Source organism: Amborella trichopoda, chromosome 6 (assembly GCF_054954075.1).
Source record: "Amborella trichopoda isolate Santa Cruz 75 chromosome 6, AtrichopodaSantaCruz75HAP2 v2.0, whole genome shotgun sequence".
Classification (NCBI taxonomy): Eukaryota; Viridiplantae; Streptophyta; class Magnoliopsida; order Amborellales; family Amborellaceae; genus Amborella; species Amborella trichopoda.
The window spans coordinates 51,715,057-51,826,780 of NC_142341.1; the positions used below are offsets into that span (position 1 = coordinate 51,715,057).

Sequence of the window (111,724 nt, forward strand, 5' to 3'; positions counted from 1 at the left end):
TTGACTGTGAATGGGTAGACTAGATTCTAAGAAATAATTTGTGCAAATATATGTGCATATATTGTTGTTTAGAGCTAAATATTTGTATGGCAATACTTCCTATATGTCCCCATACATATATAATTTATATATTCTCAGAGTCATTCAACCATTTGATTTGATTGGATTGCTGACAGTGTGCCAAGAACGAGGCTGTTCATTTGTGACGTACTAAACATTCTTGGAGCCAACTAGTGACATTCTCTTGTCTCTTCTAGTTGTTTGATTTTGTGGGTCTCCAAGCACATAAATTATGTGTGAAAATACACCGAAAAAGCTTTAACCATACATACATGGGTCAATCATAATTCTTAATGTTCAATGTTAAAGTATTAAAATCTTAATGGATTATTTCTAGTTTGACAAAAAAGTTGAGAAAAGATTCTTAGCTAGGTTTAGTATATAGAAGTTTGGTAGTAACAACATTACTAAAGTCAACATGAAGGTTTTGTAATTATTTATTCACACCCACGGTGCCTTAACAAAAGTGAGATTCTTTAGAGCACCATATTTTGAGCTTTTTGGGCCCATTTGTGTCTCTCTCATCATTCACTTTTCAAACAAGCACCCTCTCTCTTTCTCTCTCTCTCATGCTCTTCTTCAAGAGTTTTCCTTAGAAGTGGAAGCACCCTCTTCTTGTCTCTCTCATTCATACTCTTCTTCAAGAGTTTTCCCTTAGAAGATGAAGCACCTTCTTCTTTTTCCTCTCTCTCTAAATGTCAAAAAGTTTGAGAGTGCTGTGCAACACTGAACATAAAAGCACAAGTTGAAGAGGCTTTTTTCTGCTGCGAAAGACATTGTGCTTCGCTATAGCAAAAAGCCCAGCCAATAGTTTGATTTTGCTATCATTGACTTTGCTCGTTACTTCTTTTTCATAAATTGTCTCTAAGAAGTGGAAGCACTCTCTCTCTCGTACTAGCTTTCAAGAGTTTCCCTAGAAATGGAAGCACACGCTTCTTGTCTCTCTCATTCATACTGTTCTTCAAGAGTTCTCTTTTAGAAGTAGAAGAACCCACTTCTTTTTTTTTCTCTCTCTAATACTCGTCTTCATGAACTCTCTCTAAGAAGTGGAAGCACACTCCTTTCTTTCTCTCATACTTTTCTTCAAGAGTTTTCCTTAGAAGTGGAATTACCCTCTTCTTGTCTCTCTCATTCATGCTCTTCTTCGTGAGTTTTCTCTCAGAAGTAGAAGCACCCTCTTCTTTTTCCCCTCTCTCTCTCTCATCAAAGCGCCCTTTTGCACCTCCCATAGTTCTCAATTTCTTTATATTTGATTTGACCCCACCAGCTATATTCCTGTGATTTTCTTGATCTTTCACATGATGAGTTTACTAGCTTTTCTTTTCCTAAATTTTAGTTCTTTCCACATTTGTATTTTGCTAATGTCAAACATATACTACTAACATGTGTGTGTATGTGCACATGTGTGCATGCTACATACCTTTGATTAAGTACTCCATTTTTGTTCAGTTACATAAAATTGGTGGCCTAAAATTAAAAACTGAGTTACTGTACATTTTAAAGGAAATTAATTCATGTACATGTAATTCTTTTTTGAAAAAAAGAAGTTCATGTGCATGTGTGTATATGTATAAGAAAAGTAAATAAGGCCGGTTTGGTATAAGGAAGTCACGATCAATTTTAGCCGTTGGATATGAAATCGGGTAGTTGGGAGTGTCTTGTTGACTGGGCTCAAAGTCCAAAGAAAGTTTTTGAACTTTGGCACCTTATTTTTTCGATTGAGTGATTTACTTACGGACACTAAATTATTTCCTAAAATATAAAATGCTCCATTTATAAGTGAAAATTACAAAGAAAGTAGGTCAACTCACATATTTATTTATTTATTTCAAAATTGCCCCTCAGTCTAAAGACATCCTCCGACCAAATTTTAAATTTTTTTTTTAGTTTTTTTTGTTAGTAAGGCACTATCCTAAAGCTTCGGGCACTGTCATACTAACGAAAAAATTAAAAAGAGTAAGTTAAAATTTAGACCAAGTATTCCATCCTCAAACCGAAGGGCAATGTGGAAAAGAAAAAAAAGCAGTCAACCGACTTTTTTTGTGATTTCGGCTTATGAATGAAGCATTTCGTATTTTTTAAAAAAAATTAGGGTCTGAATGTAAATCACTCTTTTGCCTTTGATGTTTATGGGTGATTATCAGCTCTTTGTATGAAAGATAAATAGTCTCCTAGCATTAAATCTCCTTTTGTACAGGCATGTATGCATGGATGTAATGCATATGCATGCAAAAATTAGTACAAAAACATGATAAAACCTGTATATGCACTAATGCATGTATGTATGTGAAACACATGCATGTCCATAACTCATTGGAATGCTTGGCATAACACTAAACAGACTATCTAACCATCAAAACTGAACTAATGAATTGAATTGGATAATCATCTGTCACAAAAGAATGAATGAAGAATTTTAACAAGTGAGAGCTAACATGCTTCTTTTTGTGGCTTATGTCTATGTCTATATTACCATATATCTACCATTAATTTGGTAGATTTTCATGTTTTTTGAATGGTATATCTACCATTGATTTGGATGCTAGGTAGAGCTCCAGTGAGAAAAACCAGTTCAGGCCTGTGTCTATGCACATAACTATAGTACTGGGAGAGAGAGTGAGAGAGAGAGAGAGAGGGTTTTACCTTGAATTCTGGTTTGAGAGAGAGAGAGAGAGAGAGAGAGAGAGAGAGAGAGAGAGAGAGATGTACCTTGATTTGTGGCTTTGGGGATCTTGCATCAATGGGGGATGGAGAGATACAAGGGGAAAGGATGAGGAAGAGGGGATGATGTAGGTAGTGGCCTCAAGTGGGTTGTCAACAGGGAAAAGGTTGGCCTGGTTTGCATATTTTTTACCTGCTTTTGCTTTACCAGGATTCCCCCCCCTCCCCCTTAGAGAGAGAGAGAGAGAGAGTTGAAGCAAGGTGACTTTAAATATAGAAAGGGAGATATAGGTGGGGTTTGTTGTTTGAATTAAGGCAACTCTTAAATCTATAAAGAGGTGTTTGAGTTAAGGCAGCTTGAGAGAGAGAGAGAGAGAGAGAGGTGTTTAAGTTCTAGCAGCTTTTAAAAGAGAGAGAGAGAGGTGTTTGAGTTATAGCAGCTTTTAAAAGAGAGAGAGAGAGAGAGAGAGGTGTTTGAGTTATAGCAGCTTTTAAAAGAGAGAGAGAGAGAGACCTTCCCTCTGCCAAAGAACCCAATTCTTGATGGCAAAGAGAGAGAGAGAGAGAGAGAGAGAGAGAGACCTTCCCTCTGCCAAAGAACCCAATTCTTGATGGCAAATGCTAGCAGCCTTGACTTTGAGTAACTTAATTTTGATGTTTCCAAGTGGGCATCACTCAACATAAGAAAAGGTCGAAATTAGGAAACCAACTCCAATTTTTCACAAAATGAAGTAACTACCCTTGCCTTTTTTACTTTCCAAAGGGGACCATGGCATTTTTTTTTTTTGACAATGACCTAGGGTCCTCCTCACTTGTATAAGAGATACAAGGTATTTGAATTAGTAATAAAATTTTTTCGATCCGACGCAGAATCATTATTGTTAATATATTTTTTGGGTAATTTTTTTTCTTTTCAAATTGTTTTAACCTGGATTCCTATTTTTACAATTTTCTCCTTACAAAATAAATGAGCCTACTCAGGAATCGGCAAGCTGACTCGGATCGACAGGTTCCCCAAATGGCACTAATTTCATATGAGTTACTGGAGAATTTATCGGAAATAACTGGGGAGCTAAAAAACAATGTGATTGCTCTCTCTCTCTCTCTCTCTCAAAAGAGCTGTTATCTTTGCTAATGTATGCATACAGTCACATTTTCCTTCTAAAGTTTCCTAATTCATTTTTTTTTTTTTTTTTTTTTTGTGTTTTCGCAAATATACATCTTTTTTTTTTTTTCAGAGAAATTTATTAAAATACATATAACCCATCAACTATTTAATATTTTACCCGGTTTCAACTATATCTATTGGTGAAAGTGTGTACTTAAAATTAAATAAAAAAGAAGGAAAATGTTAAATAGTCATCTTTGGGATGCATTTTCATGAATTTTCTTTTCTTATTCGATTTTCATGAGTTTCACTTCATTTTATTTAAAATAAAAAAATAAAAATTGTCAGGAGATGCACGTGTCACCAGCTAGTTCCAATTATTTAAGAGCACTCCTTCTTAGTGTTTTAGCCACTTTGATCATCAAGGGGATATGCCCCAAGCTCTCAAAAGCTATGGCCCTTTGGAAAAATATAAAAAATTTAGTGGTTTTTAGGATTTATCTTTTTTATTTATTTATTTTGTTTTCCCTTTTGAAAGTTGGTTTTTAGGGTTTATGTAGAAAAAGAAAATGAATGCGTGCCAAGTGGGTCCTAAAGATAACACTAAAGAAATGAGAAATAGTGGTATTTTACTATTTTTCAATGAAAATATAAGTGTGGATGAATTGTTTCATGATTCCATGGTTTGTGGTATGATGTGCTAAAGCTGAAAAGTTAGAGGAAAAGGAAAGGATATGATTCGAGGTCTCGTTTTGTGCCGGACATGAAGGCATCCATATGCCTATTTTATGCCCACCTCCATCCATGGCATGGCCATGAGAGAGAAAAAATAGAGAGAGTGTCTCATGAAGGAGGAGACAGAGACTTGCTTCTCTACGAATAGGGGTGGCAAGGGATCCAATCCGACCCGGATCCCAAGGGATAAATTCGATATGGGTTTGGGTATTGGATCCAAAAATTGGACCCATGGATCGGGTATGGGTTCAAATTTTAGACCTGAACACTTTTCGGGTCAGAGAATAGGTCTGGTAATATTTTTCAGGTCCCAATATATGATTTAAATATAGTGCCCGATCGGGTCTGAGTCCCACACTAAATTTTCGGGTCTTGGTTTGGGTCCGATTGTAGATCATTTTTTCAAGTCTGGGTATGGGCCGGCCGTATCAGAAATGACCCAACCTGTTGCCACCCCTATCTAGGAATTCCAAATGTATCCTTAAGCATGAGAGAGAGATTTTGAGAGAGAGAGAACTCACCTCTTAAAGGAAATTCCAAACGGATATGAGACCTTTTTGTTCGCTTCTTTTTTTATTCTCTTCTTTATTGGGATAAAGCGTGACCCTACATTCCTAAAACCATTAAACAATTTACGACTTTTGCTGATAAGGTATGTTTCACAACTGAGAAAGCTGTTTTCTTATAGAATCTTTGAGAAATTAGAAGTCTGTGAAAAAAAAAAAAATAGTAGAAAACTCTGGCCTGTGAGAACCAGAGAAACTCGGGCTACAGCATGATCAAAGAGATATTGAAATGGTAGAGAGAATGTGAGGAATAAAAAGGGATGAGGGGGTCTCATGTTTCTCCCTTTTCCTGAGAAATAAGCAGCACACCCCTTAGGGTGTGTTGTAGTTTTCTCCAAAAATGAAGAAAAATATGGAAACTTGGAGAAACGTGGGGCTCCACATTTCCCTGCCCTTTCCCATTCCCAAATAGGGGAAAGTATGGTAACTGAAAAAACAAGCTATTTTTTCAATTTTTTTTGTTATCAAATTTGGCCTAAATGTTCCCTTGATTTTTTAAAAATTAAAATAATTTGTTTATTTATATTTAGTAATAAAGTAGTTTTTTTGGGTAATTCAACAATGGGAATCGAATCTCATATAAAAAACCACTAATTTTGAGATGTAGCATTGTTAATGTCAAATATTACTGGCACTCAAGCCCAAACCCTCTTCCTTTTAATAAAGTAGTTTCTTATGCTTGGTATCGTAGATTATAATAAAGTAGTTTCTTATGCTTGGTATCGTAGATTGTATGCTCTTGTGGGAGTATGCAAACTTTTGGCTCTGAAGAACAAAAAAGATGAAAATGGCGTCTTATTAATTTTCACTAATTATCTCTCAACTGGGAAGAAATTAGGGAATTAACGAAATCACTTCTAAGATTTGAACCACTTAGCACCTTGCTTGTGTTTTTTTTATGTAACTTCAAATAGCTCACCATTTTTTTTTATCTAATTCCAAACAAATTGTCAAACACATTGGTTTTAAAAGTTATTAAATTAGACCTAGGGTAAAATATTAAATAGTTCAACTTTTATGCGTATATTGAAAAATTTCTCTTTGCACTTTTTCTTTATTATTGACAAAGTAACAATCGAAAGTTTGGCATTCGAGTTTGAGAAATCAAATTAAGTACTTAGAAGTATTATTGAGGTTATTATTCTTTGGGAAGGTGTTTGGTGACTCGGCTGATTCATGCGCTGTGCTTTTTTTTCGAGCGATTTACGACCCGAAGCACATTTACCCCCCTGAGATGCATGAATTTGGAACTTCAAAAACAATGCAGATATGATGGCCTTGAATAGTTGAGATGAACAATCTCTAAAATACAATAAAATAAAACAGAAAATATATTATTTTAAAAAATTTAAAGTTGTTTTTTGTTTTTGTCAAACTCATGATAGTATAAATGACAGATTTACAAAAATTTGGATCTAAAATCCATGAGATCCATTTCCAAGATGGACTTTAGGAAGATGGACTCACTTTAAGATGCATCCCCAAACACAAAAACCCTACCCTTATATTTTTCCTGAAATTGGATACTTAGTATAATGATAAATACCATAAACAGTTTATATAGTTGAAACTTGAAACATAGAGAGTGAAATGAGTCGATCGTATGGTCAACAAAGTTAAAAAGAATGGAGTATCAATGCTTTTGCATCCCTCTTTATCTTTTCTTTGTTTTTTTTCTCCCTTTTGAAAGCACATATATATGTCATAGGATTCCCTATCTCTCTCTCTTCCACAAGGAATCAAACAAATAATGGTTAATTGACTTACTGAGATCATACTTGATATGAGTTTTAGTACAAGAAGGTTATAAGAACTTCTAGAAATGGACTCAAGGTGTATGATGTCTTGAGTTCCATTCTTTTCATGGGTAGAGGAGTTTATCCTCATTTAATTATCCAAAAAAATGTCACAAGCACTTCTATACAAAATTAGGAAAAGGAGCATGTCATTTTTTTTGTACATTAAATTCGAAAGAAGATCTTTTGGTTGTTCTACGCAATTAATGGCATATGCCTCGATCCCTTTTCTCCCATCCAATTTCACATGTGATAGCTTGGGGTGATTGTGTCATTCCTGTATATAAGATAAAAAGCAGTGTTTAAAACGCCGAGTCGAATCGGACTCGCCCGGTTCGACTTGGGAATCGCCATGGACGGATCGAATCGGTGAAAAAACGGGAATCACCCGGTTCTAGAGAGAACCTGATGATTCTGCACAGTGACTTGCCGATTCACTGTACGGAATCGGCGAGTCCCGTACGGAATAATAGAATATATATATATATATATATATATATATATATTTTTTTTTTTTTGTAATCCATGATAGATTTTTTTGTAATACTTGATCGATTTTTTTGTAATCCATGATCGAATTGTTCATTTTTTTTTTGTAATCCATGATCGAATTTTTTGTTTTTTTTGTAACCCATGACAGAATTTTTTGTAATCCATGATCGAATTTTTTGTAATCCATGATCGAAATGTTTGTTTTTTTTTCTTGTAATCCATGATCGATTTTTTTGTTTTTTTTTTTTTTTTGTAACCCATGATAGAATTTTTTGTAATCCATGATCGAATTGTTTTTTTCCTTTTTTGTAATCCACGATGGAATTTTTTGTTTTTATATGTTTTTTTTTTTTTTTGTAATCCATGACGTAATCTATGTAATCCATGATCGAATTTTTTGTAATCCATGATCGAATTTTTTGTAATCCATGATTGAATTTTTTGAAAATTTGTGATTTTTTTTTTTTAATCCATGATCGAATTTTTTTTTGTAATCCATGATAGAATTTTTTGAAAATTTGTGATTTTTTTTTTTAATCCATGATAGAATTTTTTGAAAATTTGTGCTTTTTTTTTTTTAATCCATGAGCGACTTTTTTGAAAATTTGTTAATTTTTTTTTTTTAATCCATATTATTCAAAGAGAAAATGAGAGAGATGATGATTCTGAGGCCATCCTATCCCAGCCATATTATTCACATATCGAGTCCCAACAGTAACAGTGTAGGGATGAGCACAACAGTGCAGGTGAGCATGAAAGATGGACAAGCTTCGGGGATTTTGGATTGGGAACACAACAAAACACTAACACACAGGGATTTGGGAATAGTCAGACGCCTGCTAATATCGATGATTCGTTTTTAGATCGAATCAATGAATTGTTAAACGAATTCAATCAATGGCACCAGCGTGATCAAGAAGAACAACAATTGTATGTTACTAATTTTATACTTTATTGTAGTCCATGTATGTTGATATACTTATTCCATGATAATTCTATGTTTATCCTTTCGTGTGATGTAAATTAAATTTTGAATGGCGGTTCATGAAGAGAAATAACATATCAATATTCACATATTCATTCAAAAACATGAAAATTCTTAATGGAGTACCCTCATTTCTTATTGAATTCCTAAAAAACAATATTTATAATGAATTTTAATAATTTTTTCGGATTTTTTTTAAGCTTTATTCTGACCGATTCACCCGATTCCCGATCCGGATAGCCGATTCGCCGATCCGAATCGGTTTTTTGGGTGCCCGATCCGGGTCACCGATCCGTTTTTTAAACCATTGATAAAAAGTATTTTTCCCCTTGGATTAACACTCATGCACTAGTCTTTTATGCTTTGGTTAGTGGTAGACATATAAGCTTGGGTGTGGGAGGTCAAGGATTCAATTACTCGAAGTTTGTCTTGTAAAACTAAAATAAAGCTGACCTACACCTTTTATAGAAATTGGGCTTAGGCTTGAGTTTTAATATGGCTACATCTCGAGTTCAATTTCTACTATTGAAATAACAGAAAATAAAAAGAAGCTCGTGCTCAAGTGTGTGTTTCATTAGTTGGCCCCCTTTTTTTGCGGGGTAAATTCATTAAGGAAAACAGACCCCTACCCGTTTTTTCAAGTAATTTAGAAGTTAGTTTTTTGAAGGTATTAGTAAAATAGTATTAGTGAGAATGAAAACCAAAACTTGGTTATAGAGTAGCTAATGAACCGTACATTACATGATGGTAAGGCTTGTGAACGGACTTGCTCTAGTGCATATACCTTCAAAATCATCCCAAATATAGAGATTGGAACTTAAAATTTCAGAGGTCCATCATCTCAACCTCCATGATCATAAATCTAGCAAACAAAGCCTTAAAAAAAAAAAAATAATAATAATATTATCGACCGTTCATTTTCATTTCTACTAAGATCATTGCATGTACACTCTTTCTGGAGCTCGAGGATAATAGATCTGAGGTGAAAATAAATTTGTAGCGATTAAGATTTCTTTGGGTTGTAAAAACCAGAGTGAATTTGCCATATCTATTCTTATAAATTGATTATACATACAAAAATACATGCAGGGGTGGCAATAGGTTGGGTAGCAGGTCTTGGGCCACGCCCTAGCTTAAATTCTGGGCTCGCCATGCCTAGGCAAGGGTCTTGGCCCGACTGGGCCTTGCATCTGTTTTCTTTTTATGAATTTCAAGAAATAAATATCTATGGCTGAACCCCACCGATAGGGTAAGGCCGGCATGTGATAGGGGCCTTTGGGCTGGTCTGAACTGGGTCAAGTTTGGGTCCACTCTTTGGGGACTTGGCCAGGCTCAAGCTAACTGAGAGAGAGACGTGCCAAGAAAATCCCCACTATATATTTGTCATGGAAATATCACAATCTAGGTAGATAATCCTCTTTATCAGAAGCCCATTAAAAATGTCCTAGACGACATTGACAGTGTAGTGATGTGCAAAGGCAACCTGCACAAAACAAGTTGACAATTTGAAACGGAGCATATTGTAGGTTTACTCCCCAGGGTAAATTCACTATACTAGCGAGATGTGGTCGCTACACAGACAATGCATCAGCCGTCCATTTAGAGAGGGGATGGTGAATATGAACGGATGTATGGACATGTCAGAGCTATTTTGCACATCGGTTCATCCCTACCGTCCTTTTTTGCATTGGCCGATTGTGCACTTTTGGGTACATCTTATATACACATGATGTACCAACTTGCTCCGTAAATAAAAATAAAAAATCGCAAAACTGGCAAAGAAGTATAATTATTAGAAAAAAGGTATATGAGATGTTTTAATGCATCTCGATGTCGAGATGTATGAATATGAAAGAAAAAAAAGATTTTGAGTCCTATAAATAGTGCATCTTGCAACACATTATCTAGACCATCTATTTTCAATAATTTCATGTGTTTATAGATCTACTTGATTTTAACCATTTTTCTAGTTTAAAATTCTATATTTAGAGATAAAAATAGATTTTTAGATAATCCTAATAATTTTTTATACCAAAATTACATGTTATGATAAAATTTGGAGGTGTGCCTTAATTGAATTGTTTAAGGTTGCAACATTGTAAACCACACCCTTAATTATTTATAAACTATTAAGACTCCTTCGGGAAAATTTATCTGCAATGAGGAATTGGGCATGGACTGAAGTGGTCATTAGCAAGTTGACTTTAGCAATATTACATCTCAATTTCGGTTCCTACCACTCAACTACCTTAAAAAAAATCCTTTGCAATATCATTGATTTTTTTTATTTTTATTTTTTCTTTCAAGTAATGTTCATATATGTGGCCTATTTTTTGAAAAAGTTCAAATAATATCTAGATCTTGCCTTATTCTTCTTTTTTTTTTTTTTTTGAATGTTTGTCCTATTCTGCATAAATATTTAACCCACTTTTCCTTTTTCAAATGCTATTTTTTTCTAAAACGGTATGGTCCAAAATTTTGATTTACTTTATATGGTCATTGTGAGCCCATAAATGTTATTTAAAAAATAGATTGTGATAACATTTTAGTTTCAAACCGGTAGTTACTCTACAATATCTACTGTCAAGGGATTACTAGCATGTTGTTTGTATTGGGTAAGTGTGGCCATTAAAGACCTTATGAGTGCTTGTAAAATGGAATGATATAGTGAAACATTAACTCAGTGGAAGTGTGGTCCCTTGCGGACCATACTAAGCAAACAATGTTTGCTGATACTAGACTGTGCTTGACATGCTAGGTCAGTCTAGTTAGGGAAAACTCATGTTTCTTAAGCTTTTAGAATCATACCGATGAGGGTTATATAGGTTATCCCTTGATGAGACCGGAGTATGCCTGGATGAGCGAGCCGAGAGACTACGTGACCCTTGTGTGTGATGAAGGCCTTGAGGGATGGGGCCAAATCCTCATCATTTATTCCATCACATGGCATGCACACAGAAAATCATACCACCTTTCAAGGTGAAACGTGTGCATGTGCGAGAGATACCGTTGTCCACCATCGAACCATGGATTGCATCAAGGTTAGGATGACCTTGGTGTTTCGTATCCCGGAGGGGGACCTGAAATCTATATACTGGGACTGCGACCCCTTACTCATTGGCTAGACTTTGGTGACCCACTAATGATCCTTTGTATAAACTGTGGGTCATGGGCAACGCTGGGTCGGCTTTGAAAAAGCATATGTGGTTCGTAGTTTGCGGTTGGAAATGGAGTGCTCCAGTTGATATTTATTTCTAGACTATATGAATCATTTTTCCATCAAGATTTATTGATTTTATTTATATTTGAATTTTAAAATTGTTATTTGATTTTTTCTAAATCTCTGGATATTTTATTTATCAAATCTGGATTTATAAAAATAGAGGTATTGATTTTATAATGATTTAAATATTCAAATAATATTTTTATGTATTTTTAAAAATATAAAATAAATTATATATGCATGAGAAGCCCAATAAGTCTTTTAGGCCTACCACCATGGGTGGCACACCCCACCTATGGCATCTTTCCTATTTGGTATTCAATCTTTGAAGCTTGAGAGAAGGTTTTGTATTTTTTGGAAAGTTTTGATGCCTTAAGGAATATTTGATTAATTTTTGAAATGCATGAGAAGGCTAATGCTTGAAATAAAAAAAGATAATATTATGATATATTAATTTTTTATTTTAATTAATTGATGGGAAATAGTTCAGGAAGTTGGGGATAATAGTCTCGCACCTTCCATAAGCTAGTGATGGCCCATCTATAGAATGTAGAGCTCAAATCTTTAACCCCATAAATCACCTAAGATCCATGGTTCATAATTCAATCTTATATGAGTGGTAAGCCAAGGAAAACCTTAAAAAACCCTAATCTTGATCAAGCACTATAAAAATAAATCATCTATCCAAAATCTTTACACCTTATCTTTTACACCTAATTTCCATTTATCTCTCACACATCCCACAAAGGGGCCACAGCCCACTTAGAAACTCTCTCTCACTTAACTTGGAAACTCTCTCTCCTCTCGTGAAAGCCAGAGAGGGGCACGCACCTCTCATGCTCTCTTAACTTCTTCTCTCTCCCATGTAAAAAATTTTCTCTCAAGAGAGCCATAAGGGGCACTCCCCACTCTCTTATTTCATGCTTCTCTCTCATGTGTCTCTCATGATCTCTCATCTCTTTAGGGTTTCAGACTATAAGGTTGTGGTAGAAAATATAAGCATCTATCTCAAACTAGGTTGCTAAAGGGATTCATTTAGGGTTTGAGTTTGTAATCAAATGTGTTCATGTTCCATTGGTGTGGCTTGTCCAAACTTGCTTTCCCAGTTGAGATTGAAGGTTCACCATTAAATCACATGCCATCGGAAGGTAGTGACTCGATGTGTGGTGTAAGAAGCTCGGTTGAGGTAATCTCCAACACCTTCTTTTGTTTCTTTCATATTTATTTATTACATCTTTTATTTCCAATCATAGGTTGTGTCTTTTCTTATGTTAATGAAAAGTATGGTTTGGATGACTTCAAGTTTTTGAGATCCTATTGTATTCTTTTCTTTTATTTTTATTTGAAGTTATTATATTATAAAAGGACTATTTGTGAGTGTTCTAGACCGTAAAGAAAAGAAAAGAATTGAAAAAAAAAAAAATTTATTACTTACTCCGGCTAGGTCACACGAGTCCTTTCAATTTGCAACCCAACTAGTACCATCATACACACATGTGTGTATATGCATATACATGTGTGTGTATGGAGAGAGAGAGACTCCCCCAAGTGCTCCAGGGTTCAAGCCCTATCAGTTTGAGGGCTTTTTTTTCTTTTAACTCATTTTTTCTTTCTTAGGCCTCTCACCTTAAGTTAGGAAGAGAGGCACTTAAGAGAGGTAGTAGGATCCTTTAGAGAAGTGGTGTCCCTCCTCATCTTCCCCACCATGTCTCTTCTTTCCACCTCTTTCGCCTCTATCCCTTATCTATGTCACCTCTCTCTTCTACCTCCATTCACTTATTGTCTGTGACCACTTCTAAAGCTTTCGACCTTTCCCCTCATCCCCAATTTTCTATTTTCTAAATAAGGTTAATGCCTAAGATAGGGTTTACCCCTTAGCCTAACACCTTGTTGAGGGGCTTCTCAGGTCTTTGGGGGTCTAAGGGGCGAATAATCACCTATATTTGGCCAAGTTGAGTTAATGCCTAATACGTATATGAGCACGGTTTTTTTTTTTTTTTTGAAATGACGAGTAAGTTTCATTATGTAGAGGAGCAAGGCTCCATAAGTATATCCAGGGAAATAACCCACTCAACTATCACCACTACAAAACATAAGCCTCAATAGAACAACCCATACAAGCAATCAAAGTCCAACTAAACCACTCCAAAAGAAATTAGAGACAATCATCTCAAGCCCCTACTACCCCAACCCTCTCCAAAAACAAACAAAAGCACACACAACCCATCTACAGGAAACACAAGGTCGAGGTTGGGGTGGTGTACAAGCTCCTTTGAACTAAGGCCTAAATATGGTGGCGTTGATATGGGCAGCAATAGTGCACAACAAACGACCGAAAATAGGGCAAAAGATAAGTTCAGCAGAGAATCGGGATAGAGGGAAAAAATGGAAGAAGCCAAAAGAAAATCCAGGAAGGAAAAGAGGAAACAAAGAAAGACAATAAGTAGTCCAGCTCAAACAGTCCCAAAATTGTATATGAGAGTTGATAGGAAATTCAAGGCTTACTCGAGGGCCAAGAGAGAACCACAATACGGCACCTTGGGGCCACCAGAAGGCCAAGCCCTATATCGGCGTTAACCTAGGCCGTCAGATATAGAGGTCTACGAGGACCCTGAGGCAACAACCCAATGCCAAAAAGACCGACAACAAGATACCTAGGTTAGATCCCATCTTGAGCGTTAACCCACAGTGGAGATAAGAGCGTTGAGGAAAAGTCAGGAAGGACGACAACCAAGAAGAGATCAATGACGAAAGAGGGTAGTGAAGCCAATGGGAGGGGTGGAAAGAGGAGATGAACAAAAGGAAGAGGAGGGAGAGGGAGAGGGAGAGGGAGAGAGAGGGGGAGGGGAGAGAGTTCCCTCTCCCTCCAAACTACACCTAAACTCTCAGAATAAACAAAAGAAATGGGTTACATCTAAACTCCTAGAATAAGCAAAAGAAAAATGTCAAAAAGAAGGAGAAAAGAAGCACAAGAGGAAGAACAAAAGATGGAAAAGATAAAAGGGAGGGGTAGGGGAAGATAACATAAAAGAGAGAAGATATTAAAAAGATATAACTGAGCTAAAAACAAAAGGGAGCACAGATAAGGTGACTCACAGAGTCGCTAGATCTGACCTATCGGTGTCAAGATTTGGCCCACATGGGATAAATCTTGGCTCAAAGGAAACTACTGGTTGAGGCAGCTGCTGCAGGTGGTGGCTTTCTCTCTAGGCTGAGGGGGTAGCTGCAACTAGCGGTGGCTACTGTTGGTGATCCCAATAAAAAATTGGGTCAAATCGACGGATTGGTGACCCAGATCGGAGAATCGGTTGGAATGGTAGGTTTCAATTTTTAACATAAATTCAAAAAATAGTGAAATGTTATTAAAAATCAAATTTTTTAAATTTACCAAAAAAATGGATATTGCATTATGGATTTTCATTATTTTGCCAAAAATATGTAAATGATGAGAGCTTCTTTCATAAATGAGTGTTTGTTGATTATTAAATTCATTTTATAGTCGAAATCTAGTTTAAAATACACTATAACTCCTACTTTTTCAATTTTGTATTTTTATAATCTCCAGTGCCATTTACGCTAGTAAAGATAAGGGGTCTTGCTTACTTATTTTTTTGCTTTTGCCCTTTCATCAAAATTTTATTTATTTAATTAATTATTTATTTTTTCATATTTTATTAATATTTTATCTCACTCGAGGTGCCATATTTAATTCATCTCTCTAGGGCTATTATATTTGCTTATATTTGCATTTAATATATATCTCATTATTTGCTTGAAAATGTCTATTTCATCTGTTCTCCATTGATTTATCATATAATTTTTTTCTTGAGTTGGATCATTTTCTTCTTCAAAATATTAGCCTTTCAGTAAATATTTTGAATTCAAGTATAAAAAATCTAGAATTCTACTAAGATAAATTGAGATTTGGTAGAAAAATGCATTTGATTTTAGCCTAATGGAATGTCTCTCATTTTTAATAAGAAAATACAAAATTCTTATTAAAGGTGAGAGATATTGAGCCACTTAAAGGCTAATAAAAAAAAACAAAGTTCTTATTAAAGGTAAGAGATATTGGGCTTTTTGGGTCTTTTATATATAAATATAAACCTAATATCTCTCACCTTTAATAAGAGATGTTGGGTCATTTAATACTATTGGTATTTGTGGTGCTGAAAATTTTACCTCCAAGAAAAAAAAAAAAAAAAAAGAGAAAAAAAAAAAAAAAGAACTTTGCATCAGAAAAAATGAAAAATGAATGAGCGAGAACCAAAAACAGACAGATGAAAATGCTTTATCCCACTTCGGGGATATAGCCAAGAAATGAAACCTATATGGCATAAATAAATCTCGCATGTGTCTTATAGTGTGGATGGGTAAGGTACCCTATGCGATGACACGGTGGGCCCAAGTAAATAAAAATATTTTAAATTTTTTATCAAAATGAATATGATATTGCCCGGTTCACATGGCCCAAAAGCAATTTAACCAGCTTAATCGATAAATAGGCGAAAACACATTCAAGTGAAGTTGAAAATTAATGAAAAGAAATAAATTTTAACGCAACTATTTATGCTTAGGGGCATATTTTAAATTTTCTGAAAAAAGTAGGTAAAATAAAAGTGAGTATGAATGACCAAAACAAATTTTAATATTTAACATAATGAAAAGAATATTAAAAATACGTTACAAACCAAATACCTTATTTTGGAGAATTTATATATTTGTTTTGAATTTTTTTTTTGTAAATACCGGTCAATCACCAAAACCGCCCAAAATCAGAATCGGCCACTGGCTGATTCCAATGGTTTTTCGAACAGTGTTCCTGATGTATTGGGGGAATCAAAACAGTCACTTTGATCCTTGATCCGGATTGGGTGACTCTTATCCATATCACTAATTTTTTAAATCTTCATTAAACTTCAATTATCATTATCATCTCAGCTTTATCTCAATTGTTTATTTTTTAAGCCTTAAAAGGAAGTATACAAAATTATATAGCAAAAATTTCCCAGTCTACACGACAAAGATAATCCCCTCAAAGAATAAAAGAATATAAGGAAATTACAAAAATTCCTTTTTACCAAACTTTCTTTACAACCTACTCCCAACCAAATTTTTTATCACAACATTAATCCTAAAACAAACTTTTCTAGCAAATACCCTTAAAAAAATTGTAGTTTTTAGGACCAAAATGCCTTCACTCTCTTCTAACACCGACTACTTAGGTTTTTCAATAACACATAAAAAGGCGGTCCGACAATACAAACAAGCGGTTTGGCAATACGCCCATGCGGTCTGGCACTGCCAAAGAGCGGTCCGGCAATAGGCCCATGCAGTTCAGCAACGAGCCCAAAGTGCAGTCCAACAATGTCAAAGAGCGATCCGACGCTTTTTTTAGTTTAACGGGTCCGACATCCTATGTAACTTTTGGTACATGCATAAGCCCATATGAATATCGGGCCAAAATTGATTTTCTATGTATCTTTTTTACTTGGGGAGCATTTACTAAGAAAATATATTTTGGGGCAAAAGTAAAAAAAAAAGGTTTTGTTGGAGGTAAGTTGCATAAGAAGGGAGAGTTATTTGTAATTTCTCCAATAATATATTGTCGTCAAATACGAGTACAAATGTTGACTTGGTCTTCGGTTTTAATGAGAAATTGCTCGTTGTACTTTGTTTTCTCCATTGACTTTTGTAGATTGGATGTGGAGAGAGAGGGAAGGGAAGAGAGAGTATATGTGTCGCAACAATTATTAAAAAGTAAAAATTGTTTTAGGAGAGTAAACACACATTCTACTCTCAAATAAAATATAATAAGATTTTTAAAATATCAAAATTTGTTTTCTTTTTTTCGGATTCATTATTGTGTTGGTTGAGATGATAATCAGGTGATGTTTTCGACCTTGGAATATGGATTTTGGAAGAGCGATACATTGAACATTATTATTTCAAAATATAAATTATATAAATTAATTCTTAATTTTTTTTACAAGAAAGTCATAATGAATTGTGAAATGAGTGCCTTATTTTAAGAAAGATAAATTGTGACATTTTTGTACCAAATATTTTTTTATGAGCAAGTAAAAGGTAAAATCAGTAGGGATTTGGTGAGAATGAAGTCGAAGTCTTCATCAAAAGACTCGGTAGTACTACTACCAAAGTCTCATCCATACTCAAAGTTTTGGTACAAACTATTGTTTAAAGATTTGGACTAATGGATTGAATCAATTAGCCACAATTTTTAGCCTGATAAGTGGACTAGGAGAGCGGACTAGGAGAGCTGGTTCAATACATAAAAAATTGTTTCATGCGGCGGGGATCGCATTTCTATATTTGCAGTCCCCGAGGTACAAATCATCCATCTTAAAAATAGATGCAAATAGGTGGTTTATCTAAAAATAATTGAAACTAATAATTCAAATATTTTCTTAATATAATTATTATTTTTAATTTTTAAATTTTACTTATGTTTTCATATTCATGATCTCCATGTTATAGATTGTATGTCCTTAAAAACTAAGTCCCAAAATCCATCCCAAAAATAGATTTTTAAGAGTTGACTCATTTTTATATGGATTCATAAAAAAGGTGTCTTTAACATATTTAAAAATTTTAAAGAAGATTTGAGATTCTCAAATAACATATCTCATAAAAAAATGTTTTTATGGTGAATAGGTCCAAGTCCATGGGATTCGAATAGGGCCACGGCCGGTCCTCAACAATCTATACAAATTTCTAAAATGGATGCGTAAATTATGCTCCCACTAGTGGATATTGTGCATCTACTCCCTCACTCAAAAAAACTTGATAGGATTTATCTCCATAAGCCCTATCATTCTCGGAGCCTCTCTGCCCCAAAACCCTCTCTCTCTCTCTATCTTGTCTCTCTCCCCCAACCCCCCATTTTCTCTCTCTAGTCTACTGCTCTTTGATACAGACAACCTCGTTCTATCCAAATTTTCATGGTAGATTTTCCGTTGATTTTTCAAGTGTAATGGAGCAGCACACATAGTCTTCACAAGTCTCCATTAATGGAGGACAATATATCTAGAGAGATATGAGGTGCTCTAAAATTTAGAGGGGTTCAGGTATGGCCCAATAACTTAGTGGCAAGGTCAAGAGTCCTCTTTAGGTTTGAGAATATGATCGTTTTTCATCAAATGTCGTTAGGCTTGAGAATATGATTGTTTTCCATCAAAGACATTTTGTTCGTGTTCTCTAATTTCTGTATTTCTTCAACTGGTTTGCCAAAGCCTCACCCTTCATTCACGAACCATTTAGAGAGAGAGGAAGAAGAAAGCACCAAATTGGTCACAAGACACCAGTGGTTCCTTGTCCATACCGTTTTTTATAATCTCCGAGGTAAGGGCAAAAAATCTCGGAGTCAATGGCATTTATGGTCTTCACCTTCTTTGGCCCCGGCCATCTTCACCTCCAAATCCACAATCACCTCCCTCTTCATCTGATTCAGGGCCTCTGATATCTCCGCCCTCACCGCGTTCATCACGGTTGCAGCTTGCTCCTCTTTCACCTCCTTTGACGTATCTCTCACACTGTTCATAAGGAGCAGTAATTCGCCAGTGATGGCGATGATGGGGAGAGTGAGATTAAAGTTGAAGATTATAGCTTTCTCCATTTCAATGAGGCCAGGACCAGTAGAGGTCGGTGCTGCTAACATGGCAACCCTGCTAGTTTTAGTGAATGGGTTTTTTAATGGAAATTATCTTTCGCATCAAACGGTGTTGAGGGGGTTGTAAGAAACCTTTTTTAAAACTTTAATGCCGCAAGATAGGTTTCAAAGTTCAGGGGATACTGGGAAACTGTTCTAAAAAATAGGGTCTACAGAAATATTTTGATAACCACCTAAGAATCGCTAAATCACTATTTTTAAAAGTAAAAAATTGTATTTTGAGTTATTTGATACTTAAATATAGTCCTTAAAAATTAGACAGTTCTTGTTCAACCTTGAAATATATATATTTTTTTTAGCACATAGATAGTTCAGTTCATAAGTTTATTTATTTATTTATTTTTCTTTACGAGGTTAGTACGTGGGTTGAAGAGATTATATTCCCAAAATTTCCTATATTGGGTTTTTACCTGAGGGAGAAATGTACAATATACTCCTGTAAGAGTATAAAATCTTTTGACTTTTAAAACACACGACCAAACTATATCTCACGGGGTACAAATCCTCTTACAAATCCCATGTTAAATACTTACTAACCACGTATGTTATGCTCCCTCCGGAGACAGTTTACTTCTGCTCCCTCGCTCATAAGACCTACTTTGGGAGATTTTTTTAATCTTAAAATTTAAGAACAGGGAAATTTTTTTTTAATCTTAAAATTTAAGAACCACTTAAGATTTACAAGATCATTATTCTCAAAAAAAAAAAATTAAAATTTGAGATTTCTAACACTTAGATCTCACCGTCTAAAAACCGGATGGTTTCTATTTAATCTCGAGATATTATTTTTTTCAAAGGTAAAATTAAAAAAATTTCTTATTGACATTAATATATGGGTTGAAAAATTTAAATACCAAAATTTGACGTCCTAAAATTAGTTGTAGATGGAGATTTGCCCGCGGGAACTAATGAACATTTTACTCTTGCGGGAGTACAATATTTTCCGGCATACAACTCTCGAGGGATACGAAGAGGAGGGGTATTTTCGTCAAATCATTTAGTTTATAATTCCCGCGCGAACAATGTGTTCCCCAATCCATTTTCTCTCTCCTCTCTCTATCTAACTATAAATAGTCTCCCTCCCTTCTCTCTCTTCTCTCCTCTCTATCTCTCTAAGAATAAATCGCCCTCCTTTTTCCCTCCCTTCTCTCTTCTCTCCTCTCTTTAATTCCATCCTGTCTACTTTCTCTCTCTAGAATATAAATGACCCATCTTTTCTCTCTCCTCTCCTATAATTCTATTTCTAAACTAAATGCTGTCTTGTCTACTCTCTCTCTCTAGAATATAAATGGCCCCTCTTTTCTCTCTCCTCTCCTATAATTCTATTTCTAAACTAAATGCTGTCTTGTCTCCTTTCTCTCTCTAAGCGTCTCCAACAACTTCCTCTTAACTTACATTGCATTTGACCCTCAGAAATCTCGTTTGTTGTCCGATGAATGCGCGTCTCGCTCTCCTCTAAACACCCGGTCTTCACGCCCAAACCAAACCCTAACCCTAGAATTCAAGGTCGCCTACTCACCACCACAACGCGCGCTTCAGGTGATTGTTTCATGCCAGATTAATTTTGATCAAGACCCTAGAATTCCAGTTGTTTGAGATTCATTGGAGGGAAATCTGTTGAAAACCTGGGTTTCGCAGTGAGTTCATCATTCACAAAATTTGTAACGGTAGAATTGTGATCAAAAGCTTGAATTCCAGGCTATTTTTGCAGGACCTGGACCTCACGTTCAGGTGATTGTGTTTTTGGGTATGTTTTGGTAGAATTGATATGCTGGCCCTGGATTTCTAGTTGAATTTGCAGCAATTGGGTGGCGGTTTCAAAAACCTAGATTTTACAGTCAAGCTTTTTGTAGTAAAGGTCAGGAAAAAGATTGTGAGTGATTGGAGAAAAGTCTTAGTGCCACAATTATGTTTTCTATTTTATGATGAAGGAGTTATGGATTGGATGGTTATGTTGTTGAATTTGGAGTTGAAGGGGCCTTTTTCATGAGAAATAATAGTACAAAAGGCAAATGATTTCAAGGAGGCTCATCCGCTTCCTTATTTTGAGTCTACAATGAAAAGCTTTCTTAACTTGTAGTCAAAAGGATCATTGATCATTCCAAATGTTTGGAAAACCACATAAGCTGCGGATTCTCTCCCATTTCATGGTATTGAATGGGAGGAATTCATAGGGTTTGTCTCAGCTTTTGAAATTTGTAGTTCAGGTGAAATATATCTAAATATTATTGTGAGATATCTCTTGAGTAGTTCAAATGGTTTAAAGAGCCTGGAAATTGTGGATAATTGTGAATATTTGATACTTTTTGGGCCATATATTGAAATTTACCAAGGACCATGCATTTTATTTAAGAAATTCGAGTTCGAGCAATCGCCGGAGGAGACCAAGGGGGTGGAATACCCCCCTAATCAGACGAAATGGTCGGAGTGACGGAGATTGTGTTTGAGCTTCTTGTTCCTTCTTGGTGGGAGATTAAGGTCTCATTAACTGCTGCTTTGTTTGTCATCATCATCTACTATTTATTCACGAGCTTATCTTCACATGAAGGACAGGAAGCAGGTGATGGATCTGGGGTGAGAGACCTGCTTCTTCGTCCTATTACCTCGGATGATAAAGGCAAGGAGGTAAGTTCTATTTAATGATATTTCTATTATGTGATTTTCCTGTCTTTGAGATGTTCTGATTGTTGAACTTCACAAACATTAAGAAGTTTGTGGTTCTAGTACTTATTTTATTAGTTATCTAGTGGAAGAGGCCAAAGTTTGAGAGACTGTGCTATCTGGTTATATGCTGATACTATCTGTACATCAATGTCATCTAACACTTTGAGGAACACTAGGAAATTCTCAAGGAGTTATTTGATGTCAATGAACTCACTCGGAAACCAACACACTAAGGTACTTGAATCCAGACATTATGATAAGCCTACAAGAAACAAAATATTGGTCTGTGTCGTGGCCATGAATACTGACCGTCTTCAAAAAACTTCATGAATGCTGATAAGTTTGTGGGATTCAAATAATAGCAGTGGATTTCTAGTTAAGAGTTCTGGAGTACCACCTCTTGTCATTTTGTTCACTTGTTTCCTGTGAGGTGATGTATGATGGATGTTCTTCTTTTTTTGGGGCCTAGCCTCTCTGTGTTTACATTTTTTTCAATAGAAGGTTATATTCCTTGGAATTCTATGCCATTTTGCCTTGTAAGGGGATTCCTCACACCAATAAGGTACCGATACTCCAAAATGGTTGCCATATTTGTGCTAGTTGCGTAGGAGCTTAGAAACATGCGCAGAATAGCAAAACAGATGGTATAGCTATGTCAATCATATGCATGCATCACTGTCTCACGATCTTAAAGGCCATGCATGATCAGTGCATGGCTATACCCTTCTATGATCTGTGGTTGAAGAGTTAAATATGTCAGTGATCCTCAAAAAAGATTGCGAGTTATTCAAAGATAGTTGCTGTTGCCCCTTCGCTCCCCTCCCCATATGGGAGCCATGGAAGCTGTTGAGAGATGTTTAGGTTTTCTAGTTGGGAACCTTATGTGAGTTTTGGATGAGAATTTGGGGTTTGGAAATTCTGATGTCAGTCTCTGTCAGAGTGGGATAGCAAATAATCTGTGTGGAAGCTTGCCATTAATAAGAAGATAAAGGACAAAGTGGGGAGCTAAAAAAAGCTAAAAGAGGGAAACTAAAAAGCAAGACACTTCATTAAGTTATGATAAGAAGTGGGACGCATAAGTGTGAAGTGGCAGCTTCTATTCTTTGTAAACATGGATCAGGTGCTTTCTAGTCGCTTATTTGTTTGATTGGCAAGGCTGATGCTTTTCTATACCAACATTGGCATTTTTGTTGAGATGGATTAGTTTATGCTTCTACTTGCTGCCTTGAAAGCGAATACTTAGACATACAATTTCAAACTAATTTTTATACTTTTCTTTATTTATTATGGTATGTTAAGACTTTCTAGATATTACATCCTAATAAAAGAACTTTGAATTAGCGACCAGTCTGCAGCGATTACTATTATGTTGTGTTTTTGTTTTTGTATTTGTAGTTCAGTTTTGACAATAATTAACTTTATAGTCTCATGCTTCGCATTCACAATTGTGTTTTTGTTCATTTGCTTCATATTTTCTGATGCACCATTTTGCATTACATGGTAGATTGGCCTATTGAGAGTAGACTCTGGAGGTCCATTCTTTTATCTCATTAAGGTACTTCTTCACCTTTTGTGGTTTGTTTCAGATTCATGTTTTTGATATCAAAGTTCTTGGCATTTAGTGAAACACACTTACAGTCTTTACAATATGGTTTTAAGTTGTATCCATACAGTCCATTTGACATTTGTTTGTGTTTCTTTGTTACTGATTAATTTGTTTTTGTTTATATCATTTCAGTTGGAACTGTTGGCTGCCAAGAACCTGATTGGTGCAAATATAAATGGGACCTCTGATCCTTATGCTATGATTACTTGTGGCTCGCAAAAACGATTTAGGTGATTGCATTTTGGAATATCCATTGTTTTCAGAATCAAATGTGTATTGTTGGCCAATTTATACTACTTGATTTACCTGTGTACATATCGTAATCTATAAAAATGTATTGTTGGGGCAGTCAGTGTAAAGAGATTTGGAAAAATTTCATATAGAACCCTAATTGCTCATATTATTTCATGGCAGACCCTCTTTCCGTTTTTCTTTCAAGCGGCATAAGAAAATCTTTAAGGATTTCACCGTACCCCCTCATTTCTTATCTCCCTCTTTTATTGACTTTTGACAATAAAAATTAGCCCCAACAAATCTTTTTATACTATTTCATTCCAAAACCTTTTTTAACCCTCTTTTTCCCTTTCCACCTATTAAAAAGTTTTTGGGTTGAAATGGTATAAAACGATTTGTTGGGGCTAATTTTTATGATCAAAAGTCAATAAAAGAGGGAGATAAGAGATGAGGGGTTATGGTGAAATCTTTAGGGGTTTTCTTATGCTGCTTGAAAGAAAAACGGAAGGAGGGGTCTACCATGAAATAATATGAGGAATTAGGGTTTTATACGAAATTTTCCCAAAAGATTTTTCACTGCTGAATTTACTGATTGCACTGATCGTGTTCTTTTCACCTCAGTTTTTTGAGAGTTGTCTTCTTCAATTCAGCTCCTGCAGAATTATTGCATCCTTTATATTTTGTAGATATTTATAGTTATCTAAATAGTTCAATAAAATGTTGTGATTGCGTTTGGGAGAAAATTTCAGTTTTTATTTTTTTTCTATTTATGGATTTAATTTTTGGAGACTTTGTGATGGCTTGTGTCCATTTAATATTACCAGAATTCTAACTTCTAAAGACTTTGTGATTGCGCTTTTGCATTTAACATTTGCTAGACATGCAGGTTCTTTATAAACAGGTCTCAGTTTGTTGGCAATGTTTATCATGTCCTCTATTTGAGGAGGGCAACTCTCCTGGCATTATTTGCACGCATTTCTCATATATTTCTTGAATTTTACTTGGAAGTTGGAAGTTGGAACTCGGAACTCATGTTCTCATTTCAGGGCTCTTGTACAATGATAAATTCCTGGCAAAAGAATGTACCGAAAAAGAGTAATTTTCTGAATGGTTGCATTAATGAGATTGGTGTTGTTTGTGTCTAAGTTCACAAATATCATTCTACTGTAAAAATCTAGGAATGGCATACTGAAACCAAAGCTGCATCAGCTCCATAATGACTATGTGATTCCTTACAACAACACAACTACAAAATCGGCATGCACATCATATACAGAAATCAACTTTCAACTGTTTTTATGATTACGATTTAGTGATTAGCCCATCTTTATGTTTAATATAGTCTTATATTCACCAATTTTTGATAACTCAACAGGAGTATGTCTTAGCTTTGCCATGCAGTTTAGCTGTAATTATGTACACCTACTCTTGTTTGTTATTGTATCTATATTTTCCATGGTGTCACATGTGATGCACTTCTATTTTCTGTTGTTTTACATGCGATGTTGGAAGGCCCCTCCACTTTGTTTCATTCCACACACTTTAGATTTAACGTCCAAAAATTTAAAAGGAAAAGAGGTTGGCAATGGCCTAATGCCTCCTATCTTCTCCAAAAAAAAAGAAGAATGCCTATTGCTGCCTTGCTAGCTGAGGGGTTTTGGAAAATGGGGTTCTACTGAAAGCAAGGTTTAGGGGACCAATTTGGTGATGATGCCGAAACTCTGACCACTGAGAATTGGCATACTAGTTGAATTGTAACTTATCCTATTGAGTTTGGTTAAGGATTTGATGATTACTGGTTTTTAACAATCCTTTTGAAAATATTGAGTGGACTGGGAACTTGTAGAAATTAAATGAAGAGATTTGAAGAGAAGAAGACATTTACTTACGTACTGGAACTTCAGAATGCGTGCTTAGAATCAACATGCTTACTACTTGCCTGCTTTGTCTTGGATCATAGCATGTGTGCTACACATTTAACAGTGGGTGCTGAAATCACAATGTGCATGCCATGTTTTTAGTTCACTAGTATTAAATGCATACTATATCACATGCTTCCTTAAATTAAAGTACTGAAAATGTAACAGCTAAAGAAAAATGAAAATGGAGATTCACTAGCCTAGCTGACTGGCTGTGGAACTCATGATAGTGCTGGAGTTGGATCTAGTCCTCTGCTTTGGGATAAGATCCTTTTCCGATTTGAGAATAGTGTCACGAGGTTGCTACAATGAGAGGTGATTTGGGTTCTTTTCTTCGGACATAATGGCTTTATAATGGAGCCAAGTGCTTAGGTGGTTCTATCATGGAGCTAGATACAGCTGCAACATTTTGAGGTTTGATTGGGCTCCCTGATCTAGGCCCAGGGGTGGAAGTGAGCTGGAAAATGTTGCATATTGAAATTTTATAGAGTCACCCTTGAAAGCCATCAAAAGCCTTATGAAGTGTATCTAAGAAATGAATGCCATTGTTGAAGAACATGTTGCCCATTGGAACCTTGAAAAGACTGTCTAAAAAATGGCATTCATAATAGCCGAAAGTTGGATACGATCAAGTGTTGATACTTTAGTTGGCTAATATGATGCGGATGGCACTTAGTCCATATTGATATATGTTGACGAGCGTCGACATGCAATACTAACCCAAAGCTGGGATGTTACGGTAACATTGGTTCTGGGGTGAAGTTTTTCTGTGATCCAAACTCTCTAAGATCTAAAAGGCCTCCTTTCCTCCTTGGTTTTGTTGTCTATTTATAATATAGGAGCTAGGTTTAGGGTTTCTGATGGCCTAGAGTAAAACTAAGTTTAGGGCTGCATCTAAGGTCTCCATATCCCAAAGCATGTCTCATTGCCTGGAACCACATATGCAGACCTACTAGAAGATCCTGCATGTGGGCCAAGCTTATTTGGGTGGCTCATTATGTGCTTACTTAAATGTTGCACGTCACTTCCCATAAAGTACACTTTCTTTTGTGCACTAAAGTTCCTAAACACATTATGTAGTAGTATGCATCTTTACCTATCGTTCTGTGGTCAAGTGTGCACACTGTTTCGCACTAGGGACCATGATAAAACATGATATGATTTATGTGTGTGTATTTTCCACAAGTATGTCATGTATTTGTGTGTAAACTAAAAACAACACACATGCATATATTGAGTACACTAGAGACCAGAATGGAATTTTGGGATTTGTTCAGAAAATTACTCATAACTCTTCAAACCTGGGCCTTTGGAAAGGTCTTTAGATTTCCTATAAGTTGAACTAAGTATTATGTAAAAATAATATTTTATATAATATATGTGGAACATCTTCCACAATGGTATTGTAGAACCATTTATATTTTCATATATCTATTATGGTGCAAGTTTGAACCCAACAAAATGCAATTTAAAATTTAAAATATAAATCACAATTAAAATCTTATTTATCAAATATATGCATAAGCGTGTTTGGTACAACATTTTATTAGGGACTTTTTGAACGTTGTACCTTAATATCTTAATATTTCTTCCATTTCTAATCAATGTATTGAGTATAAGAAAGTACATTAATATCTTAATATTTGTTCCATTTCTAATCGATGTATTGAGTATAAGAAAGTTCTTTTTATTAGTCCCCTTATAGTATTTATTAAAAGGTGAGCCTTTTTTATTTGACCAATGTACGATATCCTAAATACATTTTTTTTTTTGACAAGGACCTTTATCGATCCACGTTGAGCTTTCTCCTAATAAATGCATTGCCAAGTACTAAATGCATTGCCAAGTACCATGGCAAAAGCTAATAAATGCAGTGCCAAGTGGCATGACTAATATAGTAATAAAAATATTGTTGTACACTTTTCACCCAAAAGTAATATATATATATATATATATATATATATATATATATATATATATATATATATATATGTATATATATATATATATCCATATTTTCGCATAAATATAGTTGGTGGGGCAGTGGCTAAATCTTTTAGAATCCCATGACAAGTTGTGGGTTTGAACCCCACCAAAAACATGAGCTTTCTCATTATTAAAAAAAGGGGGATGCGGTACGCCCTGAGTGTCGTCTCAACAAAGTTCAGGACACGTACGGATGGAGTATCAGGGAAATGTCTGGCCTTGTCAACATGTGTCAACATGTCGATACGCGACACAGTAAAAAAATGGAAGTGTCTGTGTAACACTAGTTTTGGACCAATTAAGGGCTGAATTCCTTGCTCAAAACCTTTGCCTAGTGCATGCATTGGGCCTCATACACAGGCGTTTTGGGTGCTCGCACCAAGCTAGTGCATACACTGGGCCTCTTTTGTGTGTATGGTGGCTGTTTGGCTAGTGCTTGCACTGGGCCTCATGCATCTGCCTGCGAGCTGCTCACACCAAGCTAAAGTTTCACTCGTACTGGGTTCGGGCCTTTTTATGGGGTTGCCACACCCAAAACTAAAATTTTAGGTGTGGCCTACCCTAGGCTTCGGTGAGCGGGGCTCAAGCTAGGGCTGGCCTGGCCCTATCATATAAGAGCAAGATATAATAAACTTAATAAAAATAAAAATTGAAAAATTTATGAGTTCAATGCAAGAATTTTCATGGATTGAATTATAAGGAATTTTTTAGGCCTAAAATGAATATTTGTGAACAATGTGGATATCACTTGAAATTTAGTAGTTCAGATGGAATCGAACTTTTGATTGATCTAGGCACTTGGAATCCTATGGATGAAGATATGATCTTTATAGAGATTGTAGGGATTCTTACCAATGACAAACTTGTTTAGTCGAGGCTTTTCAAATAGGCATAGGCGACTAAATGGTCTTCCAATAGCAATTTTGCGCCCAATTAGGGGCCATGTTCAGGGTAGAGCCGAACGACATGAATTGTATAGTTATCAATAAAATTGAATAAATTATGGATTTTACTTCTCGCTCCTCTTCTCAACACGTATTGTTCTTCTTTTTATTTCTTTTCTTCCTTCTAAATTATAAAATTATTAGGAGAGCACCATGGCCATGAGTGTTGCATGAACACCGATAATAGTGCCATGTTTGATATGTGTCTAAGGTGGTAGACACATTAGGCCCAAAACCCAGTGTGCCACTGCCGTTTGTAGTACGATCATGTATAGTAAATAATTACAATATAAATATTTGAGACATTGTAAAAAAAAAGATTTATTATGAAGAATCCGATTGATGACATGAAAAATCATGTATCCGACTTGTGTTGAGCCGTATCTACATGTGTCTAAGTGTCGACATAAAAAAAATGGGGTTCTAGGTAACATTGGGGCCCATTCTCAATGAATCGTAATCAAAGCGCAGCTGTGGTGCAAATCCTACGTGGGTCCAAGTCCGACCACAAAAATGGGTTCAAGTGGTCTCTAAACCAAACATTATCAGGGCATGCTATATGTTCGACTGTTTTCGTAGCCAAGCCTAGTGCTCACTCGAGTTACTTTACGCACACGCTTGGTGTTGTGCTCGCTCCAGCCTGTTGTATGTGGGCTGTATGTACATGTGCAGGCAATATAGCATACAACAGCCTATTGCGTGCAGCCACCATTCACTCGCACAGGTCCTAGTGCACATATCAGTCCGGTGCATGCTGCCAGCGTGCACGTATGTTAATTTTTTGAGCAAGGAAACTTTTCCAATTTTTCGAGCAGCACCTCAAACCAACCTGCGGTTGAGGAGCCACGACCGATTTTTTTGAAAAAATAAGAAATTCCTTTTTAGTCCTTCGTGTATTAACTATATTCATATGCCTTGTTTTTAGTGTGTGAACAAGTGTGGTGTACTTGTGCATATACACGAATGAACAACAATATGTACAAAGATGTGCATCTTTTATAGGAAGCCTATGGACGATATTTGACTACGCTCCTCGTTTGCTACCCAAATCTGTGGGCCATGAGCATGACCTTCTCGAAAGTTTGTACACATGGTTCCAGGCTATGGGACAAGCTTTTCAATACATGAACTTTATATTCGATCCTTAATCTAGGTTTAATCTAGATACGTAGATTAGAAAACCTAACCCTACACTCGATATTATAAATAGACAAGAAATCTTGGAGTGAGGGGTGCCTTTTAGGTATAAAAATTTTAGACCAGAAAAGCCTTCATCCAACCCCCTCCCCTGTCTACAAAAGAAAATACTCTAGCCACGGTGACCCGTTTGTCTTAGGAAAACGTGCACCCTTTATCACTCCAATAGCACAATAGGAGACCTTATCCTCGTTGTCTATGCCCCAACAACCAATTTTTGAGCATTATAGAAGCCTCACAATGCTATTTGCATATTGGGGAAGTATTTTAGTCCGAAGGAGAGGACTAGATTCGAATTTGGTCCATCCCGAGGGTCAATGTACTTAAAACACAGCACGCTTGTTGTGATTTCAGTACTCACTCTTTTGCTGTCTGCTAATTGTGTAGCAGGCATACTGTGATCAAGTACACAGCTATATTCAGTGTGCTGATTGTAAGCATGTGTTCGAGAGTTCGGTAATATAAGTAAATCTTCTCCTCTTCAAATATCCTATTTTCTTCAACAAGTTCTCCCTATTCTCAATATTTCCTATATTTTTGTTAAAACATTAGGCGTTGAGCCCTTAGTTTTTGTCAATAAGGGACTCTTTCAACCAGTATGTTGATGGCCAATTGGAAGGGCTTCGGCATCCGAGTTTTAAATCAGCTTCCTGAACCTTATTTCCACGAGCCCCTATCTCAAATCCTCTTGTCTAGCATGACAGTATCAGGGAATTTTGGGCCCCTTTGTTGTTAACTTATTCAGGTTGTAGATATGAAGCACACGCTTAAAACAATGGCTGGCAGCTTCTCGGGATTGTGTGTAAACACCTATACCTGTCTTTTTCTTTTCATATGTATATTTCACATTTTGACGACCTTGAACCTGTTTTTTAACCTAATTTCTAGCTTGCATTTAAACTAAATGTGCTCCAGGGCCGACCTGCTGTTTGAATACAGTTAAATGCCTTGTATATATTCTTTCTATGCAGTCATCATTTGGAGTTGGCTGTTCTAGGGATAACTCTTCTGCATTAAGCACTTGGATCTCTACATATTCCATATTTTCGTCACAGAGATAAGGTTCTTTTAACCATTCTGTCTTGCATTTTGATTTTTGATTCTTATGTGCATGCAGTTCAATGGTTCCTGGTTCAAGGAATCCTTTGTGGGGGGAGGAGTTTGACTTCTGTGTAGATGAACTTCCTGTTCAGGTAGTTCAATTATAAAATGTGGTTTGTCTTTTAGAACGTGTATCTCATTTTCATTCTTTACTTTTTCTATCCATTGCTTCAGCATGGTTTTGGTGTAGTTATACTTTATGAGCTTTAGGTTTGTATTTTTGTAGATTAATGTGACGATTTATGATTGGGACATAATTTGGAAAAGCACAGTTCTTGGATCTGTATCAGTTGTAATTAATGGTGAAGGTCAAACTGAAGCAACCTGGTACACATTGGATAGCCCTTCAGGACAGGTTAGTTTTATTCATCATGGATCTTGATGCTCCACATTGTGCTCATCCTGGACTCGGTGATTCACAGAAATTTTTCTTGGCCAGGTTTGTCTGCATACAAAAACCATTAAGGTCCCTGTCAATGCTTCAGGGTAATGACTTGTTCTGGTTCGTGGCTTCCTCACATATATTAAATTGTTATTGGAAGTGGTAGTTTTATGGAACATATAGGCATGTGATACAGATCATTTAGCCATTCTATAAACTATGCTTTGTGAGGCAAGTTAGCTAAATTGGTCAATTTTGTAATGTAGTTCTTGTATGAGTTCCTCCAATTTTCTGTTTATTGAAGGTGATGTTGACATATATAGTTTCATATCCATGTCATTCTATTTCATAACTCACCCTAAGATGGCTCGAATTGAGCCAAAAAATCAAGAAATGGGTCATCGTCTTAATGTGCAAGTTTAATGTATAAGGGTGCCACTGGATTAATAATTTTTTAAATCAAGATGGTCAGGAAGTAGAGGAGAGGTATTCATATCCTGAAATCTTCCCTTACTAGAATATTTAGAAACTTATGAAATTTGCTTTCAAGATAACCATTAGGCAGTTGATTTGCATCAGTCTACTTATTATTTTCAGTGATGATGTTGGAGGAGAGACAAAATCAATTTCAAAAAATAGATAATGAATTATTTTTCTCTGAATTGTGATGAAGAGAACTTGTGTATTTACTCATGCCATTTCAATTTTTACCGACCCTGATTTCTCCTTAGCAAATCTGAGATCTCCAACACAATTTCATAGCCTAATGCTTTTGTTAGTATTGACCATTATTATGTCTAGTTTGAGACAAAGCAAAGGAAGATGTTACTTTAGCCATCCATGGTTCTCCCTAGAATATATCTGCCTTTATTGCTTTATTCACATTTTATTTAATTTGGTAATTTTTAGTTATCAAGTCCTTCCTCCTTCTCTCCAGGCAAATCCCCTTGGTTGTGACTCTGATCTTCACATTGTGCGATTGTGATAGTCACGAGTCACAAATTGATTTTAAAAATGAACTGTTTCAACAAGAGGAAGAAAGATTTCAAAGTTTTTGGGTCTAAACAAGTCCACCTGTGTTCATGTATGAGACGCTTTTACTGTGAACCGATGAACTCAAAAAGAATGGCTAATGGATAAACAAATTTGGCTTTTAGAGGACAAACTCTGTAACCTGAAGGCTTTAGATAGGTTTTATTGACTGTGACAAAGCAAAGTTGATGTTTCTTTGGCCTCTTGCAATGTAAAAGATTCATGAGGAAAAGATGAGAAATTTTTTTGGTGCATTTTCATTGCCTCATTTATAATTGAGACGAATAACATATAGTACGTGGGTCTGAGGCCAGATCCATAATTCCCCTTAATTCAATATGAAAAAGTATCCTTCTAAACAGTAAAATTATAGAATTACCTTTTATTTGAAAGGTAATCGTACCTTTAGAGAAATACATAACTCTTGAAATATATTCACCATGTCTCATTCACATTAAGTAGATCCTTGGTGGTTTTCTCATCCATGGCATGCTTATTTGTATAAATCTCATGGACATCCTTAGAATTGGAATTATTCATGCAGATATGGTTTATTAGTATCTTTTGGTTTTGATTTATTTTGCTTGATTTGACAATTTTTTTGTAGTGGTAAGCATATCTGTTGTGATTAGCCAATGAAGTAGACTACAACAGCTTTCGTACGTCTTTGTGCTGATGCCGATGATCGAAAACTCGGTGGAGTCCACTCGGACTCAGCCGAGTTACTTGGCCTCGGCCCCTTACCGAGCCAAGTACTCAGTAAAACCTAAGGGTAATTCAAAAAAATATAAATTATGTAATTTGGATATTTTTTTTATGATTTGTGATTTTTCTTGTGATATGCCCTATTGTTATATTTTTCTCTTTTTTTGGATTTTTCTGAAATGTTTCCAACTATAAATCAATTTTTTCTTTATTCATGTTTTGTATTTTTTTCCATCTTAGATGGATTTTTTATGGTTTTTTTAGTTTAGTTTGATTTTTACAATTTTTATTTATTTTTAACAATTGTTTATTTTATTTTATTTTATTTTATATTGAGGGCTTTTTTGGCCCTCTACATTGCTTAGGTGAGCCCACTTGGACTTTCCCAAGTTACTCGTCTCGGGCAGGGCCCAAGTCCTGAGACCCAGCTGAGTTTACGAACCTTGGATGCTGCATATATATTCTGCTTGTTTTCTTTGCTAATGGGGATCGAAACTCCTTGACAGGAATCTAAATGGCTTCGCTGCTGCCGCTGCTCGTCGAAGACTTACTTTAGATAAACAAGGGCCTACTTTTGTTCATCAAAAACCTGGGCCTCTGCAGACAATATTTGATCTCCCCCTCGATGAGGTGGTTAGCAAATCACTTCATTTGGAAATCATTGTATATTGCGTTTTTAAGATTTATTTAGGTTTCCAAGTGGGGGCATGGTTCTGTCCCCTGCTTTGCATTCTGATCAATTCATATTTTTTTATTATTGTGATTGATGTGTTGATTTTGGTATTTTAATTCAGGTTGTTGATCATAGTTATTCATGTGCACTTGAGAGGTCATTTTTATATCATGGCCGTATGTATGTCTCTGCATGGCACATTTGTTTCCATTCTAATGTGTTCTCTAAACAAATGAAGGTTGGTGGATTTTTCTTTTCTTGTCCAGCTTATTTATTTATATTTACTCGAATATTGTTAACGTTATTGTAGTTTTTCAAAACTTCTTGTTTAGTAACTCATTAAGAGTAGTTGTGCTTGTAAACTATGATATATTACTTTGGCTGTTTATGTTGTTGAGGTTTTTCAGTAAGGGTTCCGATGATACTTTAATGTTGATGATTACTATAGTTACGTTTTGGGACCTTCGGAGCATGGAAAGAGTTGGTGGCACTTTTGTAGGTCTTGGCTTAGGGATGGAGATTTTAATACTCATATCTTTCAGGCTTTGGCTAGGTTCCACAGGATTTTAGGTTCTTTAGTCTGGAGGGGCTGATTGTACATAATTAAAATTTTTGCACAACCACTTACAAGTCGTTCACAAAAAATCCTAAGTCTCTCTCTCTCTCACACATGCACACACACACACCCACACCCACACCCACACCCACACCCACACCCCACCACCGCCACCATCACTTCCTCGTCACCATTGCCACCACCACGCCCACTGCACCTCCACCATGCACTGTCATCACCTCCACCACCACTTCCACACCACAACCACAACCACCTCTCCCCCTCTACCACACTGCCTCTGCCACCGCCACCGCCATCGCCACAACAGCTCCACCATCACCAATACCACACCATCACCACTATGGTCACCACTGCTCCACTACCACCACCGTACTATGACCACCATGACCATCATATCACCACCACAGCTCTCCCCCCAGCTGCCCAACCACCGCCTCCACTTCACCACTCTGCTGCTGCTGCCGTCTTGTCACCCGCTTCACCACCACCACCTACAAATTGCAATTCAATTCAAAACAATGGAACACCCCTACACAGCAGATGATAATTCACCAAATTGCATTTGGCCAATTACAATTTGAAAAGAAAACACCATTGAAATTTTAAAGCAAACATGCTTGAATATTTTTTTCGTGACATGATTAACTTCTGTTCAAGCGTGCTTCATTGTACATTTGTAGGATTTCTGTATTGGCAAATTTTTCCAGTGCCTATGGTTTACTTTCCTCTACTTGCTTATATTAAGAATTCCTGCATTCATTTTATTAGGTGGTACTTCGATTTGAAGATATTCAAGAGGTGTGTAGTGCTTCTCTTTTTCTTTTGTGAATTGTATATCCGATGTTTCTCTTTCCTTGCCTATTTTTTATCTTTCTTTTTTGTTGTTGAATTTAATGTTTCATGAGAATGCATTTATGACATTATTGTTATTTAGAACTGTAATTCATCAATGCAGATAAAAAGGAGTCAACATGCATTCATCAATCCTGCTATCACTATAATCCTTCGTGCAGGTTCTGGAGGTCATGGTGTGCCTCCTTTGGCTAGTCCAGATGGTCAGTTTTCTGCTTATTTCCGTTGGCATGTGGTCTATCCTTTTTTATGCATTGATATCGGAGGAGATTATTTTGATGTTTTAGTTTTTGAGCATATGTTTTTAACTCCATTCTCTTTTAGTCTTTCCTAATTACATGGGGAGCACAAGAACTTCAGGGTTCATTTTTTTGATTTTCCTTTCCTGAAAAAATACTAAAAATATGTGCTTATGGCCTTGCAAAATGGACTACCATTTTGATACTCTTCAGCTATTACTATCATACTTTCCACACTTGGTTGGACTGGCAATTCAACTTATTTGGACTGCTCTGGCTCCCTAACCTGGTGCTGAGAACATTAGGAAGATTAGATTCACTATTCCTATTTGAGACATGTGATCTGAATCTTTAACTATTGGAGATATGTAGTACCATATGGGTTCTTCATTACTTTTTTCGACTGCTCAACATTAATGCAATAAGGAGGTGGATTTTTGGCCATGGTTTTGGTTGGGTCTGCTATTCATAGGTTCTTAAAGTCTTTGGAGGCGACATCACTGGGGATGCCTGAGGCTATTCGATCTCTAGGCGGTTACTTCTCAGATTACATATGATTTTAAAGGTTTGGGGATGGTCATTAAGCCCTCCATTGCTTTGGGGCAGGGATTCTTGGGGAGCTTCTGTGGGGCATGAGCCCTTCCATTCTGAAGCAGTAGCTATGTTCTTTAATTATGCGTGTGGCTGTATCTTGTTCTAGATGTAGGGACAATTCAATAATCTTATCTCTTGTATGTTGTGTTTGTTCCTTGTGCTTGATATTATTGCTTCATGCATGGATAATAGAAAATGGACAGTGTTCATTGCCATATCTTGGCATCGTAAACTATAGTTCATTTTTCTTTACATTTACTTCTGTTTTTTTGTCAATTTAAGGCTATGAACTTACCATTTCGTTTTTGCTTACTGCTATTGTCTGTTGTTTGAGGATAAACTTTAGGTTTCCATGGGGTTTTCACTTTAAAATGGTTACTTGTGTGGTCATAACTGATTGGACCTTAGATATTGTCTAATGTTAGCTATTTCCTGACTGTAATAAGATGAACACAGTCATTTATATTGATCATCCTAGGGACTGGGCAAGCGACCATTTTCAGCATATGACTATTTATATAAACTTCTGCTTCGAAATTTTCATAATCCCTATAGTTGCCGTAGTTATACTTGGAAATTTTGATTGCATAATAAAAAATATTCAATAAGTCACCTTTCTCTCATGTCTCTTCTGAACTTGCATATTGTTGATTGCTTGTTCAGAACTGCACTGACATAATCTATCGTGTTCCTTTCAGGTAGAGCCAAGTATAAGTTTGCCTCATTTTGGAATAGAAATCACGCACTTCGAGCTTTACAAAGAGCAGTAAAGAACTTTCGTGCAATGGAAGAGGCTGAGAAGCAGGTCTATTCCTTCATTATTCTTATTACGTATGCCACTCTACTCCCTTTGATTTTCTAGCACATGGAAGTTCAATATAAATGTGTGTGCGTGTGTGTGCATGTGTGTGTGAGGTTTTCAAACCTTTAGATTCCTCATTGCTTTATTCCTATTTCATGTTGCCATTTTTTGTTGTTTGATAAATGATTATTTTACTAAAATATGAAAATACGTTCGAAACATCTGTGGACGCATATGACTGTTCAAACAAGAAATGATATTATGGACAACTCCCTAAGTTTGTGACCTAAGTTTTCTCCATTACTGTCATGAATTTCAAAACATATACCTAATGAATCTCAAAGAAAATTTCCCTGAAAACATCATGAAAGCTCTAGGGATGGCTCTTCTTTGCTTAAACCACCTGATAATGTTTATTGTAACTGATCAGTATGATTAAGATACTTCACTGGATTGCAATCTTCAGTAATATTGATATATGAGATTTGTGTTTAATTAATCCTAGCTTGATATCAACGTCCGCATCAGCTTTAGTTGGTGGCTTCAAACTTTATGGCATTTAGCTTATGAGATGAAAAACTAGTTATTTTTCGTTTCTTAATTTTTATGTTCTCCAATTTGGAGATTATATGAAAAAGAATCATCCTATCTGATGTTTGAAAAAAATTGATTTCCTTGTTTAAGAATCATCCTTTGGAGCTTCCTCTGTCATTATCGGTGTTAGCACTATGCAAAAGTAATCTCTGAAGTTGAAATGGTCTCTCTTTCTGTTTACTTCTTTATGTTTCACTTGTGGATGTTGATTGTATTATCCTGGACCCGTCACAAGTTTATTTGAACCATATCTTTCCCATTGAGAAAATAATTGATGAAAGCCATCACAAATCTCATAATACATATAGCTTATAATAAATATAATTTGTCTTATTTTACTTCTATAGTCAATGATGCCTGAGTTCTTTACTTGTGTGCAAAATCAGAAGACTTATTTTGTAGGTTTTCTTATCTGTTCTTGAGTGCAGGGTAAGGTACAATCTGCATTGCGTGCTCACAGCAGTTCTTTGCAAAGAACTAGTGAAGAGAATGAAATTCCAGCAGATAATCTGCCTAAGGATGGAAAGTTGCAGGCCTTTGTAAAAGAAGATGTTTTAGTTAGTATAATAAATGTATGCATCAATTTTATCTTTTTATTTTACCTTAAAATTGACAGATGGGAATTCCTTAATTTCAATGTTTCTTTTCAGGATGATTTTCCATGTACAGCTGAACAGTTTTATATTGTACTGTTAAGTGATGAATCAAAGTTTACAGATGAATACCGCAAGGCACGGAAGGATACAAATCTTAAGGTAAGACTTTGCTTATGATGCATTTGAACTTTAGTTTCAGTTGGGGAGAATTTTCTGTGAATCAAGATCTTTTGGGTTATATTCTTCAGCTACTTGTACTGTTTGACATCAGGTTATCAGTGGATGGCAGTGAATAAATTTTGTAATGGGATTGAAGTTTCTCATACTCATGCTTGACTCTGCCTTTATTTAAACAATATTCTGAGCATAACATTATGAAATGGTGATGGAACCCTAATGAATCATCATTTGCAGTTTTCCCAACTCCATTAACTAAATTTTTTTCCTTTTTCATTCTTGAACTTCCCGAGTTAAATCTAATGAAAATCTACCATTATGTTGTGTATAATATGTATAACTCCTAAATTAGAACATTTGTTTTTAGGCTCCGGAGAATGGTTGCCTAAGGATATTTCTTATGTGTGGAAATGGACTCTTTTTTTCTTGAAAGAGATGGTATTTACAGTTTTCACTATGTACTTCATTGTCCATCTCTAGCTATTTATGAGTCATGCAATAACAAAACAAGAACAGCTCATGTCAAGTTCGGAATCAGTGCCATGTCCAGCAATATTTATACATCTGGTTAAAGGATAAAACTTTTCAATTTGGTGTATGGAAATAATAAACTTAATGTGGAAACTGTGTTATACCTTGGGATGCAGTTAGCCAATTTGCAACCCCAAAGCAATTCAATGTTTTTATTTGCTGATATAGGTGATTGCACGTCTCTGACATATTATTTTTTACTTTTTTGGTTAATGTATATAGCTTGGGCAGTGGCACATTGGTGAACAATATGATGGGCATGTTAGAGAGATAACCTTCAGATCAGTATGCAATAGTCCAATGTGTCCCCCAGATACAGCGATGACAGAGTGGCAGCATGCCATCGTATCTGCTGATAAAATGACCCTGGTATTGCTCAATCTAAATGCTTAACAAACTGTTGGATGGGTTTGCTTTCATGTTTTGTTTGTATGTGAAATTAACCAGATTTCCCCCCTCTGCAGGTGTTTGAGACAGTACAACAGGCCCATGACGTGCCTTTTGGTTCTTATTTCGAGGTATTTTACTAGAGGATCATATATTACATGCACGCATACATGTACCAAGGGAATTTTAGTCTATATCGATAAAGTAACATGGTGCCGGCATTGTTCTAAATTTTTAACCCCATTTTACTCATTTATATGGGGTTTCCATGCGGGTCTCATTCATTGAGTTGATTACTACTTCTGAGTTCCCAAATAGAATTTAGTCCATTCCTCGTCTCAACAGAATTTGTTACAGAGATCGATCAATGCAGATTTTTATATGTTCCAACATTGAGTTATTCAGTTTATTCTAACTGAATTTTCAATAGATACACTATTTGCTTTTTCCTTATCTAATTACCGGAACTGGAGGCCTCACTCTTTTGTTGTCGGGACCATTTAGAGTTCAAATTGGAAGTAAGCTGGTAGTGGGTTGCTCAAAGAACCATAGACATACAAAAAGAAAGAGCAATGCAATCTCCAAGGGTGAAGTCTGAAGTCTGAAACTATGGGCCCCGCGATATGATAATGATATTTTTCTTTTCTTTCTTATTGCTTTCTTCAGATATTTTTGCATCCCATGCCGTATAAACTCATGCCTTTTGGCATTTTTGTATCCTTTGAATAAATACAAGTGACAATTGACTTTGTTACAGGTTCATTCCAGGTGGATTGTAAAGACCAAATCAGAATCCTCTTCCAATCTCGACATCAGAGTCGGTATGTGTATAGTTTCAGTTGAAACCTTTGCATATGATTCATTTTTTTCTCTAACATGAAATTTTTTTATGGGAAAGGATTGGCATGCCATAATCCAGTGGGTATGGTATGTGTTACTTCAAAGCAGAATCCATCATCCATTTCTGAGGAATGATGGTGGACATTAATCATATATGAGCAACCTGTTCCCCTGCTTATGTTGAAAACTACCATTGCAGGGGCACATTTCAAGAAATGGTGTGTGATGCAGTCTAAGATAAAGACTGGGGCTGTCAATGAGGTATGATAGCTTTCAATTGCTAAATGAAGAAGATTTTCAACAGAACTTAAAAAGCAGTGATTAAAAATTGCCAAGACATCGGGACTCACCCAAGACCCTCTGGACCTGATTCTGGCGATTCTGACAGAAAACTTCAAAATCCCCCCGAGTCTAAACCCCAAATGTTTGTTTAAAAATGGCTGCTCTGACTCTGGAATCCCCTGAGTTAGACTGGGTGACCAGGGCTCAAGACCCTAGCTAGTCTGAGCCCAAGTTCTGGTTTATACGTTGTAAAAAGGCTTAAAATTGTAATTTTGGCCATACAATGAATTAGAATTTCAGAAAACTAAAAAGGAGGAAAAAACGGAAAACCAACCTTTTCTAAAGTCAATGCAATTTTCATGTATTCAAGAACAAGTATCTAACAACTAGACCAACTACACATGGGTTCATGTCTTGTTTGCAGTACAAGAAGGAAGCGGAATTGATACTAGATGTTGCTTGTACATATCTAAAATCTTCTGCAACAACTCAGGACCAAAGGAATGAAGAGGCTTCTAATCTTCAGAACACAACACAAACCGTTTAAAGTCACCGGCAGTCTCATAATTTAGGTATGTCTCTTAACAGTGAGTAGTGGTTGCTGGGCATGCTTAAGGTGAGGCATGTGCATACTCCCCATGTTTTTACTGAAATAGCTACCTTTTCTTTTATTGGGTGTTGTTTTTTGGCGTTTTGCCGGGGGAGGGGAGAGAGTCTCAAAGCAGGTTACCAATCCTAAAAAAATAAGGATAAGAACGAGTTCAATAGATCGTGGAAAAAAAGTGAAAATATTGGCACTATTACTTATTATAGGGTGTGGTTTCCGTAGAGCCATGGCTTTAAGATATTTGGAAAGTTGCACCCAAAAACCTCACTGGAAAATGCAATTTCAATGCTAAAAACCCTTTTTATAGCCTGCAAGTCCATTTTTTCACTTGAATATAAAATTAAAGCTTCAAAACTCATGCAGATTTTGCAGATCTGTGAACACGAGAAATAGATAGTCCAAAAAGCATATAAGAAGATAGACAAGATCCATGATTGTCTAGGTTCAGATGATTGATTTGCTCCTACACAGGACCTGCATTTTGCACAGATATTTGAGGTTTAGCTTTACAAAGCCGCCCTACAAAATAAATTTCTTCATTTCAAAAGAGGTTCATGTTATGCAATTACAGAGGGAAGTGCACTGATGAAATACTACAACGAGCATCTCATTGGCCTGCTTTTGTGGATGAATAGCAAAGGAGTCGTTACGAAAAGACCGAGCTTGACTGTATAGACCAGCAGTGTTCAGGTATTTTAGCTCACCACCTTTGGCATTGTTTGTCAAATTCTGAGGGTGAAAAAATGGCATTTCATGGATGGGAACCTGGCCCTGGCATTGTTAGTGTAATAACTTTTTTGTATCTTAAAATTAACCTGCCTTGTAGCATGTGTATTCGAGGTTTTGGATACAAATTCAATCAATCATTTTGAGAGTTGGGAAATCAATATGAGGTGCTGCTGAGGCTTTTGAATCTCTCTCTCTCTCTCTCTCTCTCTCTCTCGCTTCGGGAGTGTAAACAGATTGGGTCCATGCGAGGCGACCCGACCTGGATAGGGTCATGCTGGATCTGGTCAGGTGCAGGTCAAGTTGATGCAGACCTTACTGACCTGCCAGATCTACTTGGTAGGTCCAGACTTGGACCTGGCCTGACTTGCATCCCTATTTGTGGATCTCCCTAGGTCCAGGAATTTACACCACAAACTGCTCTCATTGTCATGGGTCCACTAGGAAGAATGAAAGAGCTGCACTTAGGTTGTTTGTGTTCAGGAACCATGGCTCCATAAAAGAGATATAACATATCATATGATGGGACTGGGCCATTTCCATTTTATAGCAGTAAAGGCAGTTATATCAGGAAAGTTGGCATTTAATCAATTGAGATAAAGTTCAGATGATGATGAGGGGTAGTGAAGTAAAACTACGAGAGAAATAAGGTAAAAAGTGGAAAATGCATACATTTTGAAAGTGTCAAACTTTTGTATTACCAAGGAGGAAGAAAAGAGCCAGCTGGCTTACCAAAAACTACTAGTTCCACCATTTTAAGATGGGAAATTTATCAAGGGCCTTCATCCAAAAACCTATGGGAGATGACCTATATATTTTGATTTAATTTCTCAATACCCATCAAAAGACACATTATCATAAGTTTGAATAGTTGTAAACGAGTTAAACATTGAAAAGCATCCCTTTTTAAGATTTATAGCTGTATCTACATTTCCAAGTATTTTTGTTACAAAAATAGAAAATTGATAGCACAGATGCCATCCTTTATGTACCACAGCACAATATTATTGTTACTTATTGATTATAAAAACGCTTGTGATGTATTTTCATGAAACCAATTTTCCTAATCTCGACAGAAACCAAAGAGAGCTTTGCAAACTTCGAGCACAATCAATAGCACACACCAAACAACCTGAGTTCACATCTGACAACCGGAGTGATTTTGACTTGTGTACCAAAGCCGAACGATATTCATTTGTATTCCCTTACCAATGTTACCTGCTTTGGATTTTTGTTTATATGAGGATGTTTTAACCAGGATAATCAAAAGGGGTATCAACTGCATATAACACCATCAAAATAGAACATATAACTACTCTAGAAAGCACTAGAGTACGTAGTTTTAAATTCTCTTTATGAAAAAACAAGTGGGAGTATTGTACACTTTTTCCAGTCTGAAACAATAACAAGGAAAATGAGAATCAACTATTATCATTATGAAATCCTGGAAACATATATATCAAATTGTTCCAAAGGAATATACACACCACAGATAGTGCACATCTCCACTTGGGAAAATTCCACTTTGCAAATATTACCACCGTAATATTTATAGTCTAGCCAATAAAACAAAAAAGAGAATAAGACGATTCCACCATGGATATGAATGGAAGAGCTTGATTACAAACACACACAGATATATGGACATTTAATGAACTATAAATTGTTGAACCACAGAAGCTGGATGCCTAAACTTCAAGGTAAAACATGGGAAGTTGAGCTGATATTTGCCTTTGTGTTTTGTCCAAGTCCCTGTGTTATAAACACAAATCTGGAGTGGAACTTGCATGGAAAACAATTTTGAAATTTATGGGGAGCTGTTGGGGGGGTGGGGGGGGGTAGAGGGTTCGAACCTCCATTCCATCCAAGCTAACCCACCCGCACCCCCACCCCCACCCAATGCCTGCCCCCCTGCCCCCACAAAAAAAAAACACACCCACTGGCCTGAGAGAGAGAGAGAGAGAGAGAGAGAGAGAGAGGATTACAAGCTCACCATATTGCAGGTGAACATGTATGCATCAGATCCTTTTCACTGGCGCACCACTCACTGCCTTTATACTTTGAGCATCTCTGAAGCAAATAAAATGCACGAGTGTAGTACCATTGGGGTAGACTGCAAAAACGCTGCTCCCTATCCTCTTGTTACACAGTGAACATATGCTTTCACTGCTAATCTTAACCATCCTTTTCCTTTCTTTGTAGAGATCCTCCTTCACCTGATACCCATTCCACATACAAATCCTTAGATAACGTCATCAGGAAATATTTCTAAAACGGGTGGAAGTAAGGTACAAGTACCAGAATAATGATAAATCTTTTGAATCGATACATACCTGCAAGTTCTCACTTTGTCTCAGGCTATTGATTACTGCAAAGTTCCGCCGACCTTCACTGGATTTTTTTAAAAGTGGCTCAAGAAACGGAAGCAAATTCTGTCAATATAAATACTTGTTTGTATCAGTCAATGGGGAAAAAAACAAAATTCTCTCTAATGTTCTCTCTCTCTCTCACTCATGTTCTTTACGACAAATAGCTCTAAATAGAAGAAAAGGTCCCCGGGGCTATTTCAATAGTAGGAGCTTATACTCTGAAGGGAAAAAGGCATACTGACAATTAACAATAAGAGTCATTAGTTTTTTGAAATTCTTAAGATATTAGCTTTTTATTAGTTAATAGATATTATCGTATTATTTTCAGAAAAAGATTCAGAGTAAGAAATCCGAGAAGGCGAGAGAGCCGACTGCCAAAGGCAGGGGCACCAGTAGCACAGCAAGTGGGAGAAGTGATACTGACGGGAATGAAGGTAGTGAGGAAGGAATCAGTCCTATTATGCTTGATGAGGCTTTGGAATTGATTGGTTAGAAATGGAACAGTATCAATAGTGCTCTAGTTGTCACCTACAGAGACTTCTTTTTATGAGTTGCACAGTAATTTTTTTGTTTTTAGTTTTTGTTGGATGACTTTATCCCAGGTGCTTCATGGAAGATTAGAACTTCAACTTTTATAGCTAGTTTGGGTTTTTCAGGATAAATCTCAGTGGAAATAAGTATGGAGAGTATTTTAACAGTAAAATATCCCCACATACACACGAGATTCTTTTTTTCAAAATAAGACGTTATAACCTAGAGCAAATGTCATAACCGTGATCTCATACCTGTAACTTGGTCTGGCTAGGCAAAAGCTTAAGAGCCTGAGCACCATTGATCCTGTTCCATCTTTTACCAAGTAAATCCAGGGCCTCATCAAGCATGATAGAAGTGATTCCTTCCTCACTAACTTCATCCCCCTCAATATCACTCCTCCCACTATCAGTGCTACTGGTGCTCTGTCTTTGGTCATGAGCTCCTTCTATCTCTACAATTTTCTTTGACCCTCGGCCTCCCTTGCCTCTACCAACTCCCCCAACTTTTTGACTAACAAAACTCTGAGATGTAACCAAACTCACAATCTTCTTCTCAAACTCCTTGGTGGTTCTTTTGGGGTTGAGATAAATTTGTAGAAGTGTCAGGTATATGTTAGGAGAAGCTTTCAAATTGGTAGAAGCCTGTTCATAGAAGACACGATCACAGTAGGCCAGTGCCAGTTCAGGTTCGTGAAGCTACACCATCAACAGAAAACCTAGGATTAACAAAAAACAGTGAAGCTGAGAAGGCAAAGAACTGAAAAACCAAAATAAGTATCATATAGTCCAATGGACTACTGTTAATACATGGTAATCCAAGGCTATATCCACCACCCATTTTCATCAAATATAGGTTGGAGATAAACGGGATTGGGGCCCTCATGAACATTAACCTGAATACACATAGTCTTCAACCATCCATCAATGGGGATGTATAGTAAGTGTAGCTTGGAGTACCAAAAACATCAGCCAACCTTGTAAACTAATATATTTAAAATCCCGAACTGTCATGTTTAGAACTGAAGACAGCCCATAGGACTTCTAGGAGTGTGAAAAGTAGAATTTGCTCTGTGGTAAAGTCAATTCCAACTTCTAAGGCTCATATGAAAAGGACATTTATGACTAGCCAACAAAAAAAAAAAACAAAAGAGCCTCTTCGCCTCAATGGTGGGTCTGACTTTTTAGTGTCCATTTCACTAGACAGTGATAACAACATAGTACATTGGGCACAGCATCCTTTACCAACAGCAGATTAGCAATTGATACCTTGTGGACGTATAATATAAGGGCTAGTTGGTGTTGCTGCATTTTACCCAGTAACAAAGCACGCTCCTCGTATAGAGCATCGGTAGGAAGGCGCTTTAAAAGAAGTTCTGGGTCATACGCAGAAGTGCTTTCCAAGAAAGATAATAACTTCCTTCTTGTAGGAGAATACACATTTTCATCCCAGTTTTGTTGAGCCACAAGATCATTATATGACTCGAGTCCTTCTGAAAGATAAAGTTGCACCTGTAAAAAGACAGAACATGCTTACAAATCTTGATTTCAGGATGGGCTTTGGCGAAGTAAAAAAAGAAAGGAAAAAAACAAAACAAAACAAAACAAAAGGAGTATAAGGTGAAACAGCCGAGATCTTAAAATTTTGGAAAATGGATCCAAAATTCTTCAGAATGAGAAGCACACTGATGGTATATCGATATCGAGGTTCCTTGACAATGCTGGTAAAACAAATTTTTTGCAGAATCTTTTAATTGAAAGAAAGCATGTTCCTCCCTTTTCCTAACAAGCTACAAAGACGTATCTCTTTATAGGAAAAGGGACCATTATATGCAACGGAAAGGAGAAATCATCTCACCAGCTCATTTTGCAATTTGGCAGGAATACCATTCTCTTTTAGAGTGAGCATATGTTCCAAATATGTGACTTGCATATGCGGGGCATGCCGTTTTAAGTAGGAAGTCACCAACTCTGGAGGGAGGTTTCCTGACAGAAAGAGCTCAATAGTTTGCTCTGGGCAACTTTCAAGTACAGGCGCAGCATATTCCAAGGTAAGCATAGGATCAATCAAGCTAGGAGTCTGCAACAGAATAACCATCAAAGATTCATCCGAAAAAAATAAAATCAAGGCTATTAAGTTTACCTATACAAAATTCTTAGCCTTTTTCATAATAATATACAGTCCTCCAGTAAAAAATAATTTTGTTCCCTCTGCTATGGTTCCAGGACCCTCCCTAAAAAAAACACACACAATGGCAAACCCATCTTGCCTGCCATGTTTAAAATGGCAAAATCTGTTGCCATTCTCCAGACCATATGTTAGGGATTGAGCGCACCAAATGTTAAAGGACCTCGATCCTAACCATTTGGGGATCTCGATCCCGACCTTTTGGGATTTGATCCCAACCTTTTAGGGATCTTGCTCCCAACCTTAAAGAGTATATATGATCTTAGATAGATTAGGAATATATATATACTCTTCAAAATAGGTATCTCTTTACTTATAACTAGCAAGCAACACATAGTTGCATAAAGAAAATCATCAGTTTAGTTGTTATCTTGTTAAGGTTTGGATTGAGATATAAAACATTGGAGATCGAGCTCCCCAAATTTAAACTCCAGACACCTTAACAACCACTTGCCGGAGTGGTCCGCAAAGTTCAGAAAGTTTCTAGGACTAAGCAAGAGGAAGAGGAATAATGAAGTTCAGAACTTGATCTTAATTGTTCATTAAATAAATGTCAATACTTTTTATTTTAAAATTGACCAAACAGAAACTCAGTTATGATATGTGGAAAGTCTGGATTTCAGTAAATTTTCCTCTTCAAAGAGCACAAAAAACTATTTTTCAGCAAGATCCATTACAAAATCCAAAATCTCAGTTTTGGTAATTATTATTTAAAAATTGTAAACCTTGGGGCAAACTAATGGATGATGGGAATCCATTCAACAACTCAGAGCCAGTTGGGCCTCCGATAGGCCTTAAACATGAGATCCTAGTTTTTCCCAAACTAAAGCACAGTCAAAGTAAAAAACCCATCTCTATTCTCTTCCTGAAAATGATATTGAAGAGAATAATGATGTAAATACCTTCAGATAATCAATGATCATCTCTGGAGTATACTTTCTTCCAAGATTTGGCAGGTTTTCATCGGAGCCAGACTCTTGAATCAGTTGATTAAGAAGTTTAAGAGCCTCACGGTGCATTTCATTACGCTGGTACAGTTCTAACAAACCTGAGTAGAACTTCCGTTGTAAAAGAAATTCTTCACATATTTTGATATCACAATAGTTAGGGCTTTTCATTAATGCCAATGCACTTGATCCCTGCCCAGTATGAATCAAAGCTTGGAGAAGAGCGGTATCTAGAATAGCTACCATCTCCCGAGCACCTGAGCTTTTATGGACATGACCACGATTCTGAGGATCACATGCATCCAGTTAGAAAAAGAAATTTCGTAAAACTACGTAAATACCAAAATCCAATGCATTATGGAAAAAACCATTGTCCACTGGGTCATCGCCATCCATTGGATGATGGATGGTGAATAACAAAGAGCGGGACCAAGCAGGTCCGGACATACCCAAATGTTTTACTAAGTATTGATGGACGTATCGAAACGTTGGAGACCACCATTTACATGAACTGTGATAACCCCATGGGCTATGGTTTCCCATAGTTTAGTCGATTGTAGAATACTCTCCCTCATTCCCATACCTTGCCTGAACTCCTTGACCAATGAGAATCTGGAGATGTGCTAGTCTCTTGCACAGCATATGCAACAACCTCCTCTGTTACCTCAGCAGTGGCCCTTTCAATTATACTGTCACGTTTCTTTTGCAAATACTTGATAAGAGCCATGAGAGAGTTGTGGCTTGTTTTCCTATACTCTAGTGTTGCTTTCTCATCTGATTCCAAGGGTTGGCTATTGGCACTTGATGGAGAGGATCCTTCCATTTCATCTGATGCATCAGATGAAGCCCTAGAGAGAAGGTATGCATCTGAAGCTGATTCAAGTGTCTTCTCTGACTCAGTAACAGATTGGCTTTTAGGAATGTCTATTAATGGATATAAAGAAAGCACATATGTAATGTCAACTGGAGATTTTAAGAATTGTTCCATAGCCTCCTCATAGCTCCCATTGTCAAAAAGATGGTGACCATACCTGCACGAACCCGAAAACAATAATATAACAAGGCAATAACAATTCTAAAACCAAGAACAAGGTTGACAACAAGAATCACTAGCCTGTCCCTATTTCTTGGAAGGATCAATAGTTTAAAGATATTGACCACATAATTTAACTTCATTTAAAATGTTTCAAATGATAAAGAAGAAAATTTGACAAGAGTTAAGATAAATATGTGGTACAATCGAATGCACATTCAATGTAGAAATAGCTTATTTCTTCGAATGGCAATTTTAAACTTGCTACAAATTTACATAATCACTTCTAACAAAAATAAAGGAAATGTACACATCAAGTTGTTGGCACCAGTGATATAACCCAACAAGAATGACCACTTCTACAGTATGGGAACCATGAATATTTATACATTTCGATTTCAACATATGAACATGGAATGTGCAGCCTAGAGAAGGACTATGCTGGACAAGAATTTCCAATTAAATGCTCTCTTCTTTTTTTTGAGAATAAAATTTGGACCATTTCTTTATTTGTGCATGTCATCCTCACAGGGGCCATGCTAATCTTCTCTATATCGTTCCAATTTTATCGGATATCTCCGAAGAGACTCCAATTAAATGCTTTTATAAGAAAAGAAGCAAAAACAAGCCTACAATCATGATATCATAAAAACAGAGAAGTTCTTTAAAATATGCTAGACTTCGGAAAATAGAGGGAAATTCCAATTTCAAGCTTCAAAGATTATGGACTCAAAGACTCAAAGGATGCCATCTTCGGGAGTTTAAAACAAGGATATTTTCCATGCAGGTTCAGTTCCCTCCTGAGAAATATAGAGTCCAACGAACATTTTCATTGGTAAATATCAGTATGGAAGAACTCACCCGAGTAAGTCCGACTGGACACGCCCGAGTCATGTACAGCATGAGTCGTATACAAGCCCAAAGAATGGTAAAAAAGAAAAACAAAACTTGTTGAAAAATTAAAATAGTAAAAGGCAAACTAAATTATAAATAGCCTTAAAAGTCTAAAAAGATGGAAAAACAAAATATAACAGATGGAATACTAAAAAAATTGATTTATAGCTGGAAACAATTACGAAAAATCCAGTAAACGAGGGGAAAATGAAAAGTTGAGCATATGATAAGAAAAACTCGCAAAATCACCATCGAAAGCATTAAATTAAACATACTTAAACATTGATTTAGTAAAAAAATATAATCCTCATAATTTCTATTCTCTCTCTGAGTTTGTACCCTGGACTTGGCTCGGCAAGGTGCCAAGCCCAAGTCAACTCAGCCACGTTTTAAAACCTGTAACTTATCACAGGGGATGGGCTAGCAACTAAATGTAAGTTAAACCTTTGAAGTGTCTCCCTGTTTTTGTTCTTTTCATTTTTCCAATATCGGCTCCTTTTCAAAACCCAAAATTTCAGGACCTGACCTTATGAAAAATGACAGTTTCGGAAATTTCCAATAAATATAACACACCTCCAACATCAAGAAACAGATTGAAGCGCAACTTTTGTTTCATTTCTTATGCAGTTAACCATTTCATGTAAATCATTTAAGCTCCTAAAAGAGAGCAAACGATAAAGGGCCATCGTATTAGAACATTAAAAAAAGTAGTCCATCCGGCCATCACATCAATAGAAGTGATTGATGGCAATCAAGATAGAGTTGGACCCACAGATGGGTTATGTCCTGTTCCAACAGAAACCGCTCTCTCTCCATCACTGTCATCACTCCAATGAATAGTGATGGCCCAATGAACTATGCTCTTTCCATTAGCCATTGGATTATAGCATATAATTTTCCCCATTAGGATACCTTGTGATGATGTCGCACTCACACCAAAATTTGGATGATGGTGAGAGGAATGTTTACCGAATGCGAATTGAACCTTCCTTGGCTGCTCGAAGAGTTGAATCCTCTGGGGGAAGTAACTCACATAAAGCCAAAGCCTCTTCAAAGTTGCTAGATGCTGTTAGTTGTACTATCTATGATCCAAAAAGAAAGGTGAATTACTAGCAATAGGAGAAGGGGACATGAACGAAAGAAGAATAATAAATAAATCAGAAATAATAATAGGCTAAGTACTAGACTGGCACAAGACTCGTAACATGAAAAGGTCTCTAGCTATTAACTATACCAAATATCCTAATGAAGATTATTCATAGTAGATGAAGAAACTAATGAGAGAGTCCTGGGTTAGCTTAAAGATAGAATTTTAAACCAGATAGAGCACGACAGCACTTTAGTTCCACAATTTTCAACCAAAAATTCCACTGAGAGTGATTTCGAAAACCATTGAGTAGCTGACAAAGACAAAATGCTCTCAAAGTAGTAGACAGATCAATATCCAGATCCTCAATATCTACATTAAGTGGGTAAGCTTATTCACATTTGCGTTATATTGTTAACATGACCACCATGGCATTAAATGAGTTTATTCACAGTGCATTGCTCAAAGGACAAACAGATAATCCACAAGGATTCATCCACTAAAAACATACTTGTGCATCAAGCCATGAACCTTAGGTGCATGTCATCTTTCTATCATTAATTATCAAAGAAAGACCACAGCACTAAATGAGTTACTTCATAGCACTGTTCTAAGAAAGACAAAAATGTGCAAAAGGAATTCTTGATGATGTTACCACTAGTAATACACCTGTGCCTTAACCTCATGCTTACTTCTTTATACACTTTTTGTTAACTCTCGAAATAAGGACAGACCTGTGCACCGAGGGGAACAGGTAACAACCCATAGACTGAATTCTGTAAAGTAGCTATCACACAGTGCTTGCTTGAAAGAAGACCACGAGCATCTCGGAGAGCAATTGTTTGAACCAACGGATAAGGAGCTCTAAGAGAACGTATCTGCGATAAAAAAAACAAATCCCAACACAAATGACTACCATGAAAAAACATGTTTAGTATGGTTTAACTATAGATCAGATAATTTCTCCTGAACCAATCAAGGGTATCCACCAAAAATCTAATAAGAAAACAGCAAAGAAAGAAATATATATATAAAAGAAAGAGCAAAGGTACTTATACACCAAGCAAAAGAAAAGTTCAGTTCACCTCAATGTGCCTTGGTAAACGAGCAACTGCATACTGCATGTGGATTGCAACAGATCCAGGAGCATCAGACCAACAAATCCTGCCTTCTGGCAACACCTTCCCATTTTGGTCGAAGAGAAATCCAATGTTATCCTGGTATATTCATAAAAGCTATCAACTCATACACCAACGGAATTGTAAGATTTCTATTGTGAAAAGTTTCCAAACAATGGAACACATAAGAAGGCAGAGCAAAAGCCAAATATTTTTAGGGGAAATTAACAGTCTGTATTGAGTAAGATAAAAAAACTATCTACATTTTGCTGCTGTATACGCAAAATTGCTTATGTAACAAAATCCTTGTACAAAATTGGATGGCATAGCAAACCAGCCTGGGAGCTGACCAAGCAGTCCGGGGTGGGAGTCTATAAGTTATTGGGATAAGAGCAGGATCAAGATCAAGATCTGGGGATTGTAAGAGGTTAGAAGGCCCCTATGATTGGGGCTGTCCATATGATGAACGAGATCCATTGAGGATCCCTTTCCTGGTGCACAAGAGCAAGATTCCATAGCAGAATTGCCACCTCAGTTGGGAGATACAGCAGTTATGATTCAGAATGACCAACTGAAAAATCTGTCTCCCCTTGTTCTGCTAATTGTAAGCCTTCACATTAGCTTCTCTCCCCAATGTTTAAAAGAAGCATTCAACGAGCTGATGATAGCTAGGAGGTCAAATAGTGGTTTGTACGAACGAGCGTTGATGTCACTCTTGCACCCCAAGAAATTACATTTTGAGAATCCCCTCCACTAAAACAGAGAACCCCCAGCTGTTATCAAACAGTTTTAAGCCTTCCAAAAGAGCTCGAGCCTCAGAAATGGTAGTGTTTACAATCCAATAGGACCTGAGATTATGAACATACCTGGGATGAGCTTTCTCAAACAGTCCCTTTATCCCTGCCAAGGCCGGGATTGCCCAGTGAACAGCCATCAAAATTACCTTGACAACGCCCAGACAAGGAACGTACCAATGGCTACTTCATTGCTGGTTGCACATGGGCTTTGAAAACAGTATTGTCACTAAAATTTAACATGAAATCCTCCATAAAAAGAAAGCAGGATTCCTTTTGATTCCGCTCCCAAAAAATTACTTTAGCCAAGATGTGATCAAGCACTTTCTCTGCTTGAGCCATTCGGCTATCAAAAATGTGACTATCATCTTCCAACCAGATAAACACATTGTAGCCAGGACCATTGCCCTCCAGAACACGAGGCCCAAGGTAGGGAAGGGAGGGAAAGATGGGCCAGAAACAGCTGTTCGGCCAACATAGGAACCATCCCAAAATCATCCAAACCATTTAAGTAGTCTAGACAAAATTTTACCCTCTTCCAAGCAATGTAGGAAGAGATGATCTATAGTTTCTTCCTTGTTGCACGTGTTGCACTGATTAGGGAATGAAATACATCTACATTGAAACTGATCACACGTGTGGGCCTTTAGGAGAGCACTACCCAATTGAAAGATTGAAGTTTTGGTGGTATGGGGGAAAGCGCAGGCCAGCAGCAGTGTAGAAATGGGATTATGGGCAAGGAAGTTGATGGGGGGAAATTGATAGAACAGTAAAAGTAGCAAGGAGAAACCCTAGGGTCTCTTCCTCACGCCCAATGTAGGTTCAAAAGCCTGGAGCTTTATACCAAATTGATGTAGAAAAATTGAAGGAGCAATTAAAAATCAGCAATAATGGAGAAAAAGCATGACTATAAATCAAGTCTAGAGAAGAACTTTTCTTACATAAAATAAAATTCATACGAATAACATAAGCATCCCATAATGTGACATTCAGCCTTTTATAAGCCTAGGTAACCCTAAAATTAACTTAAGATCCCAGTAAACAATATTATACTCTAAAACATCCCTAAACAATATTAAAAATCTCAGAGATACCCATGTAAACTGTAACCTATGATCAGCACCAATGAATAGGATCTGTAAACAGTACCCATGAATAGTAACTAGTGAATAGTAAAAAAAGAAAAAAAAAAAATAGAACTAAGTGTTGAACACTAACCCCACATTATAATTCTTACAAAATTAACCCTAATAATATGAAATAAAAACAAACACCCACATTCATGAAAATTAAAAAAATAAATAAATTAAATTTTTGAATCACCCAGATCTTTATATCCGTCATTCTCCCCCAGTTGGAGAAAACTCACCCACAAGTTTTTAAATCAGTTAGTAAGAATTCTCCTCTAAACACAAGGTCTCTCTCAGCCCGAATATTGCGCATTGTCATTTGGGCTTGATCCATGAACTATGGGCTACGGGCCTTATCAAAATAGCCCCAAACAAGTTGCTAAGGATTTTGGTTCACCCAACTTTAGTAGCCTACCTTTGTGGGGATGGAATACTCTAATTGGAAACAAGAAAGATCAGCCCTACCATTGGTGAGAGAAAAGAGCTCTGTATGATCGCTGCGTCCTCTTTTACCTCTTCACCATCGCCACTATCGTAATCTTTTTTTTTTTACCACCACTATCTCAGTCGTTACCATCATTGCAACAACGATCACCATTGACTGTAACTTGTTCTTCGTCATAAATAAGAACTCAAAGTTCTTCATTTTCATCCAATGGTCCACCAAAGATATGATCACCTGGCTCTTATCAAAAATAGGATCATTATCAAAGATAAGGGCAATACAAAAGAGAGGATCATCCATTGATTCAAAGAACATTGAATCCAATTGAAGATTGGATCCTTGGTCTCCTTCAAAATTATGCTCTTGTAGATACCATCGTGTATCAAACCATCTACATAACTTAACATGTCATCAGTCCGTTTCCACTCAGTCTCGGACACTGATTCGCACCAATCTCCACGAAAACCCTCACGATTTGGATCTATCCCTATAGATTCCTCTTCATTTAGGGCACATTGTTGCTAGTCTCGCTTACGCAACAACTGTGTAACCCTCTCCATCAAGTTATTGATTTTCTTGCACAATCGTATCAAATCAGCATCCCTATAGCTAAGACTCCCACAATCAGCCATTGCAATCTCTAGCCATCTTCAAACCGAGCTCTGTTACCATGGTTTTAAAATGCGGCCGCATCATGCGGTATGCGGTGGGCTCCGCATTAGAACTGATCGCATATGCGCTTTTGACCTATGCGGCCGCGTATGCACCACATCGTACCTGCATCCCGCATCACACCACATCCCCTTCCGCCGAAATTTTTTTCAATTTTGCCTCTCGGGGAGGGGCAAAATGGTCTATTTGACCATCCAAAAATGGGGAAAACTGTTTGGGGGGTATTAAATCCCCAAAACGATGATTTTCAGCCACTTTTGTGACTTTTTTTCCATCAAATAGAGGGAAAAAAAATATTTGGCGGAAATTTATTTTTCATTCAAAATTGACTCCTAAAATGGATGATTGTATTAAGTTATTAACTATTAACTCTTCTTGAGCTTGACTTTTGGTTTGTAATATCACTGTTTTGTGCTCATGGTTGTTGATGGTTGTGCTTTTGTGCTTATGGTTGTTGATGGTTGTGCTTTTGTGCTTATGGTTGTGCTTATGGTGTAAATTTGTGCTTATGGTTGTTGATTGTTGAATGTTTTATGAAGCTGGTTTCAAGTTTCTAGTTTCTATCAGGGGATAGTGGATAACTGGATACAAAATCTCCGACAGCTAATAATTTTGAAGTTAATCATTAAACTAAAATACCTACTATCACATATATCACCTCTATATTTTTTTCTATGCATTAACCCATTTTTTTAGATTTTTTTTAAAAAAAATACAGTTATTGACCCCATCGTCGCGACGCACCTGCATCCGAGCCACATCGCGCCGCATTGGCCCCCCCACTGATTTTGGCCACATCCCGCATTTTAAAACACTGTCTGATACCACTTGATGCAGGAAGGAAAGGTGGAAAATTAAATCTAGCTTTTTCCCGATCCTCAAACAAATAAAATTCAGCAATAAAAGAGAAAAAGCATGGCTATAAATCAAGCTAAGAGAAGAACTTTTTTCTTTCATAAAATAAAAATTATTTTAATAACATAAGCTTCCCATAATGTGACATCCCACCTTTTATAAGCCTATGAAACCTAAAATTAACTTAAGATTTAAGTAAACAAAATTTAAAACTCTAAAATACCCCTAACGTTCATTCCAATAACACAAGTCCCAAGATGTGACATCCTACCTTTCCTTCTGCACCAATTTGGTATCAAATCTAGTTCGAAGATGGTTAGAGATTGCGATGGATGATCTTAGCCTTAGGGATACCGATCTCATTCAAATGCGTAAAAAACTCTACTTGACAGACAGGGTACATAGTTGTTGTGCAAGAGAGAACAACAACAGTGTGCCCTAAACAAAGAGGTCTATACAGGGATAGATCCAAATATTGAGGCTTTTTATGGAAATTTGTGTGAATCTAAGCCCGAGTTTGAGTTGCAACAGACCAATAATAGCATGTCAAACTACAGATGGGTTTGATGCGCGATGGCAATGATGGGAGAATAATTTTGAAGGAGAACAATAAGGATCCAATCTTCAATTGGTTTAAATATTCTTTCAATCGACGGATGGTCCTATCTTTGATAGTCATCTTATTTTTGATAAAGAATCAGGTGATCATGTCTTTGATGTTGATCCTATTTTCGATGAACCATTGGATCAAAACGAAGAACTTAGAGTTCCTATCTAACAAGTTGCAGACGATTGTGATGATTGCCCAACGATGGTAATGATGGCGATAGTGGTGATGGCGAAGAGGGGGCAACAACTATGACCAACTCTTTTCTCACACCAATGGTAGTGCTGACCCTTCCTATTTCCATTTTGAAGATTCCACCCCACAGATACATGCTACTACAGTTGGCTGCACCAAAACCTTCAACAATTGATTCGAGGGTATTTTTAATCAGACCCACACCACAATTCACAGGTCCCAGAATTAAGCCCCAATATCAATGTGCACTATCAAGTTAAGAGAGACCTTGTGTATAGAGGAGGATTTGTATTAACCAATTTCAAAACTTGAGGGTGACCATTCTCCAGCCAAGGGAGAATGTTGGAGATCAAGGGTTGGGGATTCAAAAAATTTATTTTATTTTTAAATTTTTATTTTCATGGATGTGAGGTAACATTTTTTTTTTTTGTTAGGGTTAATTTTTTAGGAATTATAATGTGGAGTTAATCTCCAACACTTAGTTTCTATTTTTTTTTTCTTCTTTTTGTTTTTGTTGTTCAATGGTTTCTATTCATGGGTGCTGCTCATGTGTCCATTTCAACAGTACACTTCATTGGTTACTGTTAACATGGGCATTTCTGAAATTTTTAATTTTTTTTAGGAGTATTTTAGAGTCCTAAATTATTAACTTGGATCTTAAGTTAATTTTAGGGTTTTATGGGCTTGTAAAAAGTGAGACATCACATTATGGGAAGCTTATATTATTGGAATGAATTTTATTTTATGAATGATGTAAGTTCTTCTCTTGGCTTGATTTACAACCACATTTTTCCTTCATTATTGCCGATTTGAACTTGTTTTAGGTTCGGGAAAAAGGTGGATTTAATTTCCCACCTTCCCTTCTCGCATCAAATTAAATATCCATGTGAACAATACCTATGAATAGTATCAGTGAGTAGTACCCAAATTAGTAACCAATGAATGGTAAAAAGAAAAAAAAAAAATAAGAACTAAGTGTTGGAAATTAACCCCACATTATAATTCTTAAAAAATTAACCCTAACAAAAAATAAAATGTACACCCACATCCATGAAAAAAAATTTTAAAAAATAAAATTACGTTTTTGAATAATCCAATTGTTGATCTCCATCAAAAGCGGTAAAAGCAGGTCACCATAAAAGTAACACTTGGGAAAGGGTCAAAACCATCTTATCTCAACCAAGGCGAGGAATATAAGTCGCCTTGAGAATATCCAATGCAGAAATAACATCAGATATCTTTTTAGTCCATTAGGTCCCTCCAGAATTTTGGCCCAACAACTTCATAGGATTAGGCCACCATATCCCCCTGGTCCAATGCCCGTAAAAAGTCTTGGGTAGAGTGACTCCAAAGTAGAGTCCTCAAGCCACAACACTTACCATGGGTTAAAGCAATCTGTTGTTCTCACCCTATATCTTATGTTTGGTATGAATTTTGGGTGTTGTTCTCACCTTATATCTTATGTTTGGTATGAATTTTGGGTGTTGTGCTCACCCTATATCTTATGCTTGGTAAGAATTTTGGGTGTGCCACAAGTACACCTTTCCATGTACCCCAAGCATTCGCACTAGTTGAGCCCCTAGGCAGCAACCTAGTATTTCTAGGTCGTACCTATTGAGAACCACTTGTTGCGACGGGTGATCCTCTTGAGATGCACACTGCCACCAACACTTGCCAAATAGCATTGACCTCTCTTAGTCTCGTAATATCCAAGCCCCCCTCTTTTATCGTTTGCACATCTGATCCCAAATAATTTGATGAAATATATGTTCTCCACCTGCAGAAGACTACAGAAGATCTCTCATCACGTGCTCTATACAATTTGCAAAGGCAGCCAGCATTCAAAAGTGCGACATATGAAAGACTACCATATTTTCTAGAGTCGCCTTAGCTAAAGTAATAATTCATCCCCCTAAGGGACAAAGTCCTGGTTTTCCAGGCAAAATGTCTACAAACAACCTTCACCACTGCATCCCGTAAGGCTTTGCATGGTTTGCTAGTACAGAAGGAAAAGCTCAAGTACTTCCAGGGGAATATGTTGACACCACAGCCCAGCATTTTTTCCAACTCTCTTTCTTTGCAGGTGACTAACACCAATCAATTTGGACTTCTCCATGTTTACCATGAAAATCATGTATGCTTCGAACAACCTAAGAAACAGCCACAATTTATCCACATGTTGTCGTTCGACATCACAAAATACCAATATGTTGTCTACATACTGAAGATGGGAAATTGCAGGCTCCCATGAACTCCCTTTGAAAGTTTGCAACAAGTCTAGATTGTACATCAGGGAGACTGATTGACTAGACATCCGAGCCATAATAGTGAAAGAAAACAAGGATAGAGTCTCATTGTCAGAGCCCTCTAAAGGCTGTGGAGAAAGTTTTGAGGGTTCCATTGATGATCACAAAAAACCACAATAAAGATAACCCCCAATCCAAGCTCTCCATTTGCTTCCAAAGCCCATATGTTCAAGTAGATCCCAGTTACATGGTCATAAGCCTTCACCCAATCAATTTTAAGAATAGGCTCAGGCCTTTTGGCTTGAGATCATGTATGGATCACTTCTACTATGAGAGAGCACTTGCTCATGTTTTCTCGATCCTCTACAAAAGTGCCTTGAGTAGATATGTTGACATGGTTCAAAACCGCCTGCAATTGGAATGCTAGTACCTTGGATAGAATTTTGAATGCATTGTTCAACATATTTAATTGCTTGAAATCTTAACTGCTTCAAATCCTGCAACCGTTCTACCCCCTCCACTTTAGGAATGAAAGCTATGAAGGTGGTGTTCACGTCCAGAATCATCATTTCCCGATGAAAGAACTTTACGACGCGGGAAAGCACATTGGGAGCAAAGTTTATCCCATAACTTCTCAAAGAAAGCCATGGGAAATATTGTCCGAGGCCGGTGCCTTATCCTGGCCAAGGTCAAATAATGCTTCGCATATTTCTTCCTCAGAAAAAGGTCTCTCAAGCCACTCGGATCCATCCCCTGGCAGTTAAAATAAAAAAAAATGTTCAATATCCTACACCATCTCTGGCTTGGGCCAAAAAACAACTTTTAAAAATAACCAATTATTACCCTTTTGATCACTTGGGTCTTCATGGATCCAAGTGCGCTCTCTGATTTGGAGGATTGTATATGCCCTACTACGACAATTTCCTGTTTTGTGGGAGTAGCTTGTGTTTCTATCCCCTCACAAAGCCATTTTCACAGGAAGCTCCCAATAAATTTCTTCATGTTTAAAGATGTTTCTATAGTTCAGTGTTATCAAGACCAAGCCAATCATTGTATCGGTGACAGCCTTAGTCAAGTCCAAGTTCGTTGAACTACATAGTTCACTGGTCAGACAAGTCTAAAATTTAAAAGAAATTGGTCAAAACCATTTTGAACTGGCCAATACCCCCTAGTCTCTACTGACCGGTTCAGACCAATTTTTTACAAATTTAGTGCTCCCTCAGGCTTGAGACCCCCCAAACTGACCGGTTGGGGCACCATTCACCAATTCCCATTCCAGACCGACCAGCCTGAGCCAGTCTTAATTACATTGCCATAGCGATTGTTTGCCTCCACCCTTCTGGCCCTTTCTCCTGAATCTAGCTCCCTAATCACCTCCTTTAACAAATGTCTTCTCTTCCAAAAATTTCTCTGCAGATTGCGTGCCCACTGACTACAGTTTTTCTTTGAGCAATTTTAGCATTTCAACCAATCTAAACCCAAGCCAACCATGGTCTTCAAACAATGAATGGGAATCAGCTGGCTCAATTGTGCTTCCTCTTAATCAATAATTCAAATCTACGTGGCCTAGTGTCAAGCCCCAACTTGGTGCATGCATGATGGTCAAGGGTGCAATCAGGGAATCTCCCTTGGCTAATTCACTAACCAGCTATCTAACCTCTCGCACAAGCGCCATGCACTTATGCTACTTGGCATCTAATAGCGCCAACTCATGGCGGGCCAATAATTTACACATACACTCCTATTTGGGGTGGAAAGTCAAGCCTTGGGTTGAGTGGATGGCCGCGACAGACAAGGGTTGTCAGAAGCATGGTGCGTGAAGGCTGGAGCGCGATGACCTTGTGGTTACACAAATGGACAGTGGGTAGTCAATGACCAGGCTGCCCAGACTGGGTAGGTGCTAAATTTGAATTAAATTAAAAAATTGAGCAGTGCAAGTTAGACCAAAGATTCGTAAAACGGTCAAGACATAGACTACTAGAAAGATGGAGACGCTTACACGACTTTCCCAGACTGACCAACCATCTAGCCTCACCCTGAGACATGACTTGAAAGTGGAAGTTGAACCTGTGGGATGTTGTAACTGACCTAGTGATGGACTCTTGTAACCGCCCAGGAGGTGGGTTGCATGGCTAGCTGCCAGATGCCCTAGACCAAGCCATGTGCCATGGCTGGTCACCACCTGCAATCCATGTGAATAGAGTTGCTTGTAATTATGTATCTATATATAGCAATGGCTCAAACCCTTGGTGGGCATTTGTGGCAGTACACTTCGTAATTGTATAGCTTGAATTAACTGAGATATGGCCCTTAACACATTTGTCTTGCAATGAATGAGAGTGTGATGTGTGTTTTCTTACTTGGTGCACATTAAGGAAGGCTGAACTTGACCCTTAGCTACTGGTAGAGCGTCAAGGCCGCAGGTCGCCAAGTGAAAGAATTGGCACCGCAACATCTAGCACCATTGAACCCGGCTCAATATCAAACAGGATAGGGGTATGGTTTGAGTTGGTACAACTGTGTTATGTACCCCTAAGAATAACTCCTCCCATTCTAGGGAAACCGGATAAGATACGACCAACCCAATGCTTGGACCAGGTAAGTTGAACCATTCAACAAGAGGTCTACCAGATCATCATCATCTGAGCCTTTTCACAACTCTTTGAGGTCAGTTACATGAATCGTGTTTCGCCATTCTCTCTACCAAGGGCTATCCATCAATGAGACCATAAATCACCATAAATCTTTTCATTACTTCTATCTAGCTCTAATTCTATGGGTCACATCTTCCTCAATCTCTCTAATCTCATGGATTAATGACCCAAGATATCAAAAATAATCTCTTATAAGTACGTTTTTTTAAAAGAAGAATCTCTTATAGGTACTTCTCGGACATCAATTTAACTAATTCCTTGTTTCTATACCTATTATTATTAAACTTTATTCTATACATTATGCCTTAGTCCAACTAATTTTAAAACATTTATATTCTAGAGCATCCATCTAAAGCCTTAACTTTACATTAACACCATCTCTAGTCTCATCAATCAAAGCTATGTCATCTGCAAACAACATACAATACAGTACTTCATCCTGTACATGCCTAGTCAACTCGTCCATAACCAAAACAAAACGATAAGGCCTCAACGCTAACTCCTAATGTAGGCCTATTGTCACTAAATACTTACTTGTCTCTTCACTAGTTAGTGTTCCCTCGTACATATCTCTCACCGTATTAATCTATTTTGTTGAGACTCATTTATTTTAACACCCACCAAATTAATTCTCTAGGTATCCCATTGTATGCTTTCTCTAAATCAATAAAGAACACGTGGAGGTCTTTTCTCTTCCCCTTGAACGTCTCCATTAATTGCCTAAGTAGGAAAGTAGCCTCAATTATTTGCCTCCCTAGCATAAAACCGAACTAATTTTTTGATACACTCATTTCATATCACAGTCATTACTCGATCACTCCCTCCCACAATTTCATAGTGTGGCTCATAAGTTTGATCGCTCAATAGTTTATACAATTCTGTATACATCCTTTGTTCTTATAAATAGTTATCACAATATTTTCTCTCCATTCATTTGGCATTATCTTTGTTCTCAAAACCTTATTGAACAACTTGGTCAACCAAGATATGCCAATCTCTCCCAAGCACTTCCAAACCTCTATAGGGATACCATCTGATCTTAAAGCCTTTCTTATCAGCATCTTTCTCAAGGCTTCTTTCACTTCAGATATCTTAATCCTATGAAATGTATCTATGATCTCTGACCTCATTTATGTCAAAAGTTCCTCCTAACGTTATGCTTCCATAGTCGTTGTCATTTAGTTATCTTTGAAAATAAATTCTCCAACTTTCATTGACCTCATCATCCTTCACCAAGATCCTCTGATCCTCACTTTAATGCAGTTAATATGATCTAGATCCCTACACTTCCTATTCACATTTTTGCTAATTTGAAGACATCTTTTTCACCTTCTCTTGTCCCCAATTTATTATATAGATCAGCATATGCCTTTATCTTAGCTTTACTTAAAATTTTCTTAGCATTTTTCTTAGCATTTTTATATTCTTCCAAGTTTAGATCATTTTTATTCCTTTGCAAAGTTTTGTACAATGATTTTTTTCGCTTATAGCCTTTTGAACCTCATCACTCCACTACCAAGTTTCCTTATCTGAATGTCATGATGTATCCCATATGATATAAATAAAATCTGAATAAGCTAGCCGTGATATGGCCATTTCAGTTCTTCTCATGCACCACCTTGAGGTATTGAAGTCCCCTCCAATATATCAGAGAAACGAGGCCAATGAAGCTACTCATACCTAGTTCAGTGAAAAAACCTCCCTAAAGGTCGGTCTATTTAGACAAGAAATCGTTGTGAACTTCCACTGAAGACCATTCAAGACTGATGAAGGTGACTGAGACTGAATAGTCTCCAATGATAACAAAGATGACAATAAGAAAATGCTTTGGTCCTAGAGGACCCAAATGCCTACTAAGGTTCCATGTGCACATAAAGGCCTTCCATTGGCAGGGGAGCCTCCCTCATACTCAGTGTGCGAGGGAAGGGGCTACCAATTTGGTTTCCACAAGTGTAAGTACCTGGGGCTGACAACTTCGTGCAAAGGCAGAAATGGCATTTTTCTTTGCCGACTTACCAAGAACCCTGATATTCAATATCAAGATCTTCCTTGGTAAAAGTGGTTGGGGGAGGCCAGACGTCTGGGTGAGCATTAGGGTAGAGTTCATGCAGGGTGGATGAACCAGGGGGGCTGATTTGAAGCCGCAACCTTCTCGTAGGTCTTGCGCAAGACGCAAATAAGTTCTCTGCAACCTCTCCCTTCGCTTTTACCTTTTCCTTTAGCATTATTCTTGCTGGCTTCGCTGATTTCTTCCACAAGACTGCTGTAGGAGAACCCCAAGAACTTGCAGAGCTTGTTCGATGTCTCCCTCCGCTCTTTCCAGTCACTCGACTTCATCGGAGTCCACAAAATAATAGGTTCTACGTCTAAACAAGAGGAGACTTTTGTTTCAGCTGCCCAAGGTAGGAAGTTGAGCAGATAAGGGTCGTCAGAAACTCCTAGGCCATGTCACACAGAGAGAGGAACCTGCACTAGAGGAGCTAAGCTGGGGCCACTCATCTGGGGTGGAGGGAAGCAAAGTTAGGACAAAGATTTCATCGAGAGAGGGGATAAAAGGGTGGCCAAGTCAGGAAAAAGCAGATTGAGGGAAGGGATAGATTAAAAAGAGCAAAAGTCAAATATTGCATTCATAATTCTTGAAAGCTGCATATAACCCATCCAATTCAGTTCAGATAGGTTACAATTTTCTTGTGAATATTTCAATTTATCTAAACAAAGGTTCTTTCTCTTTCTCAAAAATTCAGTCATTGGCTCACTATGAGTAAAATTCAACCCTTTCAGCTTCAAAAGAATTGGTAAACGATCACAAATAAAGATTCTGAAGATACACATGAAATAGCACACACCAAGCACAAAGGCCACTTTCAAACTCCAGAAAACATAACATTTATTTTTTGGGGTTATACATGTGAAATAATCAAAACACCAGAAAACCCGAAAAACTAAAATGAAAATTATAGAAATGTAGACGCTCTAAGAAAATGGAAAAACAAGGAAAATAAGGTTTTGAGTACCCTTCCCAAGAGAAGCCCTCCGGAAGGAAGGGGAACAACCGATGGTGGAGCAATCCTTCCACTTGTAAAAACCTCGGTGAGTAAACTGTTGGTGGTGTTTAGTATCATGTATTCTCTCCTAATTCCCAAACAAATATTCTCACCACACCATCCCATCGACTTAACCATATCAAGAACATTGAACTCTTTCAATTCTATAAAGTCTCGTCCTCCTGATCGAAAGAGAAGAATGCAGAATCAACATCATAAACAAAAATGAAGAAAAAAAAAAGGACAAAAGAGAGATAACCAGGGCGGGGGCGGAAGGGGGGAGAGCGAGAGAATAATACAAACCGACCACACCATGAATCTATGACATCAAAGCAAGTAAATTGTTCTCTTGAAAATAAATAAATTGCATGAAAAAATAAAGCGTAACAAAATCCCATTCCAAGGATAGGAAAATGAGGAAAAACCCAGTGAAATTCCAAAATTCATCTCCCAAATCCATCTATAACTAAGAAACACAAACAGAATCTTGGCCAACATATCACCAACAAGTGGAAACTAGATCAATATGATATAGAAATACACATTAAAAGAAGAAACTACAATATGGAGAGTGATAAATTTGATAAATATAATTTATTGGTAAAATTATACCAATGTAACTCAACTAAAAAAAAAAAAGAGTAATTCAGTGGGGATTCTTTGGGCACCCACCTTTTGGTGAGAATGGAGTGAGAGACTTTATCATGGGGCTTGTTAGTACTATCGCCAAGGCCCTAGCCCATTCTCGATGTAACTCAACTAAACCACAAACATAATACAGTATGATTGACTCCCAGAAGTTTAAATAATCATTACTTTAGAAAATAGTCAAGCTCTCAATATATTGTTGTTCACAACAATGAAGCTCATCTGCTAGAATTGAATATAACACGGCACAATAATAAAAGAACAATTGTTTCATGCAGGCTGAACCGCATTTCTACAATATGCGGTCCAAAGGTATAAAGCATTCATCTTTTAAGATGGATAAAATAGGTGGTCCATCTAAAAAAAATTGCACCTAATGTTCCAAATGTTTTCTCAATATAACTATTATTGCTAGTTTTCAAAACTGATTTATTTTTTCATATTCATGATCTTCATGTTAAAAGATTATATATTCTGTACAAATTAGGATCAAATTATATTTAAAATATATATTTATTGCCAAGCCCACATTTCTACATTTGCAAGCGCACGCTAACCGCGTCCATAATAAAAAAGTATGGTTGGAAAAAATCAAAGACATAGCAATGTAGAAAAAGGATGTCATTTTACTCAAGCCAAAATAATAAATCATCTAAAAATAAATAAACCACTAATATCAAATATAAGGGAACATTTTTATTCTTTTTAGCTTTTCTTTTTTCCATTTCCATTTATGTACAAGGATGGGTTTCTAAAAGGGTTCTCTAAGGTTGAGTAGATGGGTCATTTATTAGCATATTAAATTCTATAATATAAAAAAGGGAAATTCCAGGAAAATTGCATTTTTTTATAAGGATTGAAAATAATTCCCTATAGTTTATATTTGGGCTCAAGCCCAACTTTTCGAGAACATGTATTTTATTTAAACTTTATTCTTTTATGTTTATCATATTAAGCTCAAATTTCAGGGTTACTAAAATACCACTTACAAGTTTCAGGGTTATTTCGGCCATTGTTTCTTTCAATTTATTTTCTTTGTATTTTTATGAGTGTTGTGATGGTAAGAAATTTGGCCAGCCCAAATTTGAGCTTAATCAAGGTATAAGATAAAAATCCAAAATTAAAATACCATATGCTTCTAAAAGAGTCGAACTTCAGCATAAAATAGAAAATAAAGAGGACTATGAATTCCAATATAAAAGATCAGGTTAGTATAAGGCGCCCTCCTCATATTGTAAAAGTAAAAATGCATATCTAAAATTTGCTCAGATATATAGTTCCAACATCGAAAACCTTACAATGGCTTGAAGGTCTATTTTTATCCTTAATTATGAAATTTAAAATTTCAAATATAGTATAAATTGAGCAGATCTATAAACACATAAAAGTTGTGAAAATAGAAGGTCCAAATAACTTGTTACAAGAAAATTCTTTTCATGTGATTTGAAGTATCCCATACTGTTATCTCATGACCACATATGCAATCCCCATCATGACAGTTATCAACTGTCCACTCAATGTATTGATCTGTAATGTCTCACTCTCTCCATCACCGTTGCAATGACCAATCCAACTACAAAAAAACCTCATGATCACATAGCCCCTATGATCTTGAACTAAAAGAAAAACATTCCCTCACCTTCTAAGCTCTCTCTCTCTAATCCAACTACAAAAAAACCTCATGATCACATAGCCCCTATGGATCTTGAACTAAAAGAAAAACATTCCCTCACCTTCTAAGCTCTCTCTCTCTCTCTCTCTCTCTCTCTCTCTCTCTCTCTCTCTCTCTCTCTCAAATCACTTTTAGATAGAGAGGAAAACGTCATCATGATCTTTGTATGTTAGAGAGAGAAAGATTGCAAAAATGTAATCATTTTGACATACCAAGGCCTATTTTGGAAGACAGAGAGAGAGGAGGTGATATAATGGCTTTTTTTAATTTTGTGTTACTGTGTTTTTAGGTTTGGGATTATTTTGGATTTCTAGTTTCCTTTAGGGGTACTTGTGTTTTTTTAGTTCTAGAGATTTAAGAGGCAAAATTAGAATATCTAATATTAATTAGAAATTCTTAAGGAGCAAGTTAGGATTTAGAGTTCATTGCTTGCATAAATATGTAAATATTGGATCAAGAAAAAAAAGAGAAGAAAAATATATTTTGAATCCTGTGAAAATATTTTTTTTGGGGTGAACTCCCATGCAAACCCTAACTGATTGTATAATCTCTCAACCTTTATTATTTCTTTCTATTTATTCCCCATTTTCCTTGCATCAATTGGTATCATAGCCAGTAATTTCATCAATCACAATGCCACTAAAACCGCTCTTGCAATTGAGGAAGTATTGCCACAAGCCATAGAGCTTGTGAATCAACAAATGAAAAAGAGCACGTATCAACAAATGAAAGAGAGCACGTATCAACAGATTAAAGAGAGCATAAATCAAGCCATGATATATATTCAAGGTGAGATACATGGAATTCGAGACGAGATCAATGAAAATAAATCAACAATTGCAATTGTTAGAAATGTGGCTCATCAAGAAGAGGGCGCGTGCAACCACGTAGATCTGGCAGGAAATCTTAATCTTCAAGATCAAATAAAGAAACTCCTTGAATATTTGGATATGAAAAGCACTAAACATTGCAAAATAGGTTGAAAACAACCCAAAAATGTAACAAATTTTGAAATCAATTGTGAAGAAGAAGAAGACAAGCACATGAAATACTCCCCTTTGAGCTTCGAAGGAGAAGTCAATATTAAATTGCTATTCCAAAGTTTGGTATTCCATAATTCCACTACAAGTTGTACACTAAGTGTCTAATTAATTAGTTCACTGAAGAAGATAAAAATGATTGGACTTCATCACCAATTTTCAAGAAGGCCTCTAAAGAATATGATGAATTCAACAAGCTCGAGGTCGAGATTCTCTCAACCTTGGGAGATTGGGTTTTTAATTTGTTATGTTACTAATTTCTCGATTTTAGGTTTGAGGATATTTTGGATTTCTACTTTCCTATAGGGGATCTCGAGATTTTATGATAAAGTATCTCAAGACTAATTTACTAGGTGTTGAAAAAGAAAGGAGTCTTCAGATACCTTATTAACTTGGTAAGAAATATGTATGAGGGAGCACTAACTAGTGTGCGAACAACTAGTGGATAGACTAGTGAGTTTCAAGTGACAATAGGTCTACATCAGGGGCAACGTTGAGCCTATACCTCTTTATCCTAGTTATGGACGACTTAACTAGGCACCTATAAAAAGAGGTATTGTGGTGTATGTTGTTTGCAGACGACATAATTTTTATCGATGAGACCCGAAGCAGCATAAACACACAATTTTGGAGGATGCTTTAAAATCTAAAGGTTTTAAAATTAATTGGACTAAGACAGAGTAAATGGAATGCAAGTTTAGTAATAATAAACGCAAAGACGAAGTAATTAAGATTGATGGCCAAGAGATACCCAAAAAAGCACACTTTCGATATTTTGAGTCAATAATCCAAGAAAATAAGAGATTGAGCAAGATGTTGCACAGAGAATTAGAGTTGGGTGGGCGAAGACGAGATATGCAAACAAAGTTTTATGTGATGTTGCATACCATCAAGCTGAAAGGGAAGTTTTATAGTATAGTTGTGAGGGCGAAAACACTAGCTTTGCGTTATGGGCATAATGTTAGGCCGTAAAAAAACAACCCATAAGATAAGTGTAGCTGAGATGAGGATGTTGAGATAGATGAGTGTCAAGAGAAAAAAGGATAGAATTTGTGAAATGAATGCATTAGGGATAACTTATGTATGGCTCCAATAAGCAATAACATGAGATAAAAGTAGACTTAAGTGAAACAACCATACGTAGTACAATAATAAAAAGTGAGCGTTAGTTCAAGTGGAAAGCTAAAAGTTGACGAAGGGATAGGGCCAAAAAGACAAAAAGTGAGAGTTAGTTCAAGTGGAAAGCTAAAAATTGATGAAGGGATTGGGCAAAAAAGACATGGTTGGAAGTACAAAGGGGTAAGGCAAAAAAGACATGGTTTGGTTGGAAGTACGAAAGGTTAGGGCCCAAAAGACATGATTGCAAGTAGTGCAAAAAGATATGAGGACTTATTGCTTCATTAAGACTACGGTGAGTACAGTCTTTGATAGAGCAGAATCATAGACCAAAATTTATATAGCTAACGCCAAATAGTTGAAAAAAGAATCGATTATGATTAATTTTCTTTCTATAAAGCCCTTTTTTTTTTTTTTTTTTTTCCTTAGAAATTTGAGAGGTAAAATTGAAATTTGGGGTTCTTTTCAACCATTGGAGAGAGAGACTTCATTTTGAATTTGTGAAAATATTTTTTTTAGGTGGACTCCCTTGCACATCCTAAGAAAAGGCCCTTTATTATTTTATTTTATTTTTCTGATTGTATAATATCTAACCTTTCTTATTTTCTTTTATTTTTCTGATTTATTTGTTTTATTCGCTCCCTTCCAATAGAGGAAAATTGGGAAAGAAGGAGAGAGAAAACAAGCTTATCTAGATCAAGGAATCAAGAGAGATGAATCCTGTGAGAAAGACACAGGCCATCTAAAGAAGAAATTAAGGGAATGAGAGGGTAAGACTAAATATTGTGTGAGTCTCTCTCTCTCTCTCTCTCTCTCTCTCTCTCTCTCTCTCTCTCTCTCTCTCTCTCTCTCTCTCTCTCTCTCTCTCTCTCTCTCTCTCTCTCTCTCTCTCTCTCTCTCTCTCTTACCTTCGAACCTGTAAATGACCACTTTCTTCTGCCTCCCCATACACAACATCCCCCTCCTCTCGTCCCAGCTATAAACATTCACCCCTTTTCCCTTCGCCAAAATGCCCCCGGCCTCAAATCCAGGTAACCTGTGAAACCCTAACCCCTCACTCGACAACCAGACCAACACCTTCCCATTCTTGATCACCTCCATTGATATCAAACCCTTCCTTGAAAACCCTGAAATCGATCTCTCCAGAGCGTAGGGCGTCCCTGCCACCCCAGCCCTAGATGATGGGGGATCATTGGAGATGGACGGCTGTGATGACTCGGGAGGGGGGGCGTAGATGCGAAGGGAGCAGTCGATGCAGGAGATGAGCAGCTTGGAGTCCCATAAGCCCACACACTCTACGGTGGAAGGGCAGTCCTTGATCAGTTGCAGGGAATCGTAGGCATTGTGCACCATTTTTAGAGAGAGAGTGATTTGGTTTCTATCTCTAGAAGATGATGATGAAGAGATGGTCTATTCTCTTTGCTGTTGTAAAAAGATGGAGAAGGGTATTATGGTTTGGACCCGGTTTCCATGCGGCCAAGCCCTATGTAGAAATACGGGCCTCTTAATAAATCTATTTTTGAGATGGATTTTAAGACTTAATTTTTAAAGACATATAATCTTTAACCTGGAGATCATAAATATGAAAAAGTAAATTATTTAAAAAAATAGAAATAATAATTCTAGCAAAAAAACATTTGCACCGTTAGTTTTCATTGTTTTTAGATGGAACATCCACTTGCATCCATCTTTAAGATGGATGTTTTACACTTTCGGGATCGCATATGTAGAAATACGGTCCAACCCGCATGAAACAATTTTCGTTATAGTTTTTTACCTTGTTTCTATACGGCTAAGTCTGCATATGTAGAAATGCGGACCTCTTAATCAATCTATTTTGGTGCTGGATTTTAAGACTTAATTTTTAAGAACATATAATAACTAGCATGAAGATCATGAATATGAATATGAATAAATAAATTTTAAAAACTAAAAATAATAATTCTAGTAAGAAAACATTTGGACCATTAGCTTTTATTCTTTTTTAGATGGAACACTTACTTGCATCCATCTTTAAGATGGATGCTTTACATTTTCTGAATTGTATATGTAGAAATGTGGTCAAGTCAGCATGAAACAGTTTTCCTATACTTTATGATATTGGTGCTTTTGTCATTATTAAGATAATGACTTTTCATATGCTCATCCTAGTCAAAGCCTTTTTCAATTGATTGGGGTCAACTATATAAATCTTAATATTTCATTTTTCTCTATTAAATGTGATATACTAAGTGAGACCGTAAGTCTATTATATCTATTTTTTCTTTTTCTTTGTTTTGGGTGAATTAGTGGGGATATCGGGCCCTACGCATTTTATTAATAAACTAAGAATATGTTATATGAACAATTCTTATACAACCCTTGGCAAGGGAACACTAGCAACATCAGATAAAATGAAAGGCCTTACAAATTCTGGGGGGTGATCACACCACACCGTTGCTTCATTCATAGAAGCAGTTGCATTCGCCAAGGATTCCGCTACTATATTAGCCTCTCCATAAGTGTGTAGGATCCTCCATTGATGATCAGTAAAAGATGTAAGCTTAGATACACAATTAGCCAACATTATGCGTAATTTATCTAAAGAGGTTCGCTACGACGATTTATAGAGTCAACAACAAGCTTAAAGTCACTTTCAATGACAAGAGGTATACAATGCAAGTCCCTTGCTAGGGTATTCCCCTTCTCAAGTGAATGGAATTCTACTATGTTATTAGAATTGTTATTTAACGGAGCTGTAAATGCCGCAATGAAACCACCTGCATCATTCCTAATGATACCCCCACAACCAGCATTACCTGGGTTATGCCTGGAGGCCCCATCAATGTTGAGCTTGAAAACGCCTAGAGGATGACGCAACCAGGTGACATGAATTTGAATAGGGAAGATACCAAACTCCATTGTAGGTTGGGATTGGCAGCAATATTAAATTATAAGGAATGAAATGCCCAATTTTAAACATTCGCCAAAGATCTAACCAAATGAAAAATATGACGTAGTAGTAGCTCCCTAGGTGTTTTTGCCCCATCATGAATCCGAGAATTCTGCTCCATCCAAAGGTTCCAAATGGTAATGGAAAACATATAATTTCAAACAAATTGCATGCCCGTATGTCGAAATCTAAATTTAACCCATTTAACCCAAATCTACTAAGAATAGTGATCAGAGTGCTCCTTCTCTTGGAAGCACAAGGGGCATATGGTAACCGAAAGACGGCCCCTCAACTGAAATAGCGACAAAGTGGGTAACCCTTTCAACTATGAAGACAAGGGCTTTATATTATTTATGAAAAATAAAAAAAATGGTAAAATCAGTATAATAGAACTCAGCAGGGGTCCACTGGGACTAGGCCGATGGGCAAGGCTGAGTAGCCCCAAGCTGTCTGTACAACTTGAACCATATAAAAAAAATTCAAAAAATAATTATAAAAATTGAAAATGCTATACAAACTTATTTTATATGGTTTAGATGCAAGATTGGTGAGTGCTTTTTGCCATAATCGTTATTTTTTTAAATTTTTTAAAAGGAAAAGTATATAAAGGGACCATTTACTTTTCGCACAAGGAAGTCGCAATTACTCTTGTCTATCAGATTTCAAATTGGATGGCCATCAAATTGTCATTGATTGGATTCATAATTCAAAAAAAGAATTTCGAACATTATGACAAATCTCAAGCCATCCAATTTGACATCTAGTGGCTATGAGTAACTTGACCTCCTTGTAACAAAGATAAATAGTTTCACAGTATATAATCCATTTTCAAAATGTCCCAAACTATAAATTGATTTTGTAAATCCATTTTTTCTCTACTTTTTTTAGATTGTTTTGTTTTTCTAAAGTTATTTTAGGTTTGATTTACTTTTATTACATTTTTCAATTTTTTTTTCACATTTTTCCTTCTTTTTTTTATTCTTTTAAGGCCTTTTTAACCTTAAGTGCCAAACAATCAAATTAAAACACACCTTCAAATAGTGTAGAAAGTGTTGTTCCATTATCAAAAATCTTGGGAATGGCCTTAAATTTTATTTTCACATTTAATTATAAAATTTAGAGCTTTAAAAATAGTGCAGATCGAACTAATCTATCAACACTCAATAATTTTGAAAATTGATTGTCTAGAAAATCCACGTGTGCTATTTCCAAGATTTGAAAGCCATTTTTTTTTTATGCCCATACATCTCAAGGTCAAAATGATTAATTTGAGATTTTTGAGCATCAAAACAACTTATTTTCATATGGAATGTACTCTCACCAACCAATTTTCCAATGGGAACACTTGTTTCCTTACATCTAGACTTAGTTAGGTGAGTAACAAACACCCTTGATCTGTAGGTCCAAATAAAGGATGCATACTAGTGTTGTACCGCTTGAGCCTTGATACCTCACCATGATGATGTTTACTGAATGAGTTTTCACGATACTCAAAACGCTCAAAAAGATACGAGTGTTACTGTCTAGAAACTTAAAAAAGACGGTTTCCAAAAAGTTTACCTGAACATGACATATCCGATTAGGAAAGTAAAAACATTTTCAGAATCCAACATGCATTTTAGAATTTGAAATGCATTTCCGAAGTTTCAAGTCTACTTCTAGAAAAACATAGCCTATCAAGATAGGCTACTCATTTTTGAGGTGAAACTTACTCCTCACTTATCCGGGCCGGTTTTTTATCAATTCACTATTTTTTCATGTGTTTTTTCACTAGTTCATTGGTTTTTTTCCGCACAATAAAATGATGATCCAAACCCACCAATTCACCGATCCGGACCAATTTTCAAGATGCCCAATCCAAGTCACCGATCTGTTTTTTTAAATCACTGATTTTAAGTAAGCCCTAAACTTGTCATATGCCCGATAAAAAAAAACAAAAATTTTCACTCTCCAATATGCATTTTGGAATCGTATGTGCATTCCAACAAGTTGCAAATCCACTTGGTTTCTAGAAAAACATTTCAAACGCCAAAAAGGTATTTCAAATCAACAAGTTTATGACAGGCTCCCTATTTTTGAAGAAAGAGAACCCAATTTGTCATTAAATCATGCTAATAACCCTACCATATTGTAAAACTCCTCTTCTAATATTTATGTTCTAGGTGGATAAACCCCAGAGATTAGGCTTTATATACAATACACCTTCAAATAAGTAAGAGAAGATGCTCAAGGTAGGGTTTGTATAATATGATATCATTTACCATACAAATGCTATCATTGTTCATGGTATAAAAGGAAATAAACTGCATCATTGATTAAGAGAAACCATTTCCTATATTAAAAATCACCTCTATACATCATTATACATGGCTATAGAAAGGTGTGCATTAACCAGACCGAACATTCTTTACAAATACATATTTATACAAGTATAGACGCCACATGCTAAGGGGCATCTCGCCCCATTCAAAGACTCTCTCCCTCCCTCCTTCGAGTACAACACTCTTCCCCCCTCTCATGAAAAGAACTCGGAGATTCCTCCTAAAAGCCAACCTCAAAACTCCCAAGTAGATCATCCAAGAGGGGCACATGTACTACCCTCCGAGCTCCCCATGACACAAGGCAAATCCCTTACCATAAGCTTTACACTATGAGCTCCATAAGACTCCAATATCTCAAGGCACTCATTCAAATCTGAATCATTCATCAAAAGCACCCACTCTTCTTCATCATCCAAATACTTGAGCTGAAATGTTCCTATAGATAACTTGAACCTCCTGCCGACTTCCTCAAACAACTGAAAATAGCCCAAACACGGTAGAAATTTGAACCTCACAACATCGTCTTTATACGTTGCCTTCACCGTAACTCTGGAACTGCCGTCTCTCAGATACACTTTGCTTTTGCAACTAACTGGCATAGTGGGGGAGCTAGTCGCACTGCCATTTATCATTGAACCAGAGCTATTTGAGGAATCAGTCATCCCTGATGAGGAGGGCTGGTTGTTTTCCACCATCCCATCCATGGCATAAACCCCATTCTCCAATTCATCGACTGCAGCCAAAGAGCTTGAGCTCCTTGTTCTAATGAGGCATTCAGAGCTCTCTATGCTCATATGGTCTTTATTAGTGTCCATTCTCTCACACGTTTCTCTACCTACAAAGGAACTTCTCAGATTAGTCTGAGAGAAAGCCCAAGGCATTTGTTCAAGGCCAGAACAAAAGGAAGTAGCAGCTTTTGGCTCATCGATAACTCCAATTGGCGAAACACTAACTGGGTCTTTCTCAATCTTGAATGCCATAGGAAGACTTGGGGTCCCTGACAATTCTGTTTTGTTTGAATGCAAAGATTGAAAATTGATTTCTGACTTTCGTATCTCCTCAATAGAAGAAGCGGCTTCCTCTCTGACTTTTTTCTTCGGGGTTACATTTAGGAGCACAATGGGTGAGCTTTTTGGAGAAGTGGAAAATGGAATTTGGTTATCACCATCATGTAATTTGGAAGCGCCTGTTACAAATCCTCCAGTGAGGACATCGAATTTTAAAGAACCTTCAGCTCCCTGAACAGAGTCGATCACAATTTGAAGCTTTCTCAGAGAGCGGTTCACTTTGTTGATTTTGCGAGAAGGCCATCTTGATATTCCATGTTGTCTACATATTCTTTTCAATGTGGTTGGGCATACTGCAAAACACCAAACATTTGATGGAAAATATACAAATCATGACGGATAAAACAAACTCTCTCTTTCTCTCTCTCCCTCTCTCTCTCTCTCTCTCTCTCACACACACACATAAATATTTAGGGTATGCTTGGATGACAATTATCTGGAGTAGATTATCTTATCTGAAATCAATATACTCTTCTTTATGTTACTTTGTTAGTTGTCTAGTACATACGTTTTGTAATTTATAAAGGTACAGTTTATATACAGTCACAACTTACTTGTAGAAGTCAAGTTCTAATGTTCTTGACTGTCCACATTAAGATGGTGTAGATTGACACGTCTTTAAAGACATTGTCAATAGGTGGCAAGTCTTTTAACATAGTGTCAAATCCACACCATCTAAATAAAATGGACAGTTTAGATTACTGTAACCTTACTTCTATAAGGTTGCAACCACATATAAACTTTTTCCTATACATATAATATTATTTAATTATACAAACTTTTTTAGTGTTTTTCAGCTATTGAGTTATTTCTGGCTAAAACATGAGAGTTTCAGAAAATGCCTTTAAATAAAGTAAAAAAAAAATTCAGAAAGATAAACTTATTAAGATAAACTTATAAGTGAAACTGCTTATAAGTATGTCTCAGATAATTTTATGAAGGACACTGATGAACAACAAATAATCTATTATCAGGATCAATTTTATTGAAATAGTGAACTATCAGTGATAACGAGTACATCCAAACACGCACTAGTGATAGTGATAATACGTTCACATAATCTAAAGATGGTAATTTATCCATGATTTCTAGGAATATAAATCATTGACTACAGAAAGACATACCTCCGATGCTTTTCGCAGCATCCTTCAGGCTTCCAGAAAAGTATTGTTGAAGTACACTCAAACTAATGTTCCTTTCTGCAGTGTTACGCTTTCTCTCGAACTGTCTTTTTGAGTCAGTTGTGGTCTATATGATGAAGAATAAATCTACTGTTAGATTATTGATAGCAAATGCAAACTATTAGCTGTAAATGCAAGATCCATCCACAAATGTATGTTTGTTCTTCTTAGCAAAATGGAAATTAATAGGAAAAGCAAATGCTGACAAAATTGCTCTAATTGAGCTCAGGTATAACTAGAAGAATGTCAACAGTGACATTTCTTTTAATTGATATTTAAGTTTGCATCAAAGAGACAAAAAGAACAACAAAAGCTCCATGCCTAGAGAACCCAAAAGAAATCCCTATACAACACTTAACATCTTGTTCAAAAGTCCCTAACCACCAGAACAAGCAGTGCATTCAGCAACATGTGTGCTCATGACCATTTATGTTCACTAGCCATGACCACCCATCACCACATCCATATCACAAATAGCATTAATCTTCAGCACCCACCAATTGTAGATAAATTTACAACCACCAATCAAATATTAATTTAGGATACTCAAATTAGTCTTGTAGTACAACACCTGTTTATCAATACAAAAATACTACTTGCAGTATCAAGCAATAGTTTATATTATACTACACTGTTACTGTTAGTTATGCATTTCTAGATTAAGTAATCGACTAAATGGTATCCTCAGCCCTGAGAACTCCACAGTGTAGATGAGACGTAACACAGATACAAGCACAGGAAATGGCTGTAACTTCACTGGCCATATCGAATTACATCACGTGTGACAGACATCCTTATGTCTACATGCTCTAATTATGTATTATAAAATATATATATCTTTCGAATTTTAACTATAATATAAGAGTATGTGCCATACATATGTATCTCTATTTACTATGCTATTCATATACACCACATACTGGATATGTTCTTGTGTTTACAATTTTTATAGACAACAAAGAGGGAATGGTTACGTCAAGCTGCACAGGAGGACAACCAAAAATTCTTACCTCAATAGGCAAGAGAAATTAAAACAGCAAATAAATGGACCATAGAGACAAGGAAAAAGGGAGACCTAAAATGAGAAAGAATCCACTCATACTCGATACAAGATAGGGAATATGCATCATAATTAGTATCCTTTCGTAGGACATTTGGGTCGATAATCAATGAGAATGGAGGTGCATAAAATTAGGCTCGGGTGGTCGAAGTGAAGATGTGCTTCCCAAGTCTTATGTGGTCGTCGTATTCCAATGAACTGAAGGAAAAATTCTATAGGACGGCTGTAAGACTATCCATGCTTTATAGAGCAGAATGGTGGGCAGTCAAGAAACAAATACCAATAGAATAAAATTAGCAAAGATGAGGATGTTGAGACCGAAGAGTGGCAAGACGAGAAAATATAGAACTTAGGGGCGGCTCCAATTGGCGCTAAAAAAGAGAAAAGTAAACTTAAGTGGTCTGGCAATGTGCAACGTCGATCTAAAACAGGCTCTAAAAGGGCAAGGGGAAGCCCCAAAAAAACGTGAATAGAAGTAGTGAGAATAGATATAGTGGCTTAGAGTCTGACTAGGGTACAACCCTTGATAGAGTGGAATAGTGGAACAAAATTTGTGTTATTGACCCCAAATAGTTGGGATAAGGCTCGGATGATGATGCTGAATTAGTTACCATTCAAACATGACAATAGAATAATTCACATCCGAAGGCTCTACTGAAACCTGTCCTGTGATTTTGGCAAATCCCCTGGACTAAAGCCTATTGAATCAGATTTAGCTAATAGTCTTCCATAATGAAAGAGGCTCTACTCTAGCTTCTACCTCTGTAGAATCACAAAGGTTTGACGAGTTACAAAAATAAGCTCCTCAGACTAGACAGCCTTGGATTTTATTTTCTTTGCATTGTAGGCAGTCCTGGATTTCCATGGAAGCAAACACCTGAAAGAGGTTTAGAAAAACTCTGGCACTTTTCAAATCTTTGTATCTGGCTCAGAATCAATCATGCTATCCCAAGCTAAGATAACTCGATTTGGCCTGGCAACCAATCCACCTATGTACAAGGACTAATCTCGGTGGTAAATAGAGTAGCATTTGTTTTTCTTTCTTTTTTTCCTTTTTCCTTTTTTTTTATTTTTCTTTCTCTGACATCTATAATCCATAGAATTCTAGCCAAGAATTAAGCATGGACCACAGGTTTTACTAAAGTATATTTGATTAGTTCTTTCCATTTTAGAATCTTATGCAGATGAATTGAAATTAAAACATGACTAAAATTATTTTGATAAATTGTCAAACAATTTCAGATCTTATCAAATTTCTTATAACTTCTGCAACAACTTCTTTCCTACTTATTTTCCTGATGAACCCAAAAGCTATGTTTAAATAGGTTAAAATATTTCTGCCAGCAAATTTGGATAAAATTGACAAGCATATGTGGAGAGGTACCCACAAAAAGCCAAACAGAAAATGTTAATAAGACAAGAATTACTAAGCAAGAGACAAGAATTACTAAGCAAGACATTTATCAGGGCTCATCAACAGCATTCCCAGTACTTCACAACCAAAAGATCAAAGTTTCAGAGTTTTCTTGATTTACCCATGAGAAATAAAGTATCTCATATGCACACCGCGCAAACGGTAAGTTCATTTATGATGTAATCAATGGCCCACTTGTACCAGGCTATAAAATGTCACAAGCATTTAAGTACAACAAGGCTGACAACTTCTTATTACACAAGAAGAACCATCATGTAATCACCAGTCAAATGCTTCAAGAGTGGAGTGTCATCACAATGCTACTAAGAAGACTATAATAAGAACCAGAAATAAAATGACTTAGAAGCTGTCATAAAACATAGGCAAATTCATCTACCATTTAATTGAAGAGGGGAACAACTATTTGATGATAAAAATATGAAGGGAAAGAATCATCTTTTAAATCTCCGGGACTATCCTTAATTATTTAGCCAAACAAGAATAAAACGGAAAAAAACAACTCTGGTCAAAACAAAGAGAAAACAATGTCATGCTCCAATGGACTATGAAATACTCATGTGACCGTTGCACATAACTGTCCAATGAAACGACGGACAGTGGAAAGAGAGTGGCACCCACTATTTGAGTCATGTTTTGTTTTGGTGGGTCCCACTTTCCATCACCATCCATCATTTCATTGGACAATGGCGACCAGACACCAATCAACTATGAGTACAACATAAGTCAATTAGATTAGAGGAAATTTTACCTATAAGGAAGTAAAGGAAAAGGACAAAGAACAACAGAATATCCACCTGTTCATGATCCACATCTCCTTCCACTTTGTCCAACACAGGATTCTGAATCCCCATAGCTTTTGATAAAGGTGGATCGGAGCATTTTCCATGCATACCCATCAAAGAAGAACTCTTACGTTCATCCTTCCCAAAAACACCAACGGTATTGCATTCAGCCAACTCTGCTTCAGACACTGTCCTCAAGCTCCGACATATTCTCTGGATGGTGCTTGAAAGGTTATTTAACACAAGCTGTTGTTCTAAACTCCCAGTACAGTTCAAGGGCAAAAAGAACTCTAATACATAGTCATCATCACTAGTGTGAGAACTTCTTAACCTGATTGCCACAGCAGCACAAAGAGCAAAACGGCGAGCATGATGAGCAAGTGGATACTCTAATATATCGTACTCCTTCACATCCTTTGAGAAAAATGGTTTATTGGACTGAAGGGCTTTTCCAACAATTCCCCGCCCTTTCTCAAGGTGGTTCTCAGCACAAGCATCCATGAAACCATCTAGCTGAGGATCATTTGCATAGCATGCAGATTTCTCTATGGATAGGAGAACCTTTTCAAGAGTTTCACCATCTTCTAGTCTTGGCATAAATTTTTGCTTACATGGGGTCCAAGTCTGAGCTAATGGCAACTTATGAGCATGACAAACTGCTCTCAAGAGATCCAATATCTCAGCTAAGGCAGCTTTTCGGTTCTCTGAAATAATCTGCAATGCAGAAGAGGTTGTGAGAAAATAATTATCTTCTTTGAGGGAGTCATGAAATAAGAATATCAAATGACATTTTTCTTTTTGATCCATGATAATATCAGATGGCATGTAGGGTGGAAATAATAGATTACCGGGAACAATGAAGAATATAATAAGTCCATATGGCATACCTGGAAGTGAACTTTAGCTTCTCTACTTCTTAAGTTCACTGCCTGCAAAGCAATTTGGAAATAAATATCAATGTAGCATGCAATATAACCAAACTTGCTTCAAACCAAGGAATAAGTTCCTCAATTATTCAACTACTTGTTCATTACATACTGTGATGCTAGCATAAACACAGAGAAACCAGCATATCAAAATATATAAATAGATATGCGAGCATGTATACAAGTGTTTGTGTGTATATCCATCACAAACATGAGCTATCGGATGTACAAACACGTACATACATAAAAACATATGAAGGTGCAAGCATATGATTGTATTTATATGTGTGTGTGCAGGTATGTAACTATGTATTCTATGTCATGTACGTATTAGGATACCTGGGTGTGCGTGCCCTAGAGTGTATATATCCATGTTATGTATGTATATATGCATATATAGAGGTACGTTTTTATTCATATATGCATGTGTGTGTTCGTGCGACATGCATGTGTTCACGGGAGTACATATCACTGTTATGTATGTTTATATGCATGAATCTATGTATGTACCTATTCAGGTATGCGTGTGTACATGCCACATACATGTGTGTGTGCTTTTGCATATATATATCACGAACTGCTTTTGCGTATAAATTAAATATATCCATTCAGTACTAAAACAAATGTAGGTACGCAGCTTCTATTTCTAAAATGCTTAACTTCAACAAAAAAATGTCCGTAATTTTGTGTTATGCGATAGTACTCAGCTTGTAATTGCTAAACAAGTAAAACCTTTGGAACTTGGATTATTATGACTTTAAATTATGATGTTTTGCCTCACAGTTTAATTTGCTATTTCTGTGGTAGACTATTGATAATGGTTGTTATTTGTGCTAATTGTGAATTGCATGATGTGTATAAGAACTAGTTTCGTTCGATCAAATGGCTTCATTCTTCTGAAATATGAATGTCCTTTTTCACTTGTTAATTAGTGTGATCGTTGTATTCTTGAATAGTTTTGCATCTTTATATTCAATATATTGTTAATTTTTGCATTTCTTTCTCATTTGTCCACATTATTTATGTATTTGAATTTGATAAATGCATGGTTGTTTGATGGATGGGAAAATGATTTCCACATGGAATAAGTAAGAAAAAGTGAAAGAAAAGAAAGATAACACACCTGAAGTGCATGGCAAATGTTCTCCATCTCCTCACCAAAACTTGCCTTCTTCTTTGTCGTGACGAGTTCCAACACTGCCAAGCACGATGAGTCATGAGGCTCAAATACAGGCAAAGCAAGGGACCCATGAACCTCATTTCTTCGAGCATGGTCAGCTCGCAGATACTCAGCTCTTTTGTAATAACTCACATCAGGAGTCCACTCAGGCAATCCAGATATAAACACTCGGCCTGGGAGCCCAGGAAATGCACCTTCTGTTCCCTTAGCCGAAAAGAAAAAACCCCTTGAAACTTCTCTATAACCTGCAAGAATCTGGTCTAGCAAGTAAGGTTGCTCACAAGTAGTAAGAACATATTGGTCCCCTTGCCTAACAGGCATCCAAACTTGTGCAAGAATGTTCCCACCACAGTAGCCCCTAAAAAGAGACAGAGCCTTGAGCAATTTCTCTGAGAGGATTAATCCTGGGGATCTCGGAATGGTGAAATTTTGACGACTATCCATTTGCTTTACCATCCACTCTTTTGTATTGATATTTCTTTTCAAAATTTCCTCATGCTCACTCTGACCCACGAAAGAACCACAGTTGGAACCATTATCTCCTTCTTGCCTAACGGATGGTCTATAACATGAGGCCTTAGTGGGATCGACAGGTGATTTATAGACGTATTGATAAGTATTCTTCCTATCATATGCATCACTCTTAGTATTAGTTTTAAAATACGGAGCTCCAGCTATCACTTCCTCTTCAGGCGAAAAAGGACGAGGATAAAAACTAGCAGTTGGATTTGTAACCGGATCTCTATATTCCAAAGGAACACCAAACCCGACGAGAGAGTTACCAGTTGCAGGATTGCTATTTGGGTTTGAAGAAACAGGTGCATAATAAGTAGGTACATCACCAATTGGGTACGAATTGTTAAACCCATATACTGGAGAAACTTGATCTCCAGCCACAGAAGGCTCAACATAGCTATCAAAATCCATGATTTCAGAAAAACTGAACGAGTCTTCGACTCCCATATTGTCTGGTACAGAAGGGACACCTTGAGAAGAACACCAAGGACCAGTCCCTGGCGCCCTATGAACAAATAGGTGGTCCATTTTTCTCACTCAAGCTTCCTTTCAACTACCGTTCACAACAGTAAGCTAATTACTAAGCCTACAACTTCTACCTCTACAAAAAAAAAGCATTCCTTATGCACTCAAAAGAGGAAACCCCACAATTTGGTATACAAAAAGGAATCCCATAACCCAAACACAAAACTGTTGCATCCGCAAATCCTTACCATTATGATACGAAGTATTAGACACTGTGAGTTGTTTTAATTGAAAGAAACCCCTAGATTCTGTACACAAGACCACGAATTTTCTAAACCCAGCTTTCCAGAACCCCAAAGACTCTTTGCACCTACAAGAATTTGAGAAACCATGGTAGTTCTTTGACTTTGGTTACATATTCAAACATGACAAAAGCTATTTCTCTCACCCAAACCGATTAAACAGCTTGAACTGAATAAATAGCTCGAACAAAGGGCCCCTGCCCTTCCATAAATAGAAACAAAACAAGCCGCAATAAAATTACACAGATTCAAAGCACCCATGTAACTAATTGAATCATTCTCCATGAAATCCAGTTCAATCCATCGGAAAGAGCTCCATCCAAGCGCCAACCTTTTCGACTGAATGCAATTAATCAAATAACACAGAGCTGAGGCCTCCACTGGAGCGAAACCCTAGACTGTTCTATTAAGAGGGGCGACAAACTGTGAACTTTCTAAATAAGGAAACATCGAACTCTGAGCTTTCAAATCAGCAGGACCACTGTTGTATCCATCTTTCATTCCCCAAACAACGAAACCCTAGCTTCAAAGGTCCAGACAAATATGGGTTTTCTTGCCAAAAAAAGTAAAGGCCAAAAATGTGGATATCCACCACGAAAACCCAAAAATTTACATAGGGAGAGAACAAATTAGGGCAAGAGTTAGGGTTTATTGTTACCTTAAGGTTGAAGAAAAAGGGTTGGAATTGCTCAGCGAAGATTTTGATGAGTTGTGAGCCAGTGGACCTTGTTAACAGAGGAGCAGTAAGTAAACCTTCTTGTTAACATGTTAGCAGCAAATGGGTAAAATGGAAGGATGTGTTATACAAATGGCCTGGTAATTCGGTATAATTTCAATAATGGTGCCACGTGATAAACTTGGATTCCCTCCCTCTAGAATATAAGAAAGAATATGAACCTGGATGGAAGGCTTTCTGTGTACATGTATGGGCGTGTTTGATAATAGGAAGTTGCTTGAACATCAAAAGTTACTTGTTACTGTAGTTGTTTGATAAAGGTTAGTAGTTTAAAATAATGGTAAGTTCCCTGTAGATCTTCTCCCACTATAGGCTTAAACAAAGTTCCGTCTATAATGACGAAACTTTAAATGGGAAGTTCGATGGAGAAGTTCCTCCCGTGAACACAAGACCCTTGCTTCCTCTGACAAAGCTCTCTGTTCGTCTCTCTTCTCTGTTTCTCTCTGCTAATAATTCGATGGAGAAGTTCATCCCGTGAGCCTAAGACCCTTGCTTCCTCTAACAAAGCTCCTTGTTCCTCTCTCATAAAGCTCTCTTTTCTTTGTCTCTCTCTAATGACAAAGCTCTCGGTTCCTCTCTAATAAAGCTCTCTCCTCTGTGATGAAAACCGTAGTATAGGTAAGTGGTTGGACAAGCACTTTGTCTCTCTCTGTATAGGTAAATGTTGGACAATAATTGAACTAGGGGTAGAAATGGACCCAGACCCGATCCGGGACTCGATGGGTAGATCCAATCTAAGTCTGGGTATAGGTACAAATTTTATACTTCAACACTATTTGAGTTTGAATTTGGTAATATTTTTTGGGTCTCAATAAATAAAATTTATTTATTTCGAACAATCCCAATGCGCTCGTCTCCGACTATTTCGAACACAGGGAAAACTAGATTGTGTGGAATATTAATCTTCCATACAGTAGGATTTCATACTCTATTTTTGCTGAATTCTCTGACTTATTGAATCTACTTAATGATATTTATATTTCTCACAATGCTGCTGATGAGATAGTGTGGGGATATTGACACAGTGTGAGATAGTGTGAGATAGTGTGGAGACTATTCGGTTAAGTCGATGTATCAATTACTGTTTCATGATCGATGGAGGTGGACTATACCTGAAGTTGTTGTGGTTTGGAAAATGGCATTTACCTCTTAAAGTTCGAGCTTTCTATGGATGGCAGTTCAAAACAAAGTTCTGACAGTTGATAATCTCATAAAGAGGAGAAAGATCTTGTCAAATGCATGTTTGTTGTGTAAGGAGGACGGTGAAACATGTGTTCATTTATTTCTCCACTGTCCATTCACTTCTAGAATCTGGAGTTGTTTTTTTTGTCAGCTTGGATTGCAATGGTTATGCCGTTAAAGGTTGAGGGTCTACTTTCAAATTTGTCACTTTCTTTTTTACCTCAGTTACGTTTGATAACATGGAAAATCACGAGAGGCGTGATCTTGTGGGAGGTGTGGAAGGAGAGGAATAGAATAACTTTTGATGGGTACAAGGCAGCCTTTTGAGAAATTTATGAAAAATGATTTTGCATTCAGTTTGGTTTTATCTTTCTATGACAAAAGGAGGACATGATATTTAAGAAGTGGATGTGAGGAGAAATTTGCCAAATCTTTTTCAGATAGGTTTCATTAAATACAAGCCTAAAGGAAGATAAGTCGGGCCGTTGATGAAGTTTTTAAGCTCAACTTTGATGGCAGTTCATTAGAGAATCCAAGGCTTACGGGCTTTGGAGGTGTGGTTAGATCTTGGAATAGTAGTATTATCTTTACGTATGTTGGTCCTCTTCGTGAAAGAACTAATTACGCAGAGCTTTATGTACTTCTTCAAGGTTTAAAATTTTTGGTGGCTAGGAATCTAGGCCATTACTGTATCATTGAAGGGGATTCTCTAAATGCCTTCAATTGGTGCAATAGAAAGAATAAGTCTCCTTGAGAGTTGATATTGGTGCTATTACAAATTTGAGACATTGCTAGTTCTTATGTATTCTCCTTTGTGCATATGTATAGGAAAGCTAATAGGCCGGCATATTTTCTTGCAAAAGGGGGTACATTTTTATCTGAGATTTTGGTATCTAAGTCTGTAATCTCTTTTTAGATCTTTAATGTAATCTTTGATTTCTGTCAAATAAATAAAAATGAATAAATAAATAAAATATATTTAAATATAATTAAATATATAAATATTTTACTATTCAGATTCGATCGTCTGATCGGGTCCATTCAAGTTCAGGTCTAGGTCCCATATTATTATTTTTTTGGTCCAATTCTAGGTCCACCCGAACCCGATCCAACCTGTTACCACCCTAAAGTATTCGAACTCTCTGTATCTTTATGTTTGAACATGCTATCATACTCACTGACTCACTCTCTCTCCCTCTCTCCATCCATGTTCAAACTTTAAATATGCACTCCGGTCTTTTTTTTTTTTTTTTTTTTGAAATTCTATCCTAAGCTCGGCTAGGTCTCAAAAGCCTTGTCAGCCTTGTCCCAACCATAGACAAGGCCGTGGTCTAGATTTGGCCGTGGTCTAGATTTGGCTTGAGAGGCCACCGGTAGGTGGCTCGCTCAGCCAGTTTAGCATAAAGCTAACCTAGGCAACCTTGACGTAATATTTTTTAAAGAGCGCCGCTTGTTGTATAAGATCGCAACCTTACTTTTATAAATAGGTTGTGATGTTATACATTGTCCTGTTTAGCCAAAAATTGAGCTAGGTGAGACAAAGTACATTTTTTTATTTAAAGGTGTAGCTTATATAACGTGACAACCTTACTTCTGCAAATCAGGTTGTGATATTATGCATTAATTGGACCATATAGATGCAATATATATTTTAAGACAATGTTACAAAATAACATGTCTTTTAAGATAATATAAATTTATACCATATTTCTATAAGTAAAATTACAACCTCATATCAAATTTTCCTTTTTTTTCAAAAGGTAAAGGCCTTGAGACCAGAGCATCGAGTTTATTTTAGTTTTTATTTTTTTTGTTATGACTTCTTGTTTGCTACAGTCAACTAGCTTAATGCCATAATCAATGTTTAGGATGCAACCCAAGCTATCCAATTTGACATTTAAAGACTAAAAATAATCATAACATCCGGTAACAAAGATAATTAGTCTATATATATGATCCCCCTCTAACATGGGAAATGATTAGAAATGCACTTGGATGAAAGAGGAACCTCTCTATAAATTTACACGAAATAAGATTCTCTTTCCATGCATGGAGAAATGGTTTGAGGGTTAGATATGTATTTAGATTAGAGTGCGGTTTGCATAGAGCCTAGATTGTAAACAATCAAATTAGAGCCTACCTTCAAATAGTGTCTTTAAATGTGATTTTAATATTGGAAACATCATTGATAGCCTTAACATTCATTTTCATACTTATTTATAAAGTTTAAAACTTCAAAACTAATATCGATCGACATATCTATGAAAACTTGAAAATCTTAAAAATTGTCGGTCCAAAAATACATTACAAAATACACTATTTTCAAAACTTGCAATCCATTTTTTTTCTCATGTCCATACATCCTGATATCGAGATGGTCAATTTGAAGATATTTGAGCATCAAAACAACACTAGGGAAGTTTTGTAGGTAGGCTAAAATTTGATTGTTTATAGACTCGGTTCTATATAAACTTTTCCCAAATACAGTGGAGATGCATTTTCAACGGAATAAAACCTCTCTCTACTCACTCTCTATAATTAGTCGAAGCGCACTTAATCAAGTAGGACTCTCCCTCTAGTCCCGATCTATCAACCATCAATTGATTCATAAATTGAAATGCACTCGATTAAAGGAAACCTTTCTCTCTCCTCTCAAATATACGTTGGAACTCACTAGAACCAATGGGAATGGAAATACGGGTGGCAATGGACCCGACCAAGTTTCAGATATAGGGTCCAAGATTTGGATCTGGCCGGTTGGGCCCAGGTCCAAATATTAGACCCGAACAATATTTGGGTATGTTCACGGTGACTCGAATAGTGTTATTATTTAAATAATAATATTTAATTAATATTTCACTAAATATAATTATATTTTCAGTTATGATATTTAAATAATTGGTGGGGTTTGTATAGAGCTGAGGCTCTAAACAATAAAAGTAAAGCGCTCTTTCAAATAGTGTCGAAAAATGTGGTTTTAATATTGGAAATATTTGCTACAGCCTTTAAACGTATTCTCATCTTTAATTATAAAATTTAAAGCTTAAAAAATAGTGTAGATTGAGCATATCTATGAAAATCTTGAAAATTGACAGTAAAAAAATGTATTACAAGATGCACTATTTCCAAAACTTGACATCTATTTTTTTCTCATGTCCATGCATATTGACGTCGAGATGATCGATTTGATGATATTGAAGCATCAAAACGACCTCTTCTAATAATATTTTTTAAGTAGGCTAAAATTTGATTGTTTAGAGCCTCGGCTCCATATAAAATAATACATGTAAATAAATAAATAAATAAATATATATATATATATATATATATATAGGTCCGGGTCGGATTTGACCCAACCGAACCCGTTGCCGCATCTACTTGAGAAAGAGAAGTGGAAATAGCATTAGATCATGAATAGCAATTAAGCACGGGAAGGTTTTTAAAACGTGAAATCCCATACTCAAGGTTTTGTTTTGTTTTTTATGTTTTTTATTTTATTTTATTTTAAGACTACTAGCTTAAGAAATACTCTCTCTCTCTCTAAATCAACAACTCTATCTCCCTCTATCTCCATCAATCTCTCTCTAAATTAACAATTAAAAGACTTGTACTTTTGATATGAAAAAATAAAATTCTGGAAGCTGGTAGGAGTGTTCGAAGCCCATAGAGCGCGTATAGCATATTCCTGCTGGAGCTGACTGTGGAATAGCTCCCTCAGCGGCTCGGCCGCCCAAATAGCCACTTGGGAGGACTTTTTATTTTTTTGTCAAAATTTTTGGGATCTATCTGAGTCTCACTAGATGATTATTATAAAGAAAACAATTGGATTTTAAGTTGTTGAACATCTAGGTCTTTTCCCTCAAACATTGGATGGTACCTGTGCAAATATTATTATGTCATTTTTTTTAAGGCACATAGAGTACAATTTTTTTTTTTTTTGAAGATGATCATGGATTTTTAAATTCATGGCCATCATCATCTTCCAAACCTTATCCCAACTATTTGATGTCAAAATCTTTTATGTTATATCTCTAAAATTTTAAATCTAAAAAATATTCCTATTTCCTAATATGAGTTCTCTCTAAGGGACGTTTCTTTTTGCATTTTTTTCCTTTTTCCCCTCTCGGTGAAGTCAGCGGGGACATGTCATGCGGGAGCATAAAAATCTTTTGACTTTTCCATATTCACGTTTTGTGTTATCTTATCTCTAATTTGTTGGTTGGATTCTAGCTTTCTAATAACAATTATTTGATTATGTAACCTTTTTTACCCATGTAACAAGGTCCGTGTGATTATAGTGTTTTGGCACGTGTTGAACATACAAGAAATTATCTTTCTCTTTTAGCGTTATTTTAAACATATTATTAATATTTAATGTCATCTAGAATCCCACCTTCTATTTTATCTAAATGATGGAGATATTTAGTGTCATTTAGAATCCCACCTTCTATTTTATCCAAATGATGGACGAGCCTCGCATCTAAAAAGTTGGTTTTAAAATTAATGCATCGATAAGCATCAAACTTCATTCTCACTTACACTTTCAAAACGATTAATGTTTCTGATACTCGTATTTGTACATGTGCCAATACACATCTCAATACCAAGGACTATTTCATAAGTTTAAGGGAAATTATAGAAACCCTAAATCAAAATTTCTACAAAATAGGACCTTCCACTAATTTTGTTGTGAGCCCAATGCATTATTACTATTTTTCACTTGCATTAAGTATGTGAATTATTTGGAGCACTTTGCATGGAAATGTCATTACAGTGTGTAAAAATTAGTTTAAAGTCTTTTTTTTTTTTTCTTTCTATTTCATGTGAATTGAGGTGAATTCGGCACTTGGAGAGGAAATTTAAAATTATAAAACAAGAAAAAAATTAAAATAGTGAGAGAGAGGATTAAAAAAAGTGGAATAAGACATGTGGTGGAGAGAGTGAGGATAGAGTATATTTCACGATCAAAATATAACAGGGAGAGGAGATGAAATCTTTCTAGGACTGGAGTATACAAATTAAAGGTTGATGTTCGTATATAGCACACTCATATTGTAGAAGGAATGCGCACCTCTAAAATTTGTTTGGAGATGTAATTTTAGTGTCAAAAACTTTATGATAACTTGAAATATACTTTTATCCTTAGTTAACAAATTTAAAATATACAAAATTAGTATAAATCAAGCGTATTTATAAAATATTGAGAATAGATAATCTAGATAACTTGTTCCAAGATGTGCTTTCTTTAAGACAATTTTTTTCTTATTCACGTCAACACATCTCAAGGTCAATATCATCAATTGCAGGATTCTCTAGCGACGGACCACCCTCTTCTAGAAGATTTTTGAGGTGTACCTTGCTTCAATAGTTTAAGATTGCAACTTTGTATAAAATTTATCTATAATTAATAAGGATTAGGCTTTGGTGTGTCAATCAACGCACTCATTCCTATGTTTCCCCTTCAAAAATTTATCCTCAAAATTGATTTTAGATTCAAAATTTCACATGTTAATCATCCCAAACACCACAATATGAATATAAAAAAAAATAAACAAAAAAATAAATAACTTCAAAAGTAGTTTATATTGATATTTTTTATGCACAGTCCCATTTCATTATATTTCAACTATATATGCCAAGGTCTAACATGGAAATGTATGTCCAATGATTTAGGATGTGATAGAAATCCAAGGTTTACCAGGCAAACTTTCAAATATCAAAGAAATTTAAATAGCATAATGAGGAAAAAATTATCAGGTACTTGTCAGAAAGGTAGAGAGAGAAAATAAGTTTCATATAAGAAGAGAGAGAGATTCCCACAAGGAAGAGAGAGAGGTTTTATGTATGGATGGAGAGATATGTTCTTTTACCAGTTTAGTCTAAAGTATAAATTTTGTTTGGTTGAAAATCAGTCAAAATTTGATCTATTTTAGTAAGTCGGATATCGTGATTTTGAATGGTTTAATTAGTTAAACAAAGTTGATATATATATTTATTATTTTGAACTATTATTTTTAAATTCTGGTCCAACCAGCCTGCGAAACCGACTTTAATTGTACCAAACCTATCATCCGTTCAATAGCTGATCTAATCAAATAAGTTTTAATTTAGATCGGACTACTGACCTATTCAATGGCATGTCCAACCTGATAACTGTGGTGCCATAGATATACCCAATACTATGCTCCTGTGAGAGCATAGTGTATATCCACTGCCTTAGAAAGAAGACGTACTTGAGAGATTTATTTTTCATTTGAATTTTTGGGAACTCCTTAAGAATCACCAGACTATTATTCTGGAAAGAGAAAATTTATTTTAAGTTTCTTAACACTTGGATCTCACGTTCTGAAAATTGGACGATCTCTATTCAATAATGAAATAATATTTATTTCAAGTTCATATAGGGTGCACTTAAGATATTTTTTTTCTTGATGTTGATCCGATGGATTCAGAGGCCATGGATTGGGCTGAGTAACTTAGGCGAGGTTTGAGTAATCGACACAGTTCAAGATGCATTAAAAAATAAAAAATACAAAAACAATTCCAAAAAATATGTTTAAAGTAAATTTGAATAAAGCATATGTAAATGAGATTTAAAAAGTATACTGAAAAATGGATTTGAAAAAATCAATTTGTGGCCAAAAGAATTTTTTAGATAATATAAAAATAAAAATAAAAATGAAATGTAAAAATAAATATTCATAGTGAAAACACTTCCAAATCTTTGCCAAAACTATAGAAAGTATAAAATCATATATTACAAATAATTGTTTTATTGTTGGATTTTTTATATTCTTTTGAAGGTCTCAAGCTTGACCACCAAACTCTAATACTCGGGCCCAAGCCCGATTTACTCAGGAAAGTCCGGGTTGTCTCACCGGCGTAGTCCAACACTGTTAGAATACTCCGGTGGGAGTATAATATATTTTGGCGCCCTTCCAAAATAATTGAGAGCACAATTGCAATTATTTGAAGTGACAAGGGCGTTTTAAAAGTTAGCATTACGCTCCATTGATACTGATGGAGATGCCTCTCCTGGGATCTGGAATCTAGTGCGGTAGGGGATTGGATTCCTCACTCCACGTCAGCATCACAAAGGACATCTTTTTCTTTATTTTTTAATCCCACTGACACCTGCAATTTTGTGTCACAAAAAATAGTTTTTTTAAGTCTTGTACTTTTGAACTTTGTCCTTAAATCATTTGTTTAAGTCTAATTCCCCTAAAAACCACAACCCAATTTTTCCAATTATTCCATCACTTATTTAAATCTAGCACTTTTTTGGGTTTCTAGGATTCACTTTTTTTGTTTATGGTAATAAAAATTCATTTGTAGTTAGAATTGTGCAATGGGAGTTTTACTTTTTTGAAAATAACTTTGGTTTTGTGTTTTCAATAACCCTTTTATTTTCTCTCTTTCTCTTTTTTATCAAAATTGTTCTTGGAAATTTGAATGATTCATAATGGTTATCTGGAAAATCATTAAGATGATAAAACAAATTAATTTTTAGTATTAGTGAGGTTACTTTATAAGACTATCCTCACTCAGGTACTCGAAAATCTCATTTACATACACTTAAATTCCCTTTTTTGAGATTTAATGTGTATTAGTAATTTGATTTCCCTTAAGCTTATCAGATCAAATGATGTAAATACTCCTAGATGATCAGGGTTAAGAACCGTAACAAGGATTCAAATAATACGAGTGAATCTCAGGTTTCTAATTCTAAACAAGTGGTATTATTTACCATCATTTCATCATACCACTTAATTCAAGATAAATAACTATATTACCTCTCCATGTCAAGCATATGTCCATGAGAAGGAGAACATGTTCAGAGGTCCTATGAATAATGTATTTTAGGTTCCTAGGCATATATCCAGAGCATTCATTCGAAATTTGGCATGTTTCGCTTTGGCGCAAACAAACAAAAGGTAAATGCCCCTCATTGTTCCAATTTAAGAACCCAAAACAATACATTTAATATGAAAAACTTTTTATGGATTCTTAATCCTGAACATATATGAGTATTATTTGTTATTTGACATAGTCGTTCAAGTGGGGCCAAATAACTGAAACAAGCAGGGACAATTTAGGTATTTGTAATTTCTTTTCGAGGGGTGAAACAAATATTGTAAAGTCCCCACTCTAATGCTAAATCGGTTGATTTGTCCACTCAACTATTATTATTTTTTAGGTGATGTGTTTGCCTTTTTATATATAAATATATATATATATATGGAAAAAAGGATTAGTTTATTTTAGGTGATGTGTTGGCCTTTTGTTTTATATATATATATGTGGGAAAAAAGATTAGCTTACTAGTTAATATGAACATATTAGACCAATGATTCAGATTGAATTTAGGCCGATTTGACGATCACATATGTATGATAGTATTTAAATTTTACTTCTTTTTTTTTTACAAATTCAAATCATTTGAAAACTTAGGTGCGTGCTCTTCTCATCAAGATGCACCTAATAAAAATATATATAAAAAAATATTCATAAAAAAAATAACCAAAATACCTCTCAAATTTTTTTGGAGGTATTTTGATCAATTTATTTCATGTAAAATATTTTTTTGATATTTTTTAAATATTCATCTATTTTTTATGGACACACGCCTAAAATTTCAAGTGATTTGGACTTGTAGAAAATGAAACTAAAATTCAAACACCGCCTGATATCTGTGATCGTTAGATCGGCTCAGATTCAATATAGAACGTTGGGCTCATATAAGCTAGTAGGCTAATCCCATATTATATATATATATATATATATATATATATATATATATATATATATATATATATATATATATATATATATATATATATATATATATATATATATATATATATATATATATATATATATATATATCGAGAGAGAGATGAACACTCTTCCCAACGCCCATAGACGAAATGAACAGTGATTTCGTCTACTCTCATTACCATCCAAACTTTATTGCACGGTCATAGTTGTCTGATAGTGTTTCAATTTTCATTGTTTTTCTACAAATCTAAATTACTTTAAATTTGAAACCTATATATATCTTAGTGAGGTGCACTTAATAAAAATATGAAAAAAATAATTTGTAAAATATAAATTAATCAAAATATCTCTAGAAATTTATAGGGGTATTTTAATCAATTTATATTACAAATGATTTTTTCATATTTTTATTAGGTACGCCTCACTAAGATGTATGCATCTTCCAAATTTCAGATCATTCCGATAAGTAAATAAAAAATTAAAAATAAAACAGTACTGAACTGTTGTGACCATGCGATGAAGTTTGGATGATAATAATGATAAACGAAATTACTGTTTATTTTCAATTTGTAGTATCTTATATATTTATTTTCCCTCAAATTATTTTCTATTTCTCCTTGCTTTTGTACCTCAAATCCCAATGATGCATGGGCCCACATCCTCAACTATCACTTTCTTACCGGGGAAAATTGCCCCCATTGTCCTAGTAAGCATCAAAGCCCAAATAAATACCCTAAAAGTAAAACCCATGCACATACTATTTCAAACCAAACCAAGACAACTAGAAGGAGGGAGTCATAAAATGCATGATAAGTATAAGTTTGACTATTCTATTATTTTTTTAATTGTCTATTTTTCTTTTGTTTTTTGTTCTTACTGACCCACCAAAAGTTTTTGTCCTCAAGTTAGAATATTTTTCCCCATCTAGATCCTCACTTGATATGCCATGTTCAAGGAGCTCAAAACCGTCATAGTTTGGTTGATGGTAACAAAATGGGTCTACCACCAACCCTAGGGCTGAGTTGTTGAATCCAAATAGGTGGGACTTTCAAATGCAAAATTAATAAATTAATTATTCCCACACCCACATTTAGAGGAGAAAAATAACCTAAGGGTGGGTCGATTTTGGCACCTTCACATCCAAGGTTCCAAATACCATCCAACCCGCACCCAAAAAACTAAGGGGAATTATGAAAAACATACTTTTAATTTCGTCTAATTGGAAAAAAAATCCTTAAATTTCATAAACCTCATCTACACTTTTTTTTGGGCACATTTTGATCAAAATAATTGTAAAGCCCTAGTATTACGGTACTTTAAACTCCATAATGACTACCCCATTTTATACGACATTTTAAATGCCATGATAACTCGAAGTATGTTAAATGCTAAAATTGATGAAAAGGGGTACGGACAATATTTATGAAAGTTGAGAGTTTTTTTTTTTAATTTGTCAAAAATTAAGGTATATTTATGATAATTTCTCAAAAAATAAAGATAAAAAAATGCCAAAAGATTTTATACGCCCACCGGATTATACTGACCATTTACACCCTCGCATAAAGCCCATATAGCAGTAATTTTAAGACTCTAAATTTCGGGGATGTAACCAGCTCACTAAATAAAAGAAAAAAATTATGAATTGATATCTATATGTACGAGACAAAATAATGTTTCAATATTAAATAAAAACCGTAAAATTTTTGGAGGGTAATATTTGAGTGTCAAAAAATTCAAATTTCAAAACTTTTATTTTGAAAATAATCATCCAGTGATTCTTAAGTAGTTTCCAAAATTTCAAACTAAAAAACTCATCACAAGAAGATATTTTGAGTGATGGAGTAGATGTGTAATGCTCCTAACAGAGCATAGTATACCCGCTCTAAAATAATTGATGAGAAGCCCCACTCATTCAATCAAGTTAGTTAAATTTTTATTTTATTTTTTTATTTTTATGGGTCCATTCACTCATATATTGCATGATTTTCAAGGGACTCAAGTCCCAAATTACATATGAAGCCAATGCATAGCTTAGAATGAGTTTGGAGCTCCAAAACAGTGCATATCTCATGATATTTGAAAAATTAAAAAGAACTGTCCAAAATAAAAAGTACAAAAATGGACCATTTTCAAGACTCAAATTTTATTTAATAGTGGTGGTCGAAATGATAAATGTGTAATTTGTAGATCCGATATCTATCTCCAATATAAATCTCAGAATGGTGGACTCACTATAGCAGGTAAGTCTCTGGACGCACCTAATCCCTGCCCAGTTTTTAAAAGTGGTTTCTCCGACAACCAATCATGGAAACCAATATATGCAAAACAACAATAAACCCATTTAATAAACTGTAAAAAGCTTGTATAAAGTAAATGGGTGTCATATTTAATGGCAATTACATGGTTGTGAATTGATAGCCTGTCGTCGCATTGGTAAACGGGATCATTGTGGTTTATTGGCTTCATTACCTTTACCCTATGAGAGATATGCATTCATGTTGGACAATATGGATTTCATGTTGTTTTCTTGTCCATGATATGAATGATCTAATTTTAAAAGTAAACTATTTTAAAAGTAATATATTTTAAAAGTAAATTTTATTTATATAACTACTTTGCATCACTCTATTGAACTTGAGTTCGTTTGTGGGAAAAAACCACGCTATTGATTGAAATCCCAGTGACTGGATCCCGATCCGGATCGGAATCATCGGTTGGGAAATTTGGGTCTCCCAACCCCCCCCTTTGAATCGTTGATATCATTATTTTTACCAAAATTTTGTTGATTCAAATCATTGATATGGCCGATTCATATCAGTCCTTTGGAGGGCCAATGCACCTTGACGATCCAAGTTTTAAAATATTGAATTTAATTGAGGGCTACCTTGTTGATTTGCGAAGTGATATAGGACAACTTTGAGACCAGCTTTGATTTATATGACGGAATGTTGAACAGTAAAAAAAACATCCCCATATAATGAGTGTAGCTGAGATGAGAATGTTAAGATGGATGAGTGGCTAGGAGGGGTAGAATTCGAAATAAATACATTTAAAAGAACTTAGATATGACTGGCTCCAATAGGCGATAAGATAAGAGAAAGTGGACTTGGGTGGGCTAACCATGTGCAACACAAACCTAGTATAACACATATTAGGAGGTACGAGTTGATTTCAGCAGAAGGCTAAAAAAATGCAAGGGATAGGTTCAAAAGGATATGATTGGAAGGAGTGAGAAAAGATATGTGGACATATGGCTTTATTGAGGTTATGACCGTTGAAAGAGCATAATAGCTGACCAAGATTCATGTAGTTGATATCAAATAGTTGAGAAAAAACTTTGATAATGATATCAAACATTTAAATTAAGTTCCTTTCTGTTATACAGAAAAACTACTTCTCTTTTTCTGCTATGGCCATTTGGACTTGTGCTTCGAAGAAAAATATAGGGAAAATATTCGCGGGCCACATACCTTTAAAAACCATTCAAGGTTAAGACATCCAAATTAACACTGAAAGATGTGTACTTCTTAAATTTTCATTTCCCTCCGATATCTCCTAAAAAATATTGTAAAAAGTACCCAACTTGTTCCTTTTCTAGGTTGGGAACCTAGACAAGTATGGATATTTTAATAAGGGTGAGGTTTATACAATGATACCTCCTTATATTGTATAAGTAAGGTGCACCTATAAAATTTTCATTTCCCTCATATATATCCCAAAAAATATTGTAAAAAATACCCAACTTGTTCCTTTTCTAGTTTGGGAACCTAAACAGGTAGGGATATTTTAATAAGGGTGAGGTTTGTACAATGTTACCTCCTTATATTGGATAAGTAAGGTGCACCCATAAAATTTACTTAGAGATGTCGTTTTGGTGTCGAAAATTTTATGAAAGCAAAATCTTTTTTTATCATCAGTTATAAAATTTTAAATTTAAAATGTAGTACAGATTGAGCAGATCAACAAACACTTGAAAAATATTGAAAATAGACGGCCCAGATAACTTGTTGCAAGATGCACTATTTTTTGAACTTTGTATTATTTGTTTCTTCATGTCCATTAATCTCAAGGTCGAGATAATCAGCTTGAGGGTTTCCCTATGGCGAAACACTCTCCAGTACAGGATTTTTGAGGTGCACCTTACTTCAACGGTATAAGGTTGCAACCTTATATAAACTTTCTCCTTTTAATAATTTATCCTCTCGTTTGTAATCTTAACTAAATAATGCTTATTGTGGATAGATTAAATTATTGAAATGCCCCTACTTGTTCAGGGTTTACTACCCTAAGCAAGAGCAATTTGGATATTTGTAAGATATAGTTTGAAAGTACCTCCATGAAATAATAATTGAAATGCAAACCCTCTAAGGTAAATTGCGATATTTGACCCCCTTAGTGATCTATAAAGGGGTTGGACCAGCTATCAATCTAGTAAAGGATCAAATTCAGTCAAAATTGGTTCGATTTTTTGTCAAATTACTTGGATTCAAGTTTGAGAAAAACAAAAGAAAATATAAATTATAGTTTAATTTTGTAAAATACTATTAAAAAATCTACAACTTTATTTAACCAGTTGAACTGGCCAAAGGCCAAAGACACCAGTCCCCAGTCCGGGAGGTCTGGTCTATCATAATTGACTTGCTATTTTCCCAAAAATGTATAACTATAGCTAAAATCTATCGTTCTAGGTGTCACCCAAAATAATATATTACTAACTTTAGTATTTGTAGCATAAACATACCCCATGATGCAATAAATCAAAAGTCAAAACACTTGAGAGGTATTTCACTATATATCTTTTTTAAATAAATTATTTATACACCATGGTTGGCATTTGATAAGTACATGGAAAGTGACAAATGACCCCACAAAAATAGCTTGAAAGTTACAACGACAATGACATGATGATATGTGAAAATCACAAAATTTCATCATTGAAACTAACGTTTGTGGAAAGAGACTATGATTATGGTTTATGTTTTTTTTCCATTATTCTTGGAGAAACTTTCCTTTTAAAGTATAGTGCATTGTTAATTGAATTTTTTTTTGTTAAATTGGAGCCGTCCATCTAATAGCACTTAGAGAGAGAGAGAGGGAGAGGGAGACATGATGGGTGGTTGCACACTGGAAATGTTATGTTTTGGACATTCCAAATGTCTTTCACTTTTTATGCCAAAAAGATTTATGCTCCCGTGGGAGCACAAAAGACCATATATTCCATTCTCTCTAATGGGTAAAATCCAGTGTGCGATTATTTTTAGGATCTCAAATTTTATCATCAACCGACCAACTAATATAAAAAAACAAACCATATGCACTTGGAATAATTAATGTAAGAAATAAAAAAAAATTATAGATTCCCCCCACCCCCCCCCCCCCCCCCCCCCCCCCCCCCCCCCGCGGGGACCCTACTTTCTAGGCATGTCCAACCCTAATACTTTTTAAACCATACTATTAACCTCTATTTATTTTTGTATCACCCCTGAGTAAGAAAGTAGTTTTAGGATGAAAATACCCCATGTATTTAAGATAGTTTCTCTCTTTAAAAACTTGAAATTTGAAATTTTAGGTAGAGAAACCATCTTACAATTTTTAGGGCCAATTTGGATGTACCCAAAATTGGAACATTTTTTTATTTTTATTTTTGTAAAAGAAAATTCAAATAGCAAGAACCGTTTGGATAACCCCATTAGATTTTATTCCCCATCAAAACAAATTATGTCACTAAGCCAAATTTGCCCGTAACCGTGAGCGAAAAAATTTGAGGCAAAAAATTTTCGTTCGCCTCAAATTTTTTTTCGCTTAAATTTTTTTTCCTTCCCTTGTCTCGCCTTCCTGCCCAACCTTCCCACTCTCAAGCAGGTCTCACAGCTCTTTATCTCTCTCATCAAATCACTCAAAAGGTTTTCAGAGGTAGGTTTGGAAATGATGGTTTACAACCTCAATAAATTTGCGGAGTAAAGTTTTTAAAGGATGTCTCACGTCTTTTGCCCATCAAGGTACTCTCACTATATATAGAAATAAGTTTTTTATGATGCTGGAGACTTTACCTCTAAGATTGAAACCAATATAAATTGTTGATTTTTTGAGGTTTTTGATAAATAAATGGGGATTTATATAAAATGAAGGCTTATAATTCATCTTGACACAAGCAGTGGTACAGCCATCACTATTCATTGTAGGTGATAAGAACACTCTTACAAATTCTCATTTTAGACCAAACCTTGTTACTACACACTCTGACTGTGAAATCAGTGACCGACCATGAAGCAAAAATAGGTACAATCTTCATCATTTCAAAAGTCTGCGAAATCTGCTTTGGTTAAGTAGTCAGTTTTTCTAAACCTTAATTTTTATCTCCATAGATACTATCGCATTTGGTACTATGGTTGTTTGATTTCTTATCTCTCTCTTTAAAAAAAACCAACTGATTTAAATCTCTCTCTCTCTCTTTAAGAAAAACCAATTTAAATCTCTATCTCTAAGAAAAACTAACTTATCACTTATTAATTTGTGATCTTGTTTTTTGCTTTGTGCTTTTTTCTTTGTATAGAAAATTATTATGTATTAGAAGTGTTTGATTAATTTTTTGAGATAAACTTTTAGGCTAATCACGACTGATTACACCAACGAGTTTCCCCCTCATTTTTTGTACTTCAACATACATTAACGTACATTTTATGTTGAATTTCCAACAATGTTGTATATTTTATCATGAAGGTGTAAGTGTATAATATGAGATAGCTACACAAAATCTAGTTTGCGTGTGATGCCCCTGTATGTGAACTTCTAGAGCGTCCATTTTACATAAAGTCAAGATTGTGTCATAGTTTGACAAGTGTTAGAGGGGTATCATTCAGCTTAGTGATGTCAGAGCAACCCTCAAGATCCAACGAAAGCAAATTGGAGTACAGCTCGCGATGAATTCATGGTTGAACAATTGAAAAAATTACATCTTGCTAGGAAGCGGTCTGATATTGGAGGGAGAAAGAGGATTGGAGGTTTGTCTGGGATGCATTTAATAAAATTTTTGATGTTCAAAATACTCTACAACAATTGAAAACTCGCTGGGCTACACTTAAAAAGGAATATTTTATCACGAAGAACCTTATTAACCAAAATGATTTGAGTTGGGATGACTATGCCCATGTTGTTACTGTTTCGAAGTTTGTCGTATATAGTTAAATGTATTTCAAAACTTTTGTGAGATTCTTCGAAGTAGACATCTTCTGAATGATACTCGAGGTGTAAAGGTTGAAATGCAGTTGGCAATGTTCTTATACATCATGGGCAATGTTCTTATACATCATGGGGAAGAGCTCAAGCAATGGTATAATCCAAGATAGGTTCCAACACTAAGGTGAAACCGTTAGTCGTCATTTTGAGAGAGTTCTCAATGCAATATATAAATTATCATTCTATTATATTCATCTACCTTCAAGTAGCATACCTATAGAAATTCACAAAAAAAGGCATGTATTATCCTTTTTTCAAGGTATTTATTTTAAATTTATGTATCTTTTGATTTTAATTTAAGTTTTATTGCTTTACTTGTTGAAAATTTGCATTGGGGCAATAGATGGTACACATATTAACGTGAGTATTGATGTTGAAGAGCAAGCTCCCTATCGGAATAGGAAAATCTTTTTATCACAAAATGTAATGGCAGCTTGTTCTTTTGACATTCGCTTTTGTATATGTACTTACTGGGTGGGAGGGATAATCATCGGAATCTTCTGTGTTAAAAGCTGCACTAAAATCAATCACGGTTATTTTCCTTACCTTCAAATTTTTTATATTTGATGGAATATTTAAATTTCATTTCAAGGTTGCTAATAAATGTCATAGTCCTCGTCCACTTCCTACGAAAGTATTTGTTATTTTTAGAATATATATATAGCTATAACTTTTGTCATTTATATGCATTCAGATAAATATTATATTGTCGATGCAAACACACAAAACTTCATAGCTCCATTTAGGGGTGTGAGGTATCATTTGAAAGCTTATGATTGGGGAATTTTAGTCCCACAAAATACGAACAAGCTATTCAATCTTTGGCATTCATCTCTTCAGAATGTTATTAAACGTGCATTTGGAATGTTGAAGGAAAGATTCCCTCCCTTAAAAGTGGCAACAACATATCTTTATGAAACACAAGTTAAGATAGTCATTACTGCTTCACTTTACATAATCATATCTGGACTATAACAAGTGGTAGTGATTGACTATATGAGGAGTATGATAAGGATCTTGCACGTGGATCAGTTGAAGGAATAAATATTCAACATAATGATGTAAACCCTTAGGCTAATAAAAATATGGCGACGAACTGCGAGATCATATTGCTAAAGCAGTTTGGGATGACTATTGTGCTCACTGTTGAGTATAATATGGCACATAGATATAATTGGTTGTATTCATGTTTTCTATTACTCTCTTTCGTGGCAAAATTTCCAATACTTCGGATTCCAATATTAATTACTAGGGTTATCGTTCATGGGTTATGAAAATGGTGTGAAACTATCTTATTTAAAAATATAATTGTTCTTTCTCCTCTCTGTGCTCATGGAATAATTTATATTTTTCCAAATTATATGTTTATCAAACGCATATAATAACACATTTAAAAATCAAGATTCGTCAAACTTTTTTATGTAATGAGAAAAATAAAAAAAAATACGAATTTATAATTTATTGCAATGCATCCAAATAGGCATATATGGAAAATGGCAAATAAAATTTTCTTCTCATATTTTAATAGACATCCAAACAGTGTTGAGTCTATGTGGCCTTTAAAGGCCTTATGAGTGCTTTTAAAATGAAATAATATCGTGTAACATGAATTCAGTGGGAGTGTGGTCCCTCGTGGATCATACTAAGCAAACGATGGTTTGCTAATACCGATCTGTGCTTAATGACTTAGGTCAGTTGGTTGGAAAAAACCCATGTTACCTGGGCATGAAGAACAAACTGATGAGGGTTTATGAGTTAGCCCTTGACGAGGTTGGAGAACATACCCGGATGAGTGAGCCGAGGGACTGTGTGACCCTTGTATGTGATGGTGGCCTACTGAGACGGGGGCCAAAACCTTATCCATATTTCATTACGCGGCATGCATATTGATAGATCGTTCGGGAAAGCCAGATATCTACCTTTGGGTGAAGCGTATGCATATGCGAGAGATACCCCTATGCGCCATAGAGCTGTGGTCGCATAAAGGCTTGGTGACCTTGAATTATCTCTAGGGGAGGACCTGAAATCCATATATTGGGATTGTGATCTCTTGGCTCATCGGCCAGACTTTGGTGACCCGCTAATGAGCTCCTACTTGGACTGTGGGTCATGCGAAACACTTGGTTGGTCTGATAAAGTAAGTGTGGTATATAGTCCACAGTTAAAGGTGCGGTGCCCTATGATTATTGATTCCTAAATCATATGGATCATTTTCCTATCATATTAATTTGATTGTGTTCATTTTATTATTGAAATGGTTTTTGTTTTATTATTTAAATTTTTATGAATCTCTCAATATTTTATTTGTGATTTTGGACTCTTAAAAATACAGTTATCGTTCTTACAAAGTTATAAAAATTCAAATATATATTTTAAATATTTTTATTCAATTTTATAAATAATATTTTTTTTATTCCATGGGGGCCCATAGTGCACATGGGCCCACCATGTGGGATGTGGGTGGGGGCCTACATGTGCCACAAAGGGTGGCACGCCCCACCCTATTTGGATTCTCTTGTTTGCTTTTAAGATAACTTTAGTTTGATTTGTGCCATGTGGTCAAATCTTAGAAGGGATATATTGACCATAGCTTTATCTCTTTTGTAGCAAGTTTGTTTTAAAGAGATATGATCAATTTAAATTGATGTGGGTATTATCTTATTTATCTACTTGATATTATTTGACATATCCTAATGAAATATATGACATGAATCGTGCACTTTTATAGAATGCATGATATCTATTTTATTTAAATATATTGAAGGGAAAATGGTTTAAGAAAAGGGGATAATGGTTCATGCACATTCCATAATAATGATGGCCTATCTATGGAATGAATCTCTCACCCCATAAGTCACCATTGATCGACAGTCTATGTTAAGTTACCATTGATCGACGGTCTATGTTAAGTTACCATTGATCGACGGTCTATGTTCAATCTCACAAGAAGATGCATGCTAAGGAAAACCCTAAGAAGCCCTAATCTTATTCTCTACCCAAAAATCTATACATCTTATCTCTTGTACCTAATTCTCATATTTTTCTCTCATATCCCAAAAAGGGGGCACACACCACTCTCTCATGTTTGATATCTCTCTCACATTGTGAAAGAACTTAAGGGTTTAGGTTATGGAGCTCTTCTCTCCTATCTCTCAAATATGGATTTATGACTAATGGTTTTAGGGTTTAGCAAAAAGAGAATCCATCTCTATCAAACTAGGTTGCTAAGAGAATTCACTTAGGGTTTGAGTTTATGATTAAAGGGGTTCATATTTCATTGGTGTGGCTTGGCCGAAATTTACTTTTCTGGTTCGAGATTGAAGCTAGACCATTGATCCCGCGCCATCGGATGGTGGTGACTTGGTGTAGGGTGTAATAGGTCTGTTTGGGGTAATCTCCTGCTCTCTTTTTTTTGTTTCTTGCAATATTATCGTTTATTCTCAAGCATAGTGCATAGTTGTTTCAATGACATCAAGTTGTTAAGATCTTGGTTTTATTGGTATGTTGAATTTATTTTGAAATTTATCTTATTATAATAAAGACCACATATAAGTGATCTTTTGCCCAAAAAAAGGGGTGAAAAAAAAAAAAGTATTCCCCGGTAAAAGATCACATAGGTATTTCTTTTAAACAGTTTACCCTCATAATAAAATAAAATGACAATATTTCTCAATTGAGGAGGAAAAAAATTGCATTTTTTTTCAATGTGAATATTTTTTTCTTCGACATTATATGAAATTTGAGATAGTTTTTATCTCTAAAAATTTTCGGAGTGCTATCTTTGAAAATCTTGATCTGCTTTCTCTCTCTAAAGTTTCAAATTTGAGTTAATTTCACTATCCAAATATTTTGGTATAGTTTATCTCTAAATATTTTCAAGTTCCAGAGAGAAAATATCTTAAACACATAGAGGTATCTTCATTCTAAAAAAGCTACTTTCTTAGTATGGTTATTTTTTTTTTTTGAGAGGGGGGGGGGGGGGGGGGGGGGGAAGGCCATGATTGTGTATGCAAATATAAATAGTATTGGAGTTAGTGGGAGGAGGCCATGATTGTGTATACAAAGATAAATAGTATTGGAGTTAGTGTTGCAGTTTTAAAAGTATCGGGATGGGGCATATGCCTAAAAACTAAAAGCGGTAAGAAGTATCTATAATTTTTCTTAAAATAGCATGTTAAGATTTTACAACACTTTTCAATTTTTGGATAGACAGATCCAAGTGTTTGATAACTCATAAATCATTTGTCTAAAAAATAATTTTTTTGCCCGAGGGAGAAGGCATGTGGTATTGCTCTCGTAAAGTATGCGCGAGAGCATTACCATACATGCTCAGTACTTCCAATCCTTAAAAAGAAGTTAGTCACTAGATAATCCATAGCAGATGGTTCATTCAGAGTCGGATTATCTGATTTATGCATTTGTTTGTCAGAAAAATGCATCACCATAGCATGTGTCTTGATGAAATTTAAACTCCTAGATAGTGAGATTATTAAGATCGTTCTCAATGTCAAGACAAAAATCCCTAATGCTTCATAGGAATAAAGCCTCAAATATGAGAAATCCCAGTTCAAATTGAAGAACCCCCAAATTTTGAAACTTTGGATTTTTAAAAAATGGGGCTTCCATTCCAAAAAATGGAGGCATATATCTTCTAGATATATGAAAGATGATTGTAATTAAAGGTTTTTTGAGTGAAAAATGGTAAAAAATGATGGAGAATTGATTAAAAGGTGATTTTCAGTGAAGAAAAATTTGGGTTCTCTAGAACTTTGGAACCTGATTTATGGCAAGAAATTGCCATGGTTGCTACGATGAATGTTTGAATCGGACGGTGATAATCCATAGTCATGTTGTAGTGATGGATGTTTGAATCATACTACTTTCCTGCACACATTTGTGTCAATGGATGCACACCTGCTCACTTTGACAATGTCTGGAAAATTCAAACACTCAAATCCTTCCCTTAATCTGGCCTCAAAAGGTGTTAATAACAGAATGGATGAGAATAAACAATATGTTTTTGCTTATTGATTATAAAATGCATTTGAATTACACATCAAATATCGACTTATAACAAAGACAAGTTATATAATAAGAATCAATTAGGCCTTGGATATGAAATTTGGTGGTTGTGGATGTGACTTTGATTAGGTTCAAAGTCCAAAAACAATTTCACAAATTTTACGACACACACCAAACAATCCATTTCGCATCTGACATCCAAAGGTAATTGGGACCTTCATGTACCAAATGCAAATGATATTATGGTATACAATCTCTATAACAATGACTTGCTGGGTTTTGGTCCAGTTAGGTTTGCACTCATCCAAGTGTCTTGATTATTAACCTTAAAATTAGGGCGAGTTTGACCTAATTCTTTAATTTTTTTTTTTTTTTTTGAGACAACCGAATCGGGCAATCCTACTTCGCCAAATTAGTGTCAAGCTCGGCACCCTATTGGTTCTTAGCCTGAATGGGGCTTTTAGTCCCCACTGATAGAGTGGAAACAAGCTATGCTTTAGCCAACATGAAGGGAGAAGGCCGATCCAACAAAGTCTTGAACCACCCCCAAACCATCCAAGTCTTTTTTCCTTAAGAAAAGTGATGAACTATAGCTTTTTCACATGGCCATGTCATAAGGAGCATCCTTGCCTTCCTACCATAACTTCATAACTTTATGGGTGTTTGTTTTGTGGAAGGTGCAGAAACTGTAATACTTTCTGTGTTTGTTAAGTAAGAAATGAGAATATAATGTTTAGGGCTGTGGGTTTCGAAGATGCTACTTTGGTAATCAACCACAACAGACTACATGAGTGTATAAGTGGAGAATGAAGTCTTCAAACTAGAAAAAGTACTTGTTTGGTTTACCAGGGCCCTTGTTCCTCCACTCAAAGAATGTCAAAAAAAATAAAGGAAAAAAAGTAGTTCAAGTGGTGGAGAATTGTTCCTCAACTGTATCTTTGCAACATCGGTCGATGGCGAGTTGTTACCATTTTATTTGAAAGCAAACAAGCACTACAATCGATAAGCATTCAAATAAAGTGAAGATTGGAAGATGTTTTTGTTTTTTTTTGCCATTTTTACATTTTTATGCAACTATTTACCGCATTCTTAGAAAATGAGAAAATATTGTGAAATGCGAAAAACCATGGTAGATTTTAAGCAGTGCCGTAAGAATTTAAAGCAACCAGTCCAACTAGTTAGACTCTCAAACTCAAACCTGTTTGGTTTAATTGAGAAAAGTTGTTCACACAAACTAGATTTCTATTTGGTTTAATTGAGAAAAAGTTGTTCATAAAAACTGGATTTTAAAAGGTAATTTAGGAGAACTATTTTATGTGTTTCATAATTTTGATCATTTCCATGCTCGACTGTGGTCAAAATGCTAATTGAACCCGACTTGATACCTTTTTGGTTTGATGACCGGTCCGATTTTGGCAAAGAGGAACTTTTGGTTGCATGAGAGGTAGGAAACCTAAGTTTAATGACAATAACTATTAACATGGTAGCAAACCTTAACATAACCGAAAATACAAAGGATATTTTCTAATGAGGTCATGCCTTCCAGGAGCCAACTTCAATTGAGTTAAGAAAAGAGCCCGGGCTTAATTGGTTAGTGCTTGACGATTTGCAACACTGCGTCTTAGGCTCAATTCCTATTGAGGGTAGGGGCCCTCTCCCCACTTACTTTGCCAAAAACAAAACAAAAAAATGCTTCAATTTGCGTTACCAAGTGGCACGTGATAATTTTGAAGGGTAACTCTCTCTTCCTCAACATACATTCCACACGTGTGAGTTGCTCATAAACGGCAGGGGAGTAAGCGGGCCGGTGCTCAGTCCAACGTGCCCAATAAGGAGGTTTGAACTTGGCCCATGCTAGAGCAAGTTTCCAAAGTTAGTTGGGCCCATGCTAGAGCAAGTTTCCAAAGTTAGTTGGGCCGGTTTGGTCCGTTGCACCCTAGTAATAAAGAAATTGTGATAATAAGGCCTATTTGGTGTTAATACTAAGGTTTGAGCCATGCCGGTTAAGCTAACATAACCTAAATGGAAAGTTCGGGCCTTATCCCAATGGGCCACAACTAGGTCCAAACAAGGCAATGTAGGGCTAGGCCTTTGCGGCCCGCCTACTGGCCTCGCCCATTAACAACTCATCCAGGTGTATTGAAACATGCTAACAAGTCATGCATCCAAACATTACTCATATGTATTCACACGTGTCAAATCGGATCCGGATCCGGATCCAAAAGTATATATGAGATCTAGATCCGATTAGATCCAAAAAAATTATGCTATTAAATAATATATAACAAAAAACTATATCATATGTAATATTTGAAAAATTGGATCGGATCGAATCCATTGTACCTAGATCCGATCCGAATTACTCTTTTGAATCCAAATTTAGGATTTCGGATCCAAATATTGAATCCATACTTGGATCCGAATAGAATATGAACATTTGGATTTCAGATACAAACCGGGAAAATTCTCAGTCCTATTGAAAATTATATGTTGACCCTTGTTACGCATTTTGGCCTTTTGGATGGAATAAATCTTAGGAACATCGCTATTTTCTACTTTTTTGCCACATCTCTATCGTGAATCTTGCTATATTTTTTTTTTGCCAATTTAAGAGTAAAACACAACCCCATTTGGTATGCTCCACTGCTCACGAGGGCCTGCACTCGAGATTGCACAATTTCTTTTTCCTGGTAGTTTAGTGGTAGGAAGAGAAGTTGAGAGAGTGCGCAAATTAATAAAACACTATATTAATGTCCTTGACCTTGCAAGCAAACATTGCTTTTTCCTATCTATGAATAATTGCATTATTTATTGGAGTTGGTTAGTTGTCTGAACATGGACTTGTTATTATCATCATTATCCGATCTTTATCCCAGTTACATTGTATCGGAGTTCATAAAATATATGTGGCAAAAATTATACATTAGCTGAAAATTTAATACAATCTTCCTCCTTTCTCCGAGCTTGGGACTGGATGATTGGCTCAAGATAGTTGGTAGAGTTTGAGACATGGACTTGATGTACACATAATATTTAAATAAACGTTTTAAAAGGCTCAACTTTCAAAATCATTTATTTTATCGTTTGAATAAAATGAAATATTTCCATAATTCATTTTTTTTAAAAAAAATACTAAAAAAAATGCCTTAAATTGTTAACTCATTTTTTTGTAGTCATATCTAAACTAATCACATTCTTTACGCTTTGCCGATTTTAATTTTTGATTAATTGTTTATCTTGACCAGTACTTTTTACTCAATTTTTAAATAAAATTGATTACGTGTTTATTTTTAAATACCTACTTGTTTATTTACTAGTATATTTTCATTACGTGCATATTGCTATCTATCGAAGAACTAATATGGAATTAGCAGTGTTAATCCATACTCTAGAGAGAGAGATCTGTTGATCTAGGGTTGGCAATGGGCCGGGTGGGTCACATGGGTAAACTTAGGGTTTGGGTCACATGGCACGGGCTTGGGCCGGGCCAATACTGTTCACTTTTAACTCTTAAATTTTACCTGGCTCAGCCCAGCTTTGATAGGGCCAAGCCCTCAAGGGAACAAGGCCAAGGCCGTTATATTTTATTTCTCTTTCTTTACTTCATGATGTTGTGTAATTACCGTATCGTAAAGTTAATGAAAAATGGGTTGGAAACTATCTCCCCCACTTATTTACTCAAAAGATATACGCATAATCTTAGAGAGAGAAAGGACACGTTGGCTGCCATTGGACATCCATAGATTTGGAGAAAGATGTGTTGGTTATTATTATTATTAATTGTTAACCATTGGATTCATTAACTCCAAAATAAAAAAATACAGGAGAGGTACAATTAGATGAAGGAGGTAAAATAGTACTGGAGAGGCATAATTAGGTGAAGGATGTAACGACCACCAACTATTGTTGACTTAGAATTAGATGCGTTGTTATAAAGAAAAAGTTTATATAAGGTGTCGACCTTATACTGTACAGGTAAGGCACACCAAAACAACCCAATAGTGAAGGTTGTTCTATCCTCGAAAACCCATCTCAACTTCTAGATTCATAGACATAAAAAAATAGTGGATTTTTAGTCCTACAAATATTTGATCTTTTAACACATTATCTGGACGGTCAATTTTCAATATTTTAAAGTGTTTATAGATACGTTTGATCATCACCCTTTCTGGAACTTTAAATTTCATAATTGGCGGCAACAATAGATTTTTATATCATTGCAAAGTTTTGTGGCATCTAAACTGTATTTTCAGCATAGTTTTGAGGCGTACCTTACGACAATAGTATAAAGTAGACGCCTTATATAAACCTGACCCTTGTTATAAACGGCTGCATTCATGAGAGAGAGATGCATATCTTAGTTGTCATATAGAGGGGGGTGTTCGTTATCATGAAGAGAGAGATAATGTATGTTGTAGTATCATAGAGAAAAGACATGCGAGAGAGATTGGTCTAGCGGAAGAGAGAGAAAGCGTGAGCAGTTTTGCCAAGATAAAGATAAAAAAAGGGTGTGGTTTGTATAGAGCCGAGGCTCTAAACAATCAAATTGGAGCCTATCTTCAAATGGTGTCGAAAAATTTTGTTTTAATCTTAGAAATCTTTGTGTTAGCTTTAAAATATATATTTATATTTAATTATAAATTTTAAAGTTTAAAAAATAGTGTAGATCAAACAGATCTATGACAACTTGAAAATCCTGAAAATTGACAGTCCAAAACCGCGCTACAAGATGCACTATTTTCAAAACTTAAAATCTATTTTGTTCTCATGTATATGCATCTTGATGTCGAGATGATCAATTTAAGGATATTTGAGCATCAAAACAACCTCTTCTAGTGAAATTTTTGAGATGGGCTTTAATTTTATGGTTTAGAGCCTTGGCTCTACATAAACTTTTTCCATATAAAAAAAAGTATGAGTTTGAGAGAGAGAGATCGAGAGAGGGTGACCAAATGGAAGAGAGAGAGAGCAATATCTTTTTTGCTTAGAGAGAGATTTGAAAAAAAAGAGAGTTCATGTTTGGTCAAGAGGAGAGGGAGCATTTTTGCTTAAGTGAGAGTGCTAGGCTTAATTGGTTAGCATTTTACTATTTGCAATGCTATGTCCTAGGTTCAATTTCTACGTAAAATAGGGGCCTCTAGGTTCAATTTCTACGAAAAATAGGGGCCTCTCATCACTTACTCATAAATTTAAAAAAAGAAAAAAAAAGAAAGAGAAAAAGAGTGAAGGGTCAAGCGAGGTGTCGGAAAGAGCAAACGGGTGCATTAAGAGAGAGATAGAGGGAGGGAGAGGGCATGTTTGGCCAAATAAATTGGAGTTCGGATATTAAAAAATGGGTGTGGTTTGTATAAGGTCGAGGCTCTAAACAATCAAAATAGGGTGCATTTTCAAATAGTATCGAAAGATGTTCAATACTAAAAATCTTAATGATGTTTTTAAAATACATTTTTATGTTTAATCATAAAATTTAAACTTTTAAAATAAGTGAAGAACGAGTAGATGTGACTTATTTTAAAATATTTGAAATTCTTGAAATTGACGATCCAAAAAATGCATTAGAAGATGCATTATTTCCATGACTTGAAATCCATTTTTTCTCATATTCATATATCTTGAAGTCGAGTTCATTGATTTGAGGATTTTTACAATCAAAACCACCTCTTCTACTGAATTTTTTAGATGTAACTTATTCTGATTGTTTGAGGCCTCACCCTCATATAATTTTTTTTCTTCAAAAAAACACTTCATGCACGATG

The 111,724-nt window shown here is 35.9% G+C and overlaps 4 protein-coding genes, 1 non-coding gene and 1 pseudogene across 28 annotated transcripts in view; 2 read left to right on the forward strand and 4 right to left on the reverse strand.

Annotated features, from left to right (window-relative positions):
- Nucleotides 1–3,339, reverse strand: part of LOC18448648 (Serine/Threonine-kinase) — a 4,399-nt gene extending 1,060 nt beyond the window's left edge. Inside the window, exon 1 of the mRNA XM_088869229.1 lies at nucleotides 2,770–3,339. Coding sequence (XP_088725355.1) covers nucleotides 2,770–2,798 — 29 coding nt within the window. The 5' untranslated portion in view covers nucleotides 2,799–3,339. The remainder of the gene's footprint in view (nucleotides 1–2,769) is intronic.
- A 17,437-nt stretch (nucleotides 3,340–20,776) lies between these two features.
- Nucleotides 20,777–41,724, forward strand: LOC18448646 (C2 domain-containing protein / GRAM domain-containing protein). 19 transcript variants are annotated; one of them, XM_088869237.1, is made up of 20 exons: nucleotides 20,777–20,855; nucleotides 21,670–21,941; nucleotides 23,485–23,535; nucleotides 23,719–23,816; nucleotides 30,984–31,059; nucleotides 31,194–31,322; nucleotides 31,407–31,469; nucleotides 33,593–33,716; nucleotides 33,881–33,997; nucleotides 35,105–35,134; nucleotides 35,292–35,391; nucleotides 36,720–36,826; nucleotides 37,846–37,989; nucleotides 38,068–38,172; nucleotides 38,944–39,090; nucleotides 39,186–39,239; nucleotides 39,866–39,929; nucleotides 40,148–40,209; nucleotides 40,655–40,802; nucleotides 41,201–41,724. In XM_088869237.1, exons 6-19 carry the CDS (start codon nucleotides 31,267–31,269, stop codon nucleotides 40,775–40,777), a joined length of 1,296 nt encoding a protein of 431 aa, XP_088725363.1. In that variant the 5' UTR covers nucleotides 20,777–20,855; nucleotides 21,670–21,941; nucleotides 23,485–23,535; nucleotides 23,719–23,816; nucleotides 30,984–31,059; nucleotides 31,194–31,266; the 3' UTR covers nucleotides 40,778–40,802; nucleotides 41,201–41,724. The 19 variants fall into 19 exon arrangements, 16 of the variants coding, with proteins under 16 accessions (XP_088725363.1, XP_020531921.1, XP_088725357.1 ...); XM_020676262.2 differs by having other exon boundaries at nucleotides 31,407–31,453; XM_088869231.1 differs by having other exon boundaries at nucleotides 31,407–31,453; nucleotides 41,409–41,724.
- A 1,242-nt stretch (nucleotides 41,725–42,966) lies between these two features.
- On the reverse strand, nucleotides 42,967–70,268 carry EMB2754 (Vacuolar sorting protein 39). 5 transcript variants are annotated; one of them, XR_016057374.1, is made up of 13 exons: nucleotides 69,756–70,268; nucleotides 64,342–64,553; nucleotides 51,697–51,828; nucleotides 51,346–51,489; nucleotides 50,494–50,606; nucleotides 48,181–48,628; nucleotides 47,553–47,882; nucleotides 46,321–46,542; nucleotides 45,732–45,974; nucleotides 44,718–45,181; nucleotides 43,897–43,995; nucleotides 43,557–43,779; nucleotides 42,967–43,315 (listed from the first exon to the last, which is right to left on the reverse strand). XR_016057374.1 is itself a non-coding variant. In XM_088869244.1 (13 exons), the coding sequence occupies exons 1-12, from the start codon at nucleotides 70,198–70,200 to the stop codon at nucleotides 43,582–43,584; spliced, it is 2,976 nt and encodes a 991-aa protein (XP_088725370.1). In that variant the 5' UTR covers nucleotides 70,201–70,268; the 3' UTR covers nucleotides 42,967–43,315; nucleotides 43,557–43,581. The 5 variants fall into 5 exon arrangements, 4 of the variants coding, with proteins under 4 accessions (XP_088725370.1, XP_006858768.1, XP_088725372.1 ...); XM_088869244.1 differs by having other exon boundaries at nucleotides 44,718–45,107; XM_006858706.4 differs by having other exon boundaries at nucleotides 44,718–45,161.
- LOC148781863 (U6 spliceosomal RNA) lies at nucleotides 49,118–49,218 on the reverse strand. Its single transcript, XR_016058719.1, has one exon. It is a non-coding gene; the product is annotated as a U6 spliceosomal RNA (small nuclear RNA).
- A 3,826-nt stretch (nucleotides 70,269–74,094) lies between the features above and the next one.
- On the reverse strand, nucleotides 74,095–84,371 carry LOC18448644 (Plant regulator RWP-RK family protein). Of its 2 annotated transcripts, none has more exons than XM_006858705.4 (5): nucleotides 81,675–84,371; nucleotides 80,513–80,554; nucleotides 79,638–80,339; nucleotides 76,292–76,415; nucleotides 74,095–75,460 (listed from the first exon to the last, which is right to left on the reverse strand). In XM_006858705.4, the coding sequence occupies exons 1-5, from the start codon at nucleotides 82,773–82,775 to the stop codon at nucleotides 74,352–74,354; spliced, it is 3,078 nt and encodes a 1,025-aa protein (XP_006858767.1). In that variant the 5' UTR covers nucleotides 82,776–84,371; the 3' UTR covers nucleotides 74,095–74,351. The 2 variants fall into 2 exon arrangements, with proteins under 2 accessions (XP_006858767.1, XP_088725373.1); XM_088869247.1 differs by having other exon boundaries at nucleotides 80,474–80,554; nucleotides 81,675–83,987.
- Nucleotides 84,372–92,593: 8,222 nt separating this feature from the next.
- LOC148781864 (uncharacterized) lies at nucleotides 92,594–101,921 on the forward strand (annotated as a pseudogene).
- Nucleotides 101,922–111,724: the final 9,803 nt, after the last annotated feature.

Bases quoted from the DNA above. Each gene is read 5' to 3' on its own strand.
- LOC18448644 (XM_088869247.1), bottom strand. From the start codon at position 82,775: ATGGACCACCTATTTGTTCATAGGGCGCCAGGGACTGGTCCTTGGTGT. The intron at 80,555-81,674 runs GTGTGTTATCTT...ATTGCTTTGCAG, and splicing joins ACATTTGCCATGCACTTCAG to GCAGTGAACTTAAGAAGTAG. The intron at 80,340-80,473 runs GTAATCTATTAT...TCTGCATTGCAG, and splicing joins TATATTCTTCATTGTTCCCG to ATTATTTCAGAGAACCGAAA.
- LOC18448646 (XM_020676261.2), top strand. From the start codon at position 21,735: ATGGTCGGAGTGACGGAGATTGTGTTTGAGCTTCTTGTTCCTTCTTGG. The intron at 33,998-35,104 runs GTTGGTGGATTT...TCATTTTATTAG, and splicing joins TGTTCTCTAAACAAATGAAG to GTGGTACTTCGATTTGAAGA. The intron at 39,240-39,865 runs GTATTTTACTAG...ACTTTGTTACAG, and splicing joins CTTTTGGTTCTTATTTCGAG to GTTCATTCCAGGTGGATTGT.
- EMB2754 (XM_006858706.4), bottom strand. From the start codon at position 70,200: ATGGTGCACAATGCCTACGATTCCCTGCAACTGATCAAGGACTGCCCT. The intron at 47,883-48,180 runs GTATGGGAATGA...TGTGATCCTCAG, and splicing joins GGTCAAGGAGTTCAGGCAAG to AATCGTGGTCATGTCCATAA. The intron at 43,780-43,896 runs GTATGTATCGAT...AATGGGTATCAG, and splicing joins GACAAAGTGAGAACTTGCAG to GTGAAGGAGGATCTCTACAA.